At 44.1% G+C, this 144,179-nt stretch overlaps 3 protein-coding genes across 6 annotated transcripts; 1 reads left to right on the top strand and 2 right to left on the bottom strand.

Moving 5' to 3' along the window:
* Positions 1–10,720: 10,720 nt before the first annotated feature.
* RPL15 (ribosomal protein L15) lies at positions 10,721–13,151 on the bottom strand. Its single transcript, XM_082840182.1, has 4 exons — positions 13,087–13,151; positions 12,279–12,460; positions 11,944–12,080; positions 10,721–11,089 (listed from the first exon to the last, which is right to left on the bottom strand). Exons 2-4 carry the CDS (start codon positions 12,448–12,450, stop codon positions 10,784–10,786), a joined length of 615 nt encoding a protein of 204 aa, XP_082696308.1. The 5' UTR covers positions 12,451–12,460; positions 13,087–13,151; the 3' UTR covers positions 10,721–10,783.
* A 108-nt stretch (positions 13,152–13,259) lies between these two features.
* NKIRAS1 (NFKB inhibitor interacting Ras like 1) lies at positions 13,260–35,606 on the top strand. 4 transcript variants are annotated; one of them, XM_082839194.1, is made up of 5 exons: positions 13,295–13,385; positions 21,141–21,251; positions 28,428–28,669; positions 33,212–33,260; positions 35,101–35,247. In XM_082839194.1, exons 2-5 carry the CDS (start codon positions 21,158–21,160, stop codon positions 35,130–35,132), a joined length of 417 nt encoding a protein of 138 aa, XP_082695320.1. In that variant the 5' UTR covers positions 13,295–13,385; positions 21,141–21,157; the 3' UTR covers positions 35,133–35,247. The 4 variants fall into 4 exon arrangements, with proteins under 4 accessions (XP_082695319.1, XP_082695320.1, XP_082695317.1 ...); XM_082839191.1 differs by lacking the exon at positions 33,212–33,260 and having other exon boundaries at positions 35,101–35,606; XM_082839192.1 differs by lacking the exons at positions 13,295–13,385; positions 33,212–33,260 and adding an exon at positions 13,498–13,616 and having other exon boundaries at positions 35,101–35,606.
* Positions 35,607–37,447: 1,841 nt separating this feature from the next.
* UBE2E1 (ubiquitin conjugating enzyme E2 E1) lies at positions 37,448–114,100 on the bottom strand. The gene is made up of 6 exons (XM_082840506.1): positions 113,294–114,100; positions 112,083–112,267; positions 108,074–108,124; positions 41,169–41,301; positions 39,271–39,418; positions 37,448–38,235 (listed from the first exon to the last, which is right to left on the bottom strand). Exons 2-6 carry the CDS (start codon positions 112,232–112,234, stop codon positions 38,138–38,140), a joined length of 582 nt encoding a protein of 193 aa, XP_082696632.1. The 5' UTR covers positions 112,235–112,267; positions 113,294–114,100; the 3' UTR covers positions 37,448–38,137.
* Positions 114,101–144,179: the final 30,079 nt, after the last annotated feature.

Below are 144,179 nucleotides of genomic sequence, written 5' to 3'. Positions count from 1 at the left end.
CTTGTGAAGGAAGGGAAGCTTGCTGTTGGTTTTGTTTAGAACTTTACCAAGAGTTTTTAAACCATTCAGAAATCAGATCATGGAAGGCAACACTGTTTATGGTATTTGAGAGGCTGATAGAATAAACACGTGCATCAGGTTGTATTCACAGGAATTCTGCATAAAGGTATAAACACCTTCTTACTAGTTTGTAATACTTTCTGATCTAGTTGTATGCAGAAATTTACATATTGCTATACATATTGTTTTATTATATATTACTTTTATTTTTCCTTCATATTACAGTTTGGGCATTATGTTGATTTTTCTGAAATTATATTTGTAGACTAGTTGTGATATATAAATTTCATATCATGGTAGTCAAGAGAGCATTATAAATCCCTATTATAAAAAGAGGGTGTTGGGTCCTTTTGACACAAAAACAGGGTTGAAAACGGCTAGTGTAGGAGTCTTGTAGTCCTTTTGTTCTCTAAAATTTTTTTTTTGTTTCTTATTTTTTACTCTGAGACTTAAAGTCACTGGAGAGTTTTGAGCCAAAGAGTGCCTGATGCGGTTAGTTTCAGAAACGTCGTCGCTCTTGCTGCTCTGTGGAGAACAGATGCGGGGGCACACCAACCCTAGTTTAGAGGGTTTTTCAGCACCCTCCTCCTGTACTGCTTGGAACTAGATGCTTCATCTTTGTCCCCGTAGCCCAGCGAGAATGTCGGAGTGTCACTAAGCCGCTCTGCGTCTCAGCTATCCCTTCCAGAAGCAGCTCTGAATGCTACCCACTCTCTGGATTCCCTGTGTCGTCCTGGATCTGAGCTCTGTGATACTCCATTGCTTGTTAGCTCATATATATATACACATATATGTAAAGTGTGTACATATGTGTGTACATATATATTTACTCTATTTTATGTACTTATATTTATTTTTTATACTTATGTGTGTATGGAGAGAGAGAGAGAGAATATTATATAGATGTAAAATGTATTCTACCTTTCTAGCTGTCCTTGGAGAGAGAGTCATCCAGATTACCTATTCCACCAATTATTGATTCCACCATTATAAAGTGGAAATTCTATAATTTTTTTTAATTAAAAAAAAGAAACTGGAAGAAAAGAAACCAAAATAACATGTCTCTCTCCGAATAGTGGAATTCAGATTATTTTTTATTTTCTGTATTTTTCAAATTTTCTGTAATTAAAACAAAAAATTCTTGCTTGATAGCATTATGTTTAAGAAGTCTGAGAGTCCCACACATTGTAAGCATATTTAAAAATAGAAGGCTGGGCTTCCCTGGTGGCGCAGTGGTTAAGAGTCCGTCTGCAAATGCAGGGGACATGGGTTCGTGCCCCGGTCCGGGAAGATCCCACATGCCGCGGAGCGGCTGGGCCCGTGAGCCATGGCCGCTGAGCCTGCACGTCCGGAGCCTGTGCTCCGCAACGGGAGAGGCCACAACAGTGAGAGGCCCACTTACCGCAAAAAAAATATATACATATATAGAAGGCTTCTCTGGTGGCACAGTGGTTAAGAATCCACCTGCCAATGCAGGGAACACGGGTTCGAGCCCTGGTCCGGGAAGATACCACATGCCGCGGAGCAACTAAGCCCAAGTGCCACAACTACTGAGCCTGTGCTCTAGAGCCCACGAGGCACAACTACTGAGCCCACGTGCCTAGAGCCCGTGCTCCGCAACAAGAGAAGCCACCACAATGAGAAGCCCGCGAACCGCAACGAAGAGCAGCCCCCGCTCACCCCAACTAGAGAAAGCCCACACGCAGCCACGAAGACCCAACGCAGCCAAAAATTAAAAAAACAATTTAAAAAGTAAAGTTGGTATTATAAAAAAAGTCATCAAAATTTTTTTTTAAAAAGTGATTTAGGATAAGCCTGTTAGGAATGTTCTCATTCATTTTAAGATATGTGAGAGCTTTGTGAATATCCTTGGCCTGGAAATTACAATATTTAGTTGACTATTTAGAAAATCATTGTATGGATAACAACAAGGTCCTACTGTATAGCACAGGGAACTATATTCAATATCCTGTGATAAACCATAATGGAAGAGAATATGAAACAGAATATATATGTCTATGTATAACTGAATCACTTTGCTGTGCACCTGAAACTAACACAACATTGTAAATCAACTCTACTTCAATTAAAAAAATAAATAAATAAAATAGAAAATCACTGTCGATAGGAAAGACTACATGTAATTAAAAATTTATGCCCCCACTAGAGGTAGCAATGTATTCTGAAACACCACACTGCAACATTTACCTAAAACTGGTTATATTTTAAGAACAGTTCCCAAACATCCAAGGCTAGCTAATTTATGCAAAACTGTTAGCTGATTTTATTATACTTGAAACATCGGCCAAAGAAATTTGTTGATGATGACAGTGGTCTTGTGAAGAAACAAAAACAAAACCAGCTAGAGAGAGGATAATGAAATCTCTGTGCTTTTGTGAGACAGACGTTGTGGGTACTCAGATCCCGCTGGATCCTGTTACAGCTTCTAGTTGCACTCCTCAGCTTCTGGGCGCCTGTGACTCTCACAGGAGGCCGCCCTGGAGCTACAGGGGCCACTTGGCCTACTGGTTTACTCTCCCCCTGGGCAGCCCCAGCCCATGGCCAGTGCAGGAAAAGTGTGAAAGCCCAGCTTCCTTGCCATGAGCTGAGACAAACTCCGAGGCAGAACTTCCACTCCAGTGTTCCCGGTGGGATCAGGCAGAAACCACCCCCTGTAAGACTGAAATCACCCTGGGACTTGGCTTCTCTTTCCCTGTCGACCTCCCCTGAGAGCACTTCTGTGATAAACCACTGGCACAGGAATCCCTGATTTGGAATCCGTTTCTATCTCAAATTTCAACTTCTTTAGGGAAAAATATTAGTATAAAAATTTTTTTCTGATCCTATCAAGGATGCAGCAGGATTTATTTTTATATACAAGTCAGTTATGACATACATTGGAGTTAAAGACACTTTACATGTTTAGCCACTTAATGTTAGTTCACTGAGGAACTATGAGGGACTGGAGGGTTAGTGGGAACTAACAGTATTCAGGTAAGTACATTTTACATCCGTGATGTATAAACTGGCAATCTAGATCTGTGGTCTGCAGGAAAAGGGCTATTCCTGGAAGATCGAATTATCGATTAAGTAAAGTGGTGGCTTGGAGAAATGCAGGATGCTGAAAGTCACTGGCTCTGAAGAGGAATTTCACTCAAGCCGTCATGACCGAATAGACCCTTTTGTTCCTCTACAGAAGTATTTATGTCTACAAAGTCTGATCTAGACATCCAGGCTCTTGGAGTACTCCTCTCCCCAGGTGGAACTGGAAAAATACTGACAAATCCTGGGTGTACTGTTTGACCTACTTTACAGATGACAGAATTTACACTTAAAGGCTTGAAGCCACTTTCCCCGAGACAGTTTGTTCAGGAAATGGGAGTGCAGGGGTCTAAACTCAAGCAACCTCTCTCCAGCACCCTTGCCCTTGACTGCTGCCCCAAATGCACAGCATTGTCTCTTGTGTTTATTGTGAGAGGGACAGGCCCAAGACAGACTAAGGAGCTTGCCTAAGGCATCAGAGTGGGTCCCCAAACGTATTTCTTATCTTGTAAAACTAGACTATCTGGTCGGCTGTCTGCCTAGTTCTTTCCTTCCTGTTACCCTCTAGATTCAATAAAATCCTCTTTAAATAATTTCTCCTGGTCCCAGCCACACTGCAGAGTATTAAGGGGAGGCCGTGGTGGTGACCACTAAGAGCCCTACCTAGAAAGTCAAAGGAGTCTTGACCAATCCAGGTACCCAACCCCACTTAAAGCCTGTTCCAAATCTACCAGACCTTGAGATGAACTTCTATTCTACTGAAGAAGGCAGTGGCTTTTCTGACACCTGGTGACATTCATGAAGAGTCACGTGACGAGGACCACCATTGTGAAACAGTGAGAAATCTGTTGCTCAAAGCATTTTCAGAACTTCAGACGTGTTTTAGAAATCACATAAAAATAATCAGTGATACTGTGGCATAATTAGACATATTAATTTCTACTGTTACATTGTTCCATCAGGAAAGCTTTTCAGTTGGCAGCTAACAGCTTTCGTGGTGGTTTCTATCTTTGGGGTTGGCCCCTCTTGGTCTTGTCCTCAGCTTTGTTCTTGATCTGACTCTGGGGGCCTCCAGTTCTCCACTGACTGACTATAAGAAGAGAGAAGAAAAAGAACAGAATGGGGCATAGAGGGGCAAAATCTATGAGCAGTCATTATACCAAGAATGAACAAATTAGAGAACTACTAAATTGGGAGGAGGGGCTGAGCATTTAAACATTTTTCATTCTAATCACAATATTATACTAGATGTGTTGACAGCAATGGATTCTAACAGGTCCTCCCCACAGAATCCAACTGGGAGCCAATGGGCTGAATTCTTTAATGTGGATGATCATTTTTTGAATTTTCCTGTCTATTTGATAAGTGAAATTTCCTCGCTTAGTTAATAATCGACCTCTGGAACCTAAATAGTATGTTCCACGGTCTCATAGAAAGAAGTTTAGTGATTAGATGACTGATAATTACATTACCCATCAATTACTGTTTCCAAATCAACTAGGACTGCCAGATAATGAACCTCTCTCTAAATGACAATGAGAATTGCAAATAAATGAGTTCAGAGGTGATAGCATACTAATTAAATTAAATGATTAATCAGTTTCAGAGGGATGGTGAGTTGCCCTTTACCAGGATTTGAGAGCGAGCTGTGAGGTGTGTTTTCTGACTGCTTCATTAAATTTGAGTGCTTTGATGATGAGTTTTAAAGGTTCAGGCTAACTATACTACCTTTTCAGCAGACTTTTTTTTTAAGGAAATTGATCAGTGTTTCCTACTAACAGGCTGTATTGTAAGTTTATTTTTCCTGTATAAAAATTGTTGAAAACTATATGTATAGGGACTTCTCTGGCGGTGCAGTGGTTAAGAATCCACCTGCCAATGCAGGGGACACGGGTTCAAGCCCTGGTCCGGGAAGATCCCACATGCCGCAGAGCAGCTAAGCCTGTGCGCCACAACTACTGAGCCTGCGCTCTAGAGCCCGTGAGCCACAACTACTGAACCCACATGCCACAACTACTGGAGCCCGCAGGCCTAGAGCCCATGCTCCACAACAAGAGAAGCCACCGCAGTGAGTAGCCCCCGCTCGCCGCAACTAGAGAAAGCCAGCGTGCAGCAACGGAGACCCAACGCAGCCACAAATAAATAAATAAATTCATTTATTTTTAAAAACTATATGTATAATGATGATATTCACTGCAGCATGAATAACAAGAGCTAAAATCTATGAACGCTGTAAATGTCCAGCCAACATTCCCAAGGCTGAACTGGAGGCTGGTGGTGGGCTATGGGGAAAGGGTTCCTGGGTAAAAACTTCCACTTCGGTGAGTCTCTGTGGGATCATCAAGATGTAGGTGCAGGCTGCATGTCACCTCACTCTTGGTGTCAGGCAGCTTGACGCTTCCAGGACAAAAACAAAGAATTGTTTTTTCTCCCAATGATGCGTATTTATAAAACTTGAGTATCCGGCAGTGGAAGCCAGTGGGAAACTAGGTCTTTTTAGACCAAAACCTTTACTGTTAGAAAAGGTGTTGTAGCGGTTCCTTCTTTTTTTATAGTTAGTACTGTTGGGATACAACTCTTGTTAAAAACTTCTAAAAACCCAATACCAACTGGGCAAAGGAAGTGATCATCACACCCTTTAAAAATCTGTAGCAACAAATACTACTCTAATATGAAATCTAAGCTTCAAATACATTGTGTGTGCGAAAACCAGACTTCAGATGCCTCATCTTTATCTACTGAGAAATACCACAAAAAAGGAGAAAAGAATGTCAAGGGTTTACAGTAGCACTGTATAACAGAACTTGCTGTGATCGCCAAAATGTTTTCTGTGCTGTCCAATATGGTAGTCAAAGCAGCCACTGAGCACTTGAAATGCGGCTAGTGTGACCGAAGAACTGACTTCTAAATTATATTTAATTTAGATCTAAATTTAGTCACAGGTGATTAACGGCTACCGTATGGGATAGTGCAATTCTAATGTATTTTTCAGTAAATATGTCTGTGGTTTATAGGAAAGAAGCTGTCACATAACAAAGTGGCAGGTAAATTGGTTGCAGAGTTGTGTGCAGATAATCGTATTTTGCCAAATGAATCAACTGAACCAGAGGGCTGTCTGTAGAGAATTTAAAAGCAACAAAAGCTGATTAAAAGTCTGTTTTTACTATCATCATATGCTGACAGTTCTAAGCAATATCAGTGATAAAGTACCCCTCTCTGCCAGTGTGGAATGTAGCGGTTCCTGCTCCCCTCTAGATACACAAACTGTTCTCCACAACACCTCAAGTGTGTACAAGGACAAAAGGAAATCAAATGGATTAGCCATTGGGCTGTTCACAAATATTTGGTTCTCCCTCTTACTGGTGAGATTTCACTTCCCCACACTTTGAACTCAGGTGTAGCCTTGGGACTTGTTCCCAGACAACTTTCTGAGAAAAAGCTCTAAAAGCCAGGGCATGCTGTATGGGCAGCTGGCAATGTTCCAGGCAGTGGCTATTCCAGTAGCCTTGTTTCTGGAATGAGGACCATGACCAACCATCAATGAACATGTAGTTTGTTCAAGAAATAAACCTTTATTATTTTAAGCCACCGAGCTTTGGGGGTTGTTTGTTACTGTAGCCTCATCTAGTCTACCTGACTGATGCAGTATACCTACTGATTTCCCTTAGGAATTTCAGAATTTAGAGATGGAATGAGAGCTTAGAATTGAAAGGGTAAAATGAAGAGTTGAACTTTCAAGAACTTATTCTACATAAAGTCACCTTTAAGAGCAGGGAAATGATGAAGCATGGCAGCAATAAGGTAGCAGCCACCCTCCAATTCATTTCATATGGCATGGTACTTAAAGGTGCATGGATTTTTGTTTTTATGGGGTTTTTTTAATCATTTAAAAAATTTATTTATTTTTATTTATTTTTTGGCTGCATTGGGTCTTCGTTGTGGTGCATGGGCTTCTCACTGCGGTGACTTCTCTTGCTGTGGAGCACAGGCTGAAGGTGTGCAGGCTCCAGTAGTTGTGGCACATGGGCTCAGTAGTTGTGGCTCACTGGGCTCTAGAGCGCAGGCTCAGTAGTCGTGGCACACGAGCTTAGTTGCTCTGCAGCATGTGGGATCTTCCTGGACCAGGGCTCGAACCCGTGTCCCCTGTATTGGCAGGCAGATTCTTAACCACTCGCTACCAGGGAAGCCCAGATGTATGGATTTTGATAGAAAAATAGACAAAGAATTACAATGGAAGGTCACCGTAAGGCAAACATAAGACTCTTAAATATAAAAAGCATGCTCAAGTTATTGAATTGGTTAGGGTCAAACTAGGCCATGCTACCGTAACAACAAATGCACCTAACTCAGTAGCTTAACAAAGTTTTCTCACTTGTGCAGGCTGATAGGGGTTGAGCAGCTTTTTCTTCCATCTTGTAGCTACGACTCATTGACCTCCATTGGCATACCAACTCTTGATCGCCTTGAAGGAGGTAATGTCACTTCTGCTCCCATTCTGTTAGCAAGAATGTCATTAAGACCCCTACCTAAATGTACGAGGCACCTGGTAAACATAGCTCAGCTGTATGCCTGGGGGGAGTGGGAAGAAGATACAGGGGGTGTGTGTGTGTGTGTGTGTGTGTGTGTGGCTTTGCCTCTGCCACACTCAGAAGTGCAAAAATAAAACTAGAGAACAATATTATTCTATCAGGCTGCAGACCAGAATCTGTCGATACACGATTTTTAACTCTGCCATTCTACTTCTAGGAATTTCTCCTACAGATGAACTAAGATCTATGTAAAAAACTTTTTGTAAAAGCAAGAGATTGGAAAAAATCTTAAATAATCATCAGCAGGGTCCACATTAAACAAACTTATGGTACATCCATATGATGGAATACCATGCAGTCATAAAAAAGAATGCGGAAGCTCTTCATGAACTGAGATAGAATAAGCTCTGAGATACATAACCACATGAAAAAAATCAATGTGTATAATATCCTACCATTTGGGTAAAAATGAAAAAGTACATATGTATTATGTTTGTACATTTATGAAAATCTCTCCTGATGATCAGGAAGAAACAAACTGATCACATTGCTTGCCTCCAGAAGGGGAACTGGGGTGATGGCGGTGGGCAGGGAGACTTCTATTGTAGTCCCTATTTTATCTTTTGGATTTTTAGCCATGCCTATGTATTACCTAATCAAAATTTTATTTAAAAAAATATATCTGGCTGCACTGGGTCTTAGCTGTGGCATGCATGTGGGATCTAGTTCCCTGACCAGGAACTGAACCCGGGCCCCCTGCATTAGGAGCATGGAGTCTTAACCACCGGACCAGCAGGAAAGCCCCGCCAAATTTTAAAATGTTTATATGGAGGATATGAATTCAGACTGCCACTGTGTGACCGTGAGCAAATTGCTTCATCTTTATGTCTGTTCATCGACAAAAGGGGGGTTAGAATCAGTGCCTCCATCTTGTGGAGTTGTAAGAAACCAATTGCTCTACTTCTGAAGAAAATTCTAATAGAATCAATTGGGGTATGTTTGAACCACCTGCTGATCTAGAAATATTAAAAAGGTACAGCTTGTGAGGCAGTCAGGGAAAGCCTGGGAGTTTTCCCATAAAGGCATTAGAGAGTGCTTGATGCGTCTGAGAAACTGCAAGGAGGGTGGATGAGATGGAATGAGGACAGCACTAGGTACACGAGATCTCAGGGTGGGAGTGGGAAGACCATGGAAGAAGCCATTTGCGCTTTAGTTTCCTGTGATCCCCTAGCTGCTGTGTGTAGACTACCTGTAGGGCAGCAAGCCCTTCTGGGAGATACGTAAATGCTGACCTTCAGTGTGAATCCTCCCTCCCCTCCCTAAGTCGGCATCCTGCAATAGTTGGGAAAAAACTTCTAAATGAGTTTTTCTAATTCATGCAAGGACCAAAGAACCAAGAGAGAAAAACTCGAGGCTAAACATTTTATTTTCCCTGAAATTCTTGACTGTTGCTGCCGTGTTTTGTATCTTTTTGCAGGGTATTGTTTGCTTTAAAGCACATTATTAGTATTAGATCACAAAAGATAACAGGAGGTCCATTTGTTTTAGTTTAATAAGACGTTTATTCTATCATTATATATAGTTGAACCACCTCTACACACAAAGTAATATGGTTTAAGATTTTCTGAGTGGGAAGGAATTTGGGTCTCAGAAGGTTTTGCGAGCCTGCTACATGTTTTCTGGAAATCATTTAAGTGGGCCTTATAAGACCCTTGAAGAAAATACAAGGAAAATTGGTTTGCAAGAAAACCAGCAATTAGATTTCCAAATTAAACTGCCTATTAAGATAGCAAACCAAGAACTGGAAAGAACTGGGGCAACTCCTCTTCCATATTTCCTACGCACTCAACTCCACCCTGGGAAACAGAAGCTCAGTCTAGGGGAAGTCATGATGCAAGCAGAATGTGGTGGTACGCCCGACCACAACCGGTGGGTGGCGTGGCACGTTTGTGGAATGTGAGGCTCTTGGGGGTAGTTTGAGCAGGGATGAGAAAATAACTGTAGACCACACATAAAATCGGAAACCAACTGAACTTGTATTGACACCAACTACACGACTCTTCTTAGTAGCCTTATGGGAATGGATAAAGTGGCTTGACCCAAGATAACACTGATTAGACTTAGCAATGTTACTTTTAAATAAAACCAACCCAATTTTCCCCAAGGTAGCTTAGATTTCATAATGGGTCACAAATACTAAAAATAAAACATTTAAAAATTTGATCCAAGCCCCTTCTATCCTCCCACACTTGAAAGGGACCTGATGAACACCAATTTCCCAATCCTAGCATCACTAGCTTACAAGCCTTAGGGTTAAAAACTCCCTTCTCATTTACCTAATGTTCAATTTCCATCAGTTTCAATATACACTGGTGTAAATACCATGACTATTTTGCATGAAGTTAAGTGTTGTACAGATCAGAGCCACGGGATTGAACCAGGAGCTCCCACCTTTTATGTGAGCTTCAGTGGTACCATGGAGGCCAAGGCAATTTAATTTAGGCTAACCAGGATTTGTTTCAATTTGTAAGAGAAACATCTTGCAACAGGTTTACTAAATTCTCTTTAAAAATGGTGGCATTCCTTTACTTTCTGCCTTTTGGCAGCAGCAGTTACATATATGGAATAGCAGATTAAGTCTAAAAATGTGGGCCCTAGTCAACTTTATTTTTCAGCATAATGATCATGATAAACGATCACGACATCCTTCACATTTCCAAGGAAAACCCAATTTAAAGTTTGTCCTTGCCAAACTCCATAAAACAGCCACTTTACAGTAAACCAGCAGAGCATTGCCTCACTCCAATAAAGCTGTAGGTTTCATCACATGCACCAACAAATCTACACGGCTAGTTTCTGCGCTCCTCTTTTACAGAATTTTACACCTATTGTTACCAGACAGCATTTTACACACGGACATATCAACTGCCTAATAAAGCAAAAACAAAGGCATTTCCCTTATTAGAAACAAGACACACCATCACTTAAAATCTTCAAACATTATTGCACTTTAACTTTCAGAATTTGACAATGCATTCAGTGAAGCAATCTGCAGACAACTAGTTTTAACAGACAGATTAAAAAACACCTTTAAGCAGACGTGGATGTCCTAAACTGTTTATTAGGTAAGAATTTTACAAACATTACTTATATTAGCGGTAGCGGTGGAGCTGGAGAGTATTGCGCCTTCTCCAGGCTGCGCGGCGAGAGCCACCGATCGTGTGGTGGAACTTGTGGCCCTTGCCGAGGCCGCGGCTCTTCCTGCCTGCAGACGTCAGCCCCCGCATCTCCCTGTGCTTGTGGACTGGTTTGGTGATCCACTGGGTGTCTGGGTTTCTTCTGATAGCTTTATGGAAGGGATCAATGAGGATAACCTCAAAAAATTTGTACGTAGAATCTTCACCCACCCAGTAAGAATTCAGGACCCTCAGGGCCCCACAGTGGCGTCCAGCTCTCTCCTAGAACAGGAAACAAAGGTCCAAGGTCAGCATCCCACACATCCTAGTGGCCAATAAGGCGGCAAGAATTCTCCCCAGAGGCAGGGACCATTATGATAAGGTAGATGTACATACTACGCAACACACATAAATATCCTTAAACTGATTTGCGCCCCAGAGGCTGGGACCCTAAGTACGATAAGGTAGAGACTTACTATAAAACAAAGCACACAGACATGCTTAGATTTGAAACCCTTCTCTCTTACTTCCTCCTTCCCAAGTGAAACATGAATGCTAGTATCTGGCTAACCAAATCTAGTACTCTGGAACCATGCATTTTTCTAGCACAATAGAAGGGTTAGCAAACTCTTACAGAAAACTGTGAAGGCCACGAGTCTCTTTCGAATGGTCTTCTTTGCCTTTTCTTTGAAACACAAAACCTTTTTAGTTCGTGGAGGGCAACAGGCCCTTGTTGCCAACCTCTACAACAGAGCACAGCTGAACTGACTAGCCAAGAAAGACAGCTTCCTATCGAGCACAGGAAATCAGCGGTGCGAACACACACAGCTTCTCTAACGCCTGGGGAGACGCGCTCTTCAAGACAACGTTCACTGCCCTTTAAAAGCGCAGGCTCCACGGATGCACGCTGATCATAAAGCACTTTCCTCTACGTCAGCAAAGGCAGGTTCCCAACAAAACACTGACAAAGTCCGCTACCGACTCCTCGCTGGGATTAGTCAAAAACACACAAAAAATCACCCAACCCCTTTTTAAACGCAACAGGGCTCGCCTGGGTCCAAACGAACCACGAGGAAAGGTGGCCAAATCCTGCTCCGGGAGGCGGCCAACGCAAGCGCGACCCGGAACCCACTCACCTCGGCAACAGACTGAAGGCTCCGGGCAAACTTGAGCTGGTTCACGCCATGGTGGACGGGCTTGCCGTAGGTGGCGCCCTTCGGGACCGGGCGTTTGCGGCCACCGCGGCGCACGCGAACGCGATAGATCACGTAACCTGTTTCGAGAAAAGGGCCACAGAAGGGCGCGCGGGACTCAGTGCCTTGTCTCTAACGCGCCGACACCGACCGTTATCTCAGGCCAGCAGCCGGGTTCTGCCGAGGCCCTGGGCGAGGGGGACGGCTCCCCGAAGACCGCTTCCCGGCTTTTCCCGGGGACACCATCTCCTCCCGGCTTGCGCGCAGGGCCCGCTCACCTTGCTTGGCCTTGTAGCCCAGCCTGCGCGCCTTGTCGGGCCGGGTGGGGCGCGGGGCCCGGTGCAGCGCCGAGAGCTGGCGGTACTGCCAGCAGCGCACCCTGAGCAGAAAGCGCATCACGTCCGACTGCTTCTTCCTCCACAGCTCCTGGATGTACTTGTAAGCGCCCATCTCGGCTCACCTTTGACGTAAGCCAGGTATTAGAAACACATCATCCTTTTCACGTGTAACGACAAGCCCCCGTCCGCCCGCCCGAGTCCCCACCGACCACAAGGAAAGCCCCGATGAAGAAACGGCTCTGCACGAACGCGGGGCGCAGCCGGCCCAGCCCGGCGCCCCGCACGCTGCTGCCGGACGAAGGAACCGAGCAGGCCCTGGGCGCCCGGGGGCGGGGGACCGAGGCGGGCGGCGCCCCAGGCCCGGCCTGCAGAGGCCTTGCCGGGACCCCCAAGGGGAAGGTGCCGCCGCCACCGCCAAGGGTTACTCCTCGAAGAAATGTTCTCCCTCCCCCCAGCCCCCCGGCTTCGCTTTCGGACGCCCCAGGCCCGGCCGCCCATCCCTCAGCCCCCACGCCTCCCTCTCCTCCACGCTCTGGCCCCAGCTCGGATTCGCGCCGCCATCACAGCATTCCCCCCAGCCCGCTCGGGGGGCCGCCTCTCCACGACCGCGCTGCCCCGCATCCCGACCGAACCCGCGCCGCACAGGAGACAGGAGGAGCTCCGAGGTCGCAGGGTCCCCGAGCCTGGATGGCGGAGATGAAGAGAGATCCGCGGCGGATAGAATAGGCAATAACCCACCACAACCTACCTGATGGCTGCCGCCAAACGGAAAGGAACGACCCTTTCTCCCACAATCCCTTCCGCGCTCCTCCCCCTCCTCTGGTGGAAAGCGCTTTCCGGTGGAAAGCGGCGGCCGCGCAGAGCCTCATGGGCCATGTAGTTCCAGCAGAGAGCCCGCTGGGCGGGGTTAGGCCGGCGCAACCTGCCCCCGGTTCCCGTCCCCCGCTCCCCGGGATTCGAGCCTGAGAGACAGAGGAGAGCCGGCGGCGACCGTCCGCGGCAAGGCCTGGGCTGGAGAGCGTCCCGACATCCCGCCGCCGCGAGGAGGCAAGTTGGGGGCGGGGCTCCCGGGGCCGCAGCCCGCGGTGCTGCTGTGCAGCCTGCGCGCCGCTCCCCTCTGGGCCTGCGGGTCTGTCGGGGGCGTCCGGCGGGGCCGCTTTGCGCTGCGGGCGCCTCACCTGGGGTGGGGGCCGCTGTGGGCTCCCCGCTTTCCCCGGACGCGCGCAGAAACTGGGGGCCCCGGCGGCGCTGCCCCAGCCGGCAGGTGGGGCACTCGAGGTACGGGGGCTTGGCGGTGGGAGCCGCGTCTGTCCCCCCCGGAGCAATTGGGGCTGCAGGCCCCGCTCCGAGGAATTTTGCACCAAAAGGATGGGGGGGAGGGGAGGGGGTGTTGCAGGCGGGTCCTCGCCTTCCCAGGTCCGTGCCTTTCCTGCTTGCAGATCTGGTCCCACATTTGCTACGTAAGAACCACGGTCCTTTTAGGAAGGCGAAATATTTATATGCCCAAATCTGGTCGTCAGGTACGAGTGTTTTGGGGAAAAAAGCCGAGAAAATGCAGGCGTTTTTTGTTGCGTTCTTTATTGACAGTTTATTTACCAGCTTTTTTGCATCTTCAGAATATTTTCATTTTAGAAAAGTCATGTGGTTTAATTCTCTTACGAATTCTAAGTTTAAATGTGGCGAAGGTTTAAGAGACTCTTATCTTGTAAATTAGCGGGTTTGGTTATTTTTTTTTACCCCATTTCCTAATATCCTTTGTTGTTGTTTTTTTAATTGCAGCTTTACCGTTGTAAAAGCCCTCACAGGTGCATTGATTCATTCAACAGATATTTCTGAAGGGCCTCATATGTGCCCAGTTGCTGGGATGGTAGCAGTGGTCGTCGCAGCAATTCTAGCTTCTTGGAAAAGGACAACAGACATAAAATGTATATTATGCTCTGTGATAAGTGTTAAGGACAAATATTAAGGGGAGGGGACGGGTAGGGCGTGTTGGGGCAAGGGTGGAAATTTTGGGTGGAATATTCAGGTAAGTGTTGAGAAGTGGCATTTGAGAAAAGACCTTGGAGGTGTGGGGACTGATTTCAGTCAGGGAGAACAGCGCCAGGGCTGGAGCGTGCCTGTGTTAATACAGGACCGGCAAGGAGGCAGAGGGGAAACTGGCCCGTGACATCAAAGAGACGAATGTTCTTAGGGACTTTGGGTTTTCAAACTTTCTGAGATTGGAAACCATGGGACGATGTTGAGCAGAAGGGTGACTTCATGTGACCTACATTTTAAAAGGATCACTTGGGGAATTCCCTGGTGGTCCAGTGGTTAGGACTCAGCTTTCTCTGCCTTGGCCTGGGTTCGATCCCTGGTTGGGGAACTAAGATCCCGCAAGCCTGCGCAGCGTGGCCAAAGGAAAAAAGGAAAAAGGATTATTTGAGGCTAAAAGGAAGAAAGGGAAAAGTGTGGATGGTTAGGAGGTTGTATTCATTTTCCTGTTGCTGTTATAACAAATTACAGCAAATTTACTGGCTTAAAAGAGCACAAAGGGACTTCCCTGGCGGTCCAGTGGTTAGGACTCTGCACCTCAAATGCAGGGGGCACGGGTTCGATCTCTGGTTGGGGAACTAGGATCCCACATGCCATGTGGCACGGCCAAAAAATTAAACAGTAAAAAAATAAAGAGTACACGTTTATCGTCTTACAGGTCTGTAGGTCAGAAATCTCACTAGGCTAATATCGAGTTGTCAGTCGAGCTGTGTTCCTTTTAGGGGTGCTAGGGGAGACTCCATTTCCTTAACTTTTCCAGCTTCTGGAGGCCACCTGCATCCCTTGGTTTCTGGCCTCTTCATCTTCAAAGCCAGCATTATAGCATCTTCAAATCTCTCTCTCTCACACTTCTGCCACTCTTGTCTCCGCCTTATAAAGACACTTGTGATTAAATTGAGTCCACTCAGATAATCCAGGATAATCTCCCCATCTCAAGGTTCTTCATTTAGTCACAACCACAAAGTCTTTTTTTTTTACCATGTAAAGTAGAATACTCATGGATTTGGGGGATTATGATGTGGACATCTTTGAGAGATCAGATGAGAGACTATAGTGCCTTGGACTACTTCATGAGTGATGGAGGTGCTAAGTGGTCCAACCTTGGATGTGTTTGAAAGGTAGAGGGTTTATTGATGGATCAGATGTGGGTTATGAGGAAAATTAGTCAAGAACGATTGACTACAAAGGTGGAATAATCATTTGGAAAGAAGATTCTGGCAATGTGATTAATCACTGCTATTTCTTAATTAGGTTTTGCAGTTTCGTCTGTTGATTTGCAGTTTGCAGTTTCTCAATTCGCAATTTTGCAAGATTTGGATTGGTATTTTCAATTGATTTTGAGATTCCTGAGGGCAGGGATCATTTCTTATTTTGCCTCCTAGTTTGTCCCTAACGCCTGGCATTAGAATAATCTCTCAGTAAATATTTAGTGAATGAGTAAAAGAATGGCTACTGGAATCTGTTTATTGTATTTCATTTTGGGCAGTATTGTTTGCAAAACTCTTTTAATATGTGTTTATGTATGTAAAGTGTATTCATCTATGGCCAAGTGAAAGTATTGCACACACACCATGATGTTTACATAAACAAATACGGAGTGTAGAGGTTTTCTTCCTGTAATGCTTGCATAATAAGATCTATAACATCTCTTTATGACGTTAACAGTGTTGTGGTGATAATATTTTTCAGTCTGCATTAAAAACTTGTGTTTTACTTTAAAACTAGAATGATTTCCTTAGAGGAACAGAGGAAGAACAGAAGTACTGACAATTCTGGGTAGCTCTTTCTGATGGCTTTTCAAAGAGAATACTGACCAAGCTCAGTGTTTTCAGCAGAATGGATCAGATCAATTTTTATTCTCTAGACACATTATTGATTAGCCTGGAAAGCAAAGCAATATGTATTTAGACTGCATTGGATTTTGCCTGTTAAGCACACACTCTTAGTCATTTACATCCGACTGTCAGGGATTAATAGGTCACAGATTGAATTGTATTGTCCAGCAGTTTCTTAGGGTAGGGACTATACAGGTAGCTGTAGCTACCGCTTTTTGTATTAACCTCGTGTTGATGCAGTTTCCGGGTAAGTAGTTTCCGCTCTCATAGCATTACAGTATTAGAAGTGACCTTAAAGGTCATCCATCTACTCTGGGGCCTTTCAAACTCTGGAAACCTGGGTTTAGTAAGAGGCGTGGCCACCCCCAGGATCTATTCATGTGATTCCCTGCCCTTTCAGGGTGCCGCAGATGACCTCCCTTTATATTTGGAAGGGAATGGTGCCTATTTATTGTGTTTGGGAATTATGAAATATTATAATGCTTATAGAACTAACCTTTTAGTAGGTTTTATTTTGTACATATTGAATATATATGTGTGAGAACAACTTTCTTATATGTAACGTGAGTCCCTGCCATCATGATCATATATGGAAAATAGTGTTTTTGTATGTGTATTTAATGTTATTCATTCAAAATCTTACATTAGATATTAATTTTTTTTACAGAACACATACTTTGAAAAAATTAATTTTATGGGGCTTCCTGGTGGCACAGTGGTTGAGAGTCCGCCTGCCGATGCAGGGGACACGGGTTCGTGCCCCGGTCCGGGAAGATCCCACATGCCGCGGAGCGGCTGGGCCCGTGAGCCATGGCCGCTGAGCCTGCGCATCCGGAGCCTGTGCTCCGCAGTGGGAGAGGCCACAGCAGTGAGAGGCCCGCTGTACAATGTAGTCTTGTAGCTTATTTATTTTATACACAGTAGTTTATACCTCAAGAATTCTTTTTCTTAAAGATTTTTTGACGTGGACCATTTTTAAAGTCTTATTGAATTTGTTACAATATTGCTTCTGTTTTTATGTTTTAGTGTTTTGGCTGAGAGGCATGTGGGATCTTAGCTCCCTGATCAGGGATCGAACCCTCATCCCCTGCATTATAAGGTGAAGTCTTACCCACTGGACTTCCAGGGAAGTCCCAGGAATTCATATTTTTTAATTGATGGTAAAGCAGGTCACTAATCTTCAGTTTTTACTCTAGTTGCGGCGAGAGCAGGGGCTACTCTTCATTGCAGTGCGTGGGCTTCTCATTACTGTGGCTTCTCGTTGCGGAGCATGAGCTCTAGGCACACGGGCTTCGGTAGTTGTGGTGCGTGGGCTCAGTAGTTGTGGTGCACGGGCTTAGTTGCCCTGCAGCATGTGGCATCTTCCCGGACCAGGACTCGAACCTGTGTCCCCTGCATTGGCAGGCGGATTCTTAACCACTGCACCACCAGGGAAGTCCTAATCTTCAGGTTTATGTAGTATTATTGTTTCCCACTTGAAGACAACTAGGAAGCTAGAATGCTTCAGGTGTGCTTTGATTAATCACACTTACCCTCTCATCTTTGTTTCCTTTTTGATGGTATAAAATATTTACCAAGATCTGTTTTATTTCTTTCCTTCTCTCACCATCCTAAAAAACCTTAAAATCGTTACCTAGTGTTTGAGTTACCTCTTTTCAGTTGCTTTTACTGTTTGCCCTTGAAGTCTTCTCTGAAATACTGAAACAAATCCCCCAATTTATCTTATACAAACACAAATACAAAATAGTGCATATTTTTAACAGACTTTATCTGCTGATCCTAATATTATTTCAGAGGAAGGGAAATAACAATAGAAAATAACAACAGAAAAATCAGAATTTAGATTCCAACGGCAACCTTTTCTGACAACAGAATTGTTCTGCGTGCCACCATCACTTTCTTATCCTCTTCTCATGTAGTTAGGTGGCAACTTCCTTTAAATTTTAACATTATTAAAAGCGCTTTGGGCCTTTCTCACCTTCTGAGATGACCCACATCCTGTCTATGTAGTGTGTTTGTCCGAAGGCCGCTCTCGCCTTCTGAGATGGCCCACATTGTCTGTGGAGCATGTTTCTCTCTAAATAAATCCACTTTGGGACTTCCCTGGTGGCGCAGTGGTTAAGAATCCACCTGCCAGTGCAGGGGACACGGGTTTGAGCCCTGGTCCGGGAAGATCCCACATGCCTCGGAGTAACTAAGCCCGTGTGTCACAACTACTGAGCCTGCACTCTAGATCCTGCGCACCACAACTACTGAGACCCCATGCCGCAACTACGGAAGCTCACACAGATAGAGCCTGTGCTCCGCAACAAGAGAAGCCGCCACAATGAGAAGCCCACGCACCACAATGAAGGGCAGCCCCACTGGCTGCAACTAGAGAAAGCCCATGCACAGCAACAAAGACCCAACACGGCCAAAAAAAAAAAAAATTTTTTTTTCATGTCAGGAGATAAGTGTCATGGCTGATCTGGATCATAAGAAATTATGGACTTTGACAACTGATCTGCGACAAAGGAGGCAAGGATATACAATGGAGAAAAGACAGCCTCTTCAGTAAGTTGGTGCTGGGAAAACTGGACAGCTACATGGAAAAGAATGAAATTAGAACCCTCCCTAACACCATACACAAAAATAAACTCAAAATGGATTAGAGACCTAAAGGTAAGATCAAAAAACATAAAACTCCCTGAAGAAAACATAGGCAGAACACTCTTTGACATAAATCTTAGAAATACTTTTTTGAATCTGTTTCCTAAGGCAAAGGAAACAAAAGCAAAAATAAAAAAATGGCACCTAATTAAACTTAAAAACTTTTGCACAGCAGAGAAAACATCAACAAAATGAAGACAACCTACTGAATGGGAGAAAATATTTGCACATGATATGACTGCTAAGGGCTTAATATCCAAAATACAACTCATACAATTCAATATAAAAAAGACCCCAATTTAAAAATGGGCGGCGGACCTAAATAGACACTTTTTCAGAGAAGACACACTGATGGCCAACAGGCACATGAAAAGATGCTCAACGTCGTTCATCATTAGAGAAATGCAAATCAAAACCACAATGAGATATCACCTCACACCTGTTAGAGTGGCCATCATCCAAAAGTCCACAAATAACAAACGTAGGCAAGGATGTGGAGGAAAGGGGACCCCCTTGCACTGTTGGTGGCAATGTAAACTGGTGCAGCCACTGTGGAAAACAATATGGAGGTTCTTCAAAAACCTAAACATAGAGCTACCATATGATCGAGCATTTCCACTCCTGGGTATATATCCGAAGAAAACAAACATGCAAATTTGAAAAGATACCTACATCCCAATGTTTGTTGCAGCACTATTTACAGCAGCCAAGATCTGGAAGCAACCTAAGTGTCCATCAACAGAGGAATGGTTAAAGAAGATACCAATATATACAGTGGAATACTACTCAGCCATAAAAAAGAGTGAAATTTTGCTATTTGCAACAGCGTGGATGGACCTGGAGGGTATTATGCATATTGAAATAAGTCAGAGAAAAGACCAATATTGTATGCTATCATTCATATGTGGAATTAAAAAAATACAACAAACTAGTGGATATAACAAAAAAGAAACAGACTCAGAGATAGAACAAACTAGTGGTTACCAGTGGGGGGAGAGAGGGGAGGGGCACGTAGGGGTAGGGGATTATACTCCTACGTATAAAATAAATAAGCTACAAGGATATATTGTACAGCACAGAGAAGATAGCCAATATTTTATAATAACTATACATGGAGTATAATCTATAAAATTTTTGACTCTGTTGTACACCTGAAACTAACATAACACTGGAAATCAGCTATACCTCGATAAAAAGAATTTACAGACTTTGGGAAAACAGAGTAGAGAAGACTTACAGGAAGTTCATTTGTTAATGTTTTAGGTGTTGATAAAAAAAATAGTGATATGTGACACACGTGTGCACACACATACAGAAAGATGCCCACCGTCCCTTTTATTTGAATGCTCATTTGGACTTCCTTGTTGTTTTCTGACTTGAAGGCGTTGTGGCGTGCTTTTTCGTCAGAGCTATTGCATGTTCACACTTCTAGGTAAGAGAACTGGAGGAGAGGAGGCAAAAGACAATGTGGGACTTTAACTTCTCTTCCCAAGTTTTTCTGTTGTATTTAATGAGCCCCCTTTCCCTTTCTGTCTTGTCTGCTGGTACCTCGCCTTCTGGGAAATAAAAACTTTGAGGAAAATTCAAGGAAGTGTTATCCAGTCTTGCTCTTCCATGCGTATGTGAGGAAGCGAGGAGAAATGAGTTTTCCTTTCTTTCAGTTTAAAGTGCCTGAGCAATTTTTCTAGCATGAAGAACTGTGACGCAAAAAGAAGTACGACTAAGACAGCCCCAAATCCAGTTCCTCACTCTCTTGAGAAAAGACTGACGTTTGCATTGATGGTGTTAATACTTCTTTAAAAAATGATGTCTACTCTCTGTCCAAATTTTTATCTTCATGCCTCCTTAAATTTTTACTTAAATGCTTATTTTTCCAGGTAAACATTGACGAGCAGGCAGTCTTTCAAGGATTGCTTCATCTAGGATTCGGTTCGGATTCCTATAGACTTAATTAGTATTGGAATAGTCTTTGTATAAGATGTGTTTATGCTGTTTGAAAACAAACATATATCTATACGTATATTCTTACGTTTCTCTAGGTCACCTCTGCAGAGATATATAGGAAACTAGTAACACTGATTAAGGGAGGACGGGAGCCAGGAATGGGGTTTGGAACGATGTACCGTATTCTACATTTCTTTTTATACTTGCAGTTTCCCCCTGTGTATGTATTACTAATTAAATTTAAACACAGAAAGAAAGAAAAAGGAAAGGTTGATTTTTTTTCTTTTTTCTTTTCTTTTTAACAGTACACAGTTTTAAAGATCTTCTCTTTTCTTCACAGTGATATCCTCAGGGAAGATGGGAAAGGGCTGTAAGGTTGTGGTTTGTGGCTTGTTATCTGTGGGGAAAACGGCAATTTTGGAGCAGCTCCTTTATGGGAATCATACTATTGGTAAGATTATTTTTCCCTAGTTTCCCTGCAGGTTCTGGGAACTGGTCAGGGTCCTTTGTCGGTCGTGCTAACTTAAAGATGGGCGGTGGTGCACAAAAGTGAGGTGTCATCGAGAGGGACTAAAAGTGTCATAGAAATCGACGGAGATGGGTGGGGAAGTAGGGGCAAGGAAAAAAACATCTTTATGTTGTTGAAATTCCAGAGTGCTTGCACCTAACTCTGTTAGAACAAGAGTTATAACAGGTAAGAAAAATGTTGTCTCTATGTGGTTTCCAGTGTGTTTACACGATGAAGAGTGGTCTTGGAATCACAGACTCACTGACTTCAGAATACATTGAGCGATCTCTCATTCGCATTTCCAACATGACTTTCCAGTACTGCTGTATAGGTTTTAAGAATGGAAGAGACAGCTGTTTGCTGCAATATGACCTAATTTTGTGAATCGGATTATCTCATTCATTTATTCATTCATTGAGTTAAATCATTGTTCAGTACTTGCTCTCTGATACGGGCTGTGAGGATTCAGAGGTGGAGAAGCATCTCTAGCTTTAAGGAGGTCACAGTTCGGTAAGGAAGGACAGACATAACACGTTAGAATGAAACAAGGCTTATCTTAGAGATATACGTAGCATCATAGATCTTTGAAGTATTTATCGCTGGCAGGTGGCTTCAAGCACATTTCTGTCTTTTATTAACCATTTTGATGAACTCTGATCCTCTTCCACCTTCCCAGAATAATATTTAGCAACTTCGGTTAAATCCATATTTGGTTTTTTATTAATAACGATGCCTGTGCCAGAAGGTCTGAAAACCTGTCACAGTGCTGCACTATTGGTTCTGAATTTTTCACCTTCAGATTCTAATTTATGCCAGTGAAAAAGTAAATTATGCCCAAAGGGGGAAAAAAAGAATCCCTTTCCCCTCTTCAAACCCCAACAGATTTTGTTTCTGTAGGCTGTGTCTTAGGATATTTTTATCGTATTAGAGATTAAACCTGAGGAAATTAAAAAAAAACTTATCACGTAAAATAATAACAATAAACTTATTATATGCTAAGGTAACACATTTTAATGAAAAATAGTTATATTTTCAAAAAAATTTAGTGAGAAGATGAGTGTTGATTTACGTTTTTGAAACTCAAATGTCCAGCCTGATAGAAGGCAGCTGGGTTATCATATCTGCTTGCCTTTGCATTCAATCTGCTGTTATATGTTTTTTTAGTTGAAATATGTGAAGAAAATATGGCCTCACACAAATATGTGGTTGAAAAAGGTAGGAATATTTTAATAGCTTTGCAGATAATTGTGGACTTTCTTCTTTGGTATTTCACTAAAACTCAATCAGTGATGGTGACTCAAAGGTTATTGCAGTGTGGAGTCTGAAGCCACATCAGTGAACTTCTCCTGTTCTATTACATTAAAATCTCATTGATTTATCTTGCACTTCAAATGGGTTTTTTACCCATGCATGGTTTCTTAACATTTATGAATTGGTCATTTGGAAAATACTGGTTAACTGAGGTAAGCAGATCTTCCAAATACCATTTATTAATATCATCACCAGTCTCATCAGTATTGGGAAGCTATCAAGTTTCTGCTGATGGATACAATTCTCATTTTTGCTTGAAAGCTCAAATATTATCATTAACAACAGATACTATCAGTTATTTTCCTTGAAATGATAGGCTCTCGTTATTCATCTTTGAGAAAATGTCTGTCAGATACCCTGAATAACCATGGTTTTTTTCTGTTATTCCTTCTTTAAAAAAAAAGAAGTGGGACTTCTCTGGTGGTGCGTTGGTTAAGAATCCTCATGCCAATACAGGGGACACTCGTTCGATCCCTGGTCCGGGAGGATCCCACATGCCGCGGAGCAACTAAGCTCATGTGCCGTGACAACTGAACCTGCGCTCTAGAGCCCGCGAGCCACAACTACTGAGCCCACGCACTTCAACTACTGAAGCCCACGCCTAGAGCCCGTGCTCCGCAACAAGAGAAGCCACTGCGATGAGAAGCCCGCACACCGCAACTAGAGAAAGCCTGTGCGCAGCAGGGAAGACCCAACACAGCCAAAAAAAAAAAAAAAAGCTATTTCAGCTTGAAACTCAAACGCAAGAGCTTTTCCTCCAGTCAGTTACCATTATTCATTAAGCAGAAATACTTCATGTATACTTCTCATTAATCACATAGAATATTAAAGAGATGTAAAGATACATACTCATAGATTAGGATTTAATAAATTTGGTAATTTTTCCTGCTTCATCAAGGACACTCTTAAGTGAAACTGGCTTTTTCTTTTGAAACTGCAAGTATGAGGTGTTGAGGAAGTCAACCTCTAATACAGTTGGTGCCACTGCCTTGATTTGTACTAAGGCCTCAGCAGTTTTTTTTTAGAGAAATTTTTTTCAATTAATTAATTAATTTTATTTTTGGCTGCGTTGGGTCTTCATTGCTTCGTGCAGGCTTTCTCTAGTTGCGGCGAGCAGGGGCTACTTTCCTTCCCACGGGCTTCTCATTGCAGTGGCTTCTCTTGTTGCGGAGCACGGGCTTCAGTAGTTGTGGCACGTGGGCTCGGTAGTTGTGGCACGTGAGCTCTAGAGCACAGGCTTAGTAGTTGTGGCACACGGGCTTAGTCGCTCCACGGCATGTGGGATCTTCCCAGACGAGGGCTCGAACCCGTGTCCCCTGCATTGGCAGACGGATTCTTAACCACTGTGCCACCAGGGAAGTCCTGGCACCAGCAGTTTTACCCATCATTACTTTTATATCATCAGCGCAAATGTCAACACAGTGAAAAAGACAAATGTCTTATATTATTATGAAAATAGTTTTGCCCATATGGGTTCCCTGAAAGGAGACCTCAAGGGATCTCTGTAGACCACACTTTGACAACTGCTGGCACATGTAAATATTCTCAGCTGAGCAGTATTATGTACTATGATTGTTTCTTTTCTTTCTTTTTCTTCTTATGGAGGCTAATATTTGCTCTATCACTTGTTTAGTTTTGTTCATACCTTTTGCTGATTCTTCCACATGTCCAGATGGTTCTCAGTTCTCCACGAGGTCAATCATATCAGTAATCCACCCCGCCCTTTTTTGGGGGGATATTTTTCCAGGAGCTAGCGTTCTCTTATCTGGGCCTATTGTACAACATAGAACTTCCTTTTACTTTTTCTTTCTTCCTGGGTTTGATTTCCTGTTTCCTAGATCTCCTGTCACCTTCTGTTTACGCCCTTCTATTGGTGGAGCACATCTTGCAGTGCTCTTTTGGGGGTTGAAAAGGTTGCCCAATGGGATGAGGCATCGGGTGATGACAGCCCTCAGAATGCCCTCTATGCCTGGTGCACAGTAGTAATCCTGGGGCTTCTGAATAAAGGTATTTACTGTTGTCCCTATGCTTCCCTTTACTCTCATGTGAGGTTTTGTTTTCCGAATCTGGTGTCTTCCTCTTTCTATGATTACATGCTAATTTTGATGGCGGGCCTCCCTCAAAGAGTGTCCTGAGAAAATGTGCGTGATACGTATTCTGAGGCTTCACGTGTTTGAAAATGTCTTTACTTTCATTCACAGTTGAGTTATAATTTTGATGGGTATAGGATTCTAGATGGAGAATAAGTCCCTTCCAAAATTTTGAAAGCATTGGTCCATTATCATGTTTTCTCCTTCTTTTATTATAAAATGCATGAGCCATATAGAAAAGTGCACAAAACACGCATGTGGTTTAATGAATAATTACAAAACCTTTGCATAACCTCCGCACAGGTCAAAAGGTAGAAGACCGCAGGTACTCGCGTCAGCTCCCCGTGTTCCTCTCTTCAATCAGAACCCAGCCCCTCCCTTGACTGTTGGTTAATCCCTTCTTTTCCTTATGGTTTTGCCACCTGTGTATGTATCACTGGACGACATCGTTTATTTTTGTCTCTTACTGACTTGATATCAACGGAATCATACCGTATAAATTTTTCAGTGTTTGTTTTCTTTCACTCAACATTGTATTTGTAAGATTCATCCATATTGTTTCAAGTAGGTGTGGTGTAATTTTCACGATAGGTATATTGTCTCAGTATACCTCCATTTATTTACCTCTTGTATCTTTTTGTTTTTTTTTTCCCCGTCCCGTGTGGCATGTGGCATGTGGGATCTTGGTTCCCTGACCAGGGATCAAACCCGTGTCACCTGCATTGGGAGCGTGGCGTCTTATCCACTGGACCGCCATGGAAGTCCCTATTTACCTCTTGTATCTTGATGAACATTTGGGTTGTTTCCAGTTTGGGGCTATTAGAAATAGTGCTGCTGTGAAGAGTCTTATACACGTATCCCAGCTATGATTTGGACAAGGTCTCGGGGGATATACCTAGGAATGAAATCGCAGGCTTATAGACCATGTGTATCTTCAGTTTACCAGATTCTAATATCTTCTTCCAGTGCTTCTGAGAGGCCAGAAGCCATCGTGATTCTTGTTGCTTCGGATGTGGACGTTTTCGTAGGCTCTCTCCCCAGTGCTCTGAAATTCGCAGTGGTGTATCATAGGATCAGTCTGTGTTCATCCACGGTGCTGGGCACCTGGTGGGCCCTTTCAATATGGAGATGTGTGTTCTTCAGCTCTGAATTATTTCTCTTCTGTGTTCTCTGTTCTCTCTTTCTGGAACTCCCTTTCAATATGGAAATGTGTGTTCTTCAGCTCTGAATTATTTCTCTTCTGTGTTCTCTCTTTCTGGAGCTCTCTTTTTGGATGCTGGATCTTCTGGACTCGTCCTCTGATTTTTAAAATTTCTCTTCTGTTTGAAATTTCTCAGCATTTTGTTCCACTCTATGGGAATTTTCCCCATCTTTATTTTTCAGCCCTTCTACTGAGTTTTCATTTCTTAGTATCCTGTTATTTCATGGATGCACTATCTTATCTCTTTGAGCATAATATTTGGTAGTTTTTTTGTCTGTTTTCTTTTCTTTGCACAGTCTTTTTCTTTTCAGGTGCTCTTTCCTGAATTTTGGTCTCTTTCTCAGGTATCTGGTAATCCTTGGTTGTCTGCTTGTAATTAAGAATGGAGAACTGAAAAGCTAATTTAAAGCTCTAAGCATGTGGATAGGGTTCATGACCTTGCTTCATTATAAGTGACCTGGGTGGGGCATTTGTTGGTTTACCTCAGAGGTTAGCATATTTAGGATTTCTCCGTTTTCACTGGCCAGATTCCCCAGATCCCTCCGCCTAGAGGATAAAGAGTTGGCCGCCAAAGTTTTGGGAGCAGAGGGGGCACGTCACTGAGTTGCCCCTTGTTTTCACTGCGGACTCATACCCTCTGTCCCACATCTCAGCAGCCTCTGTTTTACCCTTTCTAGAAGTGCAGCCTTAGTCTCCTGCTAGGACAGAGGTGGCATGGGGTGGCAGAGGAGATGCAGAGTCGTAGCTTCACTTGATGTATAGGGTGAGAAAATCTCAAAAGGTCTAAGCTTAATGGGAGAAGGAAGGGAACCGGACTGGCTTTTGGTGGACAGAACATCCACCATGACAAAAGTCTTGGTAGTTTTTGCTTTTAAATTTTTTGTAATCGAAGCGCAATAAGTTTATGTCTCCATAGACTACCTCTTGCACTAGTCATTAACATTCAAAGTGTTCATCTTCTCACCTTAATCCCCTCATCCACAAATGGTTGTTGCATACTTGCTGTGTACACAGAAGCGTTGTTTCTCTTGAGGAAGTTCTAGGTGAGTTGAAGAGACAAAACCCACAGAAATGGAGCAAAGTCAAATGGATTTTACAGGGCTCATCATTCAGGCGAGCAGGGGAATGAAACTGGGGCACCAGTTATGAGCTCACGCATTCATTCAGACGTTTACTAAGGACTTTCTATGTACGTAAGTCAATTCGTTAGTCCTCAGAGCTCCGAAGAGAGATTAGCCACAGTCCTGGCTCTCGAGGAGTTTCCACTGCAGCTCCGGAGGGGACAGATACGAAACGAGTTTAGGGTGAAGTGGTATAACCTGTACAAGGCACAGTAAGAGCAGGATGGAGGGAAGTGGATAATCTGAAGAAAATCTACAGAGCTGACGTTTCAGCAGAGCCTGGAAAGGATGAGGTGTTGACCAGGTGTTTCCTGAGCTGTTGCAGTCATTCAGGTGAAGGGAGCAAGCCAGGGGGAGTGGAAGCAGGCAGTGGATCGAGCAGATGTCTCAGGTGTAGAGTGGCTGATTTAGGACCACATTCACCCATACTTTCCTTGTTCAAAGAGAACGCTGAAGACTGACCAGGTGGATGGTGATCAAGGGACAAAAGCAAGGAGGAGGGACAGGTGGGGCAGGAAAGATAACAAGTCCTGTTAGTTTGAAGGACTTGGAGGACATTCACACAAAAGTGCACAGTAGGTACTTGGGAATTAAGGCCTGGTGCCTAGACCCAGACTGGACGTGTACATTTCTGAGTCCTTGAAACAGACCCTGGAAACAGTGGAAATTGTACAGAGAAAAATCAAACTTACCCAGGTCCTGTCCTTGGCGCTGAGGAAAAAGAAAATGGGGGGCTTCCCTGGTGGCGCAATGGTCGAGAGTCCGCCTGCCGATGCAGGGGACATGGGTTCGTGCCCCGGTCCGGGAAGATCCCACATGCCGCGGAGCGGCTGGGCCCGTGAGCCATGGCCGCTGAGCCTGCGCGTCCGGAGCCTGTGCTCCGCAGCGGGAGAGGCCACAGCAGTGAGAGGCCCGCGTACCGCAAAAAAAAAAAAAAAAAAGAAAAAGAAAAAGAAAATGGGGCCACTTAGTTGTTGAAGGTACTTTAAAAATCAGCCCTTAATTCTCCAATTGAGATAGTAAGTTCTTTGACTCTTGTAAGTTACTTCTGAAAAATAAGTAATAGTAAATCTCACTGCCAAATTTTTATTTTTTTATGTCTGTATGGAAGAAATGATCTTAAAAAGCACTTTGTTCATTTACTGTAACAATTACCTTTCATTTTAAAGAAGCTAGTAAACGGAAATATGATTCTTATGTGTAGTAAATAAGGAACCTAGAAGGCCACCTTCTAAAGGACGAGAAAGTACTCAACAATTGGTATTGAGTTGTCCAGAAAGAGTAAAAGCTTTTTTTTTAATTGAGGCATAACTGACATAACATTGTATTAGTTTCAGGTGAATAACATAATAATTTGATATTTGTATATGTAAAAGTAATTCCTTTTTAACCCCAGGAATGGAGGACTGTGAAACAATGGAAGATGTGTATATGGCTTCAGTGGAAACGGATCGGGGAGTCAAGGAACAGTTACATCTTTACGACACCAGAGGCCTACAGGAAGGCGTGGAGCTGCCAAAGCATTATTTTTCATTTGCTGATGGCTTTGTTCTTGTGTACAGTGTGAATAACCTTGAATCCTTTCAAAGAGTGGAGCTTCTGAAAAAAGAAATTGATAAGTTCAAAGACAAAAAAGAGGTAAGTGGGTATGTTAAAAAATGCCAGCTATGAATTATAACGTTGAAATTGTAGCATGGGCTTTTGGGCAATTAAAATATTTTAAAAGCATTAAATTGTATTCACAGTATCTGTAATCTTCATGATTTTTTCCCTAGCCCAGGAAATACAGGACTGAGTTCAACCAGGACCAGCATCTGACTTTCTGCCTTTGCTTCTTCCCATGTACAACTTGAATTTTAATGACTCCATATTGCAAATACTACATAGTTCATTTCACGTTATTTGGGATCATTGTTTCCTAGGGCTTTTTATTGTCTTCTTGGAGAAATAGGATTGTCCTTAGCCTTAAAAAAAAAAAAAGAAAAGAAGTGTAAAAAATTCAATAAATAATTAGTGGCTTCTATCCACTTACCATTTGAAAATAAGATTCTTACTATGGTCAGTAAAGTTTTAGATGATCTGGCCCATGGCTGTCCTTTCACCTTTAGCATTCTGTTCCTGTCACTGTACTCCAGTGGTCAACTTTCTGCTTTTCCAGCATGATAATTTTGTCCCCCTGTGAAGTCCTTCTCAGTGGCTCGTTCCCCTGCCTGGAACTCTCTCATCGCAGGTCTTTCTCTGGGTCTTGGCATGGCTGACTCCTCAGGGTTTAGGGAACCGTGTCATGAACCCATTAACAGCCCTGGCTAGGTGTTCTTAACCTAATTTTTATGTATTTTTTATGTCATACTTTTAATTTTGAGGTAATTGTAGATTCACATGCAATTTTAAGAAATAATAGAGATCCCTAACTCAGTTTCCCCCAATGCTAATAACACTGTGCAAAACCATAGTAAAATAACACAACCGAGGTACTGACGTTTATACAGTGAGGGACCCTTTCCAGCACTGCAGGGACCCCTCATGGGACCTTTTACGGCCTCACGCATTCCCCTCCCATCCCCTCTCCCTCCTTAACCGTTATCTGTTCTCCATTTCTGTAACCTTGTCATTTCAAGAGTGTTAACGTAAATGGAATCGCAGTTTGTAACCTTTTGGTATCGGCCTTTTTCACTCAGCATAATTCTCTGGAGAGTCAACCAGGTAACTGCGTGTATGAGTCGTTCATTCCTTTTTCTTGCTGGGTGGTTTTCCATGGTGTGTATGTACCGAAGTTTATTTAACCACTCACCTGTTCAAGGACCTCTGGGTTGTTGATATTTTAATTATTTTTATTATTTTGAATACTAACTTACTTTGTGAATAGATAACAACATTCACAAGGTTCAGTCTTCAAAAGATATAAAAAGGTAAGTAATGAAGGCTCCTCTCCACCTGTTTCCCATCTTTCTCACTGAGACAGATAAGTGCTGTTATTATTTGGGGGAGAATCCCCCAGATTTCCCTCCCTGCCCCCCTAAAGTTAAAAGTATAGTTCAGTGAACTCATGTACTTGATACTTGAATCTTAGCTCTGCTTCTCAACTTTCCTGCCTTAGTTTCCTTATCTATAAAATAAGGAGAATAATAGTACCTTTCTCATATGGTTATTATGGGGAGTTAAGAAGCACATTCATTCAGCAAATGCTTATTTTTAAATTTTTTTATTGAAGTAGAGTTGATTTACAATGTTGTGTTAATTACTGCCATACAGCAAAATGATTCAGTTATACATGCATATACTTTTAAAAATTCTTTTCCATTTTGGTTTATCACAGGATACTGAATATAGTTCCCTGTGCTCTACAGTAGGACCTTGTTGTTTATCCATCCTGTATATAATAGTTCGCATCTGCTAACCCCAAACTCCCACTCCATCCCTCCCCACCCCCTCCCCCTTGGCAACCACCAGTCTGTTCTCTATGTGAGTCTGTTTCTGTCTCATAGATAAATTCACTTGTGTCATACTTTAGATTCCACATATAAGTGATATGATATTTGTCTTACTCTGTCTGACTTACTTCACTTAGTATGATAATCTCTAGCTGCATGCATGTTGCTGCAGATGGCATTATTTTGTTTCTTTTTACGGCTGAGTAATATTCCATTGTGTATATGTACCACATCTTCTTTATCCATTCATCTGTTGATGGGCATTTAGGTCGTTTCCACGTTTTGGCTACTGTGCCTAGTGCTGCAGTGAACATTGGGGTGCATGTATTTTTTCGAATTAGAGTTTTCTCCGGATATATACCCAGGAGTGAGATTGCGGGATCATACCGTAGTTCTATTTTTAGTTTTTTAAGGAATCTCTATACTGTTCTCCATAGTGGCTGTATCAATTTCCATTCCCACCAACAGTGTAGGAGGGTTCCCTGTTCTCCAGCACTTATTGTTTGTAGATTTTTTTGATGATGGCCATTCTGACCAGTGTGAGGTGCTACCTCATTGTAGTCTTGATAGCAGATGCTTACTGGGCTATGTGCCTGGCACTGTTCTAGGTGAGGCGGAGGGAATACAGTAGAGAATAGAACAGAGTCCCTGTTGCCATAAAGCTTCTGTCTGGGGGGTGGGGGAGAGAGGGACAACGAACAAGTATGTATTGTGAGGAGTGATGCAGTGTAGGAAGAAACGTCAAGCAGAGTGGGGAGTGAGGGCACTGCTTTCTGTAGGTGATACGGGGAGGCCTGGTGAGGTGACTTGCAGCAGAGATTTGAAGGGTGTGAGGGAAGGGCGCAAGCCGATGTCTAGAGGAGGCTGCTCCAGGCGGAGGCCCCAGCTGAGCAGGGGCGGGGGCGGGAGCATGTTGCGCCAGGAGCAGCGTTGAGGCCAGAGCGGGCGGGGCTGGGGGGAGGCAGAGCTGAGGGCGCCTCGGGATGGGAGGCAAGGGGATGGCAGGGTCTAGCTTGGGTGGCACGCACTTGTTTTCATGTCTGTTTTAAAAAATTGAAAGGGTAATGGTTGCACATGGTTCAAAAATGAAAATGATCTATAGAGAGGACTCTAGTGAACTTGTTCCCACCCCTGGGTTCAACCGTCTATCTCCTGTACCTCAAGCGTGCTGTTTTAATGTTTTGCCCCTTTCCTAGTCTGGGGGCGTCTTTCCAGAGTTTCTCTGTGTAAATACAAGCAAATAGAAATGTATATAATTTTTTCTTATTTTTCTCTCTGTTGTACCAAAGGTAGCATATTGTTGTACACCTTGTATTTTTCATGTAATATATCTTGGAGTCCTTTCCATAGCAGTACTCAGATTCCTTTTTTTTTTTTTTTTAAACTGATGCCTAGTATTCACTGTGTGGCTGTAGATGTATCATACTTATTTAACCAGTCTCAGATTGATGGAGACTTAGGTTTTCTCTGGTCATTTGCTATCATGAACTATGCTGCAGTGAAGAATCTTAGACGTTTGTTATTTTGTACATTTTAACGTAGAGTTGAAAGATCAACCAGCAGAAGTTAGGTTCTTGAGTTACAGGTAAATATAGTGACACAAGTTACTGTCCATAGGAATGGTATGAAAATGCCTGTTTCTTCAGTCCTGACAACAATGTGTGGTTACATTTTTGGATTTTGTGACTCTTCTGGGTGAAATGGTATTTTCATAGTTTCATTTGTCCTTAATGTGAACGAAGTTGAACCTCTTTTGACTTATTTTTATTATTATTATTATTTTAATATTTATTTGGTTGCACCAAGTCTTAGTTGCTGCAGGCGGGCTCCTTAGTTGCGGCATGCATGTGGGATCTAGTTCCCTGACCAGGGATTGAACCCAGGCCCCCTGCATTGGAGTATAATTGCTTTACAATGGTGTTAGTTTCTGCTTTATAACAAAGTGAATCAGCTCTGTGTATACATATATCCCCATATCCCCTCCCTCTTGCGTCTCCCTCCCACCCTCCCTATCCCACCCCTCTAGGTGGTCACAAAGCACCGAGATGATCTCCCTGTGCTATGCGGCTGCTTCCCATTAGCTATCTATTTTACATTTGGTAGTGTATGTATGTCCATGCCACTCTCTCAGGAAGTCTCATCTTTTGTTTTGTTTTAAAATGATCACTCTCGGACTTCCCCGGTGGTCCAGTGGTTAAGACTCCACACTTCCACTATAGGGGGCGTATGTTTGATGCCTGGTTGGGGAACTAAGATCCTGCATGCTGTGCGGCCAAAAAAAAAAAAATCACTCTGTTGACTTTCACCTTGAGGGACAAGGTGAGAAGCAGAGTTTAGTTCAGATGCTCTCGCTCTAGAGCACTTTGACATTTACCGGCTGGAGAAGTGAGAAGGCAGCAAAGGAGTCTACAAAGTGGCCTTTGAAGTACGAGGAACACCAAGAGATAAGGGTGACCCAGAAGGCAAGTAAAGTCGGCACTTTAAAAGGTAGGAAGTGACCAAGCTATGTCAGATACTAAAGGCAGATCCAAAGAGCCGAGAGGTGGCCAGCTTCAGTAACTTGGGAGATCTCAACGACGACAGCTTTAGTGAAACGGTGAGACAGAGTCTGATGGACTGGATGTGAGAGAGTTGAGCACAGCAAACAGCTCTTTGAAAGAGTTTTGAGTCAAAGGGTAAATATATTGTCCCCTAAAAGGGGAACAGAGAGGAGCTGGAGAAGGATGTATCAGAGGGTTTTGTTCTTCAGATGAGAGAGATGGTTGTACGCAGTGGGATGATTCAGCGGAGAGACGCAGGTGAGGGGATAGCCGATGGAGTGACACCTTGTCCAGGTTGAAGAGGGCGGGGACATGGGCTTAGAGGACCGTGGGGCTGGTAGACGTGGCGGTGGAAGCACCTGACAGTTCCCTTCTAGTTGCTCCTGTCTTCTTGCTGCCGTAGTGTGGACATCAGCTGAGGGTGAGACGGGGAAGGCAGAGGGAACGGTGGAGGCTGGAGGAGGACCAAGGTAGGAGATGCCGTCCTTCCAGGGGAAGTGGCGGGAACGTGATGTGTTTGCTGGAGAACAGCAGCGCGCTGGAGGTCGGTGGTTACGAGCCGGGACCGGTCAGCGGGGTTGTGTTTTCTCCCGCCACGTTCGGTAAATGGTGTCGGCAAAAGGTACAGTTAAGAGTTCAACTTAACCGAGGTGGCGGCGGGCGGCGTACGGCGTGATGACGATGGCGAGGGAGCGAACGAGGAGAAGCTCGGCGTGGGGAGCGCCGAGGGCAGCAGCGGGGTTGCAGGACTGAGACAGAGGTGGTAGCGCTGGGGCTCGTGGGTCCCTGCGGTGCTTGCGGGGTTGCTGCAGAGGGGTGCGGGGGATGAACCAGGAAGGCAGCGGGCGGAGAGGGATTCCCGCACTCGAGGTCAGAGAGGAGAGTGGTTGTCCTGGTTCGTGGGAGCGAGTGGCTGAGGTCAGGAGGGCAGTTAGGATCTCTGAAGTCAAGGAGCTGAGGGATGAGGTTACCGGGTCACCCCCAGGGCTGCTGAAATCACCACCAGTATGACGGGAGTAGCGTGTGGGGTGACCACGGGCCAGCGCTGGGATGGGCAGCAACAGCCGGGCCGGGGAGCAGGGGGCAGGGGGCGCAAGGCAGAAGCAGCAGCCCTCGGCCTGAGGGTTTCTAGGGAGGGACCGCGTTGGAGGTGGCCCCGAGCCTAGGACACCTCCCTCACTGTGCCCTGCGGGCGGCCGGGTGACCGCGCGCAGCTAGGCCAGAGGGGAAGGGAACCTTCGCCGCAGAGACGGGGTGGGTGGTGGGGGGCAACGGGAGGGCTGGCTCCTGCTGAGAGACGGAGGAGGAGAGCCCTGCCTGCCGCTCCGTGCCGCTCCATCCTCCCATCGGAGCGCGCGCACGTCTCGAAGGCGGGAGCCCGGCCGTGGCGCAGAGGAGCCCCCCTCCACCTCCCCGGCCTCCTGCTTTAGGTGCCTTTCCAGGCACTCTCTCAGTGTCTGGAGGTCACCACCCATCTCCCCTCCCGCGGACTGTGACCGCCCTTCTGGTCGCCTGAAACAGTGCCTGGGGGTAGCGAGCGCTCCACTTCGAGAGAAGGATCGATTGCCTTGCATTTAGGGTAAAATGTACCTATTGGGTGGTACGTTCAACACATATTTAGTGCTTGTGTCAGGTGCTTTGCTATGTTTAGGAGTGACGTGAACAGAACAATTCCCGTTCTCAAGGAACTCAGGCCCCAGGGCTGCAGACCTCTCACGGCTCCAGGAGTTCCGTGGTTGTATCTTCAAGTACGTATCGCAGGTTTCCCAGACAGCAGGTAGAGCTAAACTGAAATGTAGACACACCTCAGTCAAACCGTTATCTGTACCCTCGATAGTGATTTCCCCAAGTCTGTCTTCCAGCCGTACCCGGAGTTGAGTAACTTCAACTGTTGCATAGTCAGCAGCCTGTAGAGCATCTGCGTTTTTAAGGAGATACACCGAGCGAGGAGGGGTGAGGTAATGCCCTTTACCCTTCAGCCTCACGCCCGAGGATCAGTTTGGACGAAGCACTTTGTTAAATGGGACAGTTTTCTTCCTCCGTTTTGTCTAGGAACTGATGCTGGCAAAGTGTGATCTTTTTTACCCGTTTCTTTCAGGTGGCCATTGTCGTGTTAGGAAACAAAACTGACCTTTCTGAGCAGAGACAAGTGGACGCCGAAGTGGCACAGCGGTGGGCCAGGAGTGAGAAGGTGCATCTGTGGGAGGTGACGGTCACAGACCGCAAGACCCTGATCGAGCCCTTCACCCTGCTAGCCCGCAAACTCTCCCAGCCCCAGAGCAAACCGAGCTTCCCTCTGCCTGGGAGGAGAAGCAAAGGCAACTCCAGCTCTGAGAACTAAACCCTAGGGTGCACAACTGTCCCTTGAATGGTGACTGCCTCGAGGTGGTGTCTGTGAACTTATGTAAAACAGGCCATTTCTGTCTACCTTTGGTCCTTAGGAAGACCCTAGGGAAGTAATTTAATGCACTTCCAGTTATAATTCAGTTACTGTTCCCTGACATGAAGTAATAATATATTTGCGTTCTCCTTGTTTCAGACTTGTCCCTAAAATTAGCACCTTTGTTATCTGTATTATGTTGCATTTGCCAAAAGAATAAAATAAAATTTGGGTGGTATGCACGTGTACCTGTGAGTAGCTCCCCTCACCTTTAACCCGTCTCAGAAGCTGTCATTCTGCGTAACTTTATGCAGACTTACTCGCTCAAATGTTAATTTTGTTTTTGAAAAGTTCACTCATCGTCTAAGGTCTAGGATTATGAAAGGCCATTTTCTGTGTGTCCAAACTGGATCACAAACAGTTAACAATCTGGGTACTAAGTTAAGCTAAATTTTATCTGGTAGGGATCTTGCTAAACCTGTGATTTAGCTTTGTTCAAATTATGCTTAGCATGAATTGAGTAGGTGGTGTAAATATGTTCCAGCTGGTGCTTCCTTCTGTAGGAAACTGCTGAACACTTACGGACAGTGAAGCTTCCATTTCCCACAAGGCATACCATACCTTCTGGAGTAGTCTCCAAGTTAGTTAGGTATCTGAGTTTGTGCTATGGTTCTCTGAAGATTTTGGCAAGATCTGAGTAGCGGGGCTGACTATGTTGAGCAAGTCGACAATACTGTTAACTAACTGTAAAGTCGGAAGCAAGCTACTTAGTGGTTTTGACCGTGAAAACAGTGCACTATTAGTTTTCAATATGAAGTATGAGATAAGCTGTCCAGCAAAGAAATGTTAAAACGTCTAGTAAACAGCAGTATCTTGAATACTTTTAAGGCGCGGTTCAGTGAATTCAAACTCACTCACTTGGTGGGACTTCCCTGGGGGCGCGGTGGTTAAGAATCCTCCTGCCAATGCAGGGGACACGGGTTCGAGCCCGGGCCGGGAAGATCCCACATGCCGCGGAGCAACTAGGCCCGTGCGCCACAGCTACTGAGCCTGCGCTCTAGAGCCCGTGGGCCACAACTACTGAGCCCACGTGCCACAACTACTGAAGGCCGCGCGCCTAGAGCCCGTGCTCCGCAACAAGAGAAGCCACCGCAGTGAGAAGCCCGCGCACCGCAACGAAGAGTAGCCCCCGCCCGGCACAGCTAGAGAAAGCCCACGCGCAGCAATGAAGACCCAGTGCGGCCCCCCCTCCCACAAAAAAAAAAAAGTAAACTCAACTGGCTCAGTTCAGTGAGTGCAAGCCAAGAACTACTGTATATAAAGATAGAAAACTTACTTACGTGGCGGCCGCACTAGCCGATTTAGAATTATTTAACATTTCTCATCATGTTTCTTTGGGTAAAACAACTGTCACTCAGATATGGTCAGGTCATTTCCTGCCTTTTCTCCCGGTGTTGGGCTTCTAGCTTTTTTTGTTGTTTTTTCTCTCTCTCTTTTTTTTTTTTTTTTACATAGATGGATAAATACTTTTACAGTTTTTTAAAAATAATATAATAGATCCTGCAGTTTGCTCGTCTGCTGAATGCAGCTTAGATCCGTTAGTACACAGAGTGACCGCGTTCTTTTTAAATGCGTCATGAGAGTGCAGGTACCTCCGCCCTGGGCCCTGGACGAGCTTCTCTGGAGCAGGTGTGTGCACCTAGGTCCCGCCAGGCTCCCTCCACTGTGGCGGGGGTGTTTCTCCATGAGAGCCCACTTCGCACGCACGCACGCACTTACCACCACAGCGCTTCCAAGTTGGAAAATGCTTTGACGAAGGTACAGCGGAACTCTGCCTTTGGAAGATCACGAGTTAGATTATCTAACCTTCCCTAAGGCACCTATCTTGCAAGGCTGTTGGATAAATCCAAGTAACGTACCAATCCTAACACACGTGCTGGGTAGACACCACCAGCGCGCACAGTCTGCATTACCTTCTAGGCTGTTTGAGTAGCAAAGATCTATCAAGAAGAAAGAAACTACAAAAAAGGCAAAAGGAAGTAAATGAATACAGCAGTGTTAGGCGGTGGTTTTAATATTGTTTATTAGCACAGTAACAAATGCAGACTTAGGCAGTCCACAACATAGAACCAATCCACTGAGCAACTCCTATTCCACGCCTTACAGTTAACAGCTTAAGGTATTTTACTACAGGTTTTCACAAGTCCTGATTCAACCTCTTATCTTTTCACAAGAAAGTAGACTGGCATATAAAATAAAGTACATAACTACTCATATTTCCTATATGGTGTCTTATAGCCATGTGTCCATTGTACATATGAGATGACAGTCTCTAAAAGCTGTTAAATATCACTGTTCCCCTCCAAGAAGGGAAAACAAATTCCAATTTTTTAAAACAAAAGACTGTAGTCTTGGAAGGACTTTACATAAATGGCCAGGTGTGTAACCTGTACAAATTAAGCTGTTTCAGATTTACAGACTACAAGCAACTGAACCCAAACGTCTATTCTTCTCTGTACTGCATTTCAGCTCATACTGCAGAACTAATGACGGTTTTAAAAGTTGCTATTACCAATTCTGTCTACTGTAGCAAGATACCTTAAGTTACAACAAAATCTTAGGAAATAAGACTGAATAATATCTGTTATAGAAATACCCTACTCTTCACCAACGCCCACCCTCCCCCACCCCTTCAAAATCATAAGCAGCGCTCTCTGTGACAGACAAAGAATGTAGAGAGTTGTGACAACCCAATTTATGTAGCGTATCTCTTGGTCCACTGTCTGGCCATTCTGTCATGTTCTGCTCTGTTGGTCATATACTGAGTGGCAATACTTCCCACCAAGGGGTCGGCTGGAAGAAAAGAATGTACGTTACTTCGAAGAAGGGAAAGGAACATTGTTAAGTTTCAGCAAATAAGCTAGTGACAGCTTGCGAGGAAATGGACAGAGTAGCTGTGATCAAACCACTCCACCATTTGGGATACTTCTCCTCCTGGCCTTTAAAAAACAGCATGGATGCAGGGGGATCCTGATCCAGACAGAGTGGTCTGGCCCCGTCTCCTTAGTTCATGCCGTCTCTCCCCCGACCACCACCCCCACGGGAAGGGTGTTGCTCCTGCGCGTCGGGGCACGGGACGCGCGAGGCCCTAGGCTGCAGTGAACACCCAGCTGTGCCCACAGGCCCACCTGCTCGATGGCACCGCCTGTGACACTGAGCGCTGTGAAGGCCTCAGGGCTACTGCAGGCGAACGCTATTTACCTCTCTACTCTGTTGACCCGCAAAGACCCAAAGCTGCCAGGTCAGAACCTGTACTTCCGATTAAGTAGTGTTCCTCTGAAACCTAAATAAAATCTTTAGTAATTAAATTTATATTTCTTTATCTAGAAAAAAAGTTTTTAATAAGAGGAAATTAAGGCCCAGACGAAACCACAGTCTGGTAAATCACTAAGTGTGCAGCAGAGAAACAACGCCACGTCAGTAAGCAGGTGTGGGCAGGTGCTGAGCAGACCCGCAGGCAGAGGGTGGGTGACAACATTCACAAGTGTGCGTGCCGTTTCTGTATGGGAAACACGCAAAAAGGGGAAAAAAGTAAAGGGCAGAGAATGAAGATGTAAAAACCTAAGGCAATCTTTTGTAAGTCTTCAGTTTATAACACCTTGTTGCTAGAACACGTCAAGTAATGGTGAAGTCCGCTGCATTTTTCACCTAGTAGATTGAACTCTTCTTGATAAGAACTTGCTTTGAAAAGCAATGAGTTTTTGTCCCTTGAAAGCCCATTCAAAAATAAAATCTGAACTTTATCTTTAGAAAATCTTAGTTTACGTGGAAAATAACCATTTTCCAGGTGAGGCGGAATAAAACAAGGTAAAGAAATATTAACCTTACCAGGATTACAGTCTGTAAGAAGTGAGCAGATAGAAAGAAGGACTTTAGAAATGGTTAGTGCTGGACTCCAGTTATCTTTCAATATGTCCAAGCAAATAACTCCTTGACTGTTAATATTACAGTGATAGATTCTTGTCCGAAATGTAACCTAAAAAACAAGACAGTGTTAAATGAAATCTGAACAGCAAACAATGAAACTTTTTACTAAATTGCCTCTTCAATTAAATGGTCCTAATTAAAACTTTTAAAGAAAGAGACATGTGGTCTTTTTAAAAAGTGAACTGTTTTTAAAACAGTTTAACTAAGGCTGCTGATAAGAGAGAGGGTAAGAGACTATTTCATGAAATTGAGATTAGAAAGTGTTCACTGATACAATCTCAGGGATTTTCAATTTCATTTAAAAAGTAATATCCATCAACAAAAAGCAAGGTAACCTCAATATTTGTTTTTAAATCGAAGTATAGTTGATTTACAATGCTGTGCTAATCTCTGCACAGCAAAGTGACTCGGTTATACATGTTTTTTTTTTTTTTTTGCGGTACGCGGGCCTCTCACTGTTGGGGCCTCTCACTGTTGTGGCCTCTCCCGTTGCGGAGCACAGGCTCCGGACGCGCAGGCTCAGCGGCCGTGGCTCACGGGCCCAGCCGCTCCGCGGCATGTGGGATCTTCCCGGACCGGGGCACGAACCCGTGCCCTCTGCATCGGCGGGCGGACTCTCAACCACTGGCGCCACCAGGGAAGCCCCACGTTCTTTTTTTAATAGTCTTTTCCATTATGGTTTATCCCAGGAGATCGGATATAGTTCCCTGTATAGTTCTTGAATTCATCTTTAGCAGTTTTAATGTATTAAGTATTTTCCAAACGTTTCCAAGTTTGAACAGCTAATTGTTTGCTGACCTCTTGTGTTAGCTGGTAGTACTACATGGCCTCAAAGCAAGCTTTAGAATCTAATTCAAACACACACAGTGGGTACATAAAGACAAAGTGCTTAGCAAACAATGATCACACACCTAAAAGGCTGAAAAATATATTGGAAGATGAGGTTTGTTTCTGCTTTTTCTGACCTTTATATATCAGATCTTGCAAGATAATCGTGCCTACCTAAATCAGAGAATTCACTTAAACAGAATCTCCACAGGTAAGGAGCTACAAGTGGGTAAGGACCACAGCAGCAGACGAATCAACAGCCCCACGAACCTGGGTTACTTTGTCTGGTCTCCTACTTTTTATTTGTGAAATACACTGACTCATTCAAAAGTGAAAAAACCCTATCACTTTACCACTTTTTTTTTTTTTTTAAGTGACAGACTCTTGGGCTCACCTCTTGGGCTGCAATTGTACCTTTTTCCCTAGCAGTCCACCCCATCCCCGAGAAGAGGTTTTCCTTCCGACTGGGCGAATGAGAATCACAGTGTTGAGTGTTACAGGAGACAGTGACTGAGCTACCCCTGCCCATCCTAGACGAGAAAGCGCAAGCTTGGGGCAGGATGTGAACAAGACCAGAAGATGACAAGGAGCGGAATCCAAGGCTTGTTTGGTAGGAGATTCTCTAACTGCTTTAGTGCGTGGATATTCTGACACCATTTTTATCTGTTCAGAAACTTTTTCTGTTGAGTGGGAAATAGAGGATTATTTATAGGTTGCTGACTGTGTTACTATAAATATTAGCAGGACTTTAAGCCCCATCAAAACAAAGCACGTACTCTTAGAAATGGTCTTTGCCAAAAGAGGCAAAGTCAACCCAAAGAAGTGTTTTGTGTATGTTCAAGTGTACTTAGAGATTTGTCAAGATATAACAGAAATCTATTTTTTTGCGATTAACAACTCAATTTTAAAAGCCTGAATAACCTTTCATGGGAGTATGTAAATTTTAGCATAAATCAGGGGGAATTTCTTACCTTTGGAGGCTTGAAGGGATATTCTGGTGTGAAAGTGATATCAAGGAAGAATACACCACCCTCATACACGGACCCTGGAGGCCCTAGGATGGTTGATCTCCATTCATAGATGTTATCGCCTTTGGGACCAGCGCTGTGAAATAATACACCAGAAGGTGAGTAGATGGCGGGGCATCCCCATGTTTACAGTGTGTCCCCAAAGGGGGAAAGGTCGCCTCTCCTTCCTTTTTGTTTGGTGTGTGGATTCTCTCCACAAAACACAGGTATTTTTCAGACAGGCCTCTGATGCAGGCCTCCAACAAGCCCTAGGTCAAGTATATGGTAAAAAAGGATGCTGAAACCAGTCTATGCCCGCTTAACTGTGAAGAAGCAATAAACCCCTCACTTCTCAAACCCTCTCCTTGATACATCATAAGAAAATGTAAACGTAAACGATACTTTACAAAAAGAGAAACGCCTCTCTCAGCACACCAGAACTCATTAAATTAGTGACAAAGTTTTGCTCACGGCTACATCATCTTTGAGGACCATTTTAAGCACCAAAGCTTCCTTTCTGACCCTCTGCCTGGGGCTCTTCCTCCTTGTCCTTGTTTCTCCATAATCTTACCCTAAAAGGAGTCCAATAGATTGCAGTTCTCTTTACAGCAGAAGCCATGCTGGGTGGGGCAGGAGGGGGACAAAGGATCCAGTTACCAGTCATTCAGTTTTCACTTCTGCACACATTAGATTCCACAATCAGGTTCTCTCTCTACACGTTAAGCTACCCTCACCCGTGAGATCAGCGCTCTTCACGCGTAGCCACAGCACTGTGTCGGCTCACAGAGTGCTCTGTAGTCAAGCATATTAATAAACAAAAATACAAGCAAGACCTCCGAGGGCTAGCTAACACATCTGTCCACACAAGTAAGCGTAAAGCTCCGCTACCGAGAGAGAAGACGCAAGTCTGGGCGACGGTCTCGGTGCCGATGCAGACAGACCTGCCCACAGCGCAGGGTAACGGGTAACGGCGTGGACGGCTTCGCTGACACGGCTTCACTTGAGACGCTCAAGCCTAACTATTAACAGCCGCTTCGAGGACAGCAGTGTGTTTTGACCAAACAACAAAAGGTCTTCGCTTGGAGAGGCTTGTAGATCCCAGTGGATACACAGCATAATTTCTACAGAGCAGGCAAGGCTCTTTTCAACAAACGTATGGTGCGAACTGGATCCACTCCCCACACACTCACGGACGGCCCATGCCCGACAGAGATGCTAGATGCCAAGGTTCCCTAATGCACAAGACAAGAACTGCTTGCCTTCGACATGCCCGCTGCTAACTGGTTAGAGATGGGGTTCAAGTCCTTCTAAGAGAAAGAGGAGATGAAGAGGAAGGGAGAGGGGGGGGGAAAAAAAGAGAAAGAGAAAACCTACCTGTGGCCCTATACTTTCCTCAAACCCACCAGAGATTTTTTTCTTTCAACCTGAAATTTGGAGTGGCAGAAACAACAGCAACATAGGTTAGGGGAATGAGCTTGTAAAAGAGAACCCGAAGAAAACAGGTTCGGGGGGAAAACATGCTGTGGCAAAAAAGGAGGGAGAAGATACAGACAAAGGATAGGGGCCAATGGGGAGGGTTAGGGCCCAAACTGGTCAAGAGGTAGAAATCGTTCAGACACTCACTGAGCACTTGCTGGCTGTGTGGCCTCGAGCAAGTTACTCAGCTTAGAGCACCCACCTCACAGGAATGTTCTGAGAACTAAAATACTGACAATATGGGGGGGGGGCATGACTATCTCTGCAAAACAACAGGCCCACAGTAATCTCCCGTTAAATGGCAGCTGTCACCTCCGTTTCCAGTTATCTGATTATTCCCACTGGCTCAAATACTATGGTCCCTGAATATATCCTTGTGATGGGTATTCCCAACAACTATTAAAAACCTGTTTTACACTGGACAGATATGGGAAGAGAGCTCGTTTAATTAACAGTCTCTAATATTAAGTCACACGTATATGCAGACAACCAATCTTCGAGGTTAAAAAAAAAAGACGGACTCCCCGACTTCCGATTCTGCATGACATCTGACCACAGTTCTCAGAAGGTGCAAGGTAGAGAGCGCTCTTAACCCACCCTCTCCCTCTAAAAACACGCAGTAACCCCTCCAAGTGAAAGGATGCAACTCTGATCGCTGCTGCTTCATAGCCTGAGATTAGAACTGGTCCTTGGCCATCTGAAGTTTGCTGACCTGCTTATATGTCTGCATCCAGCATATGTACTTGAACAGAAAGTCCACAAACCATGGCTGATGCAGCTATGATACCTGATTACCAGACTGGAGTTAACTGAAAAGTGGACTGAGCAGATGAAGATGACACTGACACAGAGGCTGCGGATAAAAAGACAAACTATTCTCTCTTATCCAACTAGATAAGAACTCACGGCATCTAAGACTTAAAGGCAAGAGGCTATCGTTTACTGTGAACCCCTCTTCTTACAGACAGGAACCAAGCCAAGAGCAGAAGCTAGGCCACCCAGAACACTAGCGCATCAGCAGCCATGCTGTTTTCCCCGCCAGCCTGGTGACGCTGAGAGACCCAGAAAAAAGTAACAGTAAAGTCAGTCCAACCCTGGCGGGGACATGTTCGCAGAGGCCCAATTCCGCCGGCCCCTTAGCACAGAAAAAACGATAAAAGAAGAACAAAGGTCTAACAACATGCCACTACAAGCAGATTTTATGACTGTACAGAAATTTCATCATCAAAATAATCTATGGAACTTTAAAAATTACAGATTCCTGACCTTTAAGCCCAGGCCTCCTGAGCTTAAACCCGAGAATCTACATATTTAAAAAGCTCCTCTGGGGACCTCTGAGCAGGTGGTCTGCATTTGGGACCCCTTTGTACAGGTTACTGGGAGTAGGACGACCAGCTGAGAACTCGAGCTTTAACATTTCACGCTTGTCACCTGTGATACAGCTAGAAATCCAAATCAGGATCGCTACTTGTCTGTAATCAGCTTTCAGTTCGGCTGTGAACCTTCCGGAAAGTTCAGAAAAAAGTATGGAGAAAGAGAGTTCAAGAATCAAGCACACAACATAAGCTTCAAAAAAGTGGAGAGTGAAGGTGGGTTATAGTAAGAAAAGTAATGAGTGAAATAATATCCAATGCAGTTGAAATGCTAAAGCTCTGCAAGAGATTCCACAGCACAGATCCCTAACCTGTGGGTCCTCAACCAGGAGGCTTGGAAGTTACTGTGAGGGGTCTGAGAACCCACTGGAAAGACCAAGCAACGCTGCCTGAATAAAAGCTTCAGCTATTCAGAGGCTGTTACTGGATGAATCCACGTAGCTTTTTGTCTTATGCATTTTCTTAATCACAGAATAAAACAAAAATTATGATATGGGGCCTGCAAAACTTTTGCTTTTTTTTTCTTCCTTCCAATTCTCACTGGAAAAGTTGGGCTCTGCTTGTCCAGAAGGTGGGTAGACAGACCCATGGCAGGGGGCGGGGGGCACGGGAGGGGGCGAGGGCACAAGTCCCTGGCTCTCAGAAGGCCACTGTCAGGGAGAAGCTACGTGAGGCTGTTCCGGGGGGAGTGTGTCCAAGCACCCCACCCCTTCCTCCATAAAGTGACCGGCTGGACCCCTCAGGTCAGCACATGCCTCCCCCTGCCTTCCAACCCCCTCCCTGTAACAGAAGATACTTCTGGTTTCACAATAAGAAACGTAACTCCAATTTTAAATACCGGTTGAAGTGTTCTAATCAGTCTAAGTGATTAGAAGGGATGGAAACGTCTGAATTGGGAGATGCGGGGACTGAATTTAAGGCATTAAGGAAAGATGGGAACAACAACAAAAAATACACACCCCTGTTTGGAGACAGTGAAACGCAACTGTGCCTGGAACCTCTGCAGGCAGCTGAGACTGAGAAGGGAAAACGAGCCCATGCCTTTGCCTTCCAGATTCTGTTAAACAGGGACATAACGTTTATCTGCAACACAAACATTTTTCAAAAGAATTCCCTGGCGGTCCAGTGGTTAGGACTCCGCGCTTTCACTGCCGAGGGTCGGGGTTCAATCCCTGGTCGCGGAACAGCCAAGGGGAAAAAAAAAAAGTGTAACACACAGAACTCTTATACAAGGCAAAAAGAAAGAACTGTGCCCTTAATTCTGTTTTTTTCCCTTCTGGTCAAAATAAATACAGCCGCAGTAAACATTTTAAGAAAAATGATAGTAACTTCTACTTTTGACACAGTATTTTCTTATTTCTGTAGTGGTTTCTGATGCCCTACGGACCCATCAACAGTGGGAGCGGGGTCGTATGAAGCCCGCCGGCTGGCAGGCACTCACCGTGGTCCAGGCCTCCCACCTTCGAGGGCCTCCCGGCAGTGAGCGCTGGGAAGGGCCGCTAAACGCTGCAGCTCTCCTGTCTCCCAGATACTCTCTGGGGAGCTACAGGAAGCACAGAGCTGCTGACGGGTGTAACTAACGCTTAGCACATATGGTCCTAAATAGAATCTGAACAGTATAAAAAGTAATTAACAAGTCATTTAAGGTATCATCCAAAGAAATTAATAAAACCAACTCTTAAAAACTGTCAGTAGAGCAGTCTAACTACTGGCATCTAAATGTGCCCTCTGGACCGACTTCCCCAAGAAAACTGCACAAGCCAACGTTTAAGCCTTGTTGTGTTTTGTCTTAAAATCATGCTTTTCTCCATCCTCCCCCATTCCCATCCTCAGTATTAGTTTATTAAAGACTTAGCTTCCATTTCAACCGTTAGAAACCAAAGTTGCACTTCAGTTTTCAAAAGGTATCACCGATTTCTTATAAAGAATATCCTGAAAGCAAGGCAAAAATTATAATCGATTTTAAGAAATGGTATTTCTACCTGATCAATTTTTTAATTGTTATTGGGAGAGATGACCCTTGCTTACAAACATAGAAAACCCTAACTCAGATGTTCTTTTAGGCATAATCCTGAAAGACGACTTAGTTATCTAGTCTCACACCCCAGAAAAAAGTGAGGGATGAGAGGTCCGGAGACAGAAAGATAAGAAACACGCCGCACGCGAGCGTGTGGACTGCAGCAGCAGGCCGGGAGCGTGTGCCGGCGCGCCCCGAGAAAGGGGAGGGGCTCAGGACCAGCTGGTTAGCAGCTCGGTTCTTCCCACCTAAACATCCCAAGGAATCCCTGCTATTATCCCGCAGTACAATGAGTAACGTTTCATAAAAATAAAGAACTGGCACTTGGAGTATCCAACGATAGTCCCCAGGAAACGGGATGCGGCAGAGACTGTGGACTGGCTAGTCCATGTGTCTTTCCTCCTCTTCTCTGTAGGAGCGACATGATAAAGCAAAACTAGTTGCTTATGTAAAGTGCATCACGCACGTCACAAAATCCCCCAATTCCCCCATCTCAACAGCAGCCTTAGAGCAGTGGTTCCCCACGGCGGGGGGGTGATGCGGCCTCCGAGGCAGTTTTGGATGTCACAACAGGACGGGGCGCGGGGGGCGCTACTGGCACCTTGTGGGTAGATGCTAGGTGCTGCTCAACATACTACGATGCCCCGGAGAGCCCCCGCAACAGAGTGTTCTCTTGGCCAAAAGGTCAACAGCGCCAAGGCTGAGAATCCTGCCTTAGAGAAAATGTGCCCAAAATCAGATAGGAAAGAGAAGAGCTTCAGCTCGAACCCCTACTGCCAGACTCCAGCGCCCACCCTCTGGTCTCTGTCCCACTGCTCAGTGCCTGGTACAGAAAAAACATGCAACATATATGGCTGTCATTATTATAAGTTAGGTTTGCGCGACTTCCCTGGTGGTTAGGATTCGGTGCTTTCATTGCTGTGACCCAGGTTCCATCCCTGGTCGGGGGAACTGAGATCCCCAAAGGCAAAGGCAGGCGCAGCTCGGCCAAAACAAAACAAAACCAAAAAAGTTAGATTTGCACGTGTTCTAGTGTTCTATAGCCCCTTGCTACTCAAAATGTGGTCCCTGAATAAAGCAACACCAGCATCCCCTGGGTGTCTGTTAGAAATGCAGACTCCACCCCAGACCTAAGGCATCAGAATTTGCATTTTAACAAAGACTCCAAAGGATGCCTAACCGCATTAAAGCTTGAGAAGCCAGCTATGGAGGAACTAAGTGGCAATGAACAGCAGCTCTCCTTTCCAATCTTCTAGACTCAGATGACCATTTATTTGTATTATCTAGGCTCTCTCCTTGTCTGTCTGTAATTCTCTGCAGTAAGAAACAAGTATTAACCCTGGTGATGCCTTGCTCTGTTAAGACTGTAAAATCAATACCATACACACAGAACTCAGAAAATGCTTATAGGAAGAGATCCACAATCACATCTACGCTCCCTACCACAAAGCATACTACTCAAAATCCATTCTTAATTTACTCTCCTTTTCCTGAGAAATTCAAGAAGAATACGATAAAATAGCATGGATCCATTTTATCAATTTACCAGAGGGAATCCTCATCTCCCACAACTACCTCTCAACAGACAGATGCCCTAATGAAAGCCGCCTTCTCCATGAGATCTGCTTAACACACCCAGAGGAATTTTATAAAAACAAAACCAAAAACTGTGTTGTCCTGGGCATATCTTCGTAAAACAGTAACCACGTAACCTAGAAGCGAGTGGCAGAAGGAACGTGAAAGATCAGCAGATCTCACTCAAGCGATCAGCAGGCTAGTGACGCGGCCTGGGCAGCGCTATGAAGAACTGGGGCACTCACCTGTGCATCCTTCCTGGTAGCTCTGAGAGGCCTCCTCACACGAGCACAAGGCAGGCTGCTTCGCACACACCGTTCTGGCTACTGTCCCTCGTAAAGAACTTCTAGGCCAAGGGCCAACCTAAAGTACTCCCCAGAAAAGCTGGTGCCCACGTGGGTAAGAACTCACATCAGTGGTATCCTGTGTGTCTAGGCAGTTACTCTGGAAGAGAGTGGGTCCAAATAGGGGGTCCATTTTCCTACGTATGGGAGGGAAACGAACTCAAGCTCAGGATCGAAAGCAACACGACCCATGTCCCCCAGGAAGCCTTCCCACAAAGCCCCCCGAAGTCCTGTTCTCACGAGAACAGATTTGTCTGTGGGTGATTTACAGACTGCCACAGCTTTGTAGGTGCACGACCTCTCTTACGTCAGATGGTAAGTCTCTAGAGATTAGTCATTTCCCACACAGACTACAGGTCTGTAGGCCTGATAGTGATTAACAGTGTTTAATTAGCTGGTCAAAATACGTACCACTGTCTAGGGTTATATGACAACGTTTCCAAATTAGGTGAAATAACAAAACACCAAGAAAGCTCAATCCTGCCCAGCTAGCCGTTCAATTATAGTTTCATCTTACACAACTGCTTTAGAAAAAAGCCACAGGGCCTTCTGGAAATTCACATTCCAATATTGAAAAAAAATCAGATGCACATAAAGACACAATTTTTAAAGAAAATTAGTTAAAACTAGTTTCAAGATAATTTGAAAGACACCCCCTTAGGGATAGTGAAAGAATTGCAGACCTAAAAAACCATGGCCCTCAGGGGTTCCTTACTCCCAACGAGGGACGGCTGAGTAATGAGAGCTTTTAGTTAACTGAGCCAAGAATCGTGCTTTAACTTCTGAACTATTGGGTATAGAGTGTGGGGTAGGTAGCAAGCAAGTGAAATGATAAACTAGTCCCAAGTCAAGGGACTAGAACATCAGACTGGGGAGGCGGGGAGAACGACACAGGAAAGAGTGCAGAGAACTGAAAGATCAGCACGCCCCGTGCCTCACAAGCCATGTTCCTACACCACGTTAAACAGGTGCTATTCAGGATTCAAGTGCATCAGCCTAGAGCTCTCTTCTGCAGGGGCCACACAAGCCTGACTTAGAACAATTCTAATTTGGTGTTTTTCCCCAGAGAGGTAAGAGAAATGGTCAGAGCAGGTCAAGTTCTAAGGCTCTTACTCCTCTATTGCCACTAAAAGAAGCCTTAGAGTCACGTGGCTGAGTCCTGAGTTTTCAGGTGCAGTGCTTACATCAGCATACACTGATGTAAAACTGCTAAGTACCGCTGACCCCTGAACAACACGAGCTTTAACTGTGAGGGTCCACTTATGTGTGTATTTTTTCAATCAATATATTTAAAAAATCTGGGGGGATTTGCGACGATTTGAAAAAACTCGCAGCCGAACTGCATAGCCTAGAAATATCGAAAAAATTAAGGACAAATTAGGTATGTCACGAAGGCATAAAATATATGTATATACACACACAACATACAAAATATGTGTTGATCGACGTTGATGTTATTGGTAAGGCTTCCGGTCACCAGCAGGCTATTAGTAGTTGAGTTTTGGGGGGAGTCGAACGTTATACTTGGGACCCCCCAACCACTGCGTTGTTCAAGGGGCAACTGTAAACAGAAATCAGTTATTAGTCTGGCTCTTACACTCATCAGTCCACAGGGTCTACTAAGCACAACCAGCTCACCTGTCGGGATGGTGAATGTATTGTGGGTAAATGAGAGGCAGCTGGGGGGAAAGAGCGCCTCTCATTTAGACTTCTGGGGGGATAAGGCACACCTGTTAACACCTGTACCCTCCACACCTTAGCGCTGATGCTCAAAAGCAATAGTGCCACAAGGAAGAGCTATTTAAAGGACACCAAAATTCTCAACAAAGAACTTACCAGGTTCCACTCAATTCCAAGAAAAGATTCTGGAACACATCTTTGGCTACAGAGCTCTCTCATAAAGGTTTCCTATCCACTCACACTCATCACCTTCTGTGCAGGCTCCACTCTGCAGCTGCTGGCCACCTCCAATGCAGGTGGGCAAGCAGGGGACGGCCTCACAGTGGGAAACGTGGGCAGTGACATGAAGTGGAAGTGCTCACGCAACGAGGCTCACCAGCCACCAGAGACAGACTCGCCTGAACTATCCTGCTGCAGGGGATTTCGGGGGGTCGCCTATTACGTGGTGTGAATTATGTAATTATTTTATTGTCTGATACAGCTTTTATTTAATAATAATTTAAAATTTTTATTGTCCTTTAAAGTGTTCCACTTTGGAGGTGACATGGTTAATCAACGTATGAGGGGATCTCAGACCACATTCCTGCACTGGCCCATCAGTTTGGAGCAGACTCCCCCGCGGTCTCCTACTTCTAGCAATCTTGCCGCTGGGTCTCCATCCTCAACCTGCACCCTCTTTTCCAGGACTTTGAGTACAACACCCCAAGCAGGTGTTCCCCATCCTAGGTCCAGCCCCTACCTCTTCCCTCAGCACAGAACCCAGGTGGGTTTGGAGGGTAAAAACGCCTTCAGCTCAAGCTGGCGTTGACATCATCAGGCAAAATGACTAGATCGGCAGTTTCCCCGAGAACCCTTCAACAGGCCCACAGGGCACGACTACTTTCCTAATTCTAACACGACTGGCCTTTTTTCCCTATCTCTCCCATTTGCACCGTGAAGTTTTCCTGAGACTACACGAGGGGTGATATGGGGACAGTCTGAATGCAGAAGCAGATAGGGTAATCCAGCTGTTTTCTCAAGTCAGACATTAAAGCAATTTGCAAATATATAAAACACTGTCACTCTTCTAGGTTTTTTTAGATTTGGAAAATAGAGTTATATGTGAACCTGTCTTTTATGATTTTTAAATGAACTATTAATATTTTTAATGTTTCAGCTATAATTCTGAATGCAGTAAAAATCCATAATTATTAACCACATAAACAAGAGCTTTGTTGCTGTTCGTAATAATTTTTTAAGAACGTAACGGGGTCCTGAAACTTTTTAAAAAGTTTGAGAACTGTTGGGTAGATTATTTTAAAATAATATTAGCACAATTGGCTAACCACTAAAATAAGTGTTTGACTCTTACTCCCATCAGATATTTAAAAAACAAAACAAAACAGAAAACACCCGAAGAGCTTTCAACAGGAACTAGAAAGCAATGTGAGCGAGGAGTCTGCTATTGGGGCTGGGGACCTCGCAACCTGCCGCCCTGCACAGAGGCCGCCAGCGTCTCACGCACAGCCTCCTGCCTCGCCGTTCCGGCTCCGGTCCACTCCCAGCTGCCCGTCTGCGACTTGGTGCCTAAAAGCTGCTCGGTCGGGGCCAGCAGGCAGGAAGTGCAGCTAAGTAACAACCTGTGGCACTTGTACAACACAATCCCCCCATCCTCTGACACCGCTCCCAGCGGCGGAGTCCCATTCCCCTCCCTCTGAATAGGGCCGGTCAGAGTGACAGCTAAGTGGCGCAGCGAGACTCCCCAGGCTGGGTCCTTTCTTTTGGTGGTGAGACCCCCCTCTGCCGCAGCTGTCTGGCACTCTCTCTGTGCACCTAGGAAAACCTGAACTACCGGGCACCTGAACACTGGGGACGCTGTGGACAAAGCGCAGTAAGCGCGGGAGGCCTGGGCAGGCTCGGCGTCCCAGCCCTCAGGCCTGAGCCTCCGCAGCCCGCCGACAGCCGTCAGGAAGCCTGCAGACGCCTCCGAGCTGCAGCTACACATGCTGGTAGCTGTTTCACAGGGCTTAGTTTGCGATGTTCTCGTAAGGCAGGAATAAACTACTGAACACTTCTCGAGAGCAGCGTCAGCCATCGGCGGAGTGCCGGCAAGTAGGCGTTCGTCCTTCCGTCTCACTCCCCACCTCTACCTTTGTTCCTTACACGACAAAAACGACTTGTGCTCGAATTCTCATCTCAAGAGTCTCCTTCTGCGGGAACCGAGGCTGAGACACCAATGAAGTCACACACACACACACACACAGGGAAAGATGAACATATGTGACTACACAAAAACCGAAGACCCTTAAGAGAAAGATGTCATCAACAGTTTATCAAAGGCTGGGGTACGTGATCGAGGGTTAATATCCTGACTTTGGGAAAACGTTGAACATACTAACAGCAATGGATGAAAGTACACAGGCATTTCTCAAAAGAAACCCATATGGCCAATAAACAAACTGTCAATCTTGCTTAGACTCAAAGAAATGCAAATTAAACATGAGACACATTTTACCTCTAAGAACTGGCAAAAATTTAAAACACTGAAAACCTTCTGTGTTAACTGTATGAGGAAACAGGCGCTCACTTCCACTGTTTGTGGGACAGTAAATTAGTAGCTCTTTTAGACTGTGATTAGGTATAAGATATTCAAATATAAATCCAGTATACCCTTTGACACAGAGATTCTGCTTCTCAGAACTTAACCTAAGGAAATAACTGGACATGTGCACATGGCTATAGTATTAGGATATTTATAAGAACCTTATGTATGATAAAAAAATTTGGAATGAGCTGAATTATCACTAGAAGATAGGTTAAATAAATCGTGGTAAAGCATATAATGGTACACTCTACAGCTCTTAAATGAGATGAAGTACGCATCCTGAACAGGGTTTAAAGAAATCCATAATGTACGTAACTGAAAAAGCAGGTTCCATAACAGTATGTAAAGCAATCTCATTTTTTATAAGACATACCACACAACCAAACTGTTAATAGTGATTACACCTGCAGGATGAGAGACGGGGGGTTTCTTTTCTCCTTTAAACAGATCTAAATTACTGGGATTTTTAAAAACGATCATCTTTAACTTTCATGATTACAGTGTGTTACTGTTCTACAAAGGGTAGAAGAAGAAATGGAATCTAACCCACCTAGTAACAGAGAAAGTAACAGAGAAGGCAAGTTAACTGTGGTTACCCTGGGGTAAAACAGGGCTTCTGAGGAGAAACCGAGCCCTTCAAGGGCTTAGGGGATGGGGGTCCTCCATCTGGGCTACTGAGGCCCAGTTTTCAAAGCCTGTGGTTTAGAACAGAGTCGTGGAGAGGAGACTTCAGACGAATTCACTCCTGCTCTTCAGAGCCCAAGGACATTTTCCACAGGGACCCACTGACTTACTGCACCTTCGGGTGAATATGTAAAATAGTCTTTCACAGGAAATGACTGTGAGCGCTCCTGCCCCCAACTTACAGCCCTATGACAGAGGCTTCCCCTGACCTTTAGCTTGGAGACCGAGGGGCGCCGCCAGCCTGTCCTCCTCCCTCCTCCCTTCAACTCAGGGGCTCCCTCCTAGCCTCTCCTCTGCACCGCGCCCCCAACCAGGAGCTGAGAGACTAGTTCAGCGAGAGATTACAAACCCCCCAGCAGTGTAAACCAAAGCAGCTCACATACACACCAAGAGCAGGAAGCGAACACTTTTCAGATCAAGGCAGGGGGATCTGATAGACCACTCGGCATACACATTACCACATACCAACTGTTAGCTAAGATGATCTGTTCAATTTACCTAAACATCTATCTAAGTACTCAGTTTACCTAGAGTCTAAACATGAAAGGCTCTGAAGTGGGTGGATTTAACTGTATGCAAAGTACTCCTCAATAAAGTAGACAGAAATTTATCCAAGTATAATAAGCAAAATAATGTTTGAATTCAATTCTCCAGAATTTATTAGGTATCGGTTTGTTCTAACCTAATATATGCACATTTAAAATTCCACTCCAAGAACCAACATAAATCAAAAGCAGAAAAACACCCAACATTTGCAGAGAAACATTATCATTTCCACAATTCTTTCATAAACTTTGACGTTTTCAATCTTTACCCAAACCTTCTGTATCAGGAAAGGTAGCATTATCCCCATTTTAAAGATGGGGAAACAGATTCAGGAGGTTAAGCGATGTATGTGCCTGTACAAAGTCCTAAAGCTAGAAAGTCACAGTTCTGGACAGTGCAATCCAGGCTTTCCTACATTGATATTCTTTCCACTACACCCATGGAGCTTCTGATAAAATTATCTGTCTTCAGACTCACCACCAATTTCATTTACTCACATTTACTAGTCTGCCTCTCCTACCTTATTATTTTATTTCTCTTTCTCATTTGGATGGAGGCTGGAATTAAACAGGAACAAGAAAATCCTGTGATCTGCTAAGAGGTGTTATTAAAATTTCTTAAAGCAAAAATTGATTCACTTCATTTGTAGAAATGAATTAACTGGAAATACATACACACCACACAGTACCTACTTAGTGTGGAGAGAGGGGATTTTGCTGATGACGTGACAACTCCAAAGATGATGAGAATCCCCCACTTAATGAAAACCAAAGATGGTTTTGGGAAACAAGAATCAGTTCAATTGAATAACAGTCCAAATGTTATGTTCCTAAATTGCAAAGAGAAAAAAGAAATAAATGCAATTCTTCAGGCGAAGACAAAAGCTAAAAAGCAGGTATAGAACATGACACCTACTCCCGCAGCTGAGAAGTTCGTTTGGTCCCAGACACAGCGCCGGAGCTCCGATCCACTCCACTCCAGCTCACACGGCACCAGGAGGGCCGGCCATCACCGAACTGACTTGCACTGAGAGGCAGGTCAACCCCCGCCTGAGGATACACCACCACCCACCACCCCTGCTCAGTGCTCTGTGAAGCCGGGGCCCCTGCAGCCTCCTTGTTCCCTCCGTCTCCACTGCAACTCAGAACCACCAGGAAATCACAGGGTCAGGATGTGAGCACAGCTATGTACTGCATTTGGAGAGTCACTGGCTTCTTGCTCGGCCCCAGCTGGCCAGGACAGAAGGGGAAGAAGGCTGTTTATATTTGCAAAGGGCTGAGAGACTGAATGAGCGAGGCTATGCCCTGTATCTCAAAAATACAAGGCTGGACTTGGAGGGGAGGGTCTGGTTTCCTTCCCGCTGCGAAATGTCACAGCCAAATCTCTGTGCTGCTAGCTACACACACCTTCTGGTTGAGCAGTAGAGATAAAAGCTTTCATCGAGTCAGGTACTGCAGCAGCTGCTGAAGACGCCCAGGTGTAGCGTTCACATGTGACATTTCACAGCTGCCCAAGTCTCACACATCCAGTACTGGGACTGGTAAGCAGATGCACAGGACTTTCACCAGGGGCCACTGGCCAGCCAACACTCTGGCCCGTAAATGAACACACGTAGCACACATATGCGCTTCCTCATGTTAGTATCAGTTGCCTCCTAAAATGATTCTAATCATTTAATACCAAAGGGCATTCTCCCCAAACAGAAAAGGGTCCTACTAAAAATGTCAGCTAGTGATTTCCAATTTTATATGAGATATACTCTCAGAGAACTAATTGCTGAAGGATATGCCTATCAATTCAGGATAAGTTTTACAGAAAAGGCCAAAAGGCAAGACAAATTCTGATTAAGAGAAGAGGCGGCAATTGCTCCAAGCCCAAGGTGAGGAGTTTCGCTCAGGGGCACATAACGCGTGCTAAGAGCCCACATACATGACTGGAAAATAAGATTAAAGAATAAACAAATATGAAGTGGGGAATTTTTTTTGTTTTTTTGTTTTTTCTGTACGCGGGCCTCTCACTGCTGTGGCCTCTCCGGTTGTGGAGCACAGGCTCCGGACGCGCAGGCTCAGCGGCCATGGCTCACGGGCCCAGCCGCTCCGCGGCACGTGGGATCTTCCCGGACCGGGGCACGAACCCATGTCCCCTGCATCGGCAGGCGGACTCTCAACTACTGTGCCACCAGGGAAGCCCCTGAAGTGGGAAATTTTTAATTTCTCATTTTCCCCTTCTTTTATGGAAGAGAAAAAAAAAAAACAACCCGAACCTAATTGAAGTGCCGGGCCAGAGGAGGGAAAAGGCTGTCTCAGAACATGTGCATCAAGATGGCAGACTGCACACATGTACCAACACTTATTCCTTCTTCAAGCACCACCCACAGAACCGGAAAGGGGTTTCCTAAAAAGGCAAAAACCTACAAGGATGGGGCCAACAGAAGTCCGGAAGCAAGAAGGCAAATAAACAGACAAGTGGTCAAAGATTTGGCATCCAAGACTGAATCCTACAGCGGCTGTCGGGAGGCTAAGATCAAGCCAAGCCCACTGTCCCACGTAAAGTCCCCAGAAGACTAGGCGCTGTGGCGCCTGTGCAAGTGCAGGGCGGGGCAGGGACAGGCTGTACAGTGAGGACGGGTAAAAGTGCACACAAGCAGCAGCTGCGTCCCCAGGCCGGCTGTGAGGCCACTCCCGAGCCGGGCAGCACCGTCCCTCCCCGCAGAGTAAGGCCACACTGGTGGGCACCACCGCCCGGGTCACGCCGTGTCTCCATCCGGCTCCCCTAAGACTGAGGCTCCCCCGCTGGCCTGGAAGGAGCGGTGGCTTTGGTGCCACGGCGGCAGGAGCTGACCTCTCTCCCGGCCACGTGAGCTGGAAGAGGACCCCGGGCACCCTCGACCGCGGCCTCTAGAGACCCTGAACCCAGGAGCGCGGTGCCCCAACTCCACACCCACACTCACCACAGTACTGAATGTGTGCGCTGTTCTGAGCTGCTCAAGTCGCAGTCATTGCTACACAGAGACAGAAATCCCGCCGGACTGCAGTTTACTTTCTGGAGAGGCCAAAACTGAGGGTCTCTGAAGCAGGGTACCTACCCTGGCCGAGGGCAGAGGTAGATGCTGAGCTGAAGGGAGCTTCCGCACCCGCCGCGGGCCAGACAGTGGGACCCCAGCCCTCCTCCTGGGCGCCAGGGCAGCAGGGAGGACCTCGGACAGGAACAGAACCGAGGGGCGCGGCTCCTCTCACATGGCAAACAAAGATCAAGACAGACTGCAAGGTGGCCAGTCAGAGACGAGAGAAATGACAAAAGAAATTTCAAAATAAACTTATCGTTCATATCCAGAGAGACAGAAGATACTGCATCAATGAAAGAAGAACATGGCTAAAACGAAACAACGTTCGGAAAAGACAAAGGGGTGGGATTAATGAGTGAGGTGGTCAAACAGCACAAACTTCCAATAACAGAATAAATAAGTCACGAGGACCACAGTCAACAATACTGTACGTTCGAGAGCTGCTAAGAAAGTAGATCCTAAAAGTTCTCGTCACAAGAAAAAGTCTGTCACTGTGTGTGGTGATGGATGTTAACTGAACTCTTCGTAGTAAACATTATGCAATATACACATATATCACATCATCACGCTGTACACCTTAAACTAACACAGTGTTTTATGTCAATTATAGCTCAATAAAACAGGGCGGGGGGAGAAGAAAAGGAGCTTTTGGAAATTAAAAATAAGCAAACAAAAGATTTCAAAACTGTAATGAAGGGTAAAGTTGAAATCTTTCAAGAAAGTAGAAAAAAGACAGGTAAAAATTAGGAGAGAAAACATATAAAAATTAAAGGATCATAAGAGGGTCCAAGATTTGAATAGATTTAACAGTGATCCAAAAGGAGTAAACAGGAGCATGAAAGGTAATTTCAGAAAACTTCCCAGGACATAAGTTTTCAGATTGAAAGGGCACAGTACACTGGGAAAACAGACACATCAAGTACTCAGCGAGGAAAAAAGGTACAATGAATCAATCCGCTTGACTTTGGATTTCAACAGCAACACTGGGAGTGAGTGAAGAAGAAAGAGAAAGGAAACAAGATTCAATGGAGAGTAGAGTAGAGAGAATCCCCCAAAAGACCATGTGAAGAGCCCGGCGCGACAGCTGTGCGTAGACTTAGTGGCGTCTGTCTAGACTGGAGCAGGAGGCTCCAGGAGAGACTTCTTCCAAAATTATGAAATTCATAAACTACCCAATGCATCTGCCTGTCTTTTCAGGAGATGTAGAAGATCATGAAAGCATGTGAAGTGGTAAGTATGGAAAGCTCTGGGGTGGAGAGGGAAAGAGAAGACAAGAGAGAGAAAAACTAACTCCAGAGGAGGGAAAAGGTTATGCAGGTGAAAAAAGTAATCGCAGTTTGCTACCGTGGTCCATAGTACCACGTACAGCTGTGAATAATGTTCACGTAATATACACAGGGATATTTTGATATACAGCGTATATCAAAATATAAACAAAAGATATAAACAGAAAGAGTATGGGGGGTAGCTGGGGAGGAAATAACTAAATCATCACCATTCATTGTTGTGAATGAGTTACTGCCAAAAATTGAAACGGCGAGTCAATTTGGACATACTACCTAAAAATGGGGAGGTGAACAGCAAAATGACCAGCTCGAAGAGGCGCAAGTGGTTGCCTCTGGAAAGCTAAACATGGGGAGAGCTGCTGGGAACAGTCGTTCCTTTGAAACATACCTTACAGAAATATTAAACTATGTTGTTAAAAACCAAGCAAAGATGGAAAGGAAAACCAAAAACTTTAAAACCATGTGACACAGCTCCTTTTTACCGATTCAAGGCCCTCCAAGTGCAACAGTGTGTGTGTGAGCTATTCTGCCAAAGGATCATCCACTTAACTACAAGAAATTAAGCATAAAATACTGGCTTAACATCACGGATTCACTACATACAGTTTAACGCACCCTGTACCACATATAGTAAAACGCAAACTAAAATGGTAACAAAAATATGAAACAGGAACAGAGATAAGTTCCTTCTAGGGAGACCTGCGAAGGTTCCATAGTGTAGTGGTATCTAAGTTATGCTTAGAGAGCCCAATTAGGCTTTTTTTCCAGGGGAGGGGTTACCGAAATGGAGACCTTTTGGTACAGACGTGTGTGATGTGCGTCTCCTGCAGGAATGTAGTTGAAAATGGAGCTGGAGAGACTACATGAGAAGAACCAGTCACAGAGGACCTTAAATACCTACCAAGCAATTTAGATTTTTCTTTTTTGCAGTACGCAGGCCTCTCACTGTTGTGGCCTCTCCTGTTGCACAACACAGGCTCCGGACGCGCAGGCCCAGCGGCCATGGCTCACAGGCCCAGCCACTCCGCGGCATGTGGGATCTTCCCGGACCGGGGCACGAACCCTTGTGCCCTGCATCGGCAGGCGGACTCTCAACCACTGCGCCACCAGGGAAGCCCCAGCAATTTAGATTTTAATAGCTTTGCATTGCCTACAGGAGTGTAGTGAAAAAAGTCACTGTTTTAAGAAGTAGAAAACCCCAAACACTGAAAACATCAACCTATTCAGAAATCGGAAGCTACACATTCAACCTTCAATGAACAAAGCAGAGCGCCTAACTAAGAGGCTATGGGAACCTAAGAACCTGGATTAGAGCAGCGACAGTGAGAACAGAATTGCCTCTGGGGAAATCGGAAGTACTTCACAGTAACAATCCTGAAGGGTTATCAATAAAGCACAGATCCTCTGATCAACACGCGCGTGCACACACACACACACACACACACACACACAAATACAGAATCCAAACTGTCTCTCCCCAGCATTCCCAGCCTCCTTCTCCGCAGTATTGTTGACTACAAATCCCAAGTACCTTTCCCAGCACTACCATGTACTTAGTTAACTAACTACATGGTAGTGCTGGTAGTTAGGTAGTAACTGCCACTTGGTTAAGTCATTTTATTTGCTAAAAAACAAAATGTTGAGTTTATGTATATAACTTTGTACATTTAATACCTTAACATTTCAGAAAACTACACACCCTGATTTTAGCTCCGAAAATTATTAGCTATATGCTTGTTTGATTTGTTTGCAATAGTTAAAAAATCTAGTGAACACGCTACTTTGGGCACTGTCTATGTTTATTTCAAGAAGTTAAAAAATATCAGGTTTAGCATTCCTTTAAAAACACTATTTAAATGCGTCTGTGGTTTTATTTAAATGGGTTTGTGCCTTACAGCAAATAAAGCAGATACCGGAAGGAAACACATTTAAGCAAAATGAATACTTTTAATCAGTTTATCTGACAGCTCGATAGGGTTGTGCTCCGATTAAGAACCAGGGCTCACAAGTTTAAAGACTCACAAACAGGCACGGTCCACACGGCATCAGCATGAGCTAAAAGAACACCCACATCAACTCGGGACGTTTAGCCAGCTTTGTCAGTGGGCGCTGAGGGGACAGTGCACCCGCACAGGCACGGCTGCAAAGACGAAACAAGACCAGGGCCGTCGGCTGGTCACCGGCCCCGGGGCACAGTCCCGACGCCCCGGAAACCTGACCTGGGGGAGGAACATGCGTGCACTCAGGCAGGGTGACGGCACCCGGGAGCCGCGGGGACAGCTGCCGGAGCCACCCTCCTCTTCAGGAGACCCGGGCACGTGTGCTCTGAGCACACAGATGTGACACAGAGGACACGGCTCTGGGGGAGAGGCGGCTCTGGGGGAGAGGCGGCTCCTCAGCAGGAAGCGGAGGAAGATTTCAGCGGCTCTGGCAGTCAGGGCCTCCGGGCGTGGGGCGGTGAGGGCAGAACGTAAACAATCCCAACCGTCTTACGTACAGCTCGTTTAAACACCTGTTTAGACACAAACAGCTGTTCAATATTACGCGGGATACAAATCCTTACAAGAGTCACGAGAGTGTGAGAGCTGGTGCCTACTCCCATGGACGTTACAGTGCCAGGTGAGCTGTCAGAGGAGATGGGCGAAAGCAAAGTGGGCCCCCCACACAGTTCACGCGGCGACCCTCCCTCCCCCTCCCCACGCACACACGCCAGACTCGCGATGTGCAGAGTGGAGAAAGGGGACAAGTCCTGAGAACAAGTTTCCCAAAATGAGCAGCCTCCCTGATACAGGTCAGGGCTCCTTACACGCAAGTCCCAGACTAAGTTTTCACCAAAGGGTAACGAAGAGAGGGAAAGGGATCAAGTATCATGTTTTTCATAAATTTTAATTTATTCACTAAAAGGGCTGTCCTTCGTTCTGATGTCAAGTTCTCCCTCTTTTGTGACTTTGTGTTCAACGTCCTTGCAAGGCGAGCTAAAATCCGCAGCCCTGCATCAGCCCTCTACGTGCTGAAGCTCCAAGTTCACTACTGCAGTGACAGCTCCTGCAGCAGTTTCCGCGGAGGAGAGGCCTGGCCCCAGGCCTGCGGCTCCACTGGCCAGCGCCTCTCACTCGAGACCCAGGCAAGGCCTGTCTCCCCGCACGGTCACTGGCACCTCCATCACCCAGACCTGGTCCTCAAAGGGACCCACACCAGAAGCAGGTTCCGTGCACGAGGGGCTTCCAAACCACCAGCCAGCTGACAGGGAGGCGGAGCCTCTGTGGCCAGACTCCGTCCTAAATAGTCAGAGTAACTTGGTGTTGGCTGGTACACATCTCCAGTCTGATGGGCAACCAAAAGGTATGGGTTTGGGGAAAAACATCTTTTTTTTTTTTTTTTTTTTGCGGTACACGGGCCTCTCACTGTTGTGGCCTCTCCTGTTGCGGAGCATGGGCTCCGGACGCGCAGGCTCAGCGGCCATGGCTCACGGGCCCAGCCGCTCTGCGGCATGTGGGATCTTCCCGGACCGGAGCACGAACCCGTGTCCCCTGCATTGGCAGGCGGACTCTCAACCACTGCGCCACCAGGGAAGCCCGGGGAAAAACATCTTACAGTGTTGAATGCGTTACTTATAAGGACTTCTCACTTATCTTGGTGTCTCTTGCTCCCTCAGACTTCAATTCTTCCGCGTGAAAATCTCTTTTCTTTTTTTGGCCGCACCCCATGGCTTGTGGGATTTTAGTTCCCTGACCAGGGATGGAACCCAGGCCCTGGGCAGTGAGAGCGTGGAGTTCTAACCACTGGACCGCCGGGGAAGTCCTCGAACGTGAGAATTTCTATCTTTACTCCTTTCTTTTCCCCTTTCATTTCAGAGTGTGTGCTTCTTTCAAAGACAAATGTTGGTCTATCAAATTTCTCCTTCATACTATATCAACGAATCTAACACTTGGTTACAAAAAGTTCAAACTTTCCAATGCAAAAAGAAAACACAGGGTCTAGAGCGGCTTTAATGGGCATCAATGGAAGGAGAAAGGGAGAAGGCAAGTCAGAACCTGATACAAATTTAGTGAGAAATCTTAGCGTGCTGTCTTATTAGCAAGTTCGTGGGCCTTGGTAACACACTAGAAATACCTACTAAAAAGCAACGATGTTCAAAACTGTACTCCACATGGAGAGAAGGCTTTATGTTTTAAATGCTTCACTTCCCTGAATCTGTTTTAAGGAAGGGTTACGCTGCTTTCAAAAAGCTTGAAAAATACACTTAATAGCATGATACAACTAAACACACAGGAAACGTGAAAATCAGAATCGTGTGCAAATCCCAGTTCAAGCCTCATCTGGAGAGTGTGGCTCATGGGAGCGTACACACCACGGCACTGCTGGGCCCTGAGAAGTAAAGGAAGGACTACATAAAGGGGCTCTGAGCCCTAACGCACTATTAAACCCACACGATTATTTTAAAAACAGTGAGTGATAAAATTTGCATAGAAATAGTGACTGCTTACTTGAGTATCAGTAACAGCTGTCACAAAAATCTAAAGCTACATTTGGCTTTCCAATAATCAAGTTAATCTTCTCACTTCAAATTTCAAAACTATAGTAAAAGTCCACGTAATTAATGAAGTCATTATACTGAAATCAAATAATACAAAAATTAACTTATATTACATGGATTATTAAGATATGTACTAATTCAATAAAATTTTAAATAAAAAACATAAACTAGTAAGAATGTGGAAGTGACTGCTATAGAAGGCTGCATATTCACACCCCTTAGTTGCCCAAATACGGGAAAGGCGATGTTTTAGACATATACCTTTCTAAGCCCGAAGACTGCTCTAAGCATGCTTTGATTTCACCACCACACAGTGAACTCTCTATTCTTACATTAGCTACATATCCCAAAATAACTGCTCTGTGATTCTGTAAGTTGAAAAACAGTCCTCATTTTAATTTCAAGCTATAGTCTCACAAAATAATTACTCTAAAGTAATAAAAATTACACTCAAAAGTCCTAACCTGTTCAGGGAACAATCTGCCTTCATAAATGCCAAGCCTCTATTATGCATCCAGTTCTCCCATAAAATACCATCAAGAAGTTGGTCAAATGAATAATTAATCCATATATTCATTAAAAGCAGAAACTTAAAGATGTACTTCTCAGTTAATTCTCATTTAACCTTAGGACTTAAATTCAGTCTTCTGCAAAAGCAGTATCACGATCCCAGGTATTGAGCAGGCTCTCCTAGCTTTTGTACAAACCACCAGGAGCTGCTGCGGCCCGCAGCACACACAGAGAAGTCACTGTTCCTCTGCCATCTCTCTAGCAATAAAATGAATCCTCACTTACTTGAAATCCCTACACGTGAGACACTTATTTGACAAGATTTATCGGGACTTTTTCAGTTACAAGTGCAGGTACCTGACTTCAATGAGCCTGAGCCTAAAGAAGAATGCGTTGGCCCCCATAACTGAAAAGGTCAGGCACGGGCGGACCCACGTGGACCTCCAGCGTCATTAGGAGCGTCTCACCGTGACTCTGGGTGACTTCCTTTTGAGACAGGCTCTCCACACATGATGCCTCGGAACAGACAGATAACAGAAGCTTAAGATTCACATCCAACTGACAGCGACCTCAGGAAAAGGGACGACCTTTGAAAACAGCCCTCCCCAATACTTCTGCCACAGCTCCAACCAGTTCAGACTGGGTCCAACACCCCGCTCTGAGGCCATCACTGCAGCTCTGGAGGGCTGGGCTTGAGTCACACACCAACCACTACTAGGGGAAGGGGAGACTCTTGACGGAACAGGAAAGGTTGTTATAAAATGAGAGGTACTGGTACCCCAAGGGGATGTCAGGTGTACAAATGACATACGGCCATCAGAGACGGGCATGGATAGTATTCCTCAACGAACACCACCAGGGTTTTTTGAGGAGCACCGGCAGACTATCAAATGCAAAAATTATACCAAGCAGGCCTACAGGTTTACATGTAGTTAGCTGTTCTCACCAATTTACTCATTACTAAAAAAACAAGTCATCAGTGACGGGTACTTCCCTTCCCCTGCCAACTCTCCTATATGCATTTTATCTTAAAGACTGATTCATGAACAGAAAGGAAAAGACCAAAATTTAAGAGTTACAACTACAAAACTTCTAGAGGAAAGCACATGAGGAATCTTTATAATCCTAGGGTAGGTAAAGAATTCCTAGAATACAAAAAACATGAGCCGCATAAGAAAAAACTAACAAACTGGACTTCATCAAAATTTAAAAATTTGGCTCTTAAAAAGACACTATTGACTTATACGTGAAGAACTATAAAACACTCGTAAAGGAAACTGAAGATGATTCCAAGAAATGGAAAGATACCCCATGTTCCTGGATTGGAAGAATTAATATAGTTTAAATGGCCAGATATTACTAATGTGATCCCTATCAAATTACCCATGACACTTTTCACAGAACTAGAACAAATAACCCTAAAATTTATATGTAACCATCAAAGATCCCAAATTACCAAAGCAGTCCTGAGGAAAAAGAACAAAGCTGGAGGCATAACCCTCCCAGACTTCAGACAATACTACAAAGCCAAAGTAATCAAAACAGCATGGTATTAGCACAAAAACAGACATATGGATCAATGGAACAGAATAGAGAGCCCAAAAATAACCCCAAATACCTATGGTCAATTAATCTTTAACAAAGGAGGCACGAACATACAGTGGAGAAAAAGTCTCTTCAATAAGTGGTGCTCGGAAAAATAGACAGCTATATGTAAAAGAATGAAATCAGAACATTCTCTAACACTATATACAAAAATAAACTCAAAATGGACTAAAGATCTAAATATAAGACCGGATACTATGAAACTCCTAGAGGAAGACATAGGCAGAACATTATGCAATATTTTTTTGGATCCATCTCCTAGAATAATGGAAATAAAAGCAAAAATAAACACATGGGACCTAGTTAAACTTAAAAGCTTTTGCACAGCAACGAAGACCATAAACAAAATGAAAAGGCAACCTAGGGAATAAGAGAAAACATTTGCAAATGACGCAACCGCCAAGGGGTTAATTTCTAAAATATACAAACAGCTCATAGAGTTCAATATCAAAAAATCAAACAACCCAATCAAAAAATGGGCAAAAGACCTAAATCGACATTTCTCCAAAGACTTACAAATGGCCAAAAAGCACATGGGAAGATGCTCAACATCATTAGCTATTAGGAAAATGCAGATCAATTATCTGTAGAATTACTGAATCACTATACTGTACACCTCATTATAATGTTGTAAATCAGCTATACTTCAATAAAAAAAACTCAAATCAAAGCCACACTGAATGTATACCACTTCACACCCACTAGGTTGGCTATAATGAAACACAGATAACAAGTATTGCCTAGATGAGAATGTCAAATAGTGCAGCCACTTTGGAAAATAATTTTGCAATTCCTCAAAATGTTAAGCAGAGTTACCATTTGACCCACCAACTCCACTCCTAGATATATACCCAAGAGAAATCAAGCATGAACACACAAAAACTTGCACATGAATGTTCACAGTAACATTATTCATAATAACCACGGGTAGAAATAACCTAAACATCCATGAAATGACGAATGGATAAAATGTGGTATAACCTACAGGGGGAAGAGTATTCATCCATAAAAAGGAATAAAGAACTGCTACCTGCTAAAACACTGGTGAACTCTGACAGCCTTGTGCTAAGGGAAGGGCCAGTCACAAATGACCACACGGCATTGAAGGCACCCCACTGCTTACCAGCACCTCCCACTCTGGCTCCCGTTAGGGCCTTCTTGCTAACGCTACTCTCTCTTCCTTTCTTATGTGTCCTCCGCTTTGGCCTTCTGTGTAAATCCTTCCCCCATCTCACTACCTTCATCTAAAGATTTTCCCTGACTATACTCTGATATCTCCCATGTCTGATCTGCCAGGCCAGTGTCTGATTATATCACATATTTGGGCATTTAACTAGTAGTCTTATTGTTTTTCATCAAGTTATACTGTGATTTATCTTCCTCCCAGCTCAAGTATAAGGACATACTTGGGCAAAGGAACATGATGGGACCTAACATTCACTAAATACCTGCTTAATATTTAATATTAAAGGGGGCGGAGTCAAGATGGCAGACTAAGAGGAAGCAGAATTCGTGTCTCCGCACAACCAGGGCACCTACCAGGCACCGGTGGGGGCCGCTGACACCTAAGGGGACAGGAGGAACCTCCAGCGAGTGGGTAGGACGTGGGGCGTGGGGGCAGTGAATGGGGAGGAGGAGTGGAGGTGGGACGGAACCAGCGCCCGAGGGGAGGCTGGGGGAGGGGAAAGGATCCCCAACGGGGGACCGTTGGGAGGGCAGAGGATCAAAAGGGAGCGTGGCCAGATTTCCCCTGCCTGCTTGGGCCCCTGGGAACCTGCTGAGATCCCAGGCCTGATCCTCTGCCCAACGAGGCCCCCTCCAGCTGCGCGGGTCCAGAGGGAGCAGGAGGGAGGGAAGGGGGAGCAAAAGTAAAGGCAGGACCTCCGGGACCTGCACCACTGAGGGGCGGCTGGGGGAGGGGAGGAGTTCCTACACCCAGCGGGACCCACCCAGGGGTAGGGGTCCAGCGGCAACGAGAGAAACCCTCGGGAGAGTGGAGGAAAGGAGGGGAGGGTGGCCAGCGCTTTCCCATCTGGGCACCAGGGAGCATGTCAGGCTCCCAGGCCTAATCCTCTGCCCTTGGAGCCTCTCTCCCGCCATGCAGAGCCCAAGCCCTGCCCCTACACCACCCCCCGGGCCCCACCTCTGCACTCGGAGACCCCCTCCCTCCAACTGCGCTGGGCCTAAGCCCACCCACACACACACCCTCACCCAGGCCTTACCTCCAAAGTCCGGAACTCCACACTCAGGACCCCTCCGGACATGCTGCCTCTCCCCTGCCTCGCGGGTCCTAAGCCTAGGCCCCGCCCCATGCTTGAACATCGCCCCACCTAGGCCCCACCCCACCCTAAACCCCACCTCTGCCTAAGCTCCACCCCCCACAGCCAAAGCCTTTTCCTTATTTTATTTTTCTATTTTTACCTCTTCTAGGCTGTAGTTATGTTTTACCTTGTTGTTGATTCATTTATATTATTTTTTCTAATAAATCTTTTACTTTTCTAATTTTATTCTTTATACTTTGCTATTGTTCTGCTCCTTTTGGCTTGTTCCCTTTTTTTCTTTCCTTTTTTCTGTTGTGGTTTTGTTTTACCTTGTTGCAGATGTTTCAATTATTTTTTATTTTTCCTAATATATTTCTTACCTTTCTAATTTTATTTTATTTTTTGTTATTGTACTGCTCCTTTTTTTCTTTTTCTTCTGCCACGTCATGCGGTTTGTGGGATCTTGGTTCCCAGACCAGGAGTCAGGCCTGAGCTCCGGTGGTGGGAGCGCTGAGTCCAAACCACTGGAATGAGAACCTCAGACTCCAGGGAATAATTATCAGAGTGAGGCCTACTGGAGGTCCTCATCTCAGCACCAAGACCCGGCTCTACCCAACTGCCTGCCAACTCCAGTGTGGGACGCCTCACGCCAAACAACCAGTAAGACAAGAATACAGCCCCACCCATCAAAAAAAAAAAAAAAAAAAGAAACGACAAAAAAAGGTTACAGACGAAGGATCAAGGTAAAAACCTACAAGACCAAATAAATGAAGATGAAATCGGCAAACTACCTGAAAAAGAATTCAGAGTAATGATAATAAAGATGATGCAAAATCTTGGAAACAGAATGAAGAAAACATGAGAAATGTTTACCAAGGACCTAGAAGAACTAAAGAGCAAACAAACAATGATGAACAACACAATAAATGAAATTAAAAATTCTCTACAAGGAATCAACAGCAGAATAACTGAGGCAGAAGAATGGATAAGTGACCTGGAAGATAAAATGATGGAAATAACTGCAGCAGAGCAGAATAAAGAAAAAAGAATTCAAGACAATTTCAGAGACCTCTGGGACAACATTAAACACACCAACATTTGAATTATAGGGGTCCCAGAAGAAGACAAGAAAGAGAAATGGTATGAGTAAATATCTGAAGAGATTATATAGTGGAAAACTTCCCTAACATGGGAAAGGAAGTAGTCAATCAAGTCCAGGAAGCACAGAGAGTCCCATACAGGATAAAACCCAGGAGAAATACATCAAGACACCTATTAATCAAACTAACAAAAATTAAATTCAAAGAAAAAATATTAAAAGCAGCAAAAGGAAAAGCAAAAGTAACACACAAGGGAATCCCCATAAGGTTATCAGCTGACTTCTCAGCAGAAACTCTACAGGCCAGAAGGGAGTGGCAGGATATATTCAAAGTGATGAAAGGGAAAAGCCTACAACCAATATTACTCTACCCAACAAGGATCTCATTCAGATTTGACTGACAAAAAGCTTTACAGACAAGCAAAAGCTACAAGAATTCAGCACCACCAAACCAGCTTTACAACAAATGTTAAAAGAACTTGTCTAAGCGGGAAACATAAGAGAAGAAAAAGACCCACAGGACTTCCCTGGTAGCGCAGTGGTTAAGAATCCACCTGCCAATGCAGGGTACATGGGTTCAAGCCCTGGTCCGGGAAGATTCCACATGCCACGGAGCAACTAAGCCCACGCGCCACAACTACTAAGCCTGTGCTCTAGAGCCCATGAGCCACAACTACTGTGCTCACGTGCCTAGAGCCCGTGCTATGCAACAAGAGAAGCCACCGCAATGAGAAGCCCCAGCTTGCCGCAACTAGAGAAAGCCCGTGCGCAGCAAAGAAGACCCAACGCAGCCATTGGTAAATAAATTTATATATAAAAAAGAAGACCCAACCCAGCCATAAATAAATTTATATAAAAAAAGAAGATCCACAAAAACAAACCCAAATCAATTAAGCAAATGGTAATAGGAGGTAATAGGAATATACATAGTGATAATCACCTTGAATGTAAATGGTTAAATGCTCCAAACAAAAGACACAGACTGGCTGAATGGATACGAAAACAAGACCTTTATGTATGCTGTCTGCAAGAAGCCCACTTCAGACCTAGGGACACATACAGACTGAAAATGAGAGGATGGAAAAAGATATTCCATGCAAATGGAAATCAAAAGAAAGCTGGAGTAGCAATACTCGTATCAGATAAAATAGACTTTAAAATAAAGACTGTTACAAGACACAAGGAAGGACACTACATAATGATCAAGGGATCAACCGAAGAAGAAAACATAACAATTATGAACATTTATGCACCCAACATAGGAGCACCTCAATACATAAGGCAAATGCTAACAGCCATAAAAGGGGAAATGGACAGTAACACAATAACAGTGAGGGACTTTAACACCCCATTTACACCAACAGGTCACCCAGACAGAAAATAAATAAGGAAACACAAGCTTTAAGTGACACAATAGACCAGGTAGACTTAATTACTATTTTTAGGACATTCCATCCAAAAGCAAAAGAATACATTTTCTTCTCAAGTGCATACAGAACATTCTCCAGGATAGATCACATCTTGGGTCACAAATCAAGCCTTGGAAAATTTAAGGAAACTGAAATCATATCAAGCATCTTTTCTGACCACAACACTATGAGATCAGAAATCAATTACAGGAAGAAAACTGTAGAAAACACGAACACACTGAGGCTAAACAGTGCACTGCTAAATAACCAAGAGATCACTGAAGAAATCAAAGAAGAAATTTTAAAAATACCTAGAAACAAAAAAGACAATGAAAACACGATGATCCAAAACCTATGGGACGCAGCAAAAGCCATTCTAAGAGGGAAGTTTATAGCAATTCAAACTCACCTCAAGAAACAAGAAAAATCTCAAATAAAAAGTCTAACCTTACACTTAAAGCAACTAGAAAAAGAAGAACAAAGAAAACCCAAAGCTAGTAGAAGGAAAGAAATCATAAAGATCAGAGCAGAAATAAATGAAACACAAACGAAGAAAACAATAGCAAAGATCAATAAAACTAAAAGCTGGTTCTTTGAGAAGATAAACAAAATTGATAAACCTTTAGCCAGACTCATCAAGAAAAAAAAAGGGAGAGGACTCAAATCAATAAAATTAGAAATGAAAAAGGAGAGATTATAACTGACATCACAGAAACACAAAGGATCATAAGAGACCACTACAAACAACTATATGCCAGTAAAATGGACAACCTGGAAGAAATGCACAAATTCTTGGAAAGATAAATCTTTCCAAGACTGAACCAGGAAGAATTGGAAAATATAAAAACAGACCAATCACAGGTAATGAAATTGAAACTGTAATTTAAAATCTTCCAACAAACAAAAGTCCAGGACCAGATTGCTTCACAGGTGAATTCTATTAAACATTTAGAGAAGAGTTGACACCTATCCTTCTCAAACTATTCCAAAAAACTGCAGAGGGAGGAACACTCCCAAACTCAATTTATGTGGCCACCATCACCCTGATACCAAAACCAGACAAAGATATCACAAGAAAAGAAAATTGCAGACCAGGATCACTGATAAAAACAGATGCAAAAATCCTCAACAAAATACCAGCAAACAGAATCCAACAACACATTAAAAAGATCATACACCATGATCAAGTGGGATTTATCCCAGGGATGCAAGGATTCTTCAGTATACGCAAAGCAGTCAATGTGATACACCATACTAACAAATTAAAGAATAAAAACTATATGATCATCTCAACAGATGCAGAAAAAGCTTTTGACAAAATTCAACACCATTTGTGATAAAAACTCTCCAGATGGGCTTCCCTGGTGGCGCAGTGGTTGAGAGTCCGACTGCCGATGCAGGGTACACGGGTTCGTGCCCCGGTCCAGGAAGATCCCACATGCCGTGGAGCAGCTGGGCCCGTGAGCCATGGCCGTTGAGCCTGCGCGTCCGGAGCCTGTGTTCCGCAACGGGAGAGGCCACAACAGTGAGAGGCCCGCATACAACAACAACAACAAAAAAAAAACTCTCCAGAAAGTGGGCACAGAGGGAACCTACCTCAACATAATAAAGGCCATACACGACAAACCCACACAGAAAACATTATTCCCAATGGTGAAAAACTGAAAGCATTTCCTCTAAGGTCAGGAACAAGACAAGGATGTTCACTCTCACCACTCTTATTCAACATAGTTTTGGAAGTCGTAGCCATGGCAACCAGAAAGAAATAAAAGGAATACAAATTGGAAAAGAGGAAGTAAAACTGTCACTGTTTGCAGATGACACAATACTATACATAGAAAATCCTAAAGATGCCACCAGAAAACTACCAGAGCTAATCAATGAATTTGGTAAAGTTGTAGGATACAAAATTAATGCACGGAAATCTCTTGCATTCCTATACACTTACAACAAGCGATCAGAAAGAGTAATTAAGGAAACAATCCCATTTACCATCGCAACAAAAAGAATAAAGCGCCTAGGGATAAACCTACCTAAGGAGGCAAAAGACCTGTACTCAGAAAACTATAAGATACTGATGAAAGGAATCAAAGATGACACAAACAGATGGAGAGATACACCATGTTCTTGGATTGGAAGAATTAACAGTGTGAAAATGACTATACTACCCAAAGCAATCTACAGGTTTAATGTAATCCCTATCAAATTACCAGTGGCATTTTTGACAGAATTAGAACAAAAAATTATACAATTTGTATAGAAACACAAAAGACCTCGAATAGCCAAAGCAACCCTGAGAAAGAAAAATGGAGCTGGAGGAATCAAGCTCCCTGACTTCTGACTATACTACAAAGCTACAGTAATTAAGATAGTATGGTACTGGCACAAAAACAGAAATTTAGATCAGTGGTACAGGACAGAAAGCCCAGAGATAAACCCACACACCTATGGTCAACTAATCTATGATAAACAAGGCAAGAACATACAATGGAGACAATATAGCCTCTTCAATAAACGGTGCTGGGAAAACTGGACACCTACATGTAAAAGAATGAAATTAGAACACTCCCTAACACCATAGAGAAAAATAAACTCAAAATGGATTAAAGACCTAAATGTTAAGACCACACACTGTAGAACTCTTAGAGGAAAACATAGGAAAAACATTTTTTGACAAAAATCACAGCAAGATCTTTTATGACTCATAACCCAGAGTAATGAAAATAAAAGTAAGCAAATGAACCTAATTAAACTTAAAAGCTTTTGCACAGCAGAGGAAACCATAAACAAGACGAAAAGACAACCCACAGAATGGGAGAAAATATCTGCAAACGAAGCACTGACAAAGGATTAATTGCCAAAATATACAAGCAGCTCACGTAGCTCAATATCAAAAAAACAAACACAATCAAAAAATGGGTGGAAGACCTAAACAGACATTTCAGCAAAGAAGACATATAGATGGCTAAGAGGCACATGAAAAGATGCTCAGCATCACCAATCATTAGAGAAATGCAAATTTAAAAAAAAAATGTCATGAAGAACCTAGAGGGGTAAGACAGGAATAAAGACACAGACCTACTAGAGAATGGACTTGAGGATATGGGGAGGTGGAAGGGTAAGCTGGGACGAAGTGAGAGAGTGGCATGGACATATATACACTACCAAATGTAAAACAGATAGCTAGTGGGAAGCAGCCGCATAGCACAGGGAGATCAGCTCGGTGCTTTGTGACCGCCTGGAGGGGTGGGATAGGGAGGGTGGGAGGGAGGGAGACGCAGGAGGGAAGAGATATGGGAACATATGTATATGTATAACTGATTCACTTTGTTATAAAGCAGAAACTAACACACCATTGTAAAGCAATTATACTCCAGTAAAGATGTAAAAAAAAAAAACAACTACAATGAGGTATCACCTCTCAACAGTCAGAATGGTCACCATCAAAAAATCTAGAAACAATAAATGCTGGAGAGGGTGCAGAGAAAAGGGAACCTCTTGCACTGTTAGTGGGAATGTAAATTGATACAGCCACTGTGGAGAACAGTATGGAGGTTCCTCAAAAAAACTAAAAATAGAACTACATATGACCCAGAAATCTCACTACTGGGCATATACCCTGAGAAAACCATAATTCAAATGGACACATGTACCCCAATGTTCATTGCAGCACTATTTACAATAGCCAGGACATGGAAGCAACCTACGTGTCCATCGACAGATGAATGGATAAAGAAGAGGTGGCACATATATACAATGGAATATTACTCGCCATAAAAAGAAACGAAGTTGAGTTATTTGTAGTGAGGTGGATGGACCTGGAGTCTGTCATACAGAGTGAAGTAAGTCAGAAAGCGCAAAACAAATATCGTATATTAACGCATATATGTGAAATCTAGAAAACTGGTACAGATGAACCTATCTGCAGGGCAGGAAGAGAAAGGCAGACGTAGAGAACAGAGGTGTGGACACAGTGGGGTAAGGGGAGGGTGGGATGAATTGAGAGGTTAGGATTGACATAAATACACTACCATGTGGAAAACAGATAGCTCGTGGGAACCTGCTGTATAGCACAGGGAGCTCAGCTCGGTGCTCTGTGATGGCCTAGTTGGGTGGGATGGGCGGGGAGGGAGGTCCAAGAGGGAGGGTGTGTGTGTACGCGTATAGCTGATTCACTTCACTGTGCGGCAGAAACTAACAGCATCGTAAAGCAATTATACTCAAAACAAAAACAAAAACAATATATAATACTTCCCCCTCAGAGGTCCTGGAAATTCTTGTTATAATGAAATAAGACATTTCCCCCAACAATAACAATTATATCAGGTAATTTACAGCACCAGTTTTCAAACTTCAGTTGCCTACGGACCACTGTGGAGCAGGGTTGACAAACTATGACACACACACACACACACACACACACACACACACACACACACACGGGGCAAATCGGGCCTACTGCCTGTTTTTGTTCCATCTGCAAGCTAAGAATGGAGAATTTTACAATTTTTAAATAATTGAAAAAAAATTTTAAAGAACATTTTGTGACACTAATATTTTATCAGTGTCTATAAATAAATTTTTATTGGAACACCACCATGCTCTTTCATTTATGTATTATTTTCTATGGCTGCTTTTATACTATGGTTAGAGTTGAATAGTTTTAATAGAGACCACACGGCCTGCAAAGCCTAAAATATTTACCATTTGGACCTTTACTTTGCAAGTTTGCCATCCCCTGCTCTAGAGGCTTTCAGGAAAAGGCAGATCCTCTCCACTCCACTTACTGAAACAACAGGGGAGGGAGAGATGGAGAAAAGAGGCCTTTTCATCTTAAACAGCCACCGCGGGTAATTCTGTTGTAGACCTTGTATTATTCAGAAAACACTGCTCTGCACACTATTCCTCTACAGATGCCCAGGTGAAGGGGGACGTGTCACGTGGAGACTTCTAATTTCATAGTTGAGCAAGACGGGAGAACTTAGTGCAGAGGCTTCCTGCCCCTTGCCAACAGTACATACACGCACAGCCAACCCGGCCCCCTCCCCAAAAGAACACGCCATGCACGCTGCCAGGCACTTATAGGGTCTGAGGGAGAGAGAAGTCCACTAAGCGGGACGTTTTAATTTCATGTGATAAATTAACTTCATTTCACCTTAAGGTCTGTGCTTAAAAGGTCCTTCCCTAGCCCGTGGGTCCCATTTTCTTCTTTAACTTTATAGTTTACATCTCCAAGGTAGGCATTTAATCCATCTTGCTCTCTCCCCATATATGGTATTAGGTAGGAATCCAGTTTTATTTGCCTCCATAGGGTGAGTTAGTTTCCCCTGCACCATCTATTAAGCAATCCATCCTTTCCCCCACTGGTTTTCGAGTGTCACTGTAATCACATATGAAAATCCTACATGTACATGTGTCTATCTCTAAGCACTCTAAACCCACCACAGTGCTCTACCTAACCACAAGGCCAGGGGTGAAACAGTGTAGTACTGGGGCACGTCTTCACATCTGGTAAAGCAACAATTCCTGCCCTCTACCCAACTGCTGCTTTTTTTTTTTCCTAAGATTGACCTAGTTGTCTGGATATGTTCTCCATATATAAGTTTAGAGTAAGTTTATAGAGTTGCCTCAAAAAAAAAAAAATTCCAACTGGAATTTAAATTGGGATTGAATTAAATTTATAAGGGGGAGAATTAACATCTCTATATTATAAAGTTAACAGTGGTCAGAGAGAAGACATTTACCAAATGTGGAACAAAGCTTTAATATCTGAGGCATCAGACAGCACTTCAATAGAAAAGTGGACAAATGGTGACTAGGCAATATACAGACTAGGATACCTAAGAATGTGACAAGTATAGGACGAGAGGCTAACAAGCGGCATAATCCAAGAAATACATATCCAACTACAAGATACCACCTTACACTTGCAAACTGGCAAAAATCAGAAAATCGAGCCCTCCAAGGAGACACGGGGCTGCAAGAACTGCCACGCCCTGCTACTGCTGGGCATGGAGATGGGGACAGCCATTCTGCAGAGCTACCTGGCACAACTTAAATTAAATTTAAGCCAACCCTACGATCCCCTGCAGCCTGGCTGAACTCTTACGGAGGCCCATGAAAGGATGCATACTGAACGCTTGCTGTGGCCCTGCCGGTGGGGACGGAGCTGCCCAGGCAAGCTGGGCTTGTGGGGACAGAATGGATACACCCTACGGAGTGCCACGCAGCGGACCAAAGCAATGACTCAGACCTGTGCACAGCAACAGCGAGAGAGCCTAAAGCATTGTGCTTACATAAATGACATCGTCATTTACGTAAGTTAAAAACACAAACTCACTGAATACACTGGCAAGAGCACTTACCCATGATATATTGAAACACATCAGAATGGGTGCTCTGGGGGTTAACACAGGTGGAAAATGAGGATAAAATGGGTGCTCTGGGGGTTAACACGGGTGGAAAATGAGGATAAAATGGAATAAAACAAGCAAGAAGAAACGAGGAGAAAAAGGAACCTAGCTTATACGAACCCTCGACTCTGGGGTGGGAGAGCGCTAACACCCACCAAGCTAGCTGCTGTAGCCTGCACCTTGCAGACGCCACCCAACCACAGCACCGCAGGCACACACCACAGCTCTACCGCTGGGTATTTCTACATACTCCAGTTTCACGTCTAACAGACCTTTATTAAAGGAGCCCTAAGCGTAAGAAATTATAAATGGTAAAAAGAAATATCAAAAAGACATCTTGAACTGGTACTGGTATAACCAGAATGCAGGATAAAGACGGCAATATCTGTTAACTTGGGTAAACAATATGATACCGGTTAAGAGATAAAGGAACAACAGAATGGTATTTGGGTGAAAGAAGAATTAGATAATTTTAGACATGTTTTGCTTTTAAGTTCCAATGTTTGCTTGAAAGCACCGACTCCAGAGGACAGTCAAGGATGGCTGGACATGCATCTGAGAGTCATCTGGATTGCCTGTTGTTCTACCTGCCACAGAGTTATTAAAGATGACAGTGGTGTGGAAGACGTACAGGATGCTAATGATACGGATGCTCAGGGAGGTTTTCAAACAAAACAAACCACTAGGAGGCAGAGCAGGAAATGACTGTGGAACGTGAGAGTGAAGGCAGGGAGTAAATTATTGCAGCTCTCATTTACTCAAAGTTGACCATGTGTAATAAAGACTAAATACATAACTCTGTGTTCACATGCCATTATATTCTACTTTAACAGCAGTAGGCGCCAAAGATTTAAGACAGAGTTCTGCAAGCAAACAAAGAACTGAGAAAATCTAGAGTGTTACTATGTGAATGGTGCTCCAGAGTTGTGCGATGCAGTGGCCCTGACTCACTCTTATTGACAGCAAATACTGTGCACAGTTCAGAATGTCAGTCAATAAATATTTAACATCTACTATGTGCTAGACAATATGTTAGGCATTGCACAGCCTGTGGTTAACAAGACTGGCATGAACCTCACAATTATACAGACTAAGTCAAGGTGTTATGGACACCCCTCTGCCCCTCTATCCACCCCCAACGAAACCTACTCTGGGGAGACAGAAATTCAATTGTAATCTTAGAAATCTGAAGGAAGCTGTCCTCAAACTGTGCTCTTGCCAGAAAAACAGCTTTATATTGCTATAATACATACTTTTAAATATATATTTACATATAATATGTATACTATGGTGTATTACAATAATAATTAGTATTGTATACGATAGTGTATAGTATTATATTTATATATTTACACATATTTTTATATATAGAATATATACTATGTTATAACAGCACACGGTATACTTTATGGTAGTTTTACCATAACTATAGTATGATAAGGTTCTTTACATAAGTAAAATAAGCCACTGCTTTCCTCAGAGGTCGTAAATCAAGTAAAGAAAAATAAAGCTTTTGAGCAGCTATTCCAGGAAAGTCTAAGTTGTAAGCATCTATTCCATTTAGTCCTCTGCAATAAGGAATTTTCCCTTCCTCAAAAAGTATAAAATCTTATGTATGACTTTAACAATCAAATTTTAATAATCTAAAAATATAAACTTTTGCGACATCATGCCATAAAAATTGCTATTCACCCAAAATCAAAAAAATCCCCAATGAGCTATGAAATAGTTCAAATCTACCTTCTTACCTGATCCCAACATAAAGCCTATTAAATCTGAGATTTACCACCCATTACAGTCAAACTAAAAGTTATATAACCGTATTTACTTTTATCTGGTTACAATAAATGTTTTAGGGTAAATTAACTGTCTGGTCCAGTGTAACAGTTGCTAGAATAATCACAGTACTAAACCGTGTGCCTCAAGTCTTCTTTGCCCCCCAACAGCAGTTCCCCCAGAATGCCCTCAGCCCTCTCCCACCGGAACTGCAAACCACCACCACCACCCAAACACACTTCCACAAAACAAGAAGATCTAGGACAATGATATAAAACTGGGACTCTAAGCTGCATGTGGCTCTTTCACTCACCAACCAACAGGATTTCAAATTTGTGTCAGAACAGTACAGTACAACACTGTGCTCAAAGTAGTTGGCTAATGGCGACTACAAACGTAGCTCCACAATCCTACAGCTGAATGGCACTGGTTTAGAAAAGGCAATTTTTAAAAATGAAAGAAGTGCAAGAGATGAATATATGGCCTTTACACTTTCTCCCTATCAGATTCAGAATATTTCATCTGCAAATCCAACAGAAATTTGTGGAAAACAGAAGTGTAATCTGTAACAATGTAGCCATTTAAGTCCTATTATAATCAACACATAATATTTTTCTGATGTGGCCTGACCTATAATCATGTTAGAATTAGTATGTACTCAAAGCACACTTAACCCTAAGTCAATAAGAGTAGAGGAGTATAAATAAACCAACAGTCTGAAACAACTAAAAACTCTAATTGCAAAGTGCAGTTGATATGGCTAGAAATAGTACCAGTCTCCAAATGTCAAGACAAATTTTAAATAAAATCTCTTATTCATTTATAGCAGATAAACCTTGAAACACAAGCCACTTAATTTCCACCTCCCCCAATCATTATGACAAGAATCCAGTAACTTTATATCTTTCCAATCTTCAAACAGTTCACCCACATTTCTAAAAGTATTACTATAATAAATGTATAAAAACTGGAATAACATAAATGTACTGCTTTCTAATGACTAACTTTTATTTACAAAAAAATGTCCTGGCCTTGGTAAGTCACTTCAGCTTCTGGCCAAGATGGGTAACCAGGGACCAAATTTACCCTACCGCTTTAAACAACTCGGAAAGAGAAAAAAAAAACCAGAATACATGAAACAATAGTTTCTAAACACTGGATGTCAGGCATCTCAGGGCAGCTGATTCCTGAGAAAGAAACACACACACACACACACACACACACACACACACACACACACACACACACACAGCGCTACAGCTGTCCCTGTGATACAGAGACAGAACCCAGGTGGCCAGAGGTGCCCAGGAAGAGAGCTCCAGAGGTCCGAATGAGTACTTATCGGCACACACAATTGCAGGGAAAGAACACCCACAAGGGAGAGAGGGGACAGCCCCGGGGCTCCCTCAGGGTTAATAGTCTGCATTCCCACTTGCTAGAGAAGACGGGGCACTGGGTAAAATACTCAGAATGGTACTGCCTCAGCAGAGGGGAAAAGTAAGCTTCACAGCTGTTCTGATCACTCTAAACAAAACTTAAAAAGCAAGTCTCGAAAGGATCAGACTAATTCCAAGTAACTTAGCATCTCAATCATGAAGCTCAAGAATATATTATTTAAGAACACAAAAATACCCAGCACCCAAAAAGGTAAAATTCACAACGTCTGGTATTCAATAAAAAATTACCAGATATGGAAAAGTTTGAAAATGCGAGGAGAAAAACTAATCAACCCAGAAATGACGTAGATAATAAAATTAATTAACAAAGACAATAAACATTGTTATGACTATTCTCTAAGTTCTAAATGACTGACAAATACCTGAGTGTTAGGTAATATATAATTATAAATTATAATATTATTATAAATATACATATTATAAATATATAATTATAATTTAGGAAATTATAAAAAGACCCAAGTCAAACTTCTAGACATAAAAATACAGTATCTGAGACGAAAATTACACTGGATGGGATTAACAGCACGTTAAACACTGCAAAAGAAAAGATGAATACGCTTGAAAACACATCAATAGAAATTATTCAAAATGAAACAGACAAAAATAAAAAAATTAAAGACTTTGAAGAGAGCATCAGTGAGCTGCAGAACAACTTCAAATAGCCTAATATACAAAGGGGAAAAGGGCAGAAAAAATATTTGAAAGAAATTAAGGGCCAAAAAAATTTCCAAATCTGATGAAAACTATGAACACATAGATACAAAAAGCTCAACAACCCATAAGCACAAGAAACATGAAGACAACTACACAAGGCAGATCATAATTAAACTGCATAAAACCAGTAATAAAGAGTAAATCCTAAAAGCAGTCACAGGGAAAAAAGACAATACATGGGGGGGGAAAGACAATACATGGAAGAACAAGGATAAGTCTTTCCTATAAGACTTCTCGTAGGAAACAACGCAAGCCAGAAGACAGATGAGCAAGATCCTTAATACGTGAAGAAAAAAACTGTTACCACAGAATTCTATACTCAGCAAAAATGTTTCAAAAACAAAGGCAAAATATTTTCTTTTCCAGATATTCAAAAACTGAAAGAATTCATCAGCAATCTCTCAAGTGGAAGGAAATGATAATAGGTGTGTATCTGGCATTACACAAGGGAATAAAGAACACCAGGAATAGTAACATATTTGGAAAATATAAATTTTTATTTCTTAAATCGCTTTAAAAGATAATTAAGTATTTAAAGCAAAAATAGTAACAAAGTATTATGGGGTTTATAATCTGTAGAAATAAAATTTATGATACCAACAGCACATCTGCTAGGAGGAATAAATGATGAAGGATCCTGTACTATAAGGAAGGGGCATAACATCACTTGAAGTCAGACTATAGTATGCTCAAGACATATTTTATAAACTCTAAAGCAACCACTAAAAAAAAAAAAGAGTTACAGCCAGTAACCCAACAAAGCATATGTGATCATTAAAAGATAAACTCAACCCAAAAGAAAGCATGAAGAAAACAAACAGGGAATAAGGAACAGATGGGATAAACTGAAAACCAATAGTAAGACAGTAGATTTCAACCCAATCACATCAACAATAACATTAAGTGTAAATGGTCTGAACATTCCGATTTAAATACAAAGAGTGTCAAATTGGAAAAGAAGTCCCTACATGCTGCTTGAAAGAAATATTTAAATATTAAAAACTCATGTACCAGCTATCACTTATTAGACACGTACTAATCAATATGAAAAACTTCTCCTGCAGGGACTTAAAAGTATCAACGTGTAGTATAAAGCAACACAGATTAATGGGCGGGTGGAAAGAAAGGGAAATTTATAAGAGAATGATAAAGATTTATAATATTCAATTCTCCACATTACCAGAGTCTGTCTTCTACTGAAAGTACATACTACTACATACTATCTAATCCTCTTTATGTCAAAAGTTCCTCCAAAAAAAAAAAGCTATTTTAAACCATTCTCACTCAAATCAGATGTAGGCTACTACTATTAAAAAACAAAACAAAAGCCAAAATCAAAACCAACCAACCAAGTACTATGTCCAATGCTTTAGAAAATCCAACAAGACACGATTTTTAACACACTAGAAACCTCTGAATTTCAAGTTGGGATAAACCAACAGCTAAAAATAAAATACATGGCAAGTTGGACTTGGGTGAAACAGGCAATATTCCCCAAATATAGTCCCTCCTCTCTTCAGAAGAAAGCAAATGTATCACTAAACACTTCACAGTTAACACATTACTATCTTTTTGTGACACCAATATCCTGGATGCTTAGAATTTTGAGAGCTTATCTAGTATCGGTAGTAAGTTTAGAACACACTCTGGCTCAGCCCCCTAAATCTACATAGAGCACGTGGTTAGACCTCCTGTTTTTAAATCCTGGCTCCCAAAATTTCTAGCTGTGTGATCACGGGCAAGTTACCTAACTTTATGCTTTCAACCTCCTCTTCTGTAAAACGGAGGACAACCGGAAGAGTGTAACTTTTTAAAGAGAATGCTTTTATTAGTTATCTATTTAAGGACCTACTGTATAGCACAGGGAACTCTACTCAATACTCTGTAATGACCTATATGGGGAAAGAATCTAAAAAAGAGTGGACAGATGTATATGTATAACTGATTCACTTTGCTGTACACCTGAAACTAATGCAACATTATAAATCAACTATACTCCAATAAAAATTTTTTAAAAAACAGATAATAGCTATTGCGTATTGAGTGCTCACCATGAGCACAGCACTGTTCCAAGTGTTTTGCATACAATTATGTATTTAAATACTAAAAACCTATGACGTATTGGGTTGGCCAAAAAGTGCCTTCAGTTTTTAAGGAAAAAATAAAAGACACATTTTTCATTTTCACCAAGAACTTCATTGAACAGTGTATTCACCCTTCTGTTCCACTACCTTCTGCCATTTTTCAGGCAACTTCATAATTCCATCTTCCCAAAACATTTTATCTTTTCGAGCAAAGAACTGTTCCAGGTGCCTTTTATAGTCTTCCAGGGAATTGAAATTTTTTCCATTAAGAGAATTTTCTAAAGACCGAAATAAAGGGAAATCCGAAGGTGCCATATCTGGTGAATACGGCGGATGAATCAGAACTTCCCAGCCAAGCTGTAACAGTTTTTGCCTGGTCATCAAAGAAACATGCGGTCTTGCATTATCCTGATGGAAGATAATGCGTTTTCTGTTGACTAATTCTGGATGCTTTTCGTTGAGTGCTGCTTTCAGCTGGTCTAAGTGGGAGCAGTACTTGTTGGAATTAATCGTTTGGTTTTCTGCAAGGAGCTCATAATAGAGGACTCTCTTCCAATCCCACCATATACTCAACATCACCTTCTTTGGATGAAGACCAGCCTTTGGTGTAGTTGGTGGTGGTTCATTTCGCTTGCCCCACAATCCCTTCCATTCCACATTATTGTACAGTATCCATCGCCCGTCACAATTTGCTCTAAAAACGGAACGTTTTCATTACGTTTAAGTAGAGAATCGCATGCAAAAATACAGTCAAGAAGGTTTTTTTCCCTTAACTTACGTGGAACCCAAACATCAAGGCGATTTAGCATAACCAAGCTGGTGCAAATGATTTTCAATGCTTGATGTGGATATTTTGAGTATGTCGGCTCTCTCCCGCGTAGTATGACATTGATTCTTCTCAATTAATGTCTCGATTTGATCGCTAGAAACTTCAACTGGTCTACCTGACCATGGAGCATCGTCCAGCAAGAAATCTCCAGCAAGAAACTTCGCAAACCACTTTTGACACGTTTGATCAGTCACAGCACCTTCTCCATACACTGCAGAAATCTTTTTTCGTGTTTCAGTTGCGTTTTTACCTTTCTTGAAATAATAAAGCATAATATGCCGAAAATGTTGCTTTTCTTCCATCTTCTATATTAAAATGGCTACACAAAAATTCACCAATTGTGGTCTTTTTTTAAATGCACGCTGATATGACAGCTATCACGTGCAATCTAACAAAACTATTTCGAATAAAGTTAAAGACAACTAAGTGCTACTAGAGCCATCTTACGGAAAAAACTGAACGAACCTTTTGGTGAACCCAGTAATAAGCTTTTTTTTTGGCGGTACTCGGGCCTCTCACTATTGTGGCCACTCCCATTGCGGAGCACAGGCTCCGGATGCGCAGGCTTAGCGGCCATGGCTCACGGGCCCAGCCGCTCCGCGGCATGTGGGATCTTCCCGGACCGGGGCACGAACCTGTGTCCCCTGCATCGGCAGGCGGACTCTCAACCACTGCACCACCAGGGAAGCCCCCAGTAATAAGCATTTTTATCTCCAATTTACAGATAAGGAAACTGAGGTGCAGAGATTTATGTTTCTCCCAAATTTACATATCTAATAAGGGCGGAGCTATGATTTTAACTCAGTCTAATTTCAGAACCTGTCATCTTAATCCATATGCTAAACGAGTAACTCCTTTATAAACGTTTTTTCAAAGCTGCCTGTCTTTCACTCTAGACTGTGAACTATTTAGCGACAAGAGCTCTGTCTCCTTCATTTTGAGTAATCCCAGCAGCCAGCACAAAGAGAGTATAAAGCAGGTCCACGGAAGGTGCTGGATGCACTCCGGGTGTGCGTGGTCCTGCTTCACACATCGCTTACTTGTGCTCCGGCAGGAATCAGAAGGCTGGTGTTCTCTCCCAACCACACCAGTCCTCAGCTCTGCTGCTGTAGGAAGGTCACATCACCTCCCTAGACCTGAGTGTTCCCATCTGTAAAATGAAGAACTGCACTAGGTCTAAGTTTCCTTTCAGCTCTAAAAGCCAATATCGCTCTTCAGAAAAAAGAACTAAAGAGTTGCCTCTGACCAGGAGAATCGAAGCACCTTGTAGTTTTCAGAGCAACATTTAGAGCCCTTTTATTTCTTGTTTAAAATCCCTTGCTCCCCCAGAATAAGAGCTCCTACTGGGCTTGGGCCTAGCCTGTCTTGTTTACATGTGCTCCCCCAACAATGTACCTGACTTGTGGAAGATACCTGATGTTTAATGAGTGAATGCACTGCAGGTGAAAACTTGTGAGCAGTAAGTGAAACGAGGAAATATTTTTATGTAGCACTCTAAATCAGCTGTTTCCTAAATCCTATGAATGGATGGTTACTTTTATTAGCTGGATGTTCATTTTAGATATATCTATTTACTTTAGTTACAAAAACTGTGCTTTAAAGACTCGTTCACAAGACTTAAAAATGCTTTAGTTCTTGCTGTTTCAATATTTTTCACCTACATCTAAGCAGCTTTTGTTCCAGAAGACCCATGGAGCATAAAAAGTCATTATAACATCAACAGTAAACACTCAAAACTTTTTTCTGAAATACATATACCTTGTCTATGCTACAACTAGATCATAAAAGCAGCAGCTGAAAAGTCATCAGACACAGCTTAAAACTCAGAGGAACAGGTACTGAACCCCGCCCCCAGCCCGCCAACCTTTTTCCTAATGCCTGTAAGTATAAAGCTATTACAATGTTGAAATAAACCATTTACTTTGAGGTTTATTTCTGTAGATTATGCACAGAACCACACACTCAAATTTAACGCAGTCTCAATTAACCAGGGTTCTTGAAACAATTATTTATGAATTGATAAAGCTATACATCTTTACGCCCTGAGGTTTTCCTTGTAAAAGCCTGAAAAATGAAGTAAGTTTCTAAAACTGAATGACTACCTTTTTACTTTGTTTTAATAACTTATGATTACATTATAAAAACAGAAATTAGGGCCAGAAGTATTCTCTATGCAAAATACATACTACATGCCTTCTTACCCTGGCTTGTGCATTTTGTCTTAATGCAGACGTCTGGGCCTCCCCCTGGAGATGGATGATGCTTCATTGGGGTGGGCTCTGGCCTCTGAATATTTTTTAAAATGCTACATGTAACTGAGACAGCAACGAAGTTGAGAACCACTGCACTAAACTACAACACTTAATGCTAGACTGCTTTAAGCAATTACTTCCGGCAAGTAATTAACTCAGTGTCTTTTTCTAAACTTAAGTACTATCAACTGGAGTAGTGACTCCTCACACTGATTTGTATGCATTCCAGGGAATACCACAAGCCTTAAAACAAAATTCAGTACAAATTTAATTTTAAAAAGAAATTCCTTAATTTAAAAGAAGAGAAAGGGAATACCCACTAAAACTGAGTTTCTGAAACATGTCCTCCTCGTCCATTACAAAGTCAGAAAAGCAAGAGGTTCGAGCCCTGGCCTGTCTTTCTGCTTACATATTAGGTAAAGGCACAGTGACTCAACCGAAGAGCTGTGAGCGTTGCATGCAGTCAGCACCCAGAGAGTGTCCTACTTGAAGAACTGTCCCCGAAGGGCACTCTCCCATCATAAAAACAGTTTAAGTTAAAACACGTAAAACATAAAAGTGTAAGAAAAAAAAATTATCCAATTCCTCATCTCAAAGGGAACAGAAGACTAGAGGAAGGGACGTCAGCAGTGACCTCAGAAGAGCTGTGGGGTGGAGACCTGCTCCAGGTTCCTGAAGGGGAGAGGAAGGACCTTAAGTGCGAAAGTAAAACAACTTGACAGGTTTTAGAAAAACCACCCTAAATAGTGACAAAGATTTGCCCTCTGAAGGAGAATTTGATAGGGGTTATTATCTCCAATTTATGCATGAGAAAATAAAGTTGTGAGGGGTTAAGTGATCTGCCCCAGGTTACAGTGCTACCAAGAAGCAGAGTTAAGACCTGAATGAACATTTTGTGAGACTCAAAACCAAGCTCTTGTTACAGCAAAGGCAACTGCACAGCTCTGTAACAATGACGCAGTGTGGGCCTTGCCCCAAGATCTTTCAAAAAACGTCCGCACACGGACCAGGAGTCAAGCTGTTAAGGCATAAATACCAAAAGTTGACATTTCCTGATATAAAACTTTTGATATCTTGAATCAGCCTCTTTCTTCACAGTCACGCCTGTAATTTTCTTTACATCGGCAACAAAATTTGCTGTTAACTGTAGAAGCTCACCCTCCCTCCAGTTTTGCTAACACTGCCACTGCTTTCCAGCATCCTTTTCTACCCCATGACTTTTAATACTTTAACAACAGCTCCAGGACAGCTTTCAGACCACATGGCATGCGGTTTTCTGAATCACTACCAATAATCTCAAAATGGGGAAAAGAAATGATTGTCAAAAAGAATAAACCATCATAAATTAAATTAATTTACATATTACATGTAAATTAATTAACTAATGTAGCTGCTTCCAAAGGTGTCTAGGAAAGAAATCCTCCTTGCTGGGATAGTCTATTACATTCTTACCTTTTAGTATCTGACTATCAAATGGTTCATTTTCAAGGGAGGCACACCCACTACTCTTTTTTTAGAAACAGGCAGCACAAAACTTCTATTTAAGAAATACAAAATGAAAACCAAATATCTCCACTATATACTAAGGCAGTGCTGAGAGGTGAACATGCGGAGACTGAGCAAAAAGCAGAGGAAGAGGAAAGAAACGGGAGCTGTGGTGCTACGGAGTTAAAAGACTGGGCATATAGCCTGAGAAAACCGTAATTCAAAGAGTCATGCACCACACTGTTCACTGCAGCTCTATTTGCAATAGCCAGGACATGCAAGCAACCTAAGTGCCCATCGACAGATGAATGGATAAAGAAGATGTGGCACATATATACAATGGAATGTTACTCAGCCATAAAAAGAAACGAAATTGAGTTATTTGCAGTGAGGTGGATGGACCTAGAGACTGTCATACAGAGTGAAGTAAGTCAGAAAGAGAAAAACAAATACTGCATGCTAACACATATATATGGAATTTAAGAAAAAAAATGTCATGAAGAACCTAGGGGTAAGACAGGAATAAAGACACAGCTACTAGAGAACGGACTTGAGGATACAGGGAGGGGGAAGGGTGAGCTGTGACAGAGCGAGAGAGAGGCATGGACATACACTACCAAACGTAAGGTAGATAGCTAGTGGGAAGCAGCCGCATAGCACAGGGAGATCAGCTCGGTGCTCTGTGAACACCTAGAGGGGTGAGATAAGGAGGGTGGGAGGGAGGGAGGGAGACGCAAGAGAGATGAGATGTGGGAACATATGTATATGTATAACTGAGTCACTTTGTTATAAAGCAGAAACTAACACACCATTGTAAAGCAATTATACTCCAATAAAGAGGTAAAAAAAAAAAAAAGACACCTTAACACTTCACAGCCGGGAAAAACAGCCCCTTCCCCCATTTGGAAAGTCTTCCAAACAGACTATCTGCATCTATGCCACGCCGTGGGCAACCACCAGAAAGCCAAAAGCTGTCTTTAGAAGTGTTCCTTTTTCAGGACAACCATTCACTACTTCCTTCCTTCATTCAGTAAACACTTGGGCAGCTACCATTTCCCAAGCGCTCCGCGGCTAGGGGGCTGGCACGGAGCGTTCAGTACTGAGGAACCTCCACGGCCAGTTATGAAGAGCCAAGAGAACAGGGTTCTTCCATCTTGTTAAATTAACCATCAGCGCTGGTGTCCTCTGCACCAGTCACCAAACTAGCTGCTTGGCCCAGAAGTCAATCAAACTGCACTAACCGGCCCCCCATCCAGAAGTTTCAGAATTGGCCAAAAAAAAAAAGTCAGCTTCTCTGAGTGCCTGTGGTCCTGTTCCTCCAGGCAGGTGACAAAGAACAAGGCGCACGTGCAGAGAGCAGCAGAGGTGAGAAGCCGAAAGAATCCCTGCTTCTGCTGTTTGTGACCCAGAACAGCTCAGGCCTTGAGTTATCTGATAGAGTCACACACTTGCATGTCCTTACAATAATCTCTTTTTATTTAAACCAGTTGAAACTGGACTTTGTTACCTGCAACATAAAGAGTCTTAACCAGTAACAAAAGTGGAATCAGACGGGACTCCCTGACTCCCCCCACCCAGAGTAGAGGGGCTGAGAACACGGCCCCTGAGCCAGACTGCCTGGGCGCCTCTCCTGGCCCCTCCACACACTAGCTACAACATCTGTAAAATGGGCCCAACAGTACCCACCACTAGGAATGGTTTAAAATTTTTAAATGAGTTTCCACACTCAAAGCAAACAAAGCTTGCGCCATAGTAACTGCTGACAGGAGTTACTGCTTTTGTTGTTCCATTAGCACAACTCCACGGAGGAGCTAATGCTCCAACTGAGACCCCTCACCTGGCTCCACACGTTCCCTACAGCATGGGTGGGGTGGGGGGGTGGTGGCAGGGCCACCCTCACGCAGGGGCTGGGGCAGGTTCCGTGACTGCTGAGAGGGGAAGAGCAGTACAGGAGACAGAAAAGCAGTACTGGGTGACCCACAGCCCCAGGCACCACCCAGCCAGACCCCACCACGGCCCTCCCTTCTGTTCCACTCATCTTCTAAACCTAAAGGCTTCTGCATGCTTTCAGATTCAGCAGATGATTTCAGCTTGCCAAAACAATCACCCCGACCGGTATAAACTTTACGATTCTTCATTATTTGTGATTTTTACTTTCGCATGTAATGGGGATCCGGCAATCAGGCTACCAACATCTGTGAAACTTAAATCTATTTATAATAGGTAACAACTGAGATACTAAACCCATCCGTGGTCCTGTCAAGGGGATATTAGAAGATTCGATGTAAAGAGTTTGGAATAAATTTGAACACCATCCCGAAGGGCTCACTGAACTAGGACTAAGCATGGCCCAAGCACAGCCCAGAGATCAAGCACCTGCCTTTAAGAAATAGAGGGTTCTGGGCTTCCCTGGTGGCGCAGTGGTTGTGAGTCCGCCTGCCGATGCAGGGGACACGGGTTCGTGCCCCGGTCCGGGAAGATCCCACATGCCGCGGAGCGGCTGGGCCCGTGAGCCGTGGCCGCTGGGCCTGCACGTCTGGAGCCTGTGCTCTGCAACGGGAGAGGCCACAGCAGTGAGAGGCCTGCGTACTGCAAAAAACAAACAAAACAAAAAAACGGGCAGAAGATCTGAACAGATATCTTTCCAAAGACATACTTATGGCCAACAGGTACATGAAAAGATGCTCAACATCACTAATCATCTGAGAGATGCAAATCAAAACCACAATGAGATATCACCTCACACCCGTCAGAATGGCCATCACCACAAAGTCCACAAATAACGAACGCTGGAGAGTGTGTGGAGGAAAGGGAACCCTCCTGCACTGTTGGTGGGAATGTGAATGGGTGCAGCCACTATGGAGAACAGTCTGGAGGTTCCTTAAAAAACTACAAATAGAGCTACCCTGTGATCCAGCATTTCCACTCCTGGGTATTCATCCAAAGAAAACAAAAACACCAATTCAAAAATATACATGCACTCCAGTGTTCACTGCAGCAGTATTTACAATAGCCAAGATACGGAAGCAACCGAAGTGTCCATCAACAGAGGAAAAAATAAAGAAGATATGGTACATATATATACACACACACACGGAATATGACTCAGCCATAAAAAAGAATGAAATTCTGCCATTTGCAACAACGTGGATGGACCAGAGGGTATTACGCTAAATGGAGTAAGTCAGACAGGGAAAGACAAATATTCTACGTTACCACTTATATGTGGAATCTAAAAAAATACAACAAACGAATTAACAAAACAGGAACAGACTCACAGACACAGAGAACAAACTAGTGGTTACCAGAGGGGAGGGGGGATGGGGGAGAGCAAGTTAGGGTGTGGGGTTAAGAGATACAAACTACTATGTATAAAACAGATAAGCAACAGGATATATTGGACAGCACAGGGAACACAGCATTATTTTGTAATAACTTTAAATGAAGTATAATTTATAAAAAATATTGAATTATTATGTTGTATACCTGAAACTAGTACAATATCGTGAATCAACTATAATTTTTTTTTTTTTTTTTTTTTTTTTTTGCAGTACGCGGGCCTCTCACTGTTGTGGCCTCTCCCACTGCGGAGCACAGGCTCTGGACGCGCAGGCTCAGCTGCCACGGCTCACGGGCCCAGCCGCTCCGCGGCATGTGGGATCTTCCCAGACCGGGGCACGAACCCGTGTCCCCTGCATCGGCAGGCGAACTCTCAACCACTGCGCCACCAGGGAAGCCCTATACTTCAATTTTTAAAAAAAGAAATCAAGGGTTCCACCCTGTGCACTGTTGGTGGGAATGAAAACATTTGGTGAGGATGGTGGTTCCTCCAAAAACTAAAAACAGAACTATCATATGATCTGGGAATTCCACTTCTGGGTATTATCCAAAGAAAATGAAAACACTAATTTGAAAAGATATCTACACCTCCACATCCACTGCAGCATTATTCACAACAGCCAAGATACAGAGACAACCCAAGTGCCCACTGACAGATGAATTAATAAAGATGTGGGGTGTGTGTGTGTACACACACACACACACACACACACACACACAAATAGTGGAATATTACTCTGCCATAAGAAAGAATGAAATCTTCCATTTGCAATCATGTGAATGGACACTGAGGGCAGTATGCTGAGTGAAATAAGTCAGACAGAGAAAGACAAATACCATATGATCTCACTTTTATGTGGAATCAAAAACCCCAAAACCAAGCTCATAGCTGCAAAGAACAGATCGGTGATTGGGGGATAGGGGGAGATGGGTGAAGGTGGTCAGAAAGCACAAACTTTCAATAATAAATAAGTCATAGGGATGCAATACACAGCATGGCGACTACAGTTAACACTACTGCATGCTGAAAGCTGCTAATAGAGTATGTCTCAAAAGTTCGCATTACAAGAAAAAAATTCCGTAAGTATGTACGGTGACAAATGTTAACTGGGCTTATTGTGGTGATCATTTCAAAACATATACAAATATCCAATCATCACACTGTACGCCTGAAGCTAATATAACGTTTTGTTTTTTGTGGGTTTTTTTGGCCGTGTGGCATGCAGGATCTTAGTTCCCCGACCAGGGATCGAACCTGTGCCCCCTGCATTGGGAGCTTGGAGTCCTAACCACTGGATCACCAGGGAAGTCCCATGAAGCTAATATAATGTTGTATGTCAGTTATACCTCAGAAAAACATACGGGAGGGGGAGGAGAGAGAGAAAGAAAGGAAGGAAGGAATGAAGGAGGGAGGGAGGGAGGGAGGAAGAAAGGCAAAGGGGAAAAAACAAAGAGTTCTGAAGGGCCAGGAAGTAGTTTAAAAAAAAAAATCATACATACATGATTTTTTCCAAAGATATTTTCTTGGCAAAAATGTTTTTTAAATTATTCTAGAGCCAAAATTCCAGGTGTGCAGCCATCGAGGTAGTAAAAAGGAGAGGGGAGACGGGAAGCGTGTATCATGTCCACAATCTTATAGCGCTGGGGCTTCTCTAGGAATTCTGAAATAATGGCAAACTCTGGGGCTCCTCTTCCCAGGAACCCAGGTCCAGCAGGGCCAATCAATCCACGGTTTCTCCTTTGCTTTTTTCTGCTTCTCTTTCAGATGTATCTTATTTGTACAAAATAGCAAATGTGGGGATGTAAATGTAGCCTGTGGGGAAAAACAAGCGAGACCCCATTTCTGACCTCGAGAGAAATAGGTCACCTCTCTTTAGACCCCTTTCCCTTCTCGGTTCAGAGCCTCCCAAGGACCACCTTTCCCTTCGACTCCCTCGGTCTGTAAACCCTCCAGTTCATACTGCCTTCCCCTGGTTCACCCTGAGAGGAGAAGAGAAGAGGGAGCAGCTGCCTCTCAGGCCACCCCCCTCCCTCTCCAAGGCCCCTCAGAACCGCTGCAGGGCTCTTACCTCCCAGCCCCCAGCTAACTGCTCCTCTCCCTTCCCCTCCACTCAGCACTGAAAGCCAGGCCGGTATAGGCGGGCTAGTCCCTCCCCCGCAGGTGTGCTGCAACAGGGACTCAACTGGCAATCACTGCGGATCACCGGACAGAAGGTTTAGATGAAAGGGAACTATGGTTAGAAAAAAATCAAACAGTTATATCTTAGGTCACTAACGAACCTTAATATATACAGTGTCCTGTTCACTACCTGTTTCATGTCGTTTTATGTTGAGAGCACCTATCGGCACACAATCTAATTCAGTGCTATACACACAGAGAGAGACGCATAAATAAATGCTCAGTTTATCGTTTTAGTCAAATAAAACTTTTCAGAGGCCCGCGCACCGCGATGAAGAGTGGCCCCCGCTTGCCACAACTGGAGAAAGCCCTCGCACAGAAATGAAGACCCAACACAGCAAAAATAAATTAATTAATAAACTCCTACCCCCAACATCTTTAAAAAACTTTTCAAATCTTCTTTTCTGATGGTGACCGTTACTCTAATATTTTACTGCAAAAGTAACTTTACATCTATCTGTAATGCAGCAACTTCAATGCCTTTACCAGCAGGTGCGTCACCTAACACTGGTAAATATCCAAAGCATGATCCCATCTTCTCATTTTGATCTAAATTTTAAATCACTAGGTATAGTGCGTATTTTCTTTAATTTTCTTAAAAATTACACCTAAAAAAAAAAATTACACCTATATTTAAAACCTTAAGGACAAACATTACATTTACACGAAGTAGCAGAAATAACTTTGTTTTGTTTCTACCAATGAAAGATTAAAACTGACTGGTTTCATCACTTCAACTTGACTATAATTTCTTAGTGACTGATGTTAACATCTGAAGAAACATTTATACAACTACTGCTAGTCAAATAATTTGTTTCAGTAATCATTCAAACGTTTTAGGCATCTCCTGGTGTTAGGCTCAAGAAATAAAACAGTTGCATTTTAAAGAAAACACAAATAATGGTAAGTGAGTGTGATAAATGCTGTAAAGAGGTAAGTATAAAGTGCCAATGGGGGACAGATGAGAGAGCTGTGTGGGGTGAAGCCCCTTCGTCTGTGCTTTGAAAAATAATGATAGAAATTGGGAGAGAGAACGCTCCAGGGAGTAGACTGAATGTAGTTAAGTTACGGGCGGGGTGAGGGTGCAGAAGTAACAAGATGAGGATCAAGTGGACTGGAATCAGGCTGTAAAGGATTTCTACATCACATAAAGAACTGGGGTACTTAACTCTAAGGGCAGTTGGAGTCCTTCGATTTTTAAAAGAGGAATGCCATGATGATGAAACCTACATTGGAGAACATACAGAGGGGTAAGTGGCCAGCCTGATGCAACAATGTCAGTGGCTAAGTTGTGAAATAAGCTGTGTTTTAATCTAAACACAGTTCTGTGGAGTAAAAACTGAACAGGCGATATCGTGACGTAAGGTTCAATTCAGGGCTACTGTATGAGCAGGACGGTTAGGCATGCAGGCTTTGAAAGGCTGGGGCCTAAACACAGCTCCCCCAGTTAAGTGACCTTGGGCAAGCTGGGTAACCACTTTAAGCTTCTCCTTCCTCATCTGTAAAAGGGGAGTAACAATAATAATGACATAAGTGTTAGCTGCTATAATCGCTATTTAAATTTTATTCTATTTTTGAAGTCTGCACAGCATAGAATATTCTATGTATTACATATTCTATGTATTACATATTCTGTGTATTACATCTGGATGTAATAGGTATGATAGATCTATTACATCCAGATGAAACAGAACTGCTATATAAAGAAATGTCAGTGAATCTGTTCATAAGGCCGAAAAAACCCAAAAAAACAGAAAAAACAAAAACCAAGAATATTTACAAAGAGTAAGCTCTCTTTTTATGAGTTGGAAATTTTGTCTGAATACAGGCCAAGCACTGTGGTAGATCACTCCTCTACTTAAAACTTTCAATGGCCTTCTACCGCAATCAGTAAGATCGGACCCCTGCCTACCTCATCTTCTGCTACTCTTCACCCTCACTCATAACGTCCAGTCTTCTATTTGTTGTCTTTGGGCCTAAAAATGCCATTCTCATGGCTGGGTCCTTGTCATCACTCAGGGCCATCTCCCCCAAGTGGCATCACCGAGGCTCCCACCTGCCCTGTCACTCACTAATGCCATTTCTCTGTTTTAATTTCTTAGTATTGTTACCTGAAATTACTTTTTGGTACATTTTTCCTTCCAGTTTCTTTGATATATAATTGGCGTACAGCACTGTATAAGTTTAAGGTGTACAGTATAATGATTTCACTTACACACATCATGAAATACTATCACACAAGTTGAGTGAACATCCACCATCTCATACAGACATAAAATCAAGGAAACAGAAAAAAGTTTTTTTCTTGTGATGAGAACTGTTTTGTACATTTTTAAAACTGTCCCTCCCTCCATATGAATGTAACCTCCACGAGAGCTTTTCCACTGCTCTATCTTGTGTACCTGGCACGACAGGAAATGCCCACTATATGTTAGGATGAGCGACTGAATATGGTTGAGCAGCAGCTGATCACAGCTGTGTCTTAAGTCAGAGGGCCATGCATGGAACACGCCAGGGCAGACACAGACCAAGGCGCCGGCAGTGTTGTCAATGAGCTGTATTGCTCAGCCTGGGTCACAGGGAGACAGGCAGGCGGGGCAGGCAGGAGACGCCTTGCCCACCCAAGCTGAGTCACTGATAACCAAGCCAGGCCTCATGTACTTGCAAAACTAGTAATAAGACTGAACTGGAACAAACAAAAATCTGTTATTATTACAGACAATTCTCAAGATGCAAATCATGTGCTTTCAGTATGTTACATTATTTTAAAAACTCATTCAAGAAACACAATTACTAATCTACTGGGCCTGGTAAATACCTGTTGGGGAATGACTCATACTTTCAAAGTTTAGGCCAACAGCAATTCACATATATAGTCTGGATACACACAATCGTATCTCTTCCTCAAAAAGTCAAGTGTCACAAACTGTTTTCTGGCTCGAGTGAGTATGTTCAGAATAGACCAAGAAAACTTCACCCAACTGGCTAACTGTTTTGTTCTGAAGGGACCGGGAGAGGAGGCAGCACAGAGGGCTATGAGGGGCCAGAGATGCCAGAGTGAACCGACAAAGACTGCAACCAGAAAGGGAATCGCAAATTAAGCCTGCGGCAATGTCTTTAGTATTGGAGACTTGAGTTAGCCCTTTCAACAACAAGACAGCATTTCTTCTCCTGCACTTCCAGGTCAAATGACAAGGAGTAAATGTTACCATCAGCAAACCTTACACTTCTCTAGGGGCTTGTGGGATCTCAGAGAAGCTTCAGAACTGGAGGGCCTCACTACCAGGCTGGGAAGTTTAATAAACCTTTGGAAAGCAATGAGAGTTGGACTGTAACAAACCTCTAAATGTAGAAAGGTTTCAAGAATGGCCCTGGAAAAAGACAAACACACCACCAGTCATCTGTGGATGAAAATTCACTCATCTCATAGTAAACAGGACACAGAAACAGAGAGAGGGAGCATCCAATCCTCCAAGCTACAAAATTTCCATCATAACAATTAATTTGGGCTCCAAGACCTTAATAGCCTTTTAGGGTTTTTTTCATAGTCATGTGTTTTAACTTGCAGGTACTACAGGTACAGAATTTCCTCCCAATATACCTAAATGCAAATAGTTACAGTAAAATACAGTAGAAGAAATCCTTACATCTACACGGAATCCAGCAGTGTGGCCAGACAGAGTGAAAACCAATTTCAATTTTTGGTTCTAACAAGAATTGCGTCCTTAACATGTGGTTTATTTTAGGACTGGTCCATATCACTCGGCAATGTCTACTATGTAATAAATACATTTTGGATGTGGAAACATCTCAGTATTCTGAGCTACAAAGAAGCAGCACTTTCTGGGGGGGCTGCCAATCTGAAGAATAAAGCTATGCATTGAGGACTTTCCTAAAGTTATTCAGAAAAAGGACCAAGGCCAAAGCAGTATCATATACTATTAAGTAACAGAAGGCATTGCTATCTTTACTCCCAGTCTCTGCTCACACATTACTATAAATGCTTAACACACATTTACTGAACTATTTACTTAGGTTAGAGGAAAGTTATCTTTCATGTTTATATAAAAAATCCTCCTGGGTGCTTGTTGTAAAACAAATGTTTTCTTTCAGAGTCTTTGATGTACACCAATTTCAACGATCTCCTTTTCTTTAGGATAAATGTGTTCCAGCAAAGTCTGCTAAGAAATAAAATTTTACAAAGCCAATTCCAATAAATTTCCTTAAAAAACTGAGATGTATTCCCATAAAGGAGGAAGGTTATGAGTGGTGGTAGGAGAAATTTAAGTTATTTGGGGAGCAAAGCGCCATGTAGCCAAAACACTTGCAGCTCCACAAGGTACCATTTGCTTTTCTCTGGCAGTACCTAATGCTTTTGTGATTCCAACGAATACTCTGAACTAGCAGAATGTCTCTCAATCCTGAAAATTTCTAAATTCTACGGTCAACACTCCCAGACCTCTGCTCTCACTTCTCCAGACAGCCTGAGTCACCGACTCACCCAAAGGACACCATTTACTGGCTACCCGCATCTCACCAGGTGGACCCAGCAACAGGACTGAAGTCTGAAGCTTCAGGTCATACAAATAAAAACGGGTTCCTCTGCGTCGTCAATTTTAACTCATAAATTTGTCAAAGTTATTTGAATAGGACAGATCATGAAAAATTTCTCCTCCAAATACTTATCTGCTATAAGGGCATACGAGAAAATAACCTCTAATTGTCTTAAGATGTGAAAGGTATCATTCATAACCCAAAGGACCCACCTTTGAACACAGCTAATGTCAATGAAGTGTAACGTATTTGTGACGCTAAAATGTAGTGCTTTGACTGACAACTTCTGTGATGTGACTACAAAGACAGCAAGCAGGTCACTCAGGGTGCTTGTGCAGCGCTTCCCCCAACCTCACCCCCAAACCTGAACGGGAATCTGGCGTCGGGACTGCTCTACACAGCTGCTATTTAACCGCACTGCGCTGATGGGAAGAACTAAGATAAACATTTGCACTGTGGGACATTCTCTCATATGAAACTATTAACCACATTCAGCAATTACTCTAGGTGTCTTGACGTCCCCTGACTGACTGTGTGTAATTTACAATTACGTGCCTTGAGAACCAATCTCTGAAAAGGGGATATCAATTATCAAGTTACACAGGACCCAGAGTGCCTGGGATAATCTGAAACAAATGAATAAAACGTGACGGGTAGATGACTGGAAAGATGATGCTTACATGATGCTTTAAGAGTTCTAGGTACATTCAATGTACCTGGAATTATCCAATTTTAGTTAATGTACCAAAACATTAACGTAACAGTCAATCTGAAAAGGATGAAAAAATACTATGATGAATAACTTATGCAGTGTTAAAAGTAAATACGTAGGGCTTCCCTGGTGGCACAGTGGTTAAGAATCCGTGTGCCAATGCAGGGGACACAGGTTCGAACCCTGGTCTGGGAAGATCCCACAGGCCGTGGAGCAACTAAGCCCGTGCACCACAATTACTGAGCCTGCGCTCTAGAGCCCGTGAGCCACAACTGCTGAGCCCATGCGCCTAGAGCCCGGCTCCACAGCAAGAGAAGCCACCGGAATGAGAAGCCCACGCACCACAAGGAAGAGTAGCCCCCGCTCGCCGCAGCTAGAGAAAGTCCACGCACAGCAACAAAGACCCAATGAAGCCAAAAATAAATACATAATTAATTTTTTTAAAAAGTAAACACGTATAACCCCCTCATTCTAGTGCATTCACAAGTGTGAAGAGCACAAAATATTGATGCAAATCAAAGCATGTAAAATCGCTTAAGGATGGCAGCAGCAATGCACTGATTTTCCAATTTATCCACTGCCTAGTATTTTCAAATTAGGTCCAGCAAAAGGGATTCATCAAGATATAATATATGAATCCTGTACTACTTACATATGGTATCCATACCACAATGTTAGCACAAAAGCCTTGAATCCAATAAAGCAGAACTTTTTCTGGTGGGGGGAGAGAAAAGGAACCCCCCTCCAATCCTTTGAGAATTCACTGAAAATGACAGACCCCCGCCTCCAAGAGAAATAATATACGTTAAGAAATTCTACACTAGTGTAAAAATACTGAATCACTTCCCTGATAAACACAACGAAATCTTCTAGTTGGGAACAGTAACACAAACATCTTTTCCTTCTCAAAAATCAGCCCCTCTGTTGGATCTGTCTTGTGAAGGTCACCAACCAATGTGAAGTCATAAAATCCAATGGGTACTTGCTGGTCTTCATGTTCTTCCACCTCAAGCAGGATTACTTCAGAGCTGATCATCACTCTACCGCAAAACCCTGTCCACTCGCTGCTCTCTGACCCCATGTTCTCCTGATTTTCCTCCTTTCTCTCAGCCTTCTTTGCTGGCTTCTCCTTCAGATTCTACAACCTCTAACTAAAGATGTCCAAGTCTTTATCCTGAGCCCTCTTCTCACTATACCTTTCCTTTCCAGGTGAGCTAGAGGTGTTCCCCAAACATTCAAGAGCCTCTATATACTGACGTCCCCCAAGTGTATGCCCATCTCAAGTTTTAATGTGTCTAGAGTTCACGATATTCCTCTGAACTCCAATTACTTACAGCTAACATCTACTTGACACCTTCATTTGGATGTGTCACTGGCATCTATCTCAAACCTAACACATCCAAAAAAACCTCATTTTCCTTTCCTGCTTCATCCCAACACACACACACACACACACACACACACACACGTGCTTTATTCCAGCAAAACATCACCATCATCTACCTAGTTTCTAAAACCACAGAAACCTGGAGCCATTCTCAGTCCTCTCTCACCTGCCAAATGCAACCCATCAACAGGTCCAGGGGTTCTAAGCCCACCTCCACTGCCACCACCCAAGTCCCAACTACCAGCTGCCTGGAATAAAGCCACACCTTCCTTCCTGGTCACCTTTTATCCAACTCGTGCCTTCCTCCCAGCTATTTCCCACATAGCAAGGAGGGTGGGGAAAGACTTTTAAATCGTTACTTAAATAATGTCACTTCCCTGCTTCCAAACCTTGAATGGCTTCCCACTGTTCTTAGAATGAAACAGTTTACAAGATCCCGCATCATGTGATTCCCGCAGCCCGCAGCCTGTGAGTGTGCTTCCCTCTGGGCTGCTCTTCCCAAGGATGTGTTCTGATTTTCACAAGGACATCTCCTTTCTTCTCGTCTTTCAGGTCTTTGCCTAAATGTCCTTCTAAGCCTTCTCTAAGTAACCCCCTCCGCAATTTTTCTCTACCACCGCACTGTTAACTTCTCTCCTACGAGTCAATACAACCTGTACTTACTAATCCTCTAACTTGGTCTGTACTGCCTGCTAAAACTCAAGCTGCACAAGCCAGAGGCCAGGTCTGTGGAGTCACCCACAGAGCCTAGCACACAGAAGACACACCTTGGAGATACTGCGGGTTCAGATCCAGACCACTGCCATAAAGCAATTATCGCAACACAGAGAGTCACACACACTGTCTGGCTTCCCAGAGCATACATAAGTTACGTTTACACTACAATGTAGTCTAAGTGTGTAACAGCATCGTGTCTAAAAAAGCCACGTAAACACCCTAAACAATACTTAATTGCTAAAAAATGCTGATCATCACTTGACAACGCGAGGTTGTCACAATCTTCAATCTGTAAAAGCCGTGGTATCCGTGAAGCACAATGAAAGGTCTGCCTGCATTGGAAATGAATCCGATCTCATTCACTCACACTGCTGTCACTCTTCCACAGCACTGCTTCCTGACTACAATTCTGACTCCTTGAGCTGTACCCTCTCTAAAATTTTTCTTTGAGTCATTCCAAGCTGCTCCATCTATTGCTATTTGAAAATGTGCTTCAATGTCTTTTTCTATAGAACTTATTTTGGGTCCATCCCACATCAATTTTCCATCTATCAAGTTAAATAGATACAAACACCCGATTTCCTGGTCTTACACATAACGGTCATCATTTCAACGGTGGTCGACCCTACTGGGACCTCTCATTGACTATTACTATTTAAAACTTAGTACTGACACAGGTCACTATAGACAATCAGAGGTGACACCTGCAACAAATGCAATGCTGATGCTATGTAAGAGCTGGATAACACAGTCTCTCTATTCTGGCCTGGTCACGTTCTGGTTCACTTTCTCATGTTCAGGTTCTTCAGAAAGCAGACAGAGGTCAGTTTTTGACTACTTTGTTAATTCAAGTATTAGGGAACAGTATGCTGCTTCAAGTAGCAAAACCCGGTGATAGCTTTCAGTTACGTCTGACATATGAAAACTGTTGGCTCTGTAGGACTTTCCTGACTGAGTGAGACATCACTCTGGCCTACAAGTCTGTCATCTATGCAGTGTGGCATGGACTCTACAAGCAATTCACTGTCACTCGCATGTATGTTTCAAGAAAGGAACCATTAGCACACAGCCGTTCCTGGATTACAGTTCTCCAGCAAGGAGCTCTGATGAGCTTCTTAGCCTTTAGAGTAGGAAGTTTCCCAGAGGATTAGAAGCGTATTCTGACACCAGTTACTAGGCCCTTTGTTTCACGTTAGAGCATGACTGCATAAGAGAGGCTGGATTAAAAAAAAAAAAAAAAAGAGGCTGGATAAGAATGGGCCCATTATGAAGCCCTGTCTCACTCCACTGATGATGGGGAATGTGTCAGATGTCTCAGGCGATGCCAGCATCTCCGACATAACCCACTCTGGAACAGCCCTGGGATGTGAGGAACGTCTCCGGAAAGCCCAATTTACTTAGCACTCCTAAACCCATACTCATTTGTTGGCAAACAATAATCCTAAAAAGTCAAAGCATGCAAATCAGAGGTACTGGCATTTTCTGTATACATCTTCCCAATCTAGCCCACAGCACCATCTTTTGTATCACACTGCAGTCCAGAGCTCCTCTGTGATTCCGGGAAGGTGAAAATTGCCAAAAGCGCTTGGGTGCCAACTTGGAAAGACTGCCAGCGACGGACAGCAGTAAAATGCAACAGCAATTTCCCCAGCTCTTGCCATTATTTTCTGAAGAGGGTAATGAGGACGTTCCATTAAATCATCAGACCCAAATTAGGTTTTTGTGTTTGTATTTTAATTTAACAAGTATGTATTATTGTTTATCCACTCTCTCGGACCATGTCGGGATGCAAAGACATAACCCCTGCTCTCAAGGAACTTGAAGTCTCCCGGGAAAGAACAAACCAAAGAACACTGGGGACAGATGTTGCTTTTCAAGTAGCTGGACTGTTAGTCAAGGACCACGAAGGCTTCCAGTCCTCTAGAAACCGTCCCTCCATCATCAAGTTCAGGCCACCGGCCTTCCAAAATACACGCTCTCCACTTACAGCCTCAATCCTATATTCTACCACCTTCTCTACAATCGTGTTCAAAAAACACTGCATCTCCCTCTCTCACCTTTTCACTTTTTTCCTCTCAGTCTGCAAAGCATAACTTTAACCTTAACCTCCCCTAGGGCTCGCAGCTCTCCTCCTACCTTGCGTCTTTTTTCTCCAGGTCCTCTCTGCTTTCCCATCCCTCGTCTGCGGCATCCTTCAGAGCACAAGTCTCAATTCTCCTTTTCCCTGGGCGACAGGGTGTATGTACTTTATCACCCACTTTCAAATCTAATGTAGACCCTCAAGGCCGGTTCCAGCCTCAGCCCCCAGCCAGCCCACCTCAGATTCAACGCATGGAAACCTAAACACACGAGTGTCACGATGCCTGTGCCTCACTTTCAAATGGTTCCGCAAAAGTAAATATATGGAGATGGGACCGAGGCAAAGCAAACTAGGTGAAACGTGCACGGCTGACGTATCAGGGTGAAGGTTGCTGTTCCCTGCATATTCTTTCAACTCTTCTGTGGTTTGGAATTTTTCAAATTTAAAAAGTTGGGGGAAAAAACAGGTAGGATCAGAATCAAAGACAGAAATCATGGCTCATGCCTTTTAGGGAGTTTATAATCTATTTAATTTGTCTAGTCTAAAAGTAGGCTAGGTAGATCTGCGAGTTCAATGACGGATTCGTAATAAGCTCAAATGTATAATCGAAACGCAAGTATTTCCCGAGCGCCTACTGCGCAGCAGCAACATGCTAAGCATTGTGCGTGGCCAACAAAGCACATTATTACACCTTGTCTACGGCTGCTACTGGCGCCACCACCTTCCCCGACACCCAAAGACCCCTGACTCCTTTCAAGTCCTCCACATGTAAATCAGTGGCCAAGTTCTCTGATTCTACTGCTGTCCACCTCTCTCCCCTCTCCACTTTGCTGGCCACCACCAGTCCCCAACCCAGGCCCACCTGGCCTCCCACCTGGACTACTGCAGCAGCAGCTCCACGCAGCCCTTGCTCTGTCTCTGTCCAGATGCTCAGCTCTAACTGGGTTACACTTCCAGCTCAAAAGGGTGTCAGCTATTCTCCGGTATCAGTAAAACTCGTTGAAGGCCCCCCGGTGACACTGAGGACGCACGTTTTATCCGTTGGTTCCCCCGCTCTTTCCCGTCCTTGGCTGCAGGTTGATTCCCTGCCGCCCAGCAGCACCCTCGTGCCTTTCCTCTGCGATGCCTTTGCTTGCGCTGGACTCCCCCCACAGGTGTCCCTCACTCTTCCCACCCACTTCTCATCTCCTCCCCTGCTCCAGACACACCCCCCGCACCCGGGTCAGAGTAATATGTCACTCCTCTGAACCTTTAAAATATGTTATCTGCATTTACTAATACTTTCCAAGTAACTTTCGCGTTTCCAAGTATGATCCCAAATCTGTACGGGCATTTCTCACCATGCTTACTAGACAATGAACTCCTTGAAGGCAGTGCCTTTTCACACGTGACAGGCACTCATGGTCTGTGACAGGAACCTAACGTTAGCATCCTGTACATGAATCCCAAAAAACTGAAGTGTTGCCTCCTAAACTATAAGCAATTTTCCCTCAAAATACCGGTAACGTTTTAACAGCAGTATAGTCTTATTTTTTTTTCACTTTTTTGGAGTGGTAAAATATATAACATTTGCCATTTTTAACCATGAGAGTGTACAATTTCAGTGCCATTAATCACACTGACAACGTTGTGCAACGATCACCACTATCTGTTTGCAAAATTTTCATCACCCCAAACAGAAACCCTGTCCCCATTAAGAAATAACTACCCATTCTCCCCTCCCCCTCCCCCGGAAACCTCTCATCTTTCTGTCACTATGAATTTGCCTATTCTAGGTATTTCATGTAAGTGGAGTCATACAATATTTGTCCTTTTGTCTAGCTTATTTTCCCCAGTGTAGTATTTTCAAATTCATTCATGGTATAGCATGTATCAGAACTTCATTCCGTGGGACTTCCCCTGGTGGTCCCGTGGTTAAGACTCCGCGCTTCCACTGCAGGAGGTGTGGGTCCAATACCTGGTCAGGGAACCAAGATCCTGCCTGCCATGCTGTGCGGCCAAAAAAAAAAAAAAAAAAAAATCATTCTTTTTAATGGCTGAATAATGTTGCATCATGTGTACAGACCACATTTTGTTTATCCACTCATCTGTCGACGGACACTTGGTTGTTTCCACTTTTTGGCTACTATGAGAAGCTAGGAACACTGACTCAATATTTGTTTGAGTCCCTGTTTTCAATCCTTTTGGGACTACACCTAGGAGTAGAATGCTGGGTCATACAGTAATTTTTTTTTTTTTGGCCGCGCCTCTCGGCACGCAGGACCTTAGTTCCCCGACCAGGGATGGAACCCAGTCCCCTGCGGTGGAAGCGCGGAGTCCAAACCACTGGACCGCCAAGGAAGTCCCCCTACGGTAATTCTTTTTCACTTTATGAGAAACAGCAGCAGTACAGTTTTACAATCCACACACGTGGTCATTCGGTAAAGCACAACAGCCACAAGAGTTCCTACTCACTTAGGAAACAATTCACTTTTAGACAGATTTCCTTCCTCCCTACCCACTCGGGCCCCAGGTGATGATCTAATTTCAGGAACCTGACGCTGCTCTGGGTGCCACTTTGATCTGTTGCCACGCCAGTCTCCCAGTTCTCACTATTTTTCCACACTACCTTTTGCACACACAGGGAAGCACACTGTAGTACTAACTCTCCAAATGACAATTATGATGATACTAAACATCATTCAGATGCTGGAAGTCACACTGATATCCTTAAGGCATTAGCAGATGAATGAAAGATACATAAAAAGAAGGATATTTTTTAGCAGGTAAGATGATACAGGGTTTTGTACAGGATGACTTCTGCTGAACCCAATTCTTAAACCCAAACAAGTATACAAAACATGCTAAACTTGGACGAGATGTATAAGCCTTTACTGTTGTGAGAAAAGGATCATCTCTTTTCACTCCAAGGTTAGCAGCCTGGGATTTCTAAACTGACATCTCATGATTATTACCACCAATGCCAGGAGGTTTTATAAAACCACAAAATACGACAATGTAAATTCACAGAAACGATCTGTGCTAACTTGGAGCATCTCTGTGCAAGGGGCAGGATCAGAAGAGGCCATGAGGGGGATCCTTCCACTTTTTACTCCACAACTTCTGCATTTCAGCTTTTCAAAAACACACATTCTTATATCATAATTGTGTAATGGCCTAAAATTATATTTAAAATACAATAAAGGGCAATGTTAGGAAAAAAGATGAGCTATTAAAAAGAGCTAAATGGGCAGTTCCAACAATGTCACCATCTAACACAGTCAGAAAACTCTAATCTCATTTGAACTTTACAATGCTATGAGGTAGGCCAGCCAGGTATTCAGCCCTTTTAGTAAATGAGGAAAAGATGGTTGAGAAAAAGCTTCTTAGACAACTACTTGACTTTTTTTTTAATGCTCTTCATGTGAGCCTTTACATCATCTTTAAAAATGGGCGATTTAGCTGTAAAACTTTAAAACCAACTATATCTGATTACATTCTAGTTCTCCCCCCAAAATAAAAAGCATTGACTTAGTTAGGTTTATATATTTAGGAAACAGAAAAATAATGGTCAAAATGTATAAAGTCATATAAAAGGAAATCTTACTTTTATTATTCTCCACCATGCTTGAAATGTTTAATGACTTCTTGAAGACACTTTGTCCTAAACAGAACCCCCTCCCAATCTTAATTTTTAGGTTTCGAGGCACTAAGTGAGCATTTACTCATAATTCCAATATATCTATTAAGTGAAATCTGAAGTTTAAAGGACTTGGGCAAAATGTGTCATTTATTATGTGCAGACATACTGCCTACAGACATTTATGGCTACAGGTTAGTTACATAGCTATAACTAGTCAATTAAGCAAAGCATGAGCCCCAGGCTATAAATAATAGCTACAAAACCGACTGTAGTGGCCCAGAGTTCACCAGCTATCTAAAAGGCATAATTTTACAATCCAATGCTGTAGGAACTCATTACAGTAATTAAGACAGCATTTTTTTCCTAAATGATTAAGAGTCAAAATGCAGGGAAAAAAGCCTAACAACCAAAAGCAGGGTACATGAGTTGAGAGACTACTACATCTATACATATAAATATAACCAAACAGTCCAGAGATACCAAGGAATGTGACTTAAATGGCAATATACAGCAACTTTTAAAATTCACTTAAAATACTTCTGACCTCGTCATCGAATATATTCCACATTTTGTTCTAAAAAAATCTACTCGACATAATATAAAACACTGAGGATTTAACTTGATGTGCTCACACATTATAACTTTTTTAGAAATTGCATTTCACACAAGTTTTGAAGTTCAATAACTTCGAATTCAAATATTTTTGCCAAGTGCTAAAATTACTGAACACATCCAGTACACCTTCAGGAGAAGGCACTCTCCCATTGATTCGCAACAATCAATGGTTTACTGAGAGGTTCCTATGTGTCCACTGCTGTATTTTAATAAAGCAATGTGTTTAAATTTAAAACCACACACTGAATACTGACTGAAGAAAGGCAGTTCTACAAAAGCTTAGGGTATAAAACACGTTAATTGAAAGCTAATTATTTAACTCATTCAAAATATAATTTACAATTGGTGAAATTACAACTTCATAAGAACCAAGCTTTCATGTAGAATAACATTAAGTACAAAAAAATGCACACATTCAACAGATCACTTAATTCACATTTTAATTGGAAGCTAACTTCAAAAAGTATCTACAAATTATCCATTTCCATCTGAAACAATGTACATGAAAACAGTAAATAACTCCATCCTATAAGATACCAATACAAAACATAAAACCAAACTCACCTAAGTTAGCTGAATATCGGGGTTACTACATAACATTCTGTCAGTAACGTTAGTAAGCCAACCAAAAGTAGAAACTGCAGTTCATATTACTTAAGCAGCCCTACTGAAGAACGTCTTCAGAAAATAAAGCAGTTTTTACTTTTTAAAGTCTACATAACACACGCTTCTCTCGCAAAATAAAAATGCCTGGTGTTCTCTCTGAAATCAGAGATATTTTTTCAAAATGTTTTAAGTATGTCGAAGTTTGTCTCCTCCCCCCCCCACCCAATATCCATCCAGTTTGGTGCTTCGCCTGACCCACAGGTGATGGTCAGAGGTTTCACCTTGAAGGGGTAATTAGGAGGGTTTTCCAAGGATAAGAAGTTCTACATGTTCAGCAGCACATATCTCTCACATGGGAACTCAGCTAAAATGGTACGAAATAAAAGTATACTTATCTGATTTTTTTAAAGTGATTAATTCCATGAAAACCTTCAAATTGCTCGCAATTTTAAATTTCATTGCACTTATAAGAAAGCCATTTATGCCTTGATACATGTTATAAGTTTTGAAACCATGCTTTAAAAACTTGATAACTTGACCAGCTAAAGCTGTCTGAACTCACAAGAGACACATGGAAGAGACGTCATACCAGACAGGGGCAATAAGTACACAGCACAGATCTACCACGGGGAAAGCCCATGGATTCAACACAACCAACCAAGGGAAGCTCCAGGCCTCCATCAGAACAACGATGCCACTAAAATGAAAAACGAAACCACCCCAGCCCTAAGCCTGACCCATTTCTCCACTGTTCAGGACAACAGTCTGAAAAGATTCTTAACAGCCATAAGAGAAATCCTCCAGAACGATTAACTGGTTACAAACTATAGTTTAAGAGCATTTCAAACTGAAAATGACTTACTTTCCTTACAAAACAGGGACAAAATTTTACTAAAGAACATCCCACATCTGACCAACATTAAGAACATGTTACCAAAATGGCAGTATTAAAGCTTCCATTTACTCCATTAACCATAGTTTAGAAAGTTCAGTGTTCATAAGCAAAATATTTCATTTCGCTTTTCAATATTCCTGAATATTTCCACAGGCTCCCTTTAAATTCTGTGTAAAGCCACTGAATATTTTCTTGTGGGTAACAAATTCTTCCTCTACCTCTACAAGTTTAGGACACTTCTGAAACCTCACATCCCATTCCAATAACAATCCTGAGAACTGAGAATGAGATTAACTGTTATACTTAATTTTTAAACTATGGGAGTAATAGAATGGAACAATTAATCTCTCTCAAATGGCTCTGTTGTAATTTAAGTCCCTCCTCACTTCACTGCTGATTTAGTAAAATCATCAAGTCTTCCACCTTGACTCAACAGTGACCAAACGGCTATTCTAAATAAAATCAAGTCATCACCAAATCCTTCAAAAGCTGGTATCAAATTGTTTTGAAACTGAAACACACATTATGTATACAGTCTAAATAAAGCAATTTCTAGGAAAAATATCCCCATGGACGAGTTTAAATCTATACAATAATTTAAGGCAAAACCTTTTTATCAAAGCCACAAATTATGTCCTGAATAGGTCTGCCCAAAGTCCAACAAAATTTATAGAAGTTTGAGGATCCAGTGCTTGATTTAACTCTATGCTCTATCAGCTTAGTAGAGAGCATGAATAACAGATTAAGACAGCAAAGCAATTTTCTAAACTAAAATGTACCTAAGCATCTAAAAGGTTTTACATCATCCTTAATGACCTATCAAAGATCCCTGACCAGGCGATCATACATCTTTGAATTCACTTTACACATACGTACAAGGGTCCACTCCAAACAAATCCACCACTTCTCTTCGACATGAGACTGCATGGTCAGACGCTCATCAAAACGTTATATTCAGGTTATTCAATTTCAGCTGTTAACTTTATGTCAGCACCCAAACAAGCATTAACCAAAGAACAGAAGCAAAAGTTTATAATGACGAGAAAAAAACCCTAAAAGTTTAAACAGAAAAAAAGGAAAAAAATGTAAAAGGAGCTCACCTGCAGTTGGGTGGAGGGTCTAAAGTGATGTCCGCCAGCTCCTTCTGAATCCTGGAGACAGGAAGCGAAGGGGGGAGAGAGAATCAGGGGTGGGCGGCCGCCCCGCAGGGCAGACAACCCCCCCCCCACCCCGCCGCCGCGGACCGAGCTGCCGGGGAACAGAACCTGCACCCCGCGAGGAAAGAACCGGCCCTCCACCGCCCTGGGTTCGAATCCCACCTCACGCACTACGGCAGGGCTATTTCTCACCAATTTCCACTTAGGAAATCGTTTTGAAGCTCCTCACTCGCAGCTAGTTTCCGGAATTGTATCACAATGTGGGGGGGGGGGCGAGAGAGCACGTCCCCACCACCACCCCGGAGCCCGCGGTCGCCCCCCCACCCAGCACCTCAGGTTCCCTCCCCCCACAGAGCGCCCTCCATCCCGGGCCGCCGGGCACCTCGGGTGCTCCCACCCCGCAGAGCGCCCCCCTCCCCGGCAACCGGGCACGGGCACCTCGGGTGCTCCCCCACCGCAGAGCGCCCCCCCCAGGCCGTCCGGCACCTCGGGTGCTTCCCCCTTCCCCCCCAGAGCGACCCCCCCCCCGGGCCGCCCGCGTCCCCGGGGACGAAGCCAACATGGCCGCTCCCGGCGAGGCCCGCGGGCGCTGGCTGACCAGCCGCCGCCGTCGGGCTGGGGGCGGCGCGAGCCGCACGGCGGACCCCGGTGGGCCGCCCCGCCCCCGCCGGCGACCCCGCCCCCCTGCCCGCGCGCACGCCGGCCGCGGACGAAGCCTCGGGCCGGGTTGGGGACCCCACAGCTCGCCCGCCGCCTGCCTCCCGGACACCCCGGCCCGCGGCCCGCACAGGTGCACCGGCCGCACGCACCGGCCGCCCTCTCGGCTCACCTGCCCGGCCCTGCTCTAGCCCGGACACCCTCTCACTTCTCTTGGGCCTGCACTCCACACCGGCTCAGAACCCGGGACCCCCACCCAGTTTCCCATCTCCGCAACGGCCCGCGACGCTACAAAGAGCCCATCCCCCACCCCTAGGCCGACGCCACCCGGCAGTTCACACCGAGCCATGGCCTTTGTCTTCAGCTTACCTAGGCGCTTCGAGCATCAATTCCTACGACAAAGTTTGAGGACTTTAAGCCTCCTCCACCTTCTAAATGGAGCCTTCTATTTTTATAACCTTTGCTGCTCCTATCATATAAAGCCCTAAAGGGCTACGTTACAACTTAAAAATCTCACCGAGGCAGCACAGTAGTAAAAAACTAACACACACACACACACACATACATACATAAAATCGCAATGGATGCTTTTCTCTTCCCAGAGGTTTTCTGAAGGTAGAAAGACTGGCTGGCTAGATGCAATGAGGAATATAGGTTTCAGAAGACACTGTTCTTTCCATTTATAAGTAAAGAGAAATTTAATTCTGATTGGGGTGCTGATTAGGGAAGTTCTTTCAACTTTCCTATTGAAGGACATTTCCTGTCCCCTACAAATTCTGGTGAACTTTAGAAAGGGCTTTGCTCACTACTATCTCTGATACCTACTTAGCTGTGTCCTGCTCAATTCTATTGCTATCAATTATCATTTCAGTTCGGAGACCTTGGCATCCCTGCTGTTGGACTCATTACTGCATGTCAGACTAAAAGTTTGGAACCCTGGCTTCCTGATTCTTTACCTGCATCTACTAGAATAACTGTATATGTTAAGACCTATGTACACGGGCCAAAATAACCTCCCCCTGAGCACAACTTTTATAAAAACACACATTGACTTCACTTCTCCTTGTCAACCCAACCTCTCCCTATAAAACATTCACTGAAAAGGTAGCTGCTTCTTTAATACCTAAAAAGTATAATGCCAGACAGCTTTGTCCACTTCATCTCTACAACCAACACCCGCACCGTTTCTAGAGTACTGGTAAAAGATTCGTAAGAGTAACCCACACATACATTCCAGAGTCATTCTTGTCCACACCACCCTTGATGGGGGCTTTTCCTTTACGCGTGGACTCAAAACCAACATGCCGTTTCCAACATGCAGTTAAGTAACCTTCCGTCTGCCAATTCAGGTTTCTCTTTCATTCTATCTCCTGGTGTATGTGCCTTTTCCAATTCTATGGGCAACACCCACCTTCCAAATCAACCCATTTCCCAGAGCAGCATCTATAGGGTCCCACTACCATGACTTTTCCCCTTATTCTTTCCTGGATACACTGTCCCTCTCCACTTCTTTACCTTTACCGTTAACCATAGCTCTGCTTTGCACTAACAGCCACTCTCTCAGCAAGATTCCCAGGGAGCTAAAGCTGATGTTAACTTTATACATAAAAGTACCGTTGGTAGCTTCCCACCTTTCATTTGTTTTACACCTACCATCTCTTTCTCAAGCATTTCCAAATGAGTTTTTAACCTCCTTAGCATATATGGACAAATTGTGTCTAATGAAAAAAATCCCCTCTGTAATTTGCTGACACAAAGCAGACTATTTTATATTTGATGCCTGTGCCTTTAATCCCCAAATATATTCATGTACACCAGGGATATGCAGCAAAATATGAAAATACTAATGACCTAAAGCACATATTCTACCTTTAGGTCAGGCCAAAAGCTGCCCCAGCTTGGACGGGGAGCCCAGAAGCTGGGGTGAGGGGGGGGGCGGTGACTAAGGAAAGCCCCATCCAAAGTGGGCAGGGTAGAAGCCAAAATTCTGGGGGAGAACCAGCACAAGGCTAATCAAGGAGAGCCAGTCAGGACTCCTGGGAAGCTGAGACGCAATCAAACTAACCCTCTGAAAATGAGAACAATCTTGCCAAGACATCTTGCCACTTAACTCTACACCTCTACGCTGTTTGCAATAAGCTGAAGTCATTCCTTCAACCTCCTATGGTCAGGTCACCAAAGCACTTTACCAACTTTCCAAATTTCAAGTCAGGGAGAATGACAGGACAAACTTTCAAACTCTGAGAGTTTTGGCTCACTACTCAGTGGAGAGATCTAAAGCCTCATGTTCCATTTTATTTTACATTCTTTAAGACAGATATCTCTCTCTAACCTACCATTTGGATTCCTTACTATCTTTCTGGTTTGCCACTTTAAAGTTTAATGACTGTACACCTGACAGCAGAAGGATTTATGAAAAGGTATGAGGGTTCCCAGGAATCTGCTAGAGATTACTTTAAGGGTCATGGGATCAGAGGATACTGCTACTGAAAAAAGATTAAGGTAAAAGGTAGCTTCTTGCAGAGACGTAAGAGGAAGAGAGGAAAGAAAAAGAGCCACTGCTTGAATTCATCTTGAAAACAAAAACCAAAAAACAACTGTACAGCCTAAGAGAAAATAGCATGAAAAAAATGTGAGTTCCCCTGAAATTTGGTAAACTGAAGTTCTGAAAGAGAACAAAGAATCCCCCAAACAGCCTAAATAACCATTTTACATCGTTTATTGATTCATCCACTTGCCTCAACTCTCTAAAGCAGAAACATCTCTTTAAATTCCATCCGAAAACATCTATCTCCACCTATTACATGTTTTACTCTGCTAATGTGAGTTAGTTATTCCTCATGCAATTTGTGAAACAGATCATATGTGCAACAGGTGAGAAGGAAGTAAAATGGTAATAGAATTCGCTGTGATAGAGCTGTCCGGGCAGGTATTAGTAATAAAGTGGGATGCCAGCCTTGGGGAGGGTCACAGATTAGTGATTATAATAGGACAAGTCATCTGAAATCAGATTTGGGGGTCGCTAATAATACTAACAAGGATTCTTACAAACTGCAGCAAGATATGGGAAAGGCAAGCCACAACAGCTGCATGTGGACCATGATTAAAAGAGAAAACAGAAGAAGCAACAGAGAAAAACCATTAGGGCTTCCAAGGCCCTCTTTTTCCTTTTTAAAAACACATAACCCGTGCGGAGCGTTTAAGCTACCCTCCTTGGAGGCAGACCAAATGCAGCAAGAGGCAGTCCGTTCGGGAAATAGGAAGCCTGCTGGCGTTGGGGGGTGGGGTACGGTACCTCTTGGCGCTGGTGGAGAGGAGTTTGGAGTTTTTGCTCATGCTGACTTTACTCTCCTTCTTCTTGGGGGTGTTTGTTTCTTTCTCGGTTTGCTGGTTGGAGGACGATGATGAGGAGGAGCTGGTGCTGGCCCTCGAATCGTCATCCGACATAGCGAACCCCCCACCCCACCCCGCAAACAGCCCCTGCAGGGGGAGGGAAACAAAACAGAAACACAAAAACCATGCAGCCAGTGTACAGAAGGAACTCGGGCGCTGTCAGGAGGGCTTTGGCCCGGGGTGCACCCGGCCGCCCACCGCCCTCCACTCGCTTTCCAAAGTCTTCAGGCCCATCACGGCTTTTGCAAATCGGACGTTGCTTGTTCATCTCTGGCCCCAACTGGGGGACGCGGTGGGAAAACGGTCGGGGGCGTAGCGAGCAGCCCCTCCCTCGCCCCCCGGGGCTCCCCTCGGGGCAGGGAGGGGAGCAGCCGGCCGGGCGGGGGCGCGGGGCGCCCGGCCGGAGCGGGCAGGGAAGGTCCCGGCGACCGGCCGACCGGCCTCGGGCTGTTTTTTCGGCGGCTTTCCGGGGGTCGCGGGGGACCGGGGGGCCGGGAGCGGAGTTTGGCGAGGTCGGGAAGAGAGGAGGGCCGAGAGGAAGCCGAAAGGGGGTGGGGGGACGGAGACGGGGAGCGGGTGCCCGGGTGGGGGAAGGGAGAGGCCAGCGGGGGGGCCGAGGCGGCGAGGCCCGAAGCCCCCGCCGCGCCCCGACGCCCCTCCGCGCCGCCTGCCCCTCGGCCGTCCGGCTCGGGGCTGCGCGGCCGGGGCGGGGGTCCCGAGCACACGCCCGATCGGCACCCCCGGTGGTGGGGGGGACTCGGCCTCCTCGGCGGAGGAATAACAATGAGCCCGTCAGCCCCGGAGGGGTTAATCCCCGCGGGCCCCCGCCCCGGGGGAAAACGGGGCTCCCCCGCCTCCCCTCCCCCGCTCCCGGCCCCCTCGGCGGCCAGCGGGGGGCTCCCGGGGCAGCGCTGACAGTTCGAGCCTCGGCGCCCCCCCGCCCCCGACGCGGGCTGCCCCCGCACCCCATGCGGCCCGGGGTTCCCTGCCCATCCCCCGCGGGCGGGCCCGGCCCCTCTCCGACCCTCCGGCCCCGTACCCGGCGGCGAGGAGTGTCCCCAAGGCCCGGCGGCGCGGCCGGGGGGCGGCTGGCGGCGGGGGGGATCCCCGTACCTCTCTTTGTGTCTGGCTGCTCCGTGCCGCCGCGGCGGCTGCTGCTGCGGCTGCGGCTGGGCCTGGCCACTCGTGTCTCTCTCTCGCTGGGAGAGAAGCGGAAGTGCAGCAACAGCAACTATTAAACAGGCAATGGCTTCCCCCAGCCACACACGCTCGCACACACTCCTCCTCCTCCCCGCCCCTCCCCCACCGGCCCGGTCCCACCCACCCGCGCTCCCCGCCCCCTGGACACCTCCGGCGGGTCGCGAGCAGCGCTCGGGGGACCCCGGGAAGCCCAGCGCCCTCACCACCCGGGACGCCGAGCCAGGGGGCGAGGGCTGTGAATTTCCTCTCAAGTGGTCTGGGGACCCCCGGCTCCTGGGCTGGAGCGGGGAAGCCGTTTCGAGACCGGGGGGGGGCGGGGGGGCGCCGGGAACTGTATGGAATAGGGCAGTCACGAGAGTCAGTTCTTCCCAAAAGGGCTTCTGGAAGGGGCGGAGATGGCAAATTGGTAAAAAAAAAAAAAAAAAAAAATGATGGTAACCTGGTGGCCAGGACTTTGGACTAGAGAATGCCCGGGAACTCCTAAAAAAGTGATCAGCTTAAGGGGGAAATTAGAAATCCTGCAACAGGGTTTCCTGTGGGCTGACCCTGGCTTCTCCCTCTGGCAACTTACCTTCCAGGAGCAGAGGTCGGTTTAGGCACGCCTGTGAGAAAATCCCAAGATAGGAGTTTTCTGCTCAGGCACGTGCAATTTTACGATTGTGGATTCTTCCAGTCACTTTTTATAGAAAGAGGTGGTGTTTTATAAAAGGGATACAAAGGATTTCGTGACAGGTAAAACCAACCGACTGTGACAGCCTCACAAATGCGAGAAATCAATGGGAATTAACCCTATACTACTGAAGGAGACTGGATTTAGAATTTTTGGTGTCGGAAATTGGATTAAAGTTTGGGGGCCTGCTGTACCTTCTGCAGCGGCGATATAAATGCTATTCAAGTAATCATAATATTTCTATAATAGTCCTAATTCTTCTGAATTGTTCCTTATTTAGTATTTTTACGAAGATTGATTTTTTTAAGATTAAGCCATCAAATTACAATTTAGTTTCTCACTTATTGGTCATTTCAGTTGAAGGGAATTGAAGAGATAGGTGCGGTGTCACACATACTAGGTCTGGTGCTTTGAGCAGCTGTCCAGTCAGATTTCCATGGGCCACTCTAAATTGTCTCATTCAAATTACCATCCTTTTCCATGGCAACAGTGTGGCTTCAGTTACCACAGGACAACACAAGCTATAAAGCCCGTGGCATATCCACTTCTTACTACCACCCACCTCAACCCCTTCTAGCACTCAACAGGAAACTCCAACTTTATTAAGACTCAAAGTAATTGTGCAGACTTCTTGTTCAATCCTTACCAGGAAAGCTGTATCTACCAAGAACTGTCATAGAATCAAGGGGTCCAAAAGCTGAGAAAAACCCGTCATCGTTTCAGCCTCCTACCTCGGAGCAGTCCCTCAGTCACTCAAATGCCTAGAAATTTTGAAAAGATGCCAGGCGTGTGTTTGCTTTCAGGAGTCTTGGTAGAGGATATAAAAATAATAACATTTCCTGTTGTATGTTATTTGAAAACAACGCCCCCAAATCTCCTTAAAACCAGGTTGTATACTTTTTGTACTTCTGATGAAAAAAAAACATAAATTCGAGATAAAACAATGAGCAAACATGAAAAAAATAATCTGAAGACAGTTATTAAAATTGAGACTTCCTCTTATGAAAATTTTGGGTTCCTGATACTTTAAAATACATGTCCACACTGTGAGTACAACCAGTAAAAACTCATATATGTATCAAGACGAGAGCTGGCAGAGAATACAGGAGAAGAAGAGGTTTGATTTGCTGATGTGACTGGGACGGTGGATGAATTTTTTCTTTAACTTTGGTTGGCATAAATCATATATTTGGATACTAACTATAATAATACTTTTTAAAAAACTGAACGTAGTATTTTGTGTTGTATTGTTGATGCTTGGATGAGACTGGTCCCTGGGGAAATAAATCATGTAATGGGAGGGCCCCTCCTCTATAGGGAAGCGCTTTCCCAAGCTAGTCTGGAGGGACACTAGCTCTCTTTTGTGTACTAGTCTTTCTTATCTCTAACCCTGGTTAGTGCTTTATGGTTGGGGAATGACCTGCCGAGGGGGAATGATAACCTCAAAATGTTTAGAAAAGAATCCGCTGCTCTCGAAAGACTATTCTTTTATATTCAGATTATTTTACATGTACAGTTGTCTCCGTCATAAAAAAATAATAATTCATTTGTAATCTTCTAGCTCTCTACTTATTAGCTGCAAGGCCTAAGGAGATAAATTGACCTCTCTAAGCCTCCCTTTCCTCAGCTTAAGAAGGGCAATACCTGCGCTGTACTCGCTGGTCGGTTGTAAGAAGGATCAAATGTGTATCTATAGTAAAAAGTGGTTTATTAACTGTTACTCAGAATATTAATAATCCCACCCTTATTTTACTTCTCAGGAATTTTGTTAGGACACGGGGTCTTTATGACTTAGAATTGATGACAATATAGGAAACCTTCTAAGAGAAAGATCGGGTTGAGGAATCACAGGATTTTATTTCCAAGAAGGGGCCTAAGATAGCTTTGAGTTCAGACTCCTTATGTTGCAGGTGAAGAAATTAAGGCAAAGGAAGCCACCGTGTCTTGTCCAAGGTCAAGCAGTAAGTCAGTGGCGGAATTGTGACTGTGGCCCATGATGACTTTGCCAGTCCTGGCAATGCTGGGGGACAGGGGTGGTGATGGAAAGAGTCTCAATTACACTGAAGAACAATATATTAAATATAAAAGAATTCTGATAATATTTTAAAGAACATATTAACAATCGAGACAGGTGGGAAAGTGGAAAAAAATGGAAGCGAGTGAAGGGAATCACTGAATTTATAACATTGACTTGAATCAATTAATGACCCCTATTGAAGTTCCCTACTCCCCATTCTGAGAATAATCCTTATTATTTCTTTATTTCATATTGATGGGTATATTTTAAGTAGGTAATACATTCTCATGCTATATTATCCTAAAGAAACCAAAGGGTATACCACGACAATATCCCTCGGCCCCTGCCCCCAACGCTGGGGAAGTCAAGTGCGGGCTAATGTGCCCATATACAGTGGCTGCTTTGATAGGAAGGCTCAATCTACATTTAAAAGACGCATTCAGCCACAGAGGCCATGTGGTGCAACACTGTGACGTCCCTGGGCTTTGAAAAAGTGGGCTCCAGTTTTTATTACTGCCTATTCCGGATTCTCAGAATGATCCAATCCTCTTCTTCAAGCCATCTTTAGAGTATCAAGTACGTTTAAGTAGAAGCCCTTGAAGATGAAGGTATTGACTGATCCCTAGGAGGTGAAATGACACGGTTGATTCAAAAGAAAGAGACCCCGTCTGATTTTCTAGCACACCTATTTCTGGCTTGTTGCTTACACGGAACTTCAAATATTTCATAAAGGTGACCGTGCTCTTTGGCCAGTTGCACATCCAAAGAATTGCCAAGCAAATTTGTTAATACTATATTAACATTTGTTAATATACATATATGTATTTTTAAGTTACCCTATGGCTGGATAGAAAGGATTTCCTTTTTTGTTTGTTTTCTGTCAAAAGAAAAAAACCTTATGTTTGGCATGTAAAAAGAATTTCTGTAAAGCTTTTCTGAAAAGGTGGGTTCACTGTGGATTTCAGTCCACTTGTTTTATTTTATGATGCTCCTTTGCTGAAAAAGCCATTCCTTATACAGAAGGATAAGGAAGGTTTGCAAAGAAGGGTCAATTCATGAAGCCTAATGAGATCTGGGGCTTTTATTTTCAGTTCGGGTCGTTCTTCCACAGGCCTTTTTACCAAAAAGCACTGATCCCTTTGAAGGACCCTAAGCATTGTGCGACTGTATTGGTCCTGAACCTTGCTATCGCAGGAAGCTAGGACAGAGCTAAATTATTTTTTCTACCACATGGAGGCATTGAACAGCCATGTGATTTTCACAGTTTGCCAAGACTTGATAAGTCTAAAGCTTTCTTGGGCAAGGGCAAAAATGTTGGTTTGATGTCGACAAATGGGTAGTGCTTAGTATGAAAGCCTTCTTCTCAGTTTATAATTTAGCACCTCCTCTGAGGGGCCTATCCTCTGAACACACTAGCCTTCAACCTCCTATACGTTTTTGATAACGTAAGGACAGACTGTATTCGAATATACTGTTTGGTTCATTAGTCTCCGAAACCTTTTCTTGAACTGAACACTATTTCAGTTTCCTGAAATTTGGAGGAATAAAATAGTATGGAAAGTTACTTTTATTTCACGCTCTTAAATGTCTATTGTGAAACTTTTAAAAAAAAAAGATCAACTTCCCCACAGTTCCATGGTGTGGCAAATCTACAATCAAGGATCCAGTTTTGAATCCAAAAGTTACCTCAATAATGACAAGGCCCAGAAGCAATTGGCAGCAAAGATACCCATCTTGACTTGCTAAGCCTGCTTGATGCGTTCTGTCTTTGCAGCAGACGGTACCCATGTCTCAGCCCCAAATCAATTAATCAACAAATAAGTATTAACGGCCCTGTGTATGCTAAGCACAGTGCCGGTGCGTGGCAGACGTAAAGTCTATGGGGTATCCTCTGGCCTCCAGCAAAGGCCAGGGAAGAAGGGATTATAACTGAACCTAGAACAAGTAGGATTTGAAAAGATGGGGAGGCATCACCAGGGACTGAAATGACATTTAAAAAGATATGGAAAACATCAGGAAGATTCAAAACATTTTACTTTTAAAATATAAATATACACAAATGATCAAATACAAAATATTTTATTATCAGAAATTAAAAGAAAGAAATTGGCCCTTATTCTTCAAAAGTGTCGCTGGCATGAAAGACAAACACAAATTGAGGTTCCAGATGAAAGGAGACTAAAGAAACATGAGAACTAAATGTAATATATGATCCTGGAACAGATCCTGTACTGGATGGAAGATGGAAAAGACAATTATAAAGGACATAATTGGGTCCACTGAAAAAATTGGAGTATGGAAGTTAGATTTGATAAAGGTATTGTATCAATGTGAAATTTCCTGAGGTTGACAACTGTACTGAGGATATTCTTGTTTTTAGGAGATACCCAGTGAAACATCAAGGGGTAAAGAGGCAGGATGTCTGAAAACTATTGTAATAGCTCAGAAAAACAGATGACAATATGTGTGTTAGAAAGAGAGAGAGAGGAAGAAAACAAATGTGCCAAAATGTTACAAATCGGTGAATCTGGGTAAAGGATATGTGGAAGAATGTTCTCTGTATCAATTATTCTTGTGACTTTCCTGTAAATTTGGAGGGAAAAACTGTGGTTACCTCAGAGGGATGAAATGGGGGAAAATGGAGGTGAGACTGCCAACTCATTACAGATCCCTGCACTGTTTCACTTCTTAACAGAAGTGTGCCTTCTTTTAGTACGTTTTAAAAATCGAACAACTAGGGACTTCCCTGGTGGTCTAGTGGTTAAGACTTCGCCTTCCAGTGCAGGGGGTGCAGGCTCGATCCCTGGTCAGGGAGTTGAGATCCCACATGGCTGGAGGCCAAAAAACTGAAACATAAAACAGAAGCAGTATTGTAACAAATTCAATAAAGACTTTAAAAATGGTCCACATCAAAAAAAAAAAAAGCAAAAACATAAATCTTTAAAGAAGAAAAATATATGGAAGCAGAAAAACTCAGGAAGTGATTGGGGAGGCCGTGAGTAGACAAATTTGTTTGAAGGACTTAGAAAAGTGAGCGGTGACTGGAAGGGTGAAACGTAGTCACCTCGAATTTGCAGAGAGCTCCAAGGTGAGCTGAGAAGCCTGGATTTCATTACAGGATAAAAGTACAAGAAAAAGACATTAGAGGTATTTTAGCCTAAGGGCTGCTTTAAGAAGATTAGTTCGATAGAAAAGCCGGGAAGGAGGGGAAGAAGTCAGGAAACCAGGAAGAAGCCCTCAGAGGAGTCTGGGCTCAGGGAAGCAGCTCCTAATTCCTAATTCTCTGTGCTCATTAATCACTGTTTAATGCTGAAGCTCTGGGAATTTAAATCCCGTGATAGCGGAGAACATGTCTGCTTAGAACTATTCTAGAACAGTGCCTGGCACTTGGTAGGCGTGCAATACACAACCAAAGAAGGCAGGAAATGGGCTTCCCTGGTGGCGCAGTGGTTGAGAGTCCGCCTGCCGATGCAGGGGACGCGGGTTCGTGCCCCGGTCCGGGAAGATCCCACATGCCGCGGAGCGGCTGGGCCCGTGAGCCATGGCCACTGAGCCTGCGCGTCCGGAGCCTGTGCTCCGCAACGGGAGGGGCCACAGCAGGGAGAGGCCCGCGTACCACACACAAAAAAAAGAACGCAGGAAATGACCACCATCCATGGCTTTAATAGTGTTGTTCTCCCCATCCCACCTTCTCCAATGTTCCATCATTCACAGGTGTGTGATTACACCATCAAGCCCTCGATAAGGGACGTGTGGGGTCTGTGTTGCTGATCCCGGGGAAGCACGAGTGGCCCCAAGATGAGGCCTGAAGCGACTCCTAGCACCCCAGCATGGAAAGGAAGCCCAGCCTTGACATCAGGGTTACAGAATGCCAACCTGGAAGAGCTCTGGAGAGCAACACCCAGGGTGCCCTGTTGTATTAACAGGGGGGGAAGCTGAGGTCCAGAAATGCTAGGCGAGCTTCCTAAGGTCAGGCAACTAGTTAGCAGCAGAACCAAGACCTCTCCCTTGGAGGAATGCAAGTGGACTTTGGGGTCTTGTAGAAGCCAAATCCACATCTCAAACATGGGGCGCCCGCGGGGACCCCAGCAACCAGAGGTAAACTCCAAGGAGGCGACCGCGCTCTCGTTCTGCCCACCCGGCACTGCTCTCCGTGGACCTGGTCTGCGTCATTGTCTGCCACATCCCCTCAGCCGTGGACATCAGGCCGGGCACAGAATCATTAATCCAGCACATGTGTGCGGACACACACACACACACACACACACACACACACACACACACACCCCTTGCTTCCTGAATTCCACTCACTGAACTGAAGGCCATCCTTAATCTTACAGTGAAGTGGGGACAGACATTTGCCCCACATGACTGTGAGGCTGGAAGCAAAGATTCCTACATGCCCTTCCTCATTTCTGACTTTAAGAAGTCTCTTTACGAACAGACTGGTGGTAGTCAAGGGGGAGGGCATTGGGGGAGGGATGGAGTGGGAGGTTGGGATTAGCAGATGTATATATAGGATGGATAAACAACAGGGTCCTACTGTATAGCACGGGGAACTATAGTCAATATCCTCTGATTAAACCATCATGGAAAAGAATGCATGTATATGAATAACTGAGTCACTTTGCTGTACAGCAGAGATGAACACAGCACTGTAACTCAGCTTCGCTCAGTTTCCTCCCCTGCCTCACCCTTCCCCACTCCACCACCTCAGGGAGGAGCGCAGGGCTGGGCAGTTAGGGAAGGAGCAGACCTCTTTCCAGATCCACACTCCCTCTGACTAGCAGTGAACTCTGGAAAGTTCTCCAACCCGCCGAACAAACTGGGATAATAAAACCCATTTCATAAGATTTTTTCATTTTTTAAATTGAAGTATATTTGATTTACAGTGTTGTGTTAATTTCTGCTATACAGCAAAGTGACTCAGTTATACACATATATACATTCTCTTTTTTCATATTCTTTTCCATTATGGCTTATCATAGGCTATTGAATATAGTTCTCTGTGCTATACAGTAGGACCTTGTTTATCCACATAAGATTTTTTGGGGAACTTCCCCGACGATCCAGTGGTTAAGAGTCTGCCCTTCCAATGCAGGGGGCACGGGTTAGATCCCCGGCTGGGGAACTAAGATCCCACATGCCGCGTGGCATGGCCAAAAGAAAAAAAAAAAAAAAAGATTTTTCAGAAGGTTAAATGAGAAATGTCTGTAAACTGCTTAGTCCAGGGCCTGGCATGGCCTAAGCTATCATCGGTCGAATCTAACACGTTGTCCTGGTCTAATTAGTATTTTTCAGGACTTAATCCAGCGAGCTCAGACTTTCTTTGGCTGTTCCAGAGTTAATAAATTGGAAGTACACGCAGCCAACCTGTATACTATTTTGGGTTGTTTCCTGTCGCTTGGGAAATTGCAAGGGGGGACCCCTGCCCTATTCCAGCTCCAGCCCAAGGCCACGCCCTGGGAGCTGTGTGGCCACCTGCTGATTGATGGTCAGGGTGGCACAAGCCTCTAAAAGCCCGAACAAACAGGTAAGTCAGAAAACATCTGGGTTTGACCAGAAACGTTCTTCTTTCCATGAGTGAGTCAGAATGGCCCAAGTACCTGATGCTCCCACTTAAATTGTTTGGAGAACTGTCAGGTGAAGGATCATTCCAGAGGATTTGTGTCTGTTACACGGAATTCATTCTCTTTCTCTTTAGATGGCAGGTTAGTCCGGCCTCTTCAAAGTGTTAAATCAAGAGTCCTGAAAGGAAACCGATGGTGTGCAAGCTGGGATTTTCAAAGAAGTTTAAAGCGCAAGTTTAAAGCGCAAGGAACTTCTCTAGGAAGTCCATACTCAATCACAGTATGGACAAGTATGGACAATGTTGGTGCAAATGTTTAGTCTCCTTACGTGTTTCTTCCCTCCTGTAAGAGTCATACATTGGATTCCCAGAAGTAATAACACCATCATAATCGGCAGTTTTGGTTTGAAAAGGTCATTTTTTCGCAACGTCTATGAGCTGTTCAGGTTCTGTCCAACCTAGGAGAGAGATTTAGAACTCGGTAATTGGGGTAATATTTGTCCTCTTCTTAGAGTTCTAAATTTTTACTATATTCAGGGGTTGAAAGCTATACCTTTTCTTTGAAAACAGATTTTTTTCATATAATTACATAAAGTAGAGATTTATATTCAGAAACCCTCCAACAGTGGAAAAGCTAGTTACTCACAACTCTGGGTCACTCCTTGGCACTGCTGTGTCCTTGAGTGATAGAGGCGGAAAAATTAGAAGGATCCTTTCGAAGACTGAGATTTACGCTCCGGTAATTAGAATTTATTTAGTTCCGGTTTTGCCTCCGCTTAAAATAAATCCTTGGGATGGTGGGTTGGTCTAAGAGGTATGTATCTAAGATGTTATTTTTGGAAACTGCTAGAGAATGAAATGAAAACTTGTGATTTTCCTTGAACTTGGCTTGAGAGTAAAAATCAAGATTTTATGCACCTGGAGGTGAATACATTTACTTTGCTCAAACTTTCTCACTTGCAAATGAGTGGCTTAGAGCAGAGCCCAGAATCGGGAGCTCAAATTCGATAGATTTTTCTTAGTTCTGTCCCCACTTATGGATCCAACTTTACCAAAATCATCAACCACCCTCTTAATTTAAAAAAAAAAAAATTGCTTGGTGCTCCAATACGTTTACATAAAACACACGTATTATTATTGATACCATTCCACTGTTTATTTATTGCACATCTAAATACTACACAGACAGTTTAGGTTTGGCCCTTTATAGGAATGGCTAGAGAGGCTTTCCTTAGGAGTATAGGGTGTTTTAGTTTAGTTTTGTTTTTTAAATGGGACTTTTGTGTCCTTGCCTTATGAAATATACATGATGTGTAAGATGTGGCAGGCAGAGCTGTCCTGTGTGTCACCATCACTGCGTGGACATCTGGACGTGTGCTGTGCTAGGCCATCTCTGCAACAACTTTTAACACACAGCTTCTGCTTTCTAAAAAGCTCCACTTTTGTCTATTTCGTTTGTTTCCTTTTTATTATGAATATTTCAAACATTCATAAAAGTAGAAAGAATAGTACAAGTATCCCCGTACACTCACCTCACTACCTACATTCAAGAATTGATCATATTTTTCATATCTGTGTTTTGTTTGTTTGTTTGGCTGTGCTGCACTGCTTGTGGGATCTTAGTTCCCAGGCCAGGGATTGAACCCAGGCTCTTGGCAGTGAAAGAGTGGAGTCCTAACCACTGGACCTCCAGGGAATTCCCCTGTTATGTATTTTTATTTGCTAAAACATTTTAAAGTAAACTGATATCAGGACAATTTACCCCTAAATTCTTCAACCTGCTTCTTCAAAAAATAACCACATAACCATTATCACACCTGACAAAACTAGCAATAACTCTGTAGTATTGTCTAAATATTCTGTACACATGCAAGTCTCTGATTTCCCTTCAGGTTCGAATCAGAATCCTATTCAACACCATGCACATTGGGTTTGTTTTGTCTCTTTTAACCCAGAACCATCCTCAGCTGTTCCACCTCTCCTGCCTTTCTTTAATTGAAGCATTGGCTTGTTGAAAAGACACTACGAGTCTGTATTGCAGAATGTTCCCACGTCCAGGATTTGCTTGTTTTTTCTTGTGGTACTGTTTACGTGACCCCTTGATCCCTTTTGTATCCTGTAAATTCGAGGTTTCGTAGAAAGGTGTGATTCATTCCAGTTAAACATTTGGGGCAAGACAGTCCAGTCATAGGTGACCCTGTATACTTCCCGTTGCATCACATCAAGAGGCAATGACTTCTCCCTTAAAAGGCATCTCTTGAGCAGCAGAAACATGTACCATTTCTCATGTGTCTTTTTTTAAATAATTTTATTTATTTTATTTTTGGCTGCGTTGGGTCTTTGTTGCTGTGCGTGGGCTTTTCTCTAGTTGCGGTGAGTGGGCCCTACTCTCCGTTGCAGCGCGCGGGCTTCTCATTGCGGTGGCTTCTCTTGTTGCGGAGCACGGGCTCAGCTCTAGGCGCGTGGGCTTCACTAGTTGTGGCTCGTAGGCTCTAGAAACGTAGGCTCGGTAGTTGTGGTGCACGTGCTTAGTTGCTCCGCGGCATGTGGGATCTTCCCGGACCAGGGCTCGAACCCGTGTCCCGTGCACTGGCAGGCAGATTCTTAACCACTGCGCCACCAGGGAAGTCCTCTCATGTGTCTTAAAAAATACCACTGGCCCTGAATTCAGAACCTGTGGTCATTTAGCCTCACTGCGCTTCAAATTTCTTGCTAGAGACAAAACCCATACAGTCGGTAGGAATTGGTTCCAGGATCCCTACAGATACCAAAATCAAGGATGCTCAACTCCTTTATGTAAAATGGTGTAGTATAAGCATACAACCTACTCATCCTCCCGTATACTTGAAATCATCTCTAGGTTACTTATAATGCCTAATACCATGTAAATTACTATGGAAATAGTTGTAAATGCAATGTAAATGCTATGTAGATAATTGCCAGGACACAGCAAATTCAAGTTTTGCTTTTTGGAATTTTCTGGAATTTTTTCCCCCAAATATTTCTGTTCTGCGATTGGTTGGATCCCTGGATTCGAAACCTGGGAGGTACTATTCCTATCATCTCCATTGTACAGGTGAGAAACTGAGGCACAACACGTTGAAGCAATTTGTCTGAGGTCAAAGAGCTGGTGAGAAGAGGAGGTGAGATGCAAACGCAACCAGCCTGACTGCAGAGCCCACGTGGGAAATGGGAAATCACGTAAGTACCGTATAAAAAGCGAAGTATTGTCACAGTAATACCAGGTGTTGCATTAGCGAATGGAGAGGACGTTCTTCTGTTTTCTTTCAGACTCTCACTGACGTTATCCTATTACTTGAATAGCCACAACATGAACAGGTATTTACAGAGGAAGACATACGGTATGGATATAAAATAACAATCAGAATCACTTATTACTTACCTGCGCTCGCTGGTGGTTCTGACAACAGAATAAAAGGTATCACATCAACAATAATAAAAACTTTGCCTAGAGGAAAAGACATATTAAGTGATGCCATATACAGATACTCTGTATTTCCTTCTTCGTGGCTCTGCTCCTTTTGTCCTGTTTCATTTGACATACGGCTCACTTCATAAAAATGTTTAAATATCGATTTCCAAATGGCTTCACTTGGTCCTAAAACAATATTAACAGACCCTGTGGTTTCTGGAAGGATCTGTTCTGCTGTTTCTGTAAAAGATGTTTTGGGGGTTTTTTTCCCCAGGGTGTTTGAATCAAGGGAATTAGTTGGTCAATCATACCCAAACATGATGACCACGTGATTTCTTTTTTAAAGGCTGTGCGTAAGGCAATCTAAAAAAGGCATGGCCATCAGTGGGTCCTCTGGGTTCAACCTCTCAGATGACCATCTGTCCTCTCCAAGGTGTGAAATCATACTTGGCAAATGGCATCTAAACCCCCAGAGCCCTCAGCCAGAGCCATCACGTTTTATGTCCACACACAGTAAAGACAGCTGTGAAAACTGTGTGTGTTCTTCAAACGATTTTTGCCACTGAAGTCACTAGGAGGTTCCCCCCCCCAGCCTTTTCATTCTACTTCACATATCAGAATTACAATATGTTTAATTTGGTAAGTGTAATAATCCCAACCCTGGAAATATTTACAATAACATATAAAAGCCAATAAGATCTTTGAAATAGATTTAAAATATATATACATCAGTCTAATATGGGAGAGAGACACGAAGATCACCAGTGAAGATCTCAGCAAGCTGTGGTAATGTAACTGCATCACAAAGTTGAAAAACTATCATTTGTCATGCCCGGATGGTTATAAAAAGAAACACATGGTTTCTTGAAAATTTCACATAGCCTATTTCCACTCTAAAGCTACTAAAAATGATCTTTTGGGGGGCTGTACAGTGTTATAAATACCAGCTGGGATGTACTGATTGCTTACTATGTCCTAAGCACTTCATCTACATTATTTCACTTAGCCTTTACAACAGCCCTTTAAGGCAGATGCATTTATTACCCCCAGTTTACAGATGAGACCACTGAGGCTTAGGGAGATTAAGTAACTCAAACAGAGTCACGCAGCTGTTGGGAGGCAGCGTCGGAATTCAAACTCAGGGCTGACTCCAGGGCCCAACTTCCCTGGCCGCCCATGGATGAGAAGAGTGACTACCACTTCCATCAACCGAGTTTTAACCCCTAGGAGCATGCAAAGTCCTAACGCAGCAGAGTGCCTCGTGCTGAACCTAGAACAACTCCACGCAAGGAATTGAGTTGCAAAACGGAGCTTCTAGAAGCTGGACTTAGATTCACATTTCCTGTGAAGAGGATTCTCAGCACTGCCGAGGGGCCCCCTGCGCCCCGCCCCCCGGAGCCCCTGTGGGCATCCTCCCTGAGGACTCAGCACTACCCGGGTGTCCGCAGCTGCTGGGCATCCCTCCCTTTTCCTCTCCCCCCCTCCAAGCTCTGGCAGGCAGTGCGTCTTCCTTTCCCATCCTCTCGCGTTTCACCCAGCAGCCAATCAGTAACTATTTGTTCAATGAATAAACGAATGAATGAATGAGTGAATGGACAAACAACTATCAAACCAGTCACAAATGGAAAAGTACACAGAGGTCCATAAATAGTAAGCTGTCGGCCTAAAACAGCCTCAGCCTGACCAGAGTATAAATTTCACCAAACTTCATATGAAATTGGGGAATGTTTATTTTTTTTTCTGTATTAGATATCATATGATTTATTCACATTTCATACTTGGAGGCCTCAATATTATTCCACACTTTACTTTCTGTGTGATTGGGTCTAGACACAACATCTCATCCTTGCTCTCTGTTATAAGACGATGCTATTAAGTTATCCCTCCCTCCCGCAAACACCGCCCCCCCCCCGCAAAAAAAAAAAACCAACCTACATTATAACGTTAAAAATATCTGGAACTGGGAATTCCCTGGAAGTCCAGTGGTTGGGACTCGGCACTTTCACTGCCAAGGGCCCTGGTTTGATCCCTGGTCGGGGAACTAAGCTCCCGCAAGCCAAGTGGCCAAAAAAAAAAAAAAAAAAAAAAAAAAAAAAATCTGGAATCATAAATACCAAAATAATGACAGCTATTGCCTTTGACTAACAATGATTTATTTATTTTTTATGTCTCCAACACTTCCATAATAATATAAAAAAGCAAATAAACCATTTATGATAGAAAAAAGTTATCCTTCCCAGGTTGTCCTAAGGTCACGTGGGGCAGCGCTCTGATGCTGTCATCATCTTGCATTTACTGACCCCTGCTCTTTGCCCCAGAAACCTTAGGAGTCCCCTTGCTCTTCCTGGTCTCCATTTCAGCCGTCACTACCGTGGTTGTCTAGACGGATGGCCAACAACCTGATTGTGTAATCAAGCCATGCAATCACCCTGGAGACAGCAATCGCTAAGAGAAATGCTGGGCTTGAGCACAGCACCTGCCCAGGTGGCTGGTCCAGGAACCAAGAGAGGCAGCGCCCCACCTTCCCCTCCTCATCCACCCTTATAGGGCAAAACGAGGGAAAACAAAACTCAGGTGACTTGTCCTCGGCCCATCCTAACTTGTTTTCCTCCTTGCTGGGATTTACCTGAGCACGCGTGACCATTAGCCTTTGCTCAGGAGGCCCCGTTGTGCCGACAGGCAGACCTTAGAGAAAGGACAGCACGGTGAGCTGGGGAGCTTGTGAATAAACCATGCTTCTCCCTTGGGTCTTCTGTAACCCTCTTCTGTCCCCCGCTGTGCTCCCTGTCACCACCCCCTGCTTCCATCTGTGTAAGAGGAAACCCCTTGAAGCATCTGTGAAACAAACCAACAAACCACAACGCTGTCTTCTTTTCTTCCTCCAAGGTTCTTGGCACTCATTTTTAAAACTGGAATCTTCACAGCAAATGATTTTGGTGGGTTCAGGAACATACATTTTAATTCTCAGCCCCGAAGCAAACATTTCAACCAAAGATCCCTTACCTTTTTAAAAAAGTGCAAAATAAGTTTCTCCAGCAAAGAAAGACCTAGTATTTTCCCAGGCCTTCTTGCAAACAGAGGCCCCTTAGACAATATTTACATCTACATGTGGGTGAGTTGAGACTGTGCTTGGGGCACTTGGAATAAGAGAGGCATTGATAGATTCCAGTAAGGCTGGCGGGTATTGAGGAGTGAGTATGGTGTAACCTGGGGACCATGCACTGTGTGAAATGCCCTGCGGACACCATCTTCCTGTTTTATATTCATAACCACCCCACGAGGTAGAAATGAATCTTCCTGATCTACAGATGAGGAAACCGAGACCCAGAGAAGCAAGGGATCTAGACTGAGTCTCCCACTAATCAGTCTTAGAGCTGGGGTCCTTACACAGGCCTCTGACCCCAGCCCCTGCTTCTCCTGTGGGGTCCTGGACCTGCAGCGTTTGCAATCTGCATTTTCACCCACCCTCTCTCCCTGGGCGATCTGCCTACACCTTCCCCTGCTGTCCTGGGTCCACGGTCTTATTCTGACCCTGACGGGCCCTGCTTTTTACCTTTCGGAGGCTCAGTTGCTCATTTCTACAATGAAGATGGTCACAAGATTGGAGAATTCAGTGGCACTTAGCAGCCGCTTTCTAAAGGTCTCTGTGGAGCTTTTTTGAAGTTTCTGTAAACGGCGCTACGTAAATGGCATAATTAAAACCTGACTTTCAAAAAGTTAAAACCTGACTTTCAAAAAGTTACTTTGGAATGATAATAGAAGTAATACCCACTCAGTATAGGAGATTTGGAAAATAAAGAAAAGATACAGAAAACATAGAATTCTCCCATAAATCCACTATCCTGAGATAACTGTGGAAACATTTAGTTGCATTTTTTTCCCCCAGTATTTTCTCTCTGTATATGTGTTTGTGATTAAATATATTATTTCTACAAATAGAGACCATTCTGTATATATACATTTGCACCCTGAATTTTTTTCTCTTCTCATTGAAAAAATTCTTTAAGCTCGCGAATACTCAAGCTGCCTTCCTGAGTCAGAAAGTTCTTTCCATCTAGTTATTTTTGTTTTTTGCTTTTTTTTTTTTGTAAATTTTATTGAAGTATAGTTGATTTACAATGTTGTGTTAATTTCTTCTGTATAACAAAGTGACTCAGTTATACATATATATATATATATATTCTTTTTCATATTCTTTTCCATTATAGTTTGTCACAGGATATTGAATATAGTTCCCTGTGCTATACAGTAGGACCTTGTTGTTTATCCATTCTGTATAAAATAGTTTACATCTGCTAATCCCAAACTCCCACTCCAGCCCTCCCCTACCTCCCCCCAGCCCTCAACTACGAGTCTGTTCTCTATGTCTGTGAGTCTGTTTGTTTCCTAGATATGTTGATTTGTATCACATTTTTAGATTCCACATACACTTAGTATGATAATCTCTAGGTCCATCCATGTTGCTGCAAATGGCAGCATTTCATTCTTTTTTATGGCTGAGTAATATTCCACTGTATATAGGTACCACATCTTTATCCATTCCTCTGTCGATGGACATTTAGGTTGCTTCCATGTCCTGGCTATTGTAAATAGTGCTGCTATGAACATTGGGGTGCCTGTATCTCTTCAAATTAGAGTTTTGTCTGGCTATATGCCCCCGAGTGGGATTGCTGTATCATATCTTTCCATCTAGTTTTATTTCCTTCTACTTCGATTTAAGAATTAAGATCGGGACTGCCCTGCGCTTGAGGGTTTCAGAGGTAAACCCATGTGTTTCAAGCGAGGAGCTCACAGGGGGGGCGGGGGGGGGGCGGTGGTGAGCTCTTCTGCAGGCAGGCCCAGGAGACTGCAGAGCCCTGCAGGGGACCCACGTTTGTTCTGGGCATCTCAGGGACTCGGCCTGTGGGACGAGGAATGAAAGCTGGGCTTCGAGCTGTGCACATTCCTTCCAAGTAGGAGTTGTCTGCTTTCCGTTTTTGTTTTCAAGTCTCTGTGCCCCAGCGCTCAGCACTGTGCTGGCACAGAGTAGGGATGCAGTAAATTTGATCGATGAATGAATGGGTCAGTAAACGAGTTGGTGAATGAAAGAAGGAAGGAAGCGGAGAAGGTGGGCAGCCGCCTAAGGCTACAACTGAGGCCTCTCCTGCCACTCTCCCTTGGTCCCACCTACACCTCAAGTTCCACCATGCGATTACTTCCTTGCAGCAGTCTTTGAAGGCCTGTTCTCACAAACGAGCGTCCCTGGGAGGGCTACCTGTGTCATTTATTAGCCTTTTGCAAATATGTTGATGTTGGGATTTTAAGAAAGCGTTTTCCCATGGTTTACCATGGTCAATAATATTCTAGGTAAGCCAGCTTCCTAAACTAAGTTTTCTGTCCATTTGAATATTCATAAATTATCTGCCCATTAAGGGTGTTGTCCCCAGGAGCAAGGGACTTTACCTTAAAAAGCTCCAGGAATGGCGGGAGCAGAGAGATCTGTAGAATCTTCTCAGTGAATGGTCTTTGGGGGTGACACTGTTACCCCTGGCAAGGCTGGAATAATCTGGATGGGGCAGTGTGACCCCTACAACCTGGAGGCTTGGCTCCGGGAAGGGCTAGTGGCAAAAGCAGAACTGGGTAGACGGCACACCTGAATAGAGAAGGGGTTCGGTGAACTTGGACTTGCTCTGTGCCGTGTCTTTATAGGGAAATCTTTGGTTTGGTTTGTTTTTTAAAATTTTTTTGGCTGTGCGCACGGCATGTGGGATCTTAGTTCCCCAGCCAGGGATCAAACCCGGGCCCCCTGCATGGGAAGCTCGGAGTCTTAACCACTGGACCGCCAGGGAAGTCCCCTTTATAGGGAATCTTAATGCTCTGAGTCAGCTCTTCCGCTGACAGCCAACAGCAAGCAAGTGAGGAGTGCAACACGCACTGCCTTCACAGGCACCCCACTACAGCCGTCATCACCGTGCGCCCCGATTCCTGCAGTGGCCCCTTCGTTAGCCTTCCTGCCACCACTGTAGCCCCCAAACATTCTGCATCTGCATCTGCAAATCCCAAGTCAGATCAGGTCGCTGCTCTGTCCAAAACCCTCCAGTGGCTGTCCAGCTGTGAGCAAAATCTGAATCTAAATCGACATGGTCCTGTGTGATCTGGCCTTCCCAGCCACCTTTCTGATTCCATCTCCTGTTTCTTTCCCCCTTGATCACTGTACCTGAGCTGCCTGAACAGACCTGCCCTGTTCCCACCCCAGGTTCCACCCTGCCTCACTCCCTCGCTTCCCTCAGGGCTCTGCTCAAATGCCCTGCCTGGCCCACCTAAAAATAATAACACTCTCCCTCCCTCTCCCCGCCAAAAAATCCCCTGCCCCACTCTCTACCCCCAACCCTGCTTTATTTTTCTTCATAGCATCTCTCATCACATGACATTTAATGTATTTGTTTATGTATCTCCTTCTCAACTAGAATAGAAGTTCCATTAGAACAAGGATGCTTGTTTAGTTTCCTCTACTGCTGTGGTCCAGTGCCTAGAACCTTGCCTGGAACTTAATTGTTTGTTTGGAGTTTTTTTCGTGAATATTGAATAACTCTTAAAGAACAACGGTATGATTTTATTTTTTTATAGTTCCATCACCATTCTTCCAGTTCAGTGTTCCTCTCTATTATTCTTTATTACAGTGCTTTTTATTTCAAAGGAAAATCCAGACTCAGACAGGGCTAAAGTTTAAATGCCAGGGTTCAAAACACTCAGGAGTTTGGGAGATGACTTTTCTTAACTTGATTAAAACATTTTTTTTTTGAAAATCCATAGCTTCATGCAAAACTCAACGTGACAGATAGGCTGCGTTTCAGTTTCGCTTACTTACCAAAAATTGTCTAAGTTCATCAATGATGCACCAGCCTAACAGTTTCCTTTCCGTCTTTATATTTATTAAGTGTATCGTTGAATTTCAGGAATGGCACCTGTCAAGCTACAAGCCCAAGAAGGAGGCAGGGTATTTATTTCATGAACGGATGTCATGCCTCTGAAATTACCCTTCAAAACTTTAGTCAAGCCCCTACATCAATATTTCTCAAACTTGATGGTGCAGAAGAAATCACCGAGGGAATCTTGTTAAAAGTGTGTAGGTTCCTGGGTCCCACCCCCCAAGATCTGGATCCCTTACATTGGGGGGCAGGTTGGGGGTCAGGGTGGCCTTGCAAAGCCAGCGCCCTGGGAGTGTGAGATGCAAGCTCCTCCCAAGCGGCCCGAAACCACAAACTCCACCCAGAGGCTTCTTAGAGATTCCGGCGCTGAGACAGTTCTTCTGGAATGTTCTCCTGGGAACCAACAAAGGAATCTCCCCAGAAAGGAGGGCAGATAGGGAACTGTAGAGAAGCAAACACCCCCAAATACTGCACTTTAATAGACCCTCTCGGAAGCATCCAACATTTTGCAGACTCTCTTTGGAGATGATGGAAAGATAATTCTTGTTAATCTTGTCAGGATAAGCTTTAAGATGATAGATTGAGAAGGACACCTCCTTTTAAAATTTGAGACTATCATGAACTACCCAGTCGATTATAGTGGCCCCTCTGGACCCATTCTGGTTCCTTACTGCTCATTTCTGGTACGAAAACAGTGACCTGGAGACGAGCCCAGCTCCTCCGTCAGAGAAGTCTAGTGGCTGATTTTCCAGGGTCTGGGGAACCTGTCCTGCCTACCGTCTACCCTGAGACCCATTGATTGCCTGTGAATATTCTGCCGTTAATTGTTGTGATGGGGGTGGTGTAGTGTTTATGTTGGCTTTTCCCCCCATGAATCCTATCTTTTGTTTTCATTGTTTTAAAAATGCACACGTGGTGCATAGACATTCCTTGTTCGAAACAAACAAAACACAACTATGTGAGTCAAAAGAGACAATCCCCACACCCCCTTCCCTGGTCTAGGGCCACACAGAGAGCCCCTCCCTTCTAGGTGGATGCGTGTCATTCCAGACCATTTTTGAGGTGTTAAAAAAATGTCCATTAGGCCAGGGAGGGGAAGAGATGTCCATTTCGCTCCCCAGAGCTATGGCCGAACCATCCCACCTCCTTTGTCTCTCAAAGACCTAAATGACTTAGGAAGGTCTTGTCAGTTTCCCTCTGTTCCTGGCATCGCCCCACGCAGCCATCAACCAGCTGCCTTCCTGCCGTACTTTATTCACTGAAGGTTTACTTTCTCAGCGTACTGTCTTCCTCTCCATTTGACTCCTGTCCCCATTCTTGGTCATTTCGACACCCACATCAGGGTCTCTCAGTACCCCCGACTGTCAGTAATTTGTTCCCCCTCTCCAGCATCCATCCCCCGTCGCAGCTTTGACTTGGCAACACCAGTCACGGTACCAAAGGTCAACTTCAAACACTCTGCTCTCAGACCAACACCTTCCCCCTGCTCCAGCTGCCTTTCACTCTGCTGCTTCTTTCTCTTGCTTGGACATGCTAAGCGCCCTTTCCTCCTCCAGGAGTTTGCGCTTACTTTCTGTCAACCCAAGAGGGAGTCTTACAGCTCCCCGCTTTGCTGGATTCTTCTCTGGTTCAGTGTCTCTTAAAAATGTCGCCTCTCCCGGGAAGCCTTCCCTTTCCCAGTCACTCTCTTTCAACACCCGCTTTATTCCTTCACAGAACTCATCACGATCTCTAGTTGTCCTGTTATGTATGACTTCACGTGGGATGAGAACTCCTAGGGTTTCCTCTCTCAACAGCACAGCGAAGTTTTCTTAAGTTAAAAAAAAATTCCAGCAATACAAATGAACTTATTTACAAAACAGAAATAGACTCACAGACATAGAAAACAAACTTAGGTTTACCAAAGGGGAAGGGGGGGCTGGGAGGGAAAAATTAGGAATTTGAGATTAACATATGCACACTGCCGTATATAAAATAGATAAACGACAAGGACCCACTGTGCAGCACAGGGAACACTACTCGATTTTTTTTTTTAAACCTTAAGTCCTGCTTAAAATCTTTTTTTTTTAAATAAATTTATTTATTTATTTACTTTTGGCTGTGTTGGGTCTTTGTTTCTGCACACAGGCTTTCTCTAGTTGCGGCGAGTGGGGTCTACTCTCCGTTGGAGTGCACAGGCTTCTCATGGCGGTGGCTTCTCTTGTTGCGGAGCACAGGGTCTAGAGCGTGTGGGTTTCAGTAGTTGTGGTGCATGGGCTCAGTAGTTGTGGCACATGGGCTCAGTAGTTGTGGCTCGTGGGTTCTAGAGAGCAGGCTCAGTAGTTGTGGTGCACAGGCTTAGTTGCTCCATGGCATGTGGGACCTTCCCGGACGTGGGCTCGAACCCGTGTCCCCCGCATTGGCAGGCGGAGTCTTAACCACTGCGCCACCAGGGAAGCCCTCTACTCAATATCTTATAATAACCTATAATGGGAGAGAATTTATAAAAAGAATATATATATTTAACATACATGTATAAATGAATCACTTTGCTGTACATCTGAAACTAACACAGCATTGTAAATCAACTATATTTCAACAAAAATTAAAAAAAAAAAAAACACTGAGAAAAAGAAATTCCAGCTTCAGGATTCAAATGAAATTACTTAGTGGGACTTGCTGTTGGTACATTTCTGAAACGGAGGTCCCACCCAAACCCTCTCCACACTTCAGTGCTTCCTGCCTTGCCATGGGCTTGCAGGTCCCTAGAAGTGCAGACACAGCTGCTACCTGGATTAAAACCCCACCCCACAAAGGGACCCGGAATTTCTGAGGTGTGTCCTCGCTGAGGAGTAGAACACCTGCCAGAGGGGGAGTGGGCAGGCACCCCTGGGGGAGGACTCGTTTCCATGTCCACAACTTCAGGGTGCCTGGCACTGAATAGGCACACAAAACTCCTCTCAAATTTTGTAGCTGAGTTTATGCTCAAGTTGCAGATTTGTGAGCGAAATAAATGTCATTTTAAGCCACTAAGTTTTATGGTCATTTTTATGCAGTCATACACAACTAGACCAGACATACTGAGGTTCCTGGGTTTAACGGTCACCCAGTGGAAAGCGAGTCTCACAGGGAAAAAGACAGGGATGGGGGGGATTCCTGCGTCCCAGGGGAGGCATGGGAGCTGCCAGGGGGACAGGTACCGGTGGGTGGGGCAGCCTGGTTCTGCACAAGGGTGCCAAGGCCACAGAGGACAGATCGACAAAGGGGGAGGTGCCCATTTAGGCTCACAGACCTAGGGAAGCCGTCAGTCACTTACCCCGAGAGGAGATATTCTGCTCGGTCCTTACTACCAGAATAGACAACATTCCTTCAACTTTTTAAAAATGTGCCAGCCACATACATGACCTCTAATCCCTGCAAACTAAGAGTCAGTGTTATTTCTTCTCTTTTACTTCAGTTATGGGGAAATTGAGGCTGGGAGACTTGCAACAGCCTGCTAGAGGTCACGGAAATCAGAAGTGGCAAAACCACGATTCATACGGGACCCTGTTTAATGATCAAACCACTGTTCATTGCTGATCACTTTGACAGGTTACTAAGCAGCCCTTAGCCTCAGTTTCCTCGTTTGTAAAACGGGAGTGGTAATTGTTCTCAACTCGAAGAGAGGAGAAATAAAATAACACGTTAGACCAAAGCTGTCCGGTATGACAGCCGCTATCCACGTGTGGTTGGTCTGAACTGGGACATGCTCTCAGTGTAACATACATACCAGGTTTCAGAGACTTCGTATGCAAAAAAGATGGTAAACAATCTCAAGAATTTTTTTATTGATTACATGTTGAGATGATAATACTGGATTAAAAAATATGCCATTAAGATGGATTTTACCTGTTCCTTTTTACTTTTGGAAATGTGGTTGCTAGACATTTTATTATATATGTGGTTTGCATTATATTTCTTGTGGATGGCTCTGATTTGGCCCTCTAGACTGGGAACATTAAGAGGTGGCCATTAGTGGGACTTCTCTGGCGGTCCAGCGGTTAAGACTCCGCACTTCCACCGCCGGGGGCACAGGTTCGATCCCTGGTTAGGGAACTAAGATCCCGCATGCTGTACGGTACGGCCTTAAAAAAAAAAAAAAAAAGAGGGCTTCCCTGGTGGCGCAGTGGTTGAGAGTCTGCCTGCCGATGCAGGGGACACGGGTTCGTGCCCCAGTCTGGGAGGATCCCACATGCCACAGGAGCAGCTGGGCCTGTGAGCCATGGCCGCTGAGCCTGCGCGTCCGGAGCCTGTGCTCCGCAATGGGAGAGGCCACAGCAGTGAGAGGCCCGCGTACCGCAAAAAAAAAAAAAAAAGAGGTGGCCGTTAGTACTGAGACAGCTCAGCTTGGCATGGCCCATATCAGAACCTTGCAATTCTACCATTTCTTTTACTTAACTTGCATTGAATAGTCTTTCTCTATAACCTCGCTTAATCCTCACAAGAGCCATTCTGTAATTCGATGATGGTTTAAAAAATATATATATCTTTCCCGTATTTGTTGGTCTTCTTTCTCCTAGTGCATCTCCCTGCAACTCGTGATGAGAGCATCCTGTGAAAAGGGCCCGTGGGCTTTTCCAAAGGGCAAGAAGCAAAGGGAAGCTGGGAGGACAGTGCTAGGCTTGAGAGGCAGGGATGCTGCTACGAGCCAGAGAGGACGGTGCTGGGGGGTTGCGGGAGAGAGGAAAGGATCTGACTGCTGGGACCTGCCCGGGGAGGTGGTCTCTCCCAGGAGCAAGGCCTGGCTGCCTGCAGCTGAAGCTTGTCCTGAAGTGGGGTGGTGCCCAGGCGGCGGGTGGCAGGCTGGCCTCTGAGTGGAGGGCCACCTACTGCTCCACGCAGACCTGGGTCCTTCCTGCAAATTCAGATGTGCCACTGGGTGCTCCCGTCAGGGCTGCCACGATAGATTTCAGGTAATAACCCGTGCTAAAGCAGATTTTAATGTACGGTAGAGACTTTTGCCTAAAATGGTTCTTCCCACAATCTGAGATAGTAACAGTGTTCAGAAAACCCTGAACCCCATTATCCCTCCTCCCTCCAAGAGTCCTACCGAATCGGATGCTTTCTGTTATGTGACAACAGGGGACATTGCTCCGGTTTCTACGTTCAAGATACTGATTCTAATTCCCCATCACTCGGAGAACAAAGTGGACTTTTCTGGAATGAATCATGCCTTCAAGAAAGGAATCACATGCTTTCCTTGGGAAACTTGCAACCTCACTCCCTGTCCCAGAGGGACAGAGGGTAATGATTTCATGTTGTCGGCTGCGTACTCCCTAGAGATTCTGAAACACGGGCTTTCCTTTGAAAGGAAAGATGCCTCATTTTTTTTCTAAAGGTATTGCACGGCTCTCCGTGGCACGGCTCAGCCCTGGCATCCACCACAAAGACATTTGTGTGTCCTTTTAGGCTGTGGGCCAGGCACGCAGACTGCCCAGACTTTCTGCCCATCTGCCAGACGGAGGGCAAAGCCCTGGATCCTGCCAGCCCCAGGCCACGGGGACGCTGTTCGGGGACAAAGACAGCCCTGCTCCTGCCCCAGCAGTGGGCCCAGGGCCCAGGTGTGAGCCTCGGGTCCCCGCACGCCCTCTGGCTGCTTGACTCCAGACATAGGCGTGGACCGCAGAGTGAGGTTAGAAAGGCCGGGACAGGCAGCTTCGTTTGACAGACCAGAGGACCATGCGTGGCCTGCCAGGTGTGTCGCAAGGACTGCCCAGGGATGTCTCCTTCTCTGGGGGAGCCTTGAAGTAGTGGTGTCTGCGGGCTGAGCAGCAGGGCCTCTGAACAGAGCCTGAGAAAGCCACTTCCTCCCCCCTAGCTCTTTGATCCCTGCCAGCCCCGCGGGGTTCCCCAAGTTGGGGAAGCAACTCATCTTTGAAGTTATGGGAGCTGGCTCTGGAGAGACCTCACAATTGCAACCTTGGCGCTGTTACCACCGGTGCCTTTGGCAGGCCGTCCCCCCTTTTCTGTAGCCGAGTCCCTGCAGAGGCCAACCTCAGATGAGTGGTCGGGGCAGTAGCGACTTGGTCGGTGCAGGAACAGGCCAGGGAAAGGGGGAAATGCAGCTGTCTTAGTGCATTTGGGCTGCCCTAATGGGTACCATTTCCTGGGTGACCTATGAACAACAGAATCTTGTTTCTCACAGTTCTGGAAGCTGGAAGTCCAAGATCAAGGCGCCTGCAGCTTCGGTGTCTGGTGAGAGCCTGCTCCTGTGTCACAGACTGTGTCCTCACGTGGCAGAAGGAGCAATGGAGCTCTCTAGGGCCTTTTTTTATTTTTATTTTTTATTTTTTTGCGGTACGCGGGCCTCTCACTGTTGTGGCCTCCCCCGTTGCGGAGCACAGGCTCCGGACGCGCAGGCTTAGCTGCCATGGCTCACGGGCCCAGCCGCTCCGTGGCATGTGGGATCTTCCCGGACCGGGACACGAACCCATGTCCCCTGCATCGGCAGGCGGACTCTCAACCACTGAGCCACCAGGGAAGCCCTCAGTTCCTTTTAATTCAGGTTTTATCCCAATAATTCAAAGAATCAGCCCACTAAAACTATTAAGCTGAAAGGAAAAGCAATGATCATTTTAAAACACACAATATTGAAACAGGTTTTACAACAAAACTCTGGGCATTAGCCTGTGTACTATGATTTCAGTTCTTTGCTCAATCCAGGGGAATATTCTAGACTCATTAGTCCTACTGTTGGCAAAAGGCTTAACAAGTGCTCAGTTTTCGTGGCCAGCGTGACTATATCTGTCTTTGATTTTCATACAGATCTCTCTTGCCGTCAGCTTAACAAAATTGAGAAAAGAAGTAGCTAAGGGCTTCCCTGGTGGTGCAGTGGTTGAGAGTCCGCCTGCCGATGCAGGGGACGCGGGTTCGTGCCCCAGTCCGGGAAGATCCCACATGCCGCAGAGCAGCTGGGCCCGTGAGCCATGGCCGCTGAGTCTGCGCGTCCGGAGCCTGTGCTCCGCAACGGGAGAGGCCACAGCGGTGAGAGGCCCGCGTACCGCAAAAAAAAAGAAAAAAGGAAGTAGCTAATATAATGGGCAGAATCAGTACTCCAGAATTTGGGGACTTTGGAACTTATCACCCCAACAAAGCAATGAGCTCTTTGAAGGCAGGGGCTATCCTAAATTATATATAAATATATATATATATATATCTTTATATTCTCCACACACTATTATTAAATACAAAGAGACAAATGGCAGCTTCACAGTGGAGACAGCCAGCAGACACTGCCTGAACCAAATGATTAAAGTGGATGTCGTCAGTAAGAGGACAAACTGACGTGATGCATTGAGAAGGACAGCATCACTTCTGGGGTATTCCTGCCAAAGGTGTACAACCTGAATCAAATCACGAGGAAATGTGAGACAGACCCATGTCAAGAGACAGCCTACAAAACAACAGGCCTAGACTCTTCAGAAATGGCAATGTCAGGAAAGATGCCACCCCCCAATAAAAAGACCTAGAGAATATCACACTAAGTGAAGTAAAGCAGACAGAGTAAGACAAATATCATATGATATCACTTATATGTGGAATCTAAAAAATGATACAAGTGAACTTATTTACAAAATAGAAACAGACCCACAGACATAGAAAACAAATTTATGGTTACCAAAGAGGGAAGTGGGGGGAGGGATAAATTAGGAGTTTGGGATTAACATATACACACTATATATAAAACAGATAAACAACAAGGTCCTACTGCATAGCATAGGGAACTAGATTCAATATCTTGCAATAACCTATAATGGAAAAGAATCTGAAAAATAATATATATGTTATAACTGAATCACTTTGCTGTACACCTAAAGCTAACACAAAATTGTAAATCTGTACTTCAATAAAAAGTAAATGCATACTTTAATAAAAATAAATAAATTTTTTTAAAAAGAAACATTTTAAAGGCTGAGAGACTGTTCCAGGCTAAAGGAGAGTGAAGCGACTTGACAACTCATGCGTTATATAACCCTGGATCCTGCGTTGGGAGGAAAATTGCCATAAATGACATCGTTGGGAAATTGGCAAAATTTGATCGTGGACTGTAGCTTAGGTAATAGTATTGCATTATGTTAAATTTCCTGAATTTGATAATTTTCCTGGAGTTATGTAAGCGGTCTTTGTTCTGAGGGGATACATGCTGAACTATTTGGTTGGCATAAACGGTTCAGAGAGAGAAAAAAATGAGAGTCCCATAAATCTTAGCACAGTTTTAAAAAATGGAGGTGAAATTCACATAACATAAAATTACCCATGTAAAAGTGTACCCTTCAATGACATTTAATGTAGTCACAGTGCTGTGCCACCACCATCTCTATCTAGTTGCAAATCGTTTTCATCGTCTCAGAAGAAAACCTCATACCCATGAAGCACTCACTGTCCATTTCCATCCTCTCCGAGTCCCTGGAATATATACTCTCTGTATCTATGGATCTACCTATTCTGGCTATTTCATATAAAAGGAATCATACACTATGTGCTTTTATGCGTCTGGTTTCTCTTACTTACCGTAGTGTTTTTGAGGTTCATCCTTGTTGTAGCATATATCAGGACTTCATTCCTTTTTATGGCTGACTAATATTCCACTCTATGTGGAGGCCACATTTTGTTTATTCATTTATCCACTGATGGATTCTTGGGTTGTTTCCCCCCTTTTGTCTACTGTGAATAATGCTGCTACCTGTTCCAGTCCCTTTTGTCACTTCTTTGGGGGATACACCTAGGAGTGAAATTGCTAGATCATATGGTAAATGGATGCTTGACTTGTCAAAGGAGCTGCCAAACTGTGTTTTCAAAGTGGCTGCGTCACTTTGCTACGTGTACTGTTCTTACAACTCGTCTCAAAGTTTGAAATTATTTTAATGTAAAAAGTTAGGGGAAAAAAATGAGTGTGTGCACCCAGGCCGAAGGGAAAGGAAGTCTAAATTCAGGAAAGTGGGGAAGTGACGAGAGCTTCACCCCGCTGAGCAGACAGGCGTGGGAACTGGGACAGTTAGAGTGACAGGCGGGGTGGCTCAAGGGGAGATTCCAGAGTGGAAACTTCTGTAAGGGATGACACAGCTTGAAAGTGCTACCAAAGCACTTCCAGGACCAGAAAGTCAGCCCGACAGGCGGAGAGAGCACGGAGAGCCCCACTCTCCTCGGGGGGGGCGACGTTTCTGCCCTGGGGGTGCACACAGGCATGAGGGAGCGTGTGCCGGGAACTCGGGCTTTGATAAATGCACATCCGTGGAAAACTACGATTTTCCCTACGGAAAGCTGCCTGACTGCCCTGCTGCTGGGACCCTCATATGTAGAAAGGGGGGACTGGTCACCCCTACGATTGTTCTGATGGTTGAAGGAGACCAGTGTGGGTCCTGCAAAGACTAAAGCACTGATAGACCTTGAGGATTGTAACTAAAGCTTGTAAATTCCATTCACATCCTGCTAGTTCGTTACTTCTGCAGCTCAGCGTGTGGTTCCCTAACTAGCCACACGGGGATCCCGTGGGAGCTTGTGAGAAATGCAGACTCCCAGGCCCACCCAGCTGGCAGAACCAGAACCTGCATTTCAGCAATATCCCCTGGTATTTGGCATGCCCACTGAAGTTTAAGAAGCGCTGCTTTTGCACACGACTATATGTAAAATAGATAACCGACAACGACCTACAGGGAACTCTGCTCAGTACTCTGTAATAATCTGTATAGGAAAAGAATCTGAAAAGAATGGATACGTGTATATGTATAACTGAATCAGTTTGCTGTACGCCTGAAACTAACACAAAATTGTGAATCAACTATACTCCAATACAAAATAAAAAATTAAATTAAAAAAATAAAAGTGCTGCTTTAGTGTAGACATTCCTAAACTTTTCTGATTTGAACAAACATCTGGGACTGCTTATGAAAGAATTCAGATTCCCAGGCTTCCCCATAGTAGAGATTCATTCAATGCACCCAGGCTGATGCCCTGGAAAGGGAATTTTTTTTTTTTTTTTTTCTGTACGCGGGCCTCTCACTGTTGTGGCCTCTCCCGTTGCACAGCACAGGCTCCAGACGCACAGGCTCCAGACGCGCAGGCTCAGCGGCCATGGCTCACGGGCCCAGCCGCTCCGCGGCATGTGGGATCTTCCCGGACCGGGGCACGAACCCGTGTCCCCTGCATCGGCAGGCGGACTCTCAACCACTGTGCCACCAGGGAAGCCCTGGAAAGGGAACTTGTACCAAGCCTCCAGGTAAGTCTCCTGCTCAGAGAATTTTGGTAAGCAATACTTGAAATGCATAGGGTTTTGTTTTTTTTTAATGTATTTATTTATTTTTGTCTGTGTTGGGTCTTAGTTGCGGCACATGGGATCTTTTGTTGCAGTGTGCAGGCTCTGTAGTTGTGGTGCACAGGCTCAGCAGTTGCAGCGTGCGGGTTTAGTTGTCCCTGGCATGTGGGATCTTAGTTCCCTGACCAGGGATCGATCCCTGTGTCCCCTGCACTGGAAGGAGGATTCCTAACCACTGGATCACCAGGGAAGTCCCGAAATACATAGTTTTAAAGACAAAAGGGGGAAATCGGCTTTCTGGAGAGAGACTGTAAACACCTGTCTGACCACCCTGGGATCTGATGCTTTCTCCCTGCTCAGACAAGCTTTGCTGAACTTCTGAGCCCTACTGAGCACAATGTTCTATTTTTATCCTAACGCTAGACAAGGGGTATTCTAATCTCTTTTGCCCAGGAGAGGAAACAAGGCTCAGAGAGCGTAAGTAGTGGCCCAAGGTCCCTCAGCCAGGAAGCAGCATCGGGACCGGGATTCAGACCAACTTCTTTCCACCTGCCACGATGCCAACCAAGTAACCTGGACCCGACACATGTACCTGACCTAACGTGTCACCGTGAGCCTGCCGAGACCTCTCCCACCTGGCTTCCTTCTACCTTCCTTCCCTTCTGCCTCTGCCCCTGGGGATGTGGAAGCAGAGAACATGCCCACCCTTCTGGGCTGGAGGGCTTCCTCTGGCTTCTAGCCCTGGGTACCTCATTTCTGTAAACCTCCATGTCCTTAACTATAAAATGGGAATGATATTAGGTCAGGGTTAAAGAAAAAAGCTTTTCTGTGAGGATTAAGTATAAAACACATTAAATTTCCTGGTACATAGTATGTGCTCAATTAACGGTAGCCATTTCTATTATAATTTTCTTGTAGCTGCAGCAGTAAACAAAATTTAGGGATGAAAACTGAGGAGGTGGTTAGGGTAGTCATAAATCCTCAAAGAGAAACTTTCCCTGAACTTTTGCACATCTGTTGTAGTCAGGCGTTTCGGTTCACAAGATGTATTAGTTTCCTGTGGCTTCTGGTACAAATTGCCACAAACTTGGTGGCTTGAAACAACAGAAATTTGTTACCAACAGGGAAACATGGAGGGATAAATTAGGAGCTTGGGATTAACCACTACTATATATAGTAGATACACACTACTGTATATAAAATAAATAATCAACAAGGGCCTACTGTATAGCACGTGGAACTCTACTCAACATTCTGTAATAACCTATATGGGAAAAGAATCTGAAAAAGAATAGATATATATGTATGTATAAGTGAATCACTTAGCTATACACCTGAAACTAACACACCATTGTAAATCAACTATACTCCAATATAAAATGAAAATTAAATTAAAAAAATAAAACTCAATGATAAAAACAAACAAACAAATAAACAAAAAACAGAAATATGTTCTCTCAGTTCTAGAGGCCAGAAGTAGGTAATGGAAGTGTGGGCAGCCCTGTACCTCCTCCAGAGGCTCTGGAGGAGAATCCTGCCCTGCCTCTCCCAGTTTCGGGGGGTTCCAGGCGCCCCCCACTTCTGGTGCCATAATTCCAGGCCCCGCCTCTGTCCTCACATGCCTTCGTCCCCGTCTCTCTCTGTGTCTTCTCCTCTTCTGTCTCCTGGAAGGACATTTGTCACTGGATTTAGGGTCCAACCAGATAATCCAAAATGATGTCATTGCAAGATCCTTAATTACATCTGCAAAGACCCTTTTCCCAAATAAGGTCTCATTCACAGTTTCCAGGCATTAAGATGTGGACATGTCATTCCTGGAGCCAAGGTCAGCCCGCTACACCAGACGTGGCGTGTCCCTCGTTTCTTCGGCCCCAGAAGAAAGGCGCTTTGTGGTCAGGGACCAGTGGGCAGGAAAGGGAATTGGAGGACAGG

This window comes from Leucopleurus acutus (genome assembly GCF_964270905.1).
Source record: "Leucopleurus acutus genome assembly, chromosome: 5".
NCBI lineage: Eukaryota > Metazoa > Chordata > Mammalia > Artiodactyla > Delphinidae > Leucopleurus > Leucopleurus acutus.
Note: the sequence above shows the minus strand (reverse complement) of the source record. Positions and strands in the feature narration are given on the sequence as shown.

Excerpts from the sequence above, each read along its gene's own strand:
- RPL15 (XM_082840182.1), bottom strand. The coding sequence starts at position 12,450 with ATGGGCGCTTACAAGTACATCCAGGAGCTGTGGAGGAAGAAGCAGTCG. Across the intron at positions 12,081-12,278 it reads GGGCTACAAGGCCAAGCAAG|GTTACGTGATCTATCGCGTT; the intron begins GTGAGCGGGCCC and ends TTCTCGAAACAG. Across the intron at positions 11,090-11,943 it reads GCCTTCAGTCTGTTGCCGAG|GAGAGAGCTGGACGCCACTG; the intron begins GTGAGTGGGTTC and ends TTCCTGTTCTAG.
- NKIRAS1 (XM_082839191.1), top strand. The coding sequence starts at position 21,158 with ATGGGAAAGGGCTGTAAGGTTGTGGTTTGTGGCTTGTTATCTGTGGGG. Across the intron at positions 21,252-28,427 it reads TTATGGGAATCATACTATTG|GAATGGAGGACTGTGAAACA; the intron begins GTAAGATTATTT and ends TTTTAACCCCAG. Across the intron at positions 28,670-35,100 it reads AGTTCAAAGACAAAAAAGAG|GTGGCCATTGTCGTGTTAGG; the intron begins GTAAGTGGGTAT and ends CGTTTCTTTCAG.
- UBE2E1 (XM_082840506.1), bottom strand. The coding sequence starts at position 112,234 with ATGTCGGATGACGATTCGAGGGCCAGCACCAGCTCCTCCTCATCATCG. Across the intron at positions 39,419-41,168 it reads ATCCCTTCAAGCCTCCAAAG|GTTACATTTCGGACAAGAAT; the intron begins GTAAGAAATTCC and ends CTTGTTTTTTAG. Across the intron at positions 38,236-39,270 it reads TCTTACAGACTGTAATCCTG|CCGACCCCTTGGTGGGAAGT; the intron begins GTAAGGTTAATA and ends CTTTTCTTCCAG.